The sequence below is a fragment of the Leiobunum rupestre genome, chromosome 1 (genome assembly GCF_980474605.1).
Source record: "Leiobunum rupestre chromosome 1, qqLeiRupe1.1.hap1, whole genome shotgun sequence".
Taxonomy (NCBI): Eukaryota; Metazoa; Arthropoda; class Arachnida; order Opiliones; family Sclerosomatidae; genus Leiobunum; species Leiobunum rupestre.
Genome location: NC_143384.1, coordinates 24331377 through 24472746, shown reverse-complemented (window position 1 = coordinate 24472746; position 141370 = coordinate 24331377). Strand labels below are relative to the sequence as shown.

General features: G+C 36.9%; 11 protein-coding genes, 2 long non-coding RNA genes and 1 other non-coding gene across 23 annotated transcripts; 6 read left to right on the top strand and 8 right to left on the bottom strand.

The window, feature by feature from the left end:
* Positions 1-21973: 21973 nt before the first annotated feature.
* On the top strand, positions 21974-27777 carry Pms2 (mismatch repair endonuclease PMS2). 2 transcript variants are annotated; one of them, XM_090177689.1, is made up of 16 exons: positions 21974-22172; positions 22247-22333; positions 22396-22498; positions 22563-22829; positions 22890-22968; positions 23036-23136; positions 23197-23296; positions 23363-23447; positions 23511-23590; positions 23650-23839; positions 23900-24560; positions 25086-25253; positions 25322-25491; positions 27267-27310; positions 27375-27515; positions 27579-27777. In XM_090177689.1, the coding sequence occupies exons 1-16, from the start codon at positions 22046-22048 to the stop codon at positions 27645-27647; spliced, it is 2472 nt and encodes an 823-aa protein (XP_090033815.1). In that variant the 5' UTR covers positions 21974-22045; the 3' UTR covers positions 27648-27777. The 2 variants fall into 2 exon arrangements, with proteins under 2 accessions (XP_090033815.1, XP_090033821.1); XM_090177695.1 differs by lacking the exons at positions 27267-27310; positions 27375-27515; positions 27579-27777 and having other exon boundaries at positions 25086-25257; positions 25322-25422.
* iPLA2-VIA (calcium-independent phospholipase A2 VIA) lies at positions 27760-33635 on the bottom strand. 2 transcript variants are annotated; one of them, XM_090177667.1, is made up of 15 exons: positions 33391-33635; positions 32804-33039; positions 32521-32736; positions 31997-32371; positions 31439-31546; positions 31122-31218; positions 30871-31053; positions 30538-30799; positions 30233-30478; positions 30031-30181; positions 29831-29961; positions 29615-29769; positions 29391-29558; positions 29198-29329; positions 27760-29120 (listed from the first exon to the last, which is right to left on the bottom strand). In XM_090177667.1, exons 2-15 carry the CDS (start codon positions 33028-33030, stop codon positions 29037-29039), a joined length of 2535 nt encoding a protein of 844 aa, XP_090033793.1. In that variant the 5' UTR covers positions 33031-33039; positions 33391-33635; the 3' UTR covers positions 27760-29036. The 2 variants fall into 2 exon arrangements, with proteins under 2 accessions (XP_090033793.1, XP_090033801.1); XM_090177675.1 differs by lacking the exon at positions 31439-31546 and having other exon boundaries at positions 27761-29120; positions 33391-33631.
* A 177-nt stretch (positions 33636-33812) lies between these two features.
* On the top strand, positions 33813-41105 carry LOC149961945 (85/88 kDa calcium-independent phospholipase A2-like). 2 transcript variants are annotated; one of them, XM_090177612.1, is made up of 14 exons: positions 33813-33830; positions 33978-34194; positions 34389-34961; positions 35021-35236; positions 35307-35678; positions 35737-35816; positions 35893-36092; positions 36180-36438; positions 36499-36744; positions 36878-37025; positions 37128-37246; positions 37685-37833; positions 37889-37981; positions 40763-41105. In XM_090177612.1, the coding sequence occupies exons 2-14, from the start codon at positions 33983-33985 to the stop codon at positions 40976-40978; spliced, it is 2883 nt and encodes a 960-aa protein (XP_090033738.1). In that variant the 5' UTR covers positions 33813-33830; positions 33978-33982; the 3' UTR covers positions 40979-41105. The 2 variants fall into 2 exon arrangements, with proteins under 2 accessions (XP_090033738.1, XP_090033731.1); XM_090177605.1 differs by lacking the exon at positions 33813-33830 and having other exon boundaries at positions 33907-34194.
* Positions 41106-45659: 4554 nt separating this feature from the next.
* LOC149961944 (uncharacterized) lies at positions 45660-46156 on the bottom strand. Its single transcript, XR_016481213.1, has 3 exons — positions 46081-46156; positions 45895-46006; positions 45660-45823 (listed from the first exon to the last, which is right to left on the bottom strand). It is a non-coding gene; the product is annotated as an uncharacterized LOC149961944 (long non-coding RNA).
* A 12684-nt stretch (positions 46157-58840) lies between these two features.
* LOC149961943 (85/88 kDa calcium-independent phospholipase A2-like) lies at positions 58841-67258 on the top strand. 2 transcript variants are annotated; one of them, XM_090177593.1, is made up of 13 exons: positions 58841-59298; positions 59731-59888; positions 59976-60648; positions 60718-60895; positions 61133-61311; positions 62435-62522; positions 62598-62780; positions 62846-63110; positions 63652-64033; positions 64099-64223; positions 66550-66692; positions 66768-66869; positions 66942-67258. In XM_090177593.1, the coding sequence occupies exons 1-13, from the start codon at positions 59186-59188 to the stop codon at positions 67155-67157; spliced, it is 2805 nt and encodes a 934-aa protein (XP_090033719.1). In that variant the 5' UTR covers positions 58841-59185; the 3' UTR covers positions 67158-67258. The 2 variants fall into 2 exon arrangements, with proteins under 2 accessions (XP_090033719.1, XP_090033711.1); XM_090177585.1 differs by having other exon boundaries at positions 59731-60648.
* A 5593-nt stretch (positions 67259-72851) lies between these two features.
* LOC149961942 (85/88 kDa calcium-independent phospholipase A2-like) lies at positions 72852-82553 on the bottom strand. Its single transcript, XM_090177574.1, has 16 exons — positions 82499-82553; positions 82105-82156; positions 81913-82038; positions 81819-81834; positions 81098-81762; positions 80713-80928; positions 80476-80653; positions 80206-80396; positions 80044-80146; positions 79789-79971; positions 79465-79723; positions 77555-77791; positions 77216-77485; positions 74403-74551; positions 74243-74344; positions 72852-73198 (listed from the first exon to the last, which is right to left on the bottom strand). The coding sequence occupies exons 3-16, from the start codon at positions 82017-82019 to the stop codon at positions 72980-72982; spliced, it is 2895 nt and encodes a 964-aa protein (XP_090033700.1). The 5' UTR covers positions 82020-82038; positions 82105-82156; positions 82499-82553; the 3' UTR covers positions 72852-72979.
* A 4921-nt stretch (positions 82554-87474) lies between these two features.
* LOC149961939 (85/88 kDa calcium-independent phospholipase A2-like) lies at positions 87475-97649 on the bottom strand. Of its 3 annotated transcripts, XM_090177653.1 has the most exons (15): positions 97611-97649; positions 97460-97530; positions 96758-97403; positions 96674-96687; positions 91806-92007; positions 91539-91716; positions 90806-91117; positions 90504-90686; positions 90188-90446; positions 89859-90095; positions 89646-89796; positions 89263-89381; positions 89051-89199; positions 88891-88989; positions 87475-88558 (listed from the first exon to the last, which is right to left on the bottom strand). In XM_090177653.1, exons 2-15 carry the CDS (start codon positions 97488-97490, stop codon positions 88340-88342), a joined length of 2799 nt encoding a protein of 932 aa, XP_090033779.1. In that variant the 5' UTR covers positions 97491-97530; positions 97611-97649; the 3' UTR covers positions 87475-88339. The 3 variants fall into 3 exon arrangements, with proteins under 3 accessions (XP_090033779.1, XP_090033768.1, XP_090033785.1); XM_090177642.1 differs by lacking the exon at positions 97611-97649 and having other exon boundaries at positions 97460-97587; XM_090177659.1 differs by lacking the exon at positions 97611-97649 and having other exon boundaries at positions 89859-90077; positions 97460-97587.
* LOC149961940 (uncharacterized) lies at positions 92009-96658 on the bottom strand. The gene is made up of 2 exons (XM_090177720.1): positions 96149-96658; positions 92009-96079 (listed from the first exon to the last, which is right to left on the bottom strand). The coding sequence occupies exons 1-2, from the start codon at positions 96524-96526 to the stop codon at positions 94256-94258; spliced, it is 2202 nt and encodes a 733-aa protein (XP_090033846.1). The 5' UTR covers positions 96527-96658; the 3' UTR covers positions 92009-94255.
* Positions 92255-94175, top strand: LOC149961941 (uncharacterized). Its single transcript, XM_090177814.1, has 3 exons — positions 92255-92267; positions 92339-92418; positions 92481-94175. The coding sequence occupies exon 3, from the start codon at positions 92804-92806 to the stop codon at positions 94151-94153; it is 1350 nt and encodes a 449-aa protein (XP_090033940.1). The 5' UTR covers positions 92255-92267; positions 92339-92418; positions 92481-92803; the 3' UTR covers positions 94154-94175.
* A 208-nt stretch (positions 97650-97857) lies between the features above and the next one.
* Positions 97858-102269, bottom strand: LOC149961938 (85/88 kDa calcium-independent phospholipase A2-like). 2 transcript variants are annotated; one of them, XM_090177624.1, is made up of 14 exons: positions 101217-102269; positions 100989-101146; positions 100860-100917; positions 100618-100795; positions 100431-100546; positions 100285-100359; positions 99940-100220; positions 99618-99875; positions 99289-99525; positions 99076-99226; positions 98894-99012; positions 98684-98832; positions 98296-98400; positions 97858-98226 (listed from the first exon to the last, which is right to left on the bottom strand). In XM_090177624.1, exons 1-14 carry the CDS (start codon positions 101984-101986, stop codon positions 98008-98010), a joined length of 2874 nt encoding a protein of 957 aa, XP_090033750.1. In that variant the 5' UTR covers positions 101987-102269; the 3' UTR covers positions 97858-98007. The 2 variants fall into 2 exon arrangements, with proteins under 2 accessions (XP_090033750.1, XP_090033758.1); XM_090177632.1 differs by having other exon boundaries at positions 98305-98400.
* A 12375-nt stretch (positions 102270-114644) lies between these two features.
* Positions 114645-115752, bottom strand: LOC149961937 (uncharacterized). The gene is made up of 2 exons (XM_090172385.1): positions 115420-115752; positions 114645-115361 (listed from the first exon to the last, which is right to left on the bottom strand). The coding sequence occupies exon 2, from the start codon at positions 115350-115352 to the stop codon at positions 114768-114770; it is 585 nt and encodes a 194-aa protein (XP_090028511.1). The 5' UTR covers positions 115353-115361; positions 115420-115752; the 3' UTR covers positions 114645-114767.
* Positions 115753-116168: 416 nt separating this feature from the next.
* Positions 116169-119303, top strand: LOC149961935 (uncharacterized). Of its 3 annotated transcripts, XR_016481162.1 has the most exons (5): positions 116169-117134; positions 117219-117337; positions 117418-117539; positions 119047-119079; positions 119154-119303. It is a non-coding gene; the product is annotated as an uncharacterized LOC149961935 (long non-coding RNA). The 3 variants fall into 3 exon arrangements; XR_016481165.1 differs by lacking the exon at positions 119154-119303 and having other exon boundaries at positions 119047-119082; XR_016481163.1 differs by lacking the exon at positions 119154-119303 and having other exon boundaries at positions 117418-119082.
* Positions 118287-118359, bottom strand: TRNAT-GGU (transfer RNA threonine (anticodon GGU)). The gene has a single exon. It is a non-coding gene; the product is annotated as a tRNA-Thr (tRNA).
* An 80-nt stretch (positions 119304-119383) lies between the features above and the next one.
* Wbp2 (WW domain binding protein 2) lies at positions 119384-122105 on the top strand. Its single transcript, XM_090177520.1, has 6 exons — positions 119384-119401; positions 119463-119556; positions 119650-119752; positions 119824-120055; positions 120109-120440; positions 121150-122105. The coding sequence occupies exons 2-6, from the start codon at positions 119501-119503 to the stop codon at positions 121300-121302; spliced, it is 876 nt and encodes a 291-aa protein (XP_090033646.1). The 5' UTR covers positions 119384-119401; positions 119463-119500; the 3' UTR covers positions 121303-122105.
* The last annotated feature ends 19265 nt before the right edge of the window (positions 122106-141370 follow it).

Sequence of the window (141370 nt, the reverse complement as noted above, 5' to 3'; positions counted from 1 at the left end):
AATGTTCCAATAAACTTTTCTGCCATGGTCTAAGTTCTATATCTTTGTTTATTCGTTTAGGGGTTTTCATTTGTTCCACCCAAGCACTTGTCAAATTTCCAAAAAGATGCGATGGTAGTCCCGATCGAGCAACGGCTTCTGCGCGGACTCGTTGTTTATCAATTTCCGCTTCTACTTTACCCAAGTTTACTTTGTGAGGGCTTAGACTGCACCGTCTAATATGCCGACTCAGTTGTGATTTAAACGATTTATTGCATGTTGTACACGATGTACGTTTACATTTATGGGTTCTTAATCTATAGCCACGTATTCGTTTCTCGCAACTTGGACACTGAATATATTTGTTTCGACCCATTTGGATTATATTCGAAGAAGACAAACACATACGTTTTACTCGAACCGAGTCTATTCATAAACTGTTCTCGATTTTTGAGGGATCTCCGTATATAAAGTATAAAATGTGGGTTCTGAGGGTAGAAATAATATCAGCCCTATTTTGATTTTCTTCCAAGTTAAGTGTTTCAGATAACGTTTACTTATTCAGCACCTTCATTTGATATAACCCTGTATCTTCCAACAATTCAGTTTTATGTTATGTATAATTCCCTTATTCATTACATCATTCCAAATTTAGCCCAATTCATTCACTGACGTTGGTCTTCTGAAATGGATATTCCAATAAAAACCTTTTCTTATATCTTCGCTTCTGTTTAATCGGAATGTTGTCAATATAAAAAACATCATATGCTTTATTTAAATATAAAGAATAAACACTGGTTGGGTTAAGGCTAGAGTGAAATGGAATAATTAAGTAAATAGACATAAATTTTAGATCGCCTTTCCTCCAAAATATCTAATAGCGCTAGTACATTCTCGATAAATATACAAGTTCTTGTGAATAAGAGACGTTTTTTATCAAATAATCATAGACAAAAAACTTTGCTCAACGAAAAACTAAATAACGATAAATAATGTACAATTAATTTATTAAATAACGAGAAAATGTCTTAAGGTAATAAAAAATAAAACAAGCGATTAATTTATCATTAAAAATATAATATTATCAATTTGATGATTGTTTCAGGATATTGATTATGATCAATGTTTGTACTAGAGTGATCATACCCAAAATGAGGTTAAATGAAATAATTAAGTAAACAAGCATAAATTTTAGATCGCCTTTCATCCAAAATATCTAATAGCTCTAGTACATTCTAGATAATTATACAAGTTCTTGGAAATAAGAGACTTTTTTCAAAGATAAGCAAATTTTAAAGCTTATTGTCATTGGTTCCATAATAAAAACCGCATTGTAACGTAATAATGGTTACATCTATCTGTAAACTTATCAAGATAAGAAATGGTATATCACTATATAACGATCATTGATAATAAATTTCTAATCGTAAAACGCTAAACAAGGTTATTTTTTTTACTGTTTTGGTATTTATATTGTCAATACACACACTCAAATTTGCTATATTATATTTATGGTATGTACTTGAGACAATAATGGTATTTAAAATAGCTTAATATAGAAGTAAACACATTACGTAAAGCATATAAAGCATAATTATTTATATAGCTTATTAATTAACTATTAATAAGGTTATTTTTTTACTTTATAAAAAATAATTATGCAGAGAGTTCTTAGTTAAAGAAGATTCGAATGCGACTGTGGGGTGTGGTGGGGGTGGGAAGTCACGTTGATGGAAATATTGTATCCCTTTGTACCGTCAAAGAGAAAAAAAAGTAAGTTTCTATTTTATTATATTTACCAAGGAGAATTATTATCCTCCTTGGTGGAACCACTCTACGGCCTCTCATTGGCTGAAGGTTCAAAACGAACTGGCGACAAGCTCGGCCGTAGGCGGCAGCATTCTAGATACATATGAGATTTCGATGGTCAAGAGGAAATAAAAAAGTACTGCCAACTTTTATTAGTGAAGTTGGCGTTGCGTGACGGAGACCGGCCGTTGAACATTTTATAGAAAAACCTATTGAAATACGCCAAAATAATATTATATCGCACAGCCATTTCCTCTTTAAAAATTCTAGAGCATCTACACACGATAAGATAGTTCTTGGAAATAAGAGACTTTTTTCAAAGATAAGCAAATTTTAAAGCTTATTGTCATTGGTTCCATAACAAAAACCGCATTGTAACGTAACAATGGTTACCTCTATCTGTAAACTTATCAAGATAAGAAATGGTATATCACTATATAACGATCATTGATAATAAATTTCTAATCGAAAAACGCTAAACAAGGTTATTTTTTTTTACTGTTTTGGTATTTATATTGTCAATACACACCCTCAAATTTGCTATATTATATTTATGGTATGTACTTGAGCCCAATAATGGTATTTAAAATAGCTTAATATAGAAGTAAACACATTACGTAAAGCATATAAAGCATAATTATTTATATATCTTATTAATTAACTATTAATAAGGTTATTTTTTTACTTTATAAAAATTAATTATGCAGAGAGTTCTTAGTTAAAGAAGATTCGAATGCGACTGTGGGGTGTGGTGGGGGTGGGAAGTCGCTGTCCCTCGTATGTCAGACGATACTGCGGCTAGACACTACAAATACGTGAGTTAGAACTTTTAATTAAATTATTTATACAAGTTGCAGAAGGTAGTTCGTTTCAACCCTTTAAAATGTCGAATTAATTACAATTATATAGATAAATTACGATTTAAACGGATTATATATCATATCGGATTAGTCGTAATCATGTAAACAAAAGTTCTAAATTAAATTTAAATAACTTGTCCTTATTAATTATATTCTAGGGTTCGCCAGCGATAAATAAATTATAGCAATAAATTTAAGGAGTTTAGGGATGGGTGGAACAAATTACGGCTCTTCGTTTTTCCAATTGCAATTCGGATGTACCCAAAAATGGACCCAAATGGACCAAATGTACCCTAAAAACGACCAAAGTCACCATTTTCGCCCCTATGTACCCCATTTCGGACCAAATGTACCCCAAACTGGACCTTTTAGCTTTATTGTAATGTTAAACGCCCATAGAGATCCCCCTAAAAAGAATAATAAACTGGCGGTCCAATTTTGGGTACATTAATTATTTCGGAGAGATAAAACTAATTCTGGCAAACTGCTGCGATTTATAGTGAATGGGAAAAAAAAGCCAATTTCTAGCGATTGGGAGCAATAATAAAACCTTATAATTTGTATACACTCTTCTCTTTTTTTCCCAAAACACTTTTACCGATGACCGCCCGCTATTTTACGGTACGCTTAGGGGCCCGAAAGTGTTTGTCGGCGAAAACCAACTCGAATTGTGCCCGACATTAACTATGACGGGTAGGCTGTTTGCATAACATCGTGTCACCGCCATAGGGGCAGATAACCTATTGACCTAAAATGGGTTAACACCTGGGTTTTATGGGTTATAACATCGTAAATCAGCTAACCTTTTGACCTAAAATGGGGTGCCTCCAGCTATTAACTATGACGGGCCGGCTGTTTGCATAACATCGTGTCACCACCATAGGGGGAGATAACCTATTGACCTAACATCGTAAATCAGCTAACCTTTTGACCTAAAATGGGGTGCCTCCAGCTATTAACTATGACTGGCCGGCTGTTTGCATAACATCGTGTCAGTCCACACCACCTGCGGAATAGGGGCAGATAACCTATCGTAAATCATCTAACCTATTGACCTAACCTTTTGACCCCGCCGAAAATGTACGCAAAATGGGGGCCCTATAGGGGCCTGTTTCACCCTTATTTAACGGCTGTTTGCATCGTGTCCATAGGGGCAGATAACCTATTGACCTAACATCGTAAATCAACCTCGTAAAACAGCTAACCTTTTGACCCCGCCGAATATTGCCGCAAAAGGGGGCCCCTATAGGGGCCCGTTTCCCCCGCCCGCAGGTGCCCCTTATCGGTATACAGACTCACTTATCTCTAATGTAAATATCAAATTTGCCGGTTTAAATGTTTTTATAAGAATACCTGTATCAATTTTCCTCTGTTGTGCCTTCGATGACTTTTTAAATTTGCTCGATTTGCATAATTGCGAACCGCGCGGGGTGAACCACGTGTAAAAAGCGCTACATTTGAGATTTTGAAAATATTGCGTTGATATTGCGCAATTGGGAAAAACCTCGCTCGAAAGAGGGCGCTAAATACTGAAAATTCCGAACCTCTACTCCAGAAAACACCCGGGCTGCTACCCCCTTTTTCATCGGCCCCCCCAAGTAATGGCATAGCGCTCCCTTAGCAAAAATCCCCCTCTTAACGTCTCCTCTATTATTTCTCTATGACCAAGTAGACCTGATCAAGAATTTGCTGAAGTCTGGCGGCTCTGCATCTAGTCGCGTAAGAGTTTCTTCTATTGAAGGAAACTTGGCGACGAGAGACATGTAATTTTCAGCCAGGTTGTTGGTTTCATTGAATGAATGAATGAATGAATTTATTCAGTTTGCGTCACTTAGGGGAGCACAACTGCACAAAAAAAAAACAATAAAATGACATAATACAAATATGTACAACAAAAAGTATTTAAAATATCTCAATAATTTTGAAAGGAAAATGGCACTAAGTATTGTTCACGTGCACGGAGAGGCAGAAATTTTCTTCTGTAGTGAATGGTTTTTCTTCCAATGCCATTTGGTTAAAAGATGTTTAATAATGGCGGGACTCCATACTTTTTCGGAAAAACCCAGAAGATCTTCCAATCCCAAATAAAAAGAACCTTCTCTCCATTCCTGGATTTCCTCGAATTCTTCTAAAGCTTGACAAGAGAGTAGCACGTGTTCCAGAGATTCCACATCGTCATCGCACCTTGGATTAATAATAACATATTATTAATCCAAGATCGCACTGTACACATTTAGGCGAACAACCTAACAACTGCCCACAACGTTCACCGGTTAGCAAAGCGCCGGTACGAGCTTGGAAAAGTAGACCGCTGGCGAAACTACCGTCGTAATAGTCCTCTACACTCGGTTTCACTTTATTTTTATATACTTCTAGTGATCGGTGAGCCGCTACTTTCCGTTGCCAATTCAATTCCGTGTGCCGCTCAACATCTTGATCAACGTACACGCTCCATTGTGCTTCTTCATTGCGAAGGAGAAGGGGCGGGGGAATTTTGGACTCGTTGAGAAGCTTCTCCTAAGCCTCGGTCACACTTGAGCTTCAAACCCAGTTTAGGTCGGTTTGAATGCCAGTTTTGACCGCCGACGATAATTCCTGGTTCACACGTGCGAAATCGTTCACCCCGGTTCACTTATAGCCAAGGCTTAACGTTATTTCCAATTATGACCAGAATTTTTAAAATACTAAAATTTATTCCAAAACAATTAGTTTATCATATTTACTATACATACAGTAATATTATTTGACATTATTTAGAATTTTAATCCCATTATTTTTGAAAATATGAGCAATTTGACTTCCCCGCCTTGTCGATTTGAAAGCGATTCTAAGCGAACCGACTTGGACGAGTTGCTTCCCGAACCACGGCCAACTTTGATCACGCGCTGTTCGCGCTACTACGGCCAACATATTCGTCGAAATTCCGCGAGCAAGGATTTCCCCCCTATAAACTGTACTATAATGTGTAGGAGTTCAGCGCCACGCTCGGTGGTTATATTGTCCCCAATGTAAAAACTATACTAAAAATAATAATCCGCTAGGGGCGCTGACGTCATACACATCTTTTGCTCATAGGTTAACACAGGAACGTCAACGAATGAGATGGCCGCTGTAGCGCGAGAGATACGCGAGAAATCAAAGTTGGCCGTGCCCGAACCAACACGAAGCGATTTCTCACGTTGGTTTTGAAAACCAGTTATCTAAACGAAGCGATTTTAGGGGTAAGTGTGAACCTGGCTCTAGTTTCATCTCGAGTGGTTTAGTCAATAATGCGGTTCTATCGGGTTCCGATTTTCACAAAAATAATCTCGACAATTGGTACATGACGTCTAAATACGTGCCACGGAGTATTCTGGATATTCCTTCTCAGAATTTCCTCGTATTGTGAGTGTATACGTAAGACATTTATGCTGGTCGTATCGTCCCGCACTTTCTTTAGATCTTTTTGCATTTCATCCGCCACGTGCGAAATAGCCGCTCTCACGCCTTTCCCCATTCGTTTGCACCTTTCTAGCGTTAGAGATCCCTTGTACGATTTGGCCAAGGACAGCAGATACAGGGACGAGAAAGTGTATTGGCGGCCTCTGTTGGAATATATCACCTAAAACCACCTAAACGCAAGGAGAGTTAGTTGTAAACAAAAAAAATGGTGGTCACCTAATTTTAGCGGTTCTTGACGAGGCTTAAGTGTTCAAAACAAATGGGCATTTTTTTATTTACGCTCGTAGTTTTATTTTTAATTTAACATCAAAATGGTAAAAACTAACTACAATAATACTGTCCATGGTGAACCACGTCTTAACAATGGCCGCTGTTTGTTTACATCTAACTCCCCGTGAATATGAAGACGCTTAAAATCGAATTTTTTTCCTGCTTTCTCGTCCCTGTATCTACTTTCCTTGGTCTCATTGGGTTCGGGAGGAATGAAATTGCGTTGTGGCGGCGTGCAAGGCTCAATAATCAAGGGAGGATAAGTGGATTCATCTTCTCCCTAACTTGTTCTTCAACCAATTGTTTCTAACTGGTGACTAGATGACCGTCGATTCGCCTTTAGTTGGTGTTATAGAAATATTCCTCACTATTTCGACTTCTTCCGGATAAATTTTTGAATCAAATCGTCGTCGTTTTGGGGTGGAGAATAAATCTTTAGAGGCTAAACTCCCATCAACTTCCCTTTCGACATCTTCGTTTTCGACTTCTATCGCTGTAAATTAGAGTTAGATGGTCGTTGAATCGATGTCGAAGTCCAATTTTGTTCAACTTCCATTTGATAATTTTCGCTTGAAATCGCAGATTCTTTAGTATCGAGAATATGGTTTACTTTGGCCTTTCTGGAAAACATAATACTCGGTTAGAAACTGTGAATGGTCTGTGTATAGTATATGGTACAAGTACTTACTGATTAGAAATGCGTTTATTTCTGTGGATTCTTTTATTTGAGGAAACTACTTTAAAACCATTAACCCTTTTCGGACTTTTAAAAAACGTACTTGCGCTGAAATATTAGCTCGCGTAAAGCCCCATTTTCATGCTCGCTGGTAGCGGGTAAAAATCGACAAAATCCGCTTCCGCTACACACTTTTTCACTTTCCGCGTCGATCTGTTTCAAACAGATATTTTAGCTTCATTTTCACGCTTGCGAGTGGCGGAATCGAATTTTGACGATTTTTATCCGCTACCAGCGAGCATGAAAATGGGGCTTTAAGCTTGTTTTCCACTGGCGCGCGCAACGACGCGTTTCTCAGCTTTGAAACGTTCAAACGTTTTTACGCGCGTAAAGAAAATAACATTATGACGCGTGCTAGTGGAAAACAAGCTTGATGCTTGTTTTCCACTGGCGCGCGCAACGACGCGTTTCTCAGCTTTGAAACGTTCAAAGGTTTCTACGCGCGTAAAGAAAATAACATTATGACGCGCGCTAGTGGAAAACAAGCTTTATGAAACGATACTTTAGCGCGTTACATTTGAATTTTGCTATTTTTTAAGAAAGTCGCTCACCAAGACCGTAGTGACCTCGCGCGTCAGTTAGGAAAACTACTAAAAAATACGGTTTTAATTGAATATAAAATTAGTTCCTTGGGCTAGCGGTGCCATTTTCAATCGTAAACTAGATTTATGTCAAACCTATAGCGAGCAGTTTTAATTTTAAAAATCGGTCCACTATAGTTACGATTTTTTATATCTACCGTGTCTCCCTTAAAGTCACACGTTAACTTTGCGCAATCATTGTAAGTCTGAAATACCACAAATCATCACAGTTTAACTAAAATTTAATTATTTCAGTGTGGTTTAAAATATGCCTACATGAGATTCCAAAATCTTGGTTTCAGTGTCTTTTAAACTATCATCAGTATTAGTCAAGTCAAATTGAATGGTTTCCGGTAGTTCACTTTTTCCGTAAGTTTTCTGAAATAACCTCTGATAAATATGGAAACTAAATAACAATTACTAAAATCAATAAATTGGCATACTCTAGAAGATGTAAATATGCTTTGTTCTGGAATAGATATTTTTGGGAGCTCTTTCAAATTCTTGTTTTAATAAAGAAATTATACATATTTCAGTTAGTTTTTATTTCAGAATGTATAGCGTAATTTTTACTTGTGTAGGTACAGCATTTGCTTTCAAATGGTGCCTTCCATTTTGAAAGTAAATTTCATCCGACATAAAATGTTTACTACACACAAAGTCATGTGAAGTAATTGAAGATGGAGTCCAATTTTCGCGATTTACCGCTAAAACCCATTTTCCTAGTAATTCAGCATTTCTCAGAGGAAATCTTAGTGTTAAAAAAATCTCTTATTCCGAGATTATTATAAAATATTTACTATAATATTACATACCTTATCAAATGATAATTTTATTTCTTTCTCAGATCTCTCTTTACAATGTGAAAAAGCGCAGTTTTTAACCATTTTTGCGGATTTGCTTTTAGACGCAAAAATTTAAACACGAAAAGACCGCCGCTGCGCACAACGTGATGCGCAGTGGATCGCCTTTTTTCCCCTCTTCGAAATTCGCGTCGTAGCCATGGCGACAATGTTTAATGCGTTTGTCAGATGGCGCGTACATCGCGATTCCACCTTGATGTCAGCAGGGCATGAAATAAGCACAGGACACTGGACATTGTCCGATAACTTTTCAAAATTTTAGGGGGGTCATTGGACATTTGTCCGATAACTTTTTCAATAAACTGGTAATGTTTTTTTCTAAAAATTAAAAATATTAACAATTATTTTACAAAAAATATGAGGAAGTTCCGAGTTACTGAAGATGATATTTGATAGTTTATTCTGTAACTGTGAGTCTGTGCTGTGGCTGTGCTAAAGAGGGAGGGATGGTCAGAAAAATTTATTACACAGTGGTACAAAGAAAAAGGAAGAATTAGTTCCTATATTTATCAAAACTAACTTTGCATAGATCTCATTTTAAATAAATATTGAAATTGTTTTTCAAGTGTTTTTACTCATTTTTTAAGGGGGGGGGGCATTGGACAACGTCCGATAAAATTTTTGAAATGAGGGGGGGTCACTAGACAAATGTCCGATAACTTTAATTTCTTATTTCCTGCCCTGAATGTCAGCCTTCTAGCTCGCCTGTTTCCCTTGGGATTGCCGGAAAGGGCAGTGCTTCTAGTCTAATTTCTATTTCTATGACCAATACACACTTTACTAACTCCGTATTCTCCTTGGCGCACTTACCTACAATGGCATATCTCATAATTATAATATACACATAACTACAAAAACTTTATACCTTAGAGCTTATATTAAACATTATGTACTGAGCCATTGGAAATATTATACCGAGAATTTCAAGAAATGCAAGAATTGAAATGCAAGAATTATAAATAATACGTTAATATTAAGTATGTTTCAAATATAAAAACAAAAAAAACATTAACACAGCTATTCGTATTTCGTTAACATGCAGATTTTCATAGGGCAAAGTTTGTAAATTACCAAACTTGGTTTTTCTCAAGAACCAAGTGGAAAACCATAACCAAACTTGGTATCCGACTAGATACCATGACCTGGTAGACGTACCGACCAAGTTTTGCGTGATTGTACGCCTAATAGTTAAGCTAATCGAAATTTACTAACTGGCCGTACCTCATTTCATTTACACGCAGATTTTCATAGACATGAGTTGGTAAATTACCTAACTCATTTTTCCCAAGAACCAAGTCTAAAACCAGAACCAAACTTGGTACCCGATTAGATACTACGCCCCTGTAGACGAATCGACCACGTTTTGCATGGTTGTACGCCTATAATAGTTAAGCTAATCGAAATTTACTAACTGGCCCGCATCTCATATCGTTAACATAAAGATTTTCATAGGGCTGAGTTTGTAAATAATCAAACTTGGTTTTTCCCAAGAACCAAGTGGAAAACCAGAACCAAACTTGGTATCCGACTAAACATCATGCCCCTGTAGACGTATCGACCACGTTTTGCGTGGTTGTACGTCTAATAGTTAAGCTAATAAAAATTTACTAACTGGGCCGCACCTCATTTCGGTAACATGGAGATTTCCATGGGGCTGAGTTTGTCAATTACCGAACTCGTTTTTCCCAAGAACCAAGGGGAAAACCAGAACCAAACTTGGTACCCGACTAGACACCACGCCCCTGTAGACGTATTGACCACGTTTTGCGTGGTTGTACGCCTATAGTTAAGCAAATCGAAATTTACTAACTGGCCGTACCTCATTTCATTTACACGGAGATTGTGGTACTGGTTCGTTAAAATCATACATCAATTTGGCATTTTATCTATAGGCTTAAATTAAAGCGTGGGTAGTTAATATAGTAGTTCATAATTTTTTTATCGTTAACCAGAAAGGAGGAATCTAATGAAAAGTTCCAGGAAGAATTCGTTATATGGACGGGGACAAATGACATGTTCCGTATTGTAAGTTTAAATCGTACTTAATTCTTGGATTTATTGCTTTACTTTTATGGGTTTAAATTTAAATAATTTATTAACAAATTATACAATTTATTTCCCTTTTTATCTATTTTAGTTCAACAATGGAGACCAGAATCGTTTCGATGATATAAAAGAATTAAAAGAAATCATTTTAAGCATTGGTGCTCCAACAATAGTCATTTGTCCATTGCCCCCCAAAATGTCAAATAGACATAATTTAATAAATTATACTTATAACTTTTAATAAATGGTCTCGCGCGATATTATTTCAAATATTACTACTTTCACGTTTACTTTTGTTTCACTTGAAAACCAAATTAGGGTTAATTTTCGTGTTTTACGTCGTCACTATTTCTTCAATAACTTTTCAACCACAACAAAAACGGCCAGAAACTTTTGATCAGGACTGTACATAAGTATCTTTTTCAAAATCATAAATAACGGCAAAGCGAATCTTTTCTGGATTTGCGTCAATAAAGTTTTAAATATACTTAGGCTATTGCAGTTTGTAATTCGTTAAAGTGAAACTTACGTTTTTAAAGTGCCTTTGGCATAAGCGCCATCGTTACGAAAAACAAAAGTTGAAATCGGGACTACTTCTACCAAACCTTATTATAGAAAAAAAGGAAAATTAAATTTAGGATTAGAATACTATCATTCCATAGATTTAGCCGAATTCATCCAGGGACGTGCTTAGTGTGCGGGGAGGGGGTGAGCTTGGTGGCCGCCCACGACCCCTAAAATCCATTTCGCTGGAGGCCACAAACGTTTTAAGAACGATCCGGGATTTTACCATTTAAGGAGTTAATTTTAATTAATATTTACGGATAATTCTTACCACAATTTTCGAAAGTTGAACGAAATAAATCCTCAACAGTTGAAATTGCCGCGTGTCTATTTGACATTTTGGGGGGCAATGGCTATTGTTGGAGCACCAATGCTTAAAATGATTTCTTTTAATTCTTTTATATCATCGAAACGATTCTGGTCTCCATTGTTGAACTAAAATAGATAAAAAGGGAAATAAATTATATAATTTGTTAATAAATTATTTAAATTTAAACCTATAAAAGTAAAGCAATAAATCCAAGAATTAAGTACGATTTAAACTTACAATACGGAACATGTCATTTGTCCCCGTCCATATAACCAATTCTTCCTGGAACTTTTCATTAGATTCCTCCTTTCTGTTTAACGAAAAAAAATTATATTAACTACCCACGCTTTAATTTAAACCAATAGATAAAATGACAAATTGATGTATGATTTTAACGAACCAGTACCACAATCAAAACAAATATATAGGAAGGGGTGCGATGCTTGAAAATTGTCAAAATAATTATTTTTTAAACAATATTCAAAATAAAAATATATTATCGAAATATATACTTGTGATCAATTTCCGCCTTTAGGCGACGAAGAACATTTATGGTACTCCTAAGGGTAGCGGATGATTTTTAGCATTCCGAAATAGCGGTCACCTCTGCTCTCTAAAATATGAATTATACAAAAAATTAATATAATTTATGTATTAAAAATATAAGTTTTACTAAATTTTATATTTATAGATAAATCTTTTAAAAATTTCATAAATATTGAAATTGGTATAATGTATAAAAACAATCTATAGAAGACATAAAATAAAATTTCTTTAAACTTACGTGGAATACTGAAACCTTCGTAAGCACCACATATTTCAATGAGGGTGTTATTTCCCACTAAAATTTGATTGAAATATATCACTGCAAATGAACATTATGAAATGAATCAATAGTTTCAATATGTAACAATGGCGTAGTTATAGAGGTGATTCGCTCATGAATGACAGCTTTTTATGTGTATTATTGACGTAAATTGAAAAGGTTCGGTTACCGCCTGAGCGGAAAACCTCTATCTACGCCATTGAATTAACATTAGAAATTACCGTCTGTTTTTAGTCGTGTTTCCACCTGGTCAGAGCGGTGGCGGTGCAGTTCTATTTTAAAAGTTTTAAATCAAACACTGTATCAGTAGCGTAATAAGAAATCATTCAAAGGGGAGACGAGGGAAAGAAATTGAGGTGGAAACTTAATACAGTCAAAGGTATTGCCAATGGGGGGGGGGTTGAATCCTGAGAACTCCCTTACTTACATAAATACCCAGTAGCATAGCCAGAGGGGGGCACAGGGGGACGTGCCCCCCTCCGAAACGTATGATTGTATGTAAAAAAAATTGTTTTATTTTATTTCATTGTGTACCCTCCCCGAAACAAAATCCTGCCTACGACACTGTAACTACCCCCTGTTATTCTCGAAAGGTAAATATTTTGATTTTAAATGCAAGATTTTTAAATTTAAAAAATAATATAAGAAGTTAGAATTTATATTTTTATTATTTGAAAATCGAGCATTAGCATAAAGTTTGACAGCTTATAGTGATACTTTAAAATCATTCAAATGAAAACATGTAATATTTCTGTTGTTTCTATGAAACTATTTCAACGATTTAAAGAATTACGTAAAAAATAAAGTACCAATTCTATTTTCAAATAGTTTTGCACACCAAAAAAAAATTGGCTATTGTGATTAAATTTGAATTATTGGAGCATAGCAAGCTAAGATCGTCATTGGGCGACTCAAACGGATTTTGTACTCCTGCGTAAAGTTCTTTTCCCACTGGTTAAAGGGAATATAACCTGCAAAGCAATCTTTACGGAAGACCCCTTCGATTTTTCAAATGTCCCTGTACAGTGGCGCCAAACATTTTTAAAGCCGAAGGCAAGAGCGGCCAGAGCTGCAAGCGTTGGTGTTACACACCATATACCTGAGGTTATATTCCCTTTAAAGGGGTTTTCCCCTCGCATAAGAAATTGCTCAGGTTAACGGTAATAATAGGTGTAGGGAGCTGTCGGCTAGCAGGCGTGGAATGAAGGGCTGACCACCACCCTCCTACGTTGTATAATCCGGCCACTGGTTAAAAGGCCTTACACGTCGGCCTGTAGTGATAACTTACAGGGCCGGCTTTACTTGATGTGGGGCCCCTGGCACTTTTTATTGGGGGAGGGGGAACAATTAGCCCCCTAAATTTTTGAAGTTCACCAAAACGCAATCTTCAAATAGTAAAACGTGTGATGGGGGGGGGGGGCACAAAATTAACATTCTAAACAGTACCCACCCCCTAGATCCAGACCGTTAAATTTTTGGAGAAAAAAATTAATTAAAACACTAGTCCCAGGGACCAGTAAACCCCAAATTTTTTTATAAATAAATTGGTGCAGGCAATTAATAAACTGTTTTTTTTACAGGCAGACCACCGTTACAGTGGCGTAGGAACGGGGGGTACAGTGGTACAATGTGCCCCCTTCAAATTAGAAACGGTCCCCAAATTGGTTTGGAAAGGGTGCCAATTTGTTTTAGAAGAGACGCGAAAAGCCTGTCAAATTCAGCATCCAAGCTTGCACATTTGAATTTAGAAGTCCTTAAATTTTACTATGCTAATCATTCCTTCTGCGTAGCTTCGCGCCCACTATACTCAACCTTTCACAAATTTCTCGCAATACAGGTAGCAGATCCCTTTAATGATCCAAAACGTTTTTACGCGCCTGCGCCGTTATTTCCAAGCCTATTTGGTAGACACCGTGATAGGTTAGGTATTTGTACTAAGCGAGATACACGACGAACGAAATTGTTCGTTTGAACAATACTACAGGACTTAGGAGTAACACACTCAAGTGGTATAATGTTAGTGTAACACTAACATTTCAATGATTTGTATAAAAATAGTTTTTTAAGTCAAGTAGAAATCATGTAACGAAATTATAATACAAAATGTTTTTGGCTTAACTAACATAAAACGTGAATATTATTTTTTCTGCAACACCCCCAAGAACTGTGGGGCCCTTGGGTACTGCCCACTTTGCCCACTTTGCCCATACGTAAAGACGGCCTCGCTGATTATTATTATTATTATTAATTGATAGCAAATCTCTATATCCATCGAACAAATTAAAACCAATTTTTATACACGCCTACTCCGTGTCAAGAGTCAAGAGGAAGCGCGAATTTTAAATTGACCACAATGTAAAAGGGAAAGCGCCAAGCTTTTCCAGATATTGGCTTATTTGCTGTGTAAAAGTCAACCGAGGCCATAATTAATATAAAAAACACAAACATTTATCTGCCAAAAAAGTCTAAGCGCTTCAAAATAGTTATTTCCGTTTCGATGTCAATCTAAATCGCTGTAAAATCACCGCCATTTTATAATCCCTAACGTCATTCTCAACCGCCTCCACGCAGAGATACTCGACGGAGAAAGTAAGAACAATTTTCCATTATTTGCATAGTTTAATATTACGCGGCCGCCGCTAAGCCTGATTTGAAACCGCGCGCGCGCTCTCATCTCAAAGATGACTGACATCGTTGTTCGTCACGAAATCAAAAGAGGGCTCTTCAGCCGCTCAGAAGTGAAAAGAAGAAAATTTTAAAAAAATAATTTAAAAACAACCGCTTAATATTTTTTGACGCGGTTTTCGCGAAAAAATTTAGTTTTTCATAACCCATTCGCCTTTGTTTGTTGCTGGTTATAGCTTTGCGCTTCCCCTTTAAGTCTACGTCCCGTAAAAAATAATTATAATTTTGAAAAATACGCACGAGCATTTAACGCGTTAAATTCTAGAAAGCGAGATATGATCACGTCCTACGATTCCATTTCAATAGTTCAATCTAACATTATTTACGGAAATATGCCTCCTCTGAATCTTAGTTTTCCTCCAGGGGCTAAAAAAAGTTTTTTTTTTTAGAATTGACCAAAAAATATAACGGTGCTGTAAAAGCAGTTGGAACCTTGGAATTATTTTACTATTAACAACTTGTTAAATAAAACAACAATAGTTGCATACAAATAAATAGCATTGCACAAATCCGATTTTAGAACTGCCCACTATTTTAGGCCCTGTTTTCCTCTATACAGTGATTTCAGTATCACGTGACACAACGTCACCTATGTTTTTTCCCATAGAGAAAAAATCCCGCGCAAAATGGTGGCCATAGCAACGAAATTGAAACACCTGATGGTGACGTTGAGAAAGGCAAAATGCGTGAATTCGATCAATCAACCAGTAATAAAAATGGTGACGAAAATCAAACCAAAATGGTTTTCGACTTAACGACTAATCAAAGCGTAGGTAATTTAATGGAACTGCCTGAACTTCTAAGTTTGAACAATGAAAGTAATAATTACATTGAAAATGAGTCAGAAGTAATTGCGAACAACCCAAATGCTAACAGTGTACCTAAATTTAGCAATCAAATAGAAGGTGCTTTTCGAACGAAAGTCAGGCGTACATTGTCTCAAAAGCATATGCAAGACATTTTAACTTCCATCGAAGCTCAAACGTTTTGAAGAAGGTACAGTGTTCACAACTGCGTTTCCTAACCATGTTTCAATAATTGGTGGTGACAAGTTCGCATTCTTGACTCCCGAAAGTCGAATTCGAGACGTAACGTTTGACGGTATTTCATGGTATTTAAAGGGATCCCTCTTTCGCAACAGGGGAACGCATAGGGGTCACAAAAAAACTGGTTTTGAAGCACACTGCAAGTCTGGATTTTATGTGACCCTATGCCTCCCCCTGTTGTGAGTGATGGATCCCTTTAAGTAAATGTACAAAGAGCAATACAGGAGTAAATAAAAACAAACCATTAATTCAGTATTATTATTACTTGAGTACTCGCCCCGGAAATAAGAATTACGATTCTGGCTTTAAGAAAATAATGTACCTAATTCGCGACTCGAGCAACAAATCGAAATTAGGCGTAATTGCGCATTATCTCGGAGATGAATCGCTTTGCGATGATCGTTTTCCAGAGAAAGCAACTAAAAAGAATTTGCCCTCTAAACCAACCACGTCTGATGGCCCAAGTCGGGTAGTATACAGTGAAGTAAAAAATAATGAAAATAACGTCTCGAATATGTGTTCAAATCATTTATTGTATAACATTGACTACCTTGCAAAAGATCCAATGAAAGGTATAATTTTACAAACAGGGGACTGATTTATTCGCTATTTGGGCCACACCTCAGTCAATTGATCTAGCTTCTAGATTAATAAAAGCTTCTTTTATTGACGTAAACCTCGAGCAATTAATTTTCTACGAATCGATCTGTCAATTAGAAAATTACATTATCTCATCCGTTTTTGTTCGAAATACTGAGGTGCAAAATGATCCTTGTTTTCCAGTTTTTTATTTTACATGGAAATAATAATCATAAGATTCACGAATATCTTTGGACCCAGTTCATAGTTCCTTTACTCAAATTGGATAAATATGGTCGAAATGTACCAATCATTACGAACTTGGATAAAGAACTAATTGCCGCTTTAAACAATAGTCACGAATGCGTGAGAAACAATTTACGATTAACTCGCGATTCAATTCTTAAAACGGTAAATCTACATTTTGAAAGAGGAAAGGCAACGCAATTTGAAGAACAATCATTCCGTTATTTAATCGACGCCATAACTATGGACTCCGAAAGTAACTTTGGAGTGCATTTTACCATCTTTAAAGATTGCTGCTCAAAGGATTTTTCAGCTTACGTCGACTTAAATCTTAAAAACCATTTGCAAAATGGAGAGACAAAATCAAGAACTAAAACGTTTTCGGCGCTGAACAACAAAATTCCGCCGAGGACATTCGTTGAACAATTTCAAAGTTATTTTGATAGCGGAAACTTCGCATCGGATGATTTATGCAGCGTCATATTAAGTAGTTATCTACTTCAAATCGAGTCTTTGAAAGATTTTAATATTGCCTACGACCTATAAGCTTACAGTGAAACTCTAAAGATAGAAATCCCCAAACTGAACGTTGGACTAGCTCACGAAATTGTTCAAAGCGTTTGTAATGGAATTCCCAAATTTAAACCGATTAAAAAATGCGATCAATCCATTCAATACGTTAAGGAATCTATGGCTTCGTATTGCGTTCAGAATGATTGCGTTCAGCCTTCCAATGACCCCCAAAGCGAAGGTTACGTTGTTACAAATCCATTTGAATGAATTCCCGAAAAACAATCTTTAGTGATACCGGATGCGGACGTATGTTCTTGTAAATATCACTCAGATCATCCTTGGGCTCCATGTTTTCATATGTTGGCGGTTAAATTGTATTTGAGCGAAAAAGAAACAACTCCATTAACAAAGCGGCCCCATTACTCTCTTTCTGAAATGGCAGATCGAAGTGAAGAACGCGCTAAACGAAAATATCCGGGTTCTGGTAGTAGTACCAAAACTTCAATTTCACTGAGCAGAAAGAGGAAAACTGCTGAAATTTCTGATAAAACACCCACTTTAAGTACCGGCACAAAAGGAAGGGTTAACAGAAGAGTAACCTTTGAAGAAGTAGAAGAACCGACACTAAATAATGACGAAAGATCATCCGAACTGTTACACGAACTAGTAAACGATGCTATTACAATCTTGGAACCCGTCGAAGTTACGGTAGAAAGTAATTTATCTAACGAAAACGAAGTGTGCGTTTTGATGGAAGATAAAATTCAAGATATAACGCCCGGAAGTGGAAAAATGACGGTGGAGGCAATGGATAGTGAAAAGGGAAGAAATTGGCTTCATAACATGATGCTGATCACGAATGATATTGAGAATAGCGTGAACACAGTTGAATCCGCTAGTCGTACAGATAACGAGAGCGCCCAGCATGTTGAGAATGAGGAAACAGTTGAGCCCTGTTATCCAGAGAAGGATTGTATTAAACCAATAGAGTTGGAAATTATGAACGGGAACGAAAATATAAAAAACGTCGTCTTAGATATGATTAGCACTGTTGGGTTAAATTTAGAACGAATAGTGGAGATAACGGCGGAAAACGTTGAAGACCTTAAGTCCGTGGACAAAATTGTCCTTTTTGAATCGGATATTAGGAACGCTATCAACTTACAGGGCAAATCGTATTTAACTCAAGATTTATTAGATGTATTAGAAAATCCGAATCACAGAGATTTCTCGTCGGCCAAAGATCAATACGACTATTGGTGCGATAAGTGAGTAAGATGGCCCAGAGTTACCTAACCCTACGGATGACGAATTTTTGCAAAGAAACCGCACTTTGCCTGACCCTACTGGTTACGAATTATTGCAAAGTAGCCCATTACAAACAGACGACGAGAGATATTTCAAGACAATAAAACACGACTTTTCGGACTATGTAGGTGCGAGAAAATGGCGAAACAGGATAGTTAACCGAGTTAACCAGTACATTCTTAGTGAACAATGCAGAAACCGTTAACTTTCACGTGCGCAAGCTTTCCAGTTAATTGACTTTTCGCGCGACGAAATAGAGCAACTTCACTTCTACGAGATTAGTGTTCAAGATTTTGTCGAGCGATCGGACGAGAGGACACCGGTGGATGACCATTGTCAGAAGAAAATAGGGGGAAGTACGCTTCTAGTCAGCTTTGGAAAGGCGTCACTTTTCACGAATTTTCGCGCCAAAACGGTTTGGCGGGAAATCGAGGATGAATACATCGTTTAAAAAATCAATTTTTCTTAAATAGAACAATTGTAACATAATGTCCTTCTCATTCTCTGCTAATTGAGCTAAGGCGTATTTGCTTTCGTCGTTTATAGCCGAGTTGAATCAAAACAAAAGTGGAACTACTTTTTCAGTTTGGTTTATTATGCGTAAAAAGGCATTTTCGTGGGTCACACGACGACTTCTATGGCTCAAAGCTACAGATGCGTACTTCCCCTATTTTCTTCTGCCATTGTGAATTTGCGAATAACAATGATCCTCTCGAAGAATCTCGTACTGAAACCTTGGCACGCTTAAGCGACGAAAATTTAGAAAAGTCGTTCGATGACTGTCTTAAAAGTGCGGCCCTCAAGGGGTCGGAGTGTGCAATAACTGGTGGCTTTACCGCGGAGTCGGGGTTCGGCTCTTGTAACCCATAAGGGCGGTGGTGCACTGGGAGATGTTAGCTCCGTCCAAATAGTTCTATCTCCACCTCCGACTTCGGGCAGGTTTGGGCTGGATACTGGGCTTCGGCCCAGGCTAACGGAGAGGGTCCAGACAACCTGGCCGCCTCGGCGGATTGGGTAGCCTGCTGTGGGGTGGCGGGCCTCCATATGCGGGCACGGCGGCCCTGTTTCCCGGCCTTTTGGAGTTCACCGGGATCTCCGGTGCCAGCTGTGCTGGGTTACTTGGGCTGCTGTCTGCTGGTTCCCCTTTAGGAGCTCTCTCCAAAGGGCTTGGCCCTCTACCTTTCTAGGTGGGGTGTCGGCTGGCGTTGCCAGAGCATCCGCTCTCTATCCCACTGCTGTGTGCGAAGTGGCGAGCTGGTCGACCCATTGCTGCGCCTTCTGTTGGGATGAGCGGCTTGCGTTGAGGGTACGACCATCGGTAGTGGGGTTCTGCTACCCATGTTGGTTTTGTCACCTGTCCGGGCTTGTGGACGTTGGCGTAGGGCATTCTGATGAGACCGCCGGTGTAGTAGGCTGTTTGATCGCTTGGGGCACCGGGATATAAATTTCTGACCACATGTCTTAAAAGTGCGTCACTTGCGGTAACCGAAGAATTCTTGCGTAGTAATATTGTTGGTGAAACAGCTAACACAAGAAAAGAAAATTCATCCCAGGAAATGCAAGAAACTGAACCTATAAAAGGGGTCGAAGATAAAATCCAGAAAAAAAGTGGAATTAAGAATAAAATGTTAACAGACGACTTAAAAAATATTCCAAACGACTTTCATGTTAGCAGTTGGGCCGAAACATTAAAAGGAAACTCATGTGGGAATCCTTTGGTTTTAAAGAAATGTATTAACAATTTAATTAGAAGCCGAAAGTTGGATTCGATTGTGATAGTTTTCAAAGATTTTATAAAGGGTTTATAAAGGGGTCAAAAATGTGCACCTAGAAAGTCAAAAACAATATTTCGACAATTTGATAATTAAATACTCTAGTTTCTTACATATAAATGAAGCCGCCAACAAAGACATTTTAGCTATTTTAATGCCTAAAGGTCCATCAAAGGCTACTCGGTTTAATTTTTTTTAAAGGATAAAAAAAATTACATACTGGATGGATTACACACAAAACCAGATACGATGCAGCTTCACTTCAAAACTTTGATGTCTTTCGCTATTCTCGCTTTACATAGAGCCGCAATATCAGTAAGTATTGATGAATGGACATGCGCTTCGAGCGACGATTGCCCACGACAATGGTATACTGCAAGTGGAATTATGGACAGTGACGTGTCATTCGTCGTTTTCTATTTGTGTGGCATATACCACGCTCGTAAATCCATAGTAGGAAAATTCTTTTAAAGCTTTTATTCGAAGATAAGGAAGTAGAGAGCGATTGTTTGATTATAAAAACAAATTATGGAGCAATAGAAAGGTGCAACGTCTCAATAGCAAAAAAAAAACCAAAAAAAAACAGATTTTGCAATTAACGAGCTTAAAAACGTATTTGAAATATAACTTACTTAATACTGAAGAGGATACTAGTAAATGGTTAGACGAGTATATTAATGTTAGTGTTTTTTGCAGTGTCGGCCAACAAAAATGCCTAGCTAAAAAGAAAAAGCAAGAAGAAGAGAGGTGGGTATTATGCACGAAATGTCGAAGCTGGTATCATGCGCTGGTATCTAGTCGGGTACCAAGTTTGGTCCTGGTTTTCCACTTGGTTCTTGGGGAAAACCAAGTTTGGTTATTTACAAACTCGGCCCTATGGAAATCTGCATATTAACGAAATGAGATGCAGGCCAGTTAGTAAATTTCGATTAGCTTAACTATTATGCGTACAACCACGCAAAACTTGGTCGATACGTCTATCAGGGCATGGTATCTAGTCGGATACCCAGTTTGGTTCTGGTTTTCCACTTGGTTCTTGGGAAAAACGAGTTTGTTAATTTACCAACTCAGCCCTATGAAAATCTTTATGTTAACGAAATGAGATGCGGGCCAGTTAGTAAATTTCAAACAGCTTAACTATTAGGCGTACAACCACACAAAACGTGTTCGATAAGTCTACCAGGGCATGGTATCTAGTCGGATACCAAGTTTGGTTCTGGTTTTCCACTTGGTTCTTGGGAAAAACAAAGTTTGGTTATTTTCAAACTCATGCCTATGAAAATCTCCATGTTAACGAAATTCGAATAGCTGTGTTATTTGAAACATACTTAATATTAACGCATTATTTATAATTCTTGCATTTCTTGAAATTCTCGGTATAATATTGGCAATGGCTCAGTACATAATGTTTATTATAAGCTCTAAGATATAAAGTTGTTGAATCTTTGTGTATATTATAATTATGAGATATGCCGTCGTTGGAAAGTGCGCCAAGGAGAATACGGAGTTAGTAAAGTATGTATTCGTATGTAGGCGGTAAATTAGAATCGTCCGCAGCCGGCTGGGCTGCGCTCTTTTGAATTATTTTGAAATTAAAAATTAATATTAATCATGTCTATCAAAGAAATCGATAAATCTAGTGTTCATAGGATTTGTTCAGGCCAAGTTGTGCTTAATTTAGCAATTGCCGTAAAAGAATTGGTTGAAAATAGTTTGGACGCAAATGCTTCCAATATAGGTACTTGTTATTCGCGTCTTGCGCTTTGGCTTCGCACATTTTCAAGTTATCATTGATTGAACACAAATTTTTAGAGATTTGCTTAACTGAAAATGGCATTGAAATGTTACAAGTAATTGACAATGGAACTGGCATTGAAGTATCAAATTTTAGGGAAATCGGTAAATTAATTGGGTTACCTAGGTAATACTAACATTGAAACATTTAATTAATAATTTTGCAGGTGCCAAACACAGCACATCTAAGATAGAGGATTTCTCTGATCTAAATAGCGTAGAAACCTTTGGTTTCAGAGGAGAAGCATTAAGTTCTTTGTGTGCTTTAAGGTGTAAAATGTTAAATCATGAAATAACAATTTATAAAAACTAAAGATAATTATAATATCCACAGTAAGGTTTCAATTACAACAAGGCATGCTACATCAAATGTTGGTTATCAGTTAGATATATCACACAATGGCACAATTTTAAAACAAACACCAGTAGCACGAAGTATCGGTACAACAGTATCGTTGCAAAATTTGTTTGCTCCATTGTCAGTTAGGTTTAAAGAATTTCAACGTAACATTAAGAAAGAAGTTTCCAAAATGGTCCGAATGTTAACATCATATTGTTTGATTCATCCCAATGTAAAATTTACGTGCTCAAACTATACAGGGTAATTTATTCTTAATATCACATTCGCAAAATTCCATTTTCATAAATTTGAATTTATCAGAAAGAAAACAGTGTTATTATCAACCCCTGGTGATTCTACAATTAAAGACATCATAGCATGCATATTTGGATCTAAACAGGTCAAGATTTATGTATAACTGGTGATATCCCTGCGGAGTTTTCTTAAACACTATTTTCACTGTTCAGGTTAGCTCTGTGGTTGCGTTTGAGATGTGTAAACCCTCACATGAAATAATAGTAGAATATAATTTATCGGAGAATTCCATCAAGTCAGAGTGCCTTTTTAAGTAAGCTCATAAATTTATTTAACATAGATTAAACAAACAATTATTTCTATAATTTTTTAGAATTGAGGGTTATGTATCCACTTGTGAGCATGGGGAAGGCAGAAGCACAACTGATAGACAGTTTATTTTTATAAATAATAGGCCATGCGAACTACCTAAGGTTAGTTTAATAAATTTTCTATTCTAAAAACCAAAATCAATTATTATTAGTTTTAATTGTTTGTAGGTGGCTAAAATTGTTAATGAAGTTTACCATTCGTATAATAGGCATCAATATCCATTTCTTCTACTCAACATTTCACTTAATCGAGGTAAAGGAATTAATATATTATATGCTCAGCATATAAGTTATTAATTGGAACTAATTTAATTAGATGCGATTGATGTCAATGTTACACCTGACAAGAGAACCGTATTTATTGAGCATGAAAAATTAGTGGTTGCCACTACTAAGGTTTTTATATCATCAAAAATATGTTAATAAATATTCTTAATGAAATTTCCTATTTTTAGGCCTCCTTATTAAAACTCTACGAACATGTGCCATCAACTATGAACCAAAGTATCATATCGTTCCTCGAAGAATCGCCCAAATTAAATACATTACAATGTAAGAATGGCAGAACATGTACAGTAGAAGTTGATTTTACACAATTAAAACGCAAAACTTCGCCTCTTACTAACAATCAATCGGAAAGTAAATGTAAGTTTATAGTAATTGGCAAAATAAGCATAGTTATCCTAAGTTGAATCAATTCGATAGTGTGCAAAATTGACCAAGAGCCTAACAGCCAAATAGAAATTTTAACTCCTCCTAATGATGGTTGCGTTGTAAGTGGAAACTCTTCTCCCTCTAGTAGCATTTCAAGTCTTAGAAATAGTCCACCAGGTGCTAGTCAAATTAACAGCTCTGCGACTCGATTAAGTCCACTTGTGACTCCTATGGATAAATTGCTCAGTTTTCATAGATTTCAAGGAAGTAGAAAGACAGTTGAGAAGTCAAAAAATGACAAACTTCACAATGCAACGCCATTTTCAAATATGTTCCTTTCACAAACATCTAGAAGGGATTTAAAAAATGATGTGGTTTGCTTAAATTTGGAAGTAAATCTCGCAAATGCTGACGAAATTTGCAAAATTGAAAATCATGAAGTGAAAACTGTGACAACTGTAAAAGTTGATTACCTAAAAGAACCAAAGTCACCGCAATTCCAAAAAGAAATGAAAATAAAATGCAATGACGTTGAAATATTAGGAGCTAGGAATGTAAATTCGAGAAAGCAAATTACATTACATTTTTCAATGGATTGCTTAAGGACTAACAACAAAAGCAAAACAGAAAATAAATTATCTCGGCAGTTTAGGGCAAAAATTAGCCAAGATCAAAATAAAAATGCCGAGGAAGAATTAAAAAGGGAGTTACGGTACAAATTTTCTCTGCTAGATTTGGGGTACGTTCAGTAACGCTCATCAAAAATATTGATGAGTAATCGATGTCAACATTTGGTGACTGTACGATTTTTCGACGTCAGGATGGGCATCCGATGCTCATCATAAAAACCATCTCAGAGAGAAGGTTTTTTTGTTGTCTTGATGTCAAACGCGTCGGTGTTTACAGTTAGCTGGCAGAGGAATTAAAATTGTACAACTGTAGTTTTAATCAACAATTCTACTGGTTGGGTTAAAGGTGTATTATTTAATTGGAATGCCTCAGCTACTGCAATGGCCGTTTTCTCTTTTTTAATCGTTTCAACAATAAAGAATATTTTCGTCAATAATTTCGTTATTTACCAACTCATTAATTATTGAAAATAATATTTTTAAAAACAGAACTGACTAGAAATAACACCGTTCAATAAAAACCAATTTTTCCCAGATTTGCATTACTGAATGTACCCTTGGTTAATTTTATTGCATTTGTACTTAAATTCTGAATTTTATTTTCTTAGCAAAGATCAATTTGAAAAAATGGAAATTATTGGGCAATTCAATCTTGGGTTCATAATTGCAAAGTTGGATTTTGACCTATTTATCATAGATCAGCATGCTACAGATGAAAAGTACAACTATGAGAATCTACGTATAAATACTGTACTAGAAACCCAAAAATTGTTTTTGTAGGTACATTGAATTTTTAATTTTATTTATTGAATGGTGCTAAATAAAATATGTCCTCCTTTTGTAGGCCTCAGAAGTTGCATTTTTCTGCAGTCAGTGAATCTATTATAATTGACAATTTAGACATTTTTAACATGAATGGTTTTCATTTTAATATTGATAATGATGCAAATACTGGCGAAAAAGTATCCTTGGCAGCGATTCCTGTTAGTAAAAACTGTGTTTTTGGCAAAAGTGGTGAGTAATGCATTTTAAGTCACATTGTTTAGTTTTATAGATTTGGTTTAGTTGCAAAAAAATAGCATTATCCATTTGAATGCGCGTTATTTGCTCCCCGTGAGAGAGTAAATGCAATATTCTAACAATTTTATTCTCAAGGTAAAAAGGAACATGTTAAAATTTACTCCAAGTGGACCAAACACATTGGAACACAAAAAGAATGGTCAAAATTGACAGATCTGTTTTGACTCTAAGTGATCTCAGTGCAATAAATGGGAGATGAAAAGTTGATTGGGGCAATTTCAAGCGCTCAAAAGCAGTCAAATGAAAAACGCTCTTAGTCACTTCTTTGTTGCAAAAGAATATGTTTTGTGGTGTGGTATCTTGCTCGCCTTAGTTTAGTTAGAGAGGTATAATTTTAATATTCTAGGTGCTTTTGATTTATTGTGCAAAGTTATTTTGTAATATTTTTAGTTTTTTAATTATGATTTATAGCATTTTCAATTTGACTGCTTTCAAGCGCTCAAGATTGCCCCAAACAACTTTTCATATTCCATTTTTGTGTTGGGATCTGTTTCGATCAATTTTCGTTCGTCCCATTTATTGCTCTTGAGCGCTCCAAGATCACTCGAAATTCTGTCTTCTAATTTTCACAGATCAATGGATTGAGATCTGGAGCAAATTTTTGGCGTGCTCCTTTTTAGCTCAAGAATAATATTGCTTACATTTTTGAAACAATTATTAATTTTGTATGACAGATTTGGAGTTAATCTCAACAAGGCCAACTTTGATCACCAGCTCTAGTGACCAACCCATTTGCCAAAAATCCGTGAGCAAGGCTATAATGAACATGGTGCTGCAGTCATACAGTTTTTTATACAAAAACTATTCTAAAAATAATATTCCACTTGGGGCGCTCTAACCATATAGATATCTATTGCGCTTAGGTTAACATTGAAATTTCAACGAATGGGTTGGCAGCTATAGCGCGAGATCAACCAGATGGAAAACCTAAGCATGTGCGAATACTGATTTTGGGTTTTCCGGTCGAGTATCTGGTATTAAAAATTTTGCTTATCGAGTCGAGTATCTAAATTTTATCAGGTTTTCGAGTATTTAGGCTTAGATTAAAAAAAGGGGTTTCGAGTACTCGAATAATTATGCTTAGAGTATTCAGTTCTAAATTTTACTAGGAAAAAGTTCACTTTCAAAACTGGTGAATTAACACTGAGTCATATTTAAAGCTTTTAAATATACTACACTACTGAGCCTAACTTTCCAAACTAAAATTAAACCACCTACAAAAGGTTCGTGACTAGTGATTAACAAGCTACCAAAAAGTACTGGGAGGTGAGGGAACTTTAAGTTATGGTTTTGCTTTTAATTTCAGTTTCATTTTTTACATTTACTTGCTTTTAAAACAATATCCAATCAGGAAGAACCTAAGAATTTATTCTGATTCTTCAACCAATTAGAGGGTTTAAGGCGGAGCCAAAAAGATGGTTTTTTTGGAAAAAAATCCATAAAACATAACGGGGTTTTTTCGAATATCCCGCCGAAAACTCGCTGGTAGGGCCTCTGCAAAAATTGGCCTATTGGGTACCCGAAAATCTAAGCCTATGCTTTGAGTTTAGACCCTAAACGTTTTCGTGTTTGTTTTATACCCGACTCGATACTCGATCGAGTACTCGATTTCAAATCGGGTACTCGCACATGCTTAGGAAAACCCTATTAGTTTTTTACTTTTTTTGGCACAAAAGTTAAGCAATGTTTTAATTATAAATTTTAAACAGATATTGAAGAATTAGTGTTCATGCTAAGTGATTGTATCGCTAAGGTCAGTATTACTTTTCTACGCCTGAAAAAGTTTACTCATAGTATATAAACGTTTTTAAATTTAGGGAGCTGTAAGTAGGCCTTCCAAACTGAATGCCATGTTTGCCATGAGAGCTTGCCGTAAGTCTATTAAGATAGGTACAGCATTAAGCAAATCCGATATGAGAAAACTTGTACTTCATATGGGTGAAATAGATCAACCATGGGTGAGTCTACCACTTTCTTACCAACTTTGTAAAAAATTAATGTTAAATGATTTTAATCATTAGAATTGCCCTCATGGGAGACCAACAATAAGGCATCTAGTCAATTTACAATTAGCATCTCAAACTACGTAGATATATATTCTTTGTTTTAAAGTTTTAATTCCCTCCCCGCCATTTTAATCATTGTTCAGCATTTGAAACGGTTTTACTTTAAATAATTTTAATAAAAAACTTGATAAATATAACTTGGTAAAATGTTTTATGGGCACATGTGAAAAATGAGTTGATACGTTGATATGAATACAAAATATTACAAATGACTATGAATTATTACTAAGGTTCAATGTATTACATAGCCAACAATCTTCAACTATAAGTCAATACACGGTATTATACCATAATATACTAAAAATATACATTATTCCTACGGGTATCATCCCGAAACATAATACCAATATTATAAACTTTCATAAATGTCGCTTGGAATGACTGTTGTTAGGTTGAAAAACATTTAAGATATGGTTCAAATTATGTGCATTACAGTTGTTTGGAGTAATTTTATGTAAAATTTTGGATTTACGAGAAATAGAAATTTAATGGCAGTTAGGAAAGTTGGAAGTTTGATTCAAATTTACTGGACAACTATATCAAAATCATTTCTTTAAGTCAGTGCTATCACATGCATTAAGGCCCTTCAATTTTTAGAAAAATGTTTATAGACCAATATTTAAATTTGGTCATTTTATGACTTGTTTTTAATTCTATAAGTTTTAAAAGTAATTTGATGACTATAGCTGATAATGACTTTGATTTAATTGAAAAATACAAAATAAAACGAAGGACCACATATGCATTTAAATTGTAAGTATATTTAATTTTTCAAGCTCTCTCACTACATTAGAGACTTTTCAAATGCTGTTGTGGCCCTTCAGTTTTACTTCAAGCAAACTTAACAAAAATTACTTTAATATCTTAACCACATTGTCAAAGGTATAAATTGACTCGCCAAATTTTTAATTAAAACTATTTAAATTAACCATATCACAGCTTGCGGCAGCAAAAGTTTTGATATATTACAAAATTGCAGTTTTGCATAATTTATATTAAATAGAGGTATTAACACATTCCTTTAAGCCATTTTTCCTCCATTTGAGATAAAAATGTTGCAATTAGGAAATGAAATTATCTAACTTTCAATACTATTAAAATTGCACAGATATTGGCCCATTTATTCTGGACATAAATCTCATTTAGACTTAATTTAAGACCCGAGTTGATTTAAAAATATGCTAGACTGAAAATTAACGTGTTTTTGTAGCAGTTTATATAGTTTTGATACCAAAAATAACTACTAAATTAGAGGCTATTTTGATATTGTTGGAATTTTTCCCCCAAAAGCGTAATTTACCAGGGTTTTAATTATTCGTTACATAAAGACTGGTACTATTGAGCAGTTAAATTTGATTAGCTTTTTAAATTACCACAATAGAAAAATAGCCTTTTCCCCAAAAAATAAAATATTTAATCCTTTAATAGTCTTGCCAGTTCTTGTAGTTCGCTTTTTCGGTTTGTGAGGTAGGCATTGGTTTCCCATAGCGTTCTTACCTAAAAAAACATAATTCAAGGAAAAAAATTGGCAAGGCTTAAAATTATAATGCAAAGGCTCAAGTATTAGATCTTACTAATATTTTATTATCAACTTCATCCAAGTTGATATTCTCCGTTATGGGTGGGTTTAATCTGAAATAGGGTACATTAATCATACTACACCATGCTTGGGCCCTTTCTACTACACGACCATCAGCTTCTGTGACCTGAGTATTATAAAAAAATAGAACATTTGATAAGATATTGAAAAACTAAAGCCATCCATACCTTATCAACTAGAAGTTGCCCTAGGGCAGATACTCCAACAACAATTTTGGCTGCACTCCATATAGAATCAGGTTTAAACACATCTATCGTGCTTATTGGGGTAACTGGAATTTTACCTGTACCCAATGATACTACTATACCAATTTTTTCAACCTGATCCTCTTGGCCCTATAAATTAAAAAATGTTGTAAATGGTAGATTATAAAATTTGGTTTAACAATTACCGTTGCTTTTAAGGCTAAATTCCGTTGATGTAATTCGGTTAAAGCATCCAAAGTTGGATTATTAGCTATTAAGCCTCCATCTAAAAATCTTCCCAATGCGCGGAAATAAGTAGGTGCAGCTCCCGATGCCCTACATGCCCTCCAAACAAGTTGGGCTAAAATAAATTAAGTTCTTGTATAAATTCTCATCCTGTTAGAAATTAAAGCTTTTTCTACCGTGTGGCTCTAAAGTAGGAGTAAAGACGGTACAGTCAGCTTGTCCCATAATTTTGGCTGGGGATTTATAATTTCTGAATAAATGTAGATCTGCGGGGTGTCTGTCAGCCAGTACTGCAGTTACCATGACCCTATAATAATCAATTGAAAGTTAAAATAAATTAATATTAACTGGGAAGCTCTTAAGTGAATTCACATACTTAAGTCCCTTGATATCCTCCATTGTCGTTTTTTCTCCAAATTCTTTCTGTAAAAATGCTTCTAGTGGTTCAGGGTCGTATGGACGATGCCCGACAAATACTTTATCTTTTAGACGGAAGTACAGGCAGCGACATTCCCTTACAGACTTACCTATAAAAGTACATAAATAAAATAATAATATTTGTTTAAAAGTAAACTTACCAATAGATAAAGCTAGAGCCAAAATTCCACCAGTACTAGTACCCGCAACCCAGTCAAAATGCTTCATAACAGAAACTCCTAATGTAGCCTCCAATACGGATAGGGCTTGAATTAATACCAAACCACGTATTCCACCTCCATCTAGACATAAAATACGAGCGGGTTTTTTCGTGTGTTTTTCGGTGGGATTGGTTTTTTTGGCCAAGGCTTCACGAACTGCGGTTGATCCCAATAAGTCATCATACACTGTATAGAGAGAATAGGTTACGGTAACTATTGGTTTAACACAATAAGTAAATTTTTACATTTGGGTATTCCTAATTGTGATAATTTATCTGGAATTATGCCATTAAAGTCTCCATTAGCGGCGCAACCATGAGAGCAATTTTTTCTCTTATCACTGCACCGTTTGGCCCCAACTGCGTGTAGAATATAGAGAATTGTGTCCTTGCTTTGGAGTGAATTGCTTGTGGCTGCTATATGACGGGCTGTATCTCCCGCATCATTTATTATGTTTGGGTCAGAGTCGAACACAGCCAAAGCTTGGACTAATATGGGATCACCCGACTGAACCGTAATTGAATAGAGATAATTAACATATAATATAAAGAATGTCATTTTGGGCATGATTAACAGACCTTAACAGCTAAATGTAAGGGTGTATTTCCTTCAGCTCCACCGATATCAGGGTTTGCTCCGTGACTAAGTAAATTTACAACACATGAGAATCGGCTTCTAGAGACCATCATGTGTAAAGCAGTGTCTCCTTGAAAATTTTTAGCATCAATTAGGCAACCAAGTTCTATTAGAGCTTCTAAGCACTGCAAGATTTATTTTTACGGTGAATCATAGTCCTTAAGTACAATAGACATTACATTAATAAACTAACTTGCGGAGTTTTTGCCCAATGAAGGGGTGTACCACCAGTGATCATGTCTTTCGTGTGCAGTTGATTAGGGTACATATCAATAATTTCTTTCGCACACCTGCAGTAGGCAATACCAAGTAAGAAAATTGCACTATTTTATTATTTTAATGATTGTGAATGTGCTGCGAAAGCGACGGTGGAATGAAAATTGAACTAGTTAGTGTTATATACGGGACATACGCACACTCAGCCATTTTATACTAGACATGAATTTATGATTAAGTATAGTAATACTATTTTAGTACAGTTAAAAAATTGTTTTCACGTAAAGAACTCACCGATCACTGCCACCAGTAATGGTCAAAGGTTTTAATTCAAATTTTTGTTTCTTATTCTTGCAAAATGAATGAATCAAAGCCCAAGTACTATTTCTCCGCTTGCGAGAACTTAAACAAATTTTTTTAACGGTTCAGCTTTTGTACTAAGAGATTTTAACTAAGTTAATTCATAAATTGTAATCTAAGCAGTAACATTCACAATATTGACTCTAGAAGAATCAAAATATTCGATTTAAAGAACTTTTCCTAATATGACGAGTTTCACAAGTAAAAGTTTCTCTAACAAGTTAATAATCAGTAATCTGTAATGAGTGTAAAATCTATAGAAAGAGTACTTTGGATTTGATAAAGTTAAAAAAAATGAATGTATGATAAGCTGCTCTACCACAACAGTTTGTTCATGGGTAATTTTTGGTTGGTGCAGATTATAACCTTACGATAGAGACAAATTTGTAGCCTCAAAACATTAGGCCATTACATAATCTAAGCACCTTCACCAAATTTTCCAGGAACATAGACACAAAGCTGAAAAAAGTAACATGGAAAGCAAAGTCTTACTGATCGCTGGATGACTCAACAGCACATTGCAAAGGTAAGCCATCATGAGTACCAGCCAAATTTACATCGGCACCAGACCTCAATAGTTCTTGGACACAAATAGGGTTATCGGCTAGACAAGCCAAGTGAAGGGGTGTGTGTCCATCAGCATTTCTTTCGTTAATCATTGGTACTCTTGGTTCCCTGGTCACTAATGCTTGAATTATTTCTTTATTTGTGGTGGAAGCATAATGGTATGCACCATTGCCTTCTTTGTCCAACATGTCTAGCCTGACATCCATGTTGAGTAAAACTTGAATTACCATTAGTTTTTGTTCTTTGATAGCCAAATGCAGTGGTGTCACAAACGTCATAGGGCACACATCATTTATTTTCCTTTAAAAACAAAACTTAGTTAATTAATTGCAGTTACCATCTATTTTTTTGTGCCAAGGCTAATTAAAAACTTTTAAAAGGCTGTTGTTACATGCGAAGGCTTAGCTATTTCTGTAAACATATTCCTATTTATCATGGGAAAATTTTACTTTTGAAATGGCTCTTGTTTGAAACACTCAGCCCAGCCTAAACAAGCGGCAATGTGAGCCGGTCCCCATGACGGACATTTCCTGGCGGCATTGCATATTTCTTGTAAATTATCTCTTGTGAAAAAGTCAGGTGTACTGGAAACAAAAGCGGGTAGAACAAATTTTAATAAGTGAAATATGGACTCAGCTTCTCTTCTATCCTCCGATCGCAGCAAGCTACATGGAAAAAAAGTTCATAAAATATCACATAAAATTGTTTTTGAAGGTATAAAATAAGCACCACCTAAATATAGTTGCCGGTGATGCTTTGGACATAACTTTTTGAACCACAATTTCATATAGAAGTTTATCAGCTTCCAACGTTTTGGAGTATAATACTAAGAAATCTTCACGCAGAACTACATTGCAGAATTGATATTGATCGGAATAAGAGTCTTTCACTTTAAACGGGTCTTCAATGTAGCCTACAGTACGCCGAAAACCATCTACTATGTCTTTAAAGAATGACATGACTTTTATCTGAAATATATTTCATAGTATTATAATTTTTCTCTTGAAAATGGTTTATACGTAATTAAGGCCTTTTTTTTCAAACAGACCTTAACTGTTATAAACCTATCCTTTTTGGGATCCATAATTTTGGCAAATCATGTATAATAATTAATTCAAAAACGAGTCCAAACAAGGAAAGAAAACTTTATAAATCATAACGTTTAACATTCCTTGCTGTAGGAGATTTAAATATGAGTAGACCTTGAAATTTAAACAACTTTTCTTACATGTTGTTATTGAATGTTTATTTACATTGATTTTATTTTTGGGATCCCAAGCAAGTTCTTGTATCAGAAAAAAAAATTAACCTTTTATTACCTTATTGTTGGCTTTCCTGATTTATACAATGTTATAAAGTGTAAGAAAATTAGATAAGAAATACTTTCTTAATAACAAAAAATTATAAAATGATGTAGCATGGTTTATTTAAGTACTCTTAATTAATCCATGAGAAAAAAAGAGGCTTCCTGCCAAAAGCGTAGAGGACATCATGATAATGCTCTAAATTACGAGTGTCTCATCAAATTATCATTTTGAAGAGAGAAGAGGGGTCACGAAGTAGTCATCATTACGTCATAACAAAAATTAGTTTCTCTAGCGCTATTTACATTTTATTTTAAATAAATTAGGTAATACCAATAAAATAATAGCACATTTAATTAAAATTTTAAATTCAATAAAGTGTTCTTCAAAGTATAGTAATAATTAAGATAAAAACGGGTGGACATTAACAAATCAATACTTTCATAGTTAGCAAGGTTAGCGCTAGATGGCGAAACTGAAGCTGTCATAGCGAAAACCAGACGCTTGTTTACAATGCATTGTTTAGTGTTTTCTGTTGGTCGCACTTGACATTCTTTTGTTTTCTAAATAGCGTTTACGTAATAGTTTTTAATTTAATTTAGAAAATATGGCAAGCTCAAAGAAAAAAGGTGTATCGTCAACTTCAGATCAAGGCAAACCGTATTTTAAAAATAATTTTAAAGGACAAATATTTCCTGGTAAGCAATTGATTATGAATGTATTTGGAACTCTGTGTGAAGAAAATCCCAAAGAAAGCCTGAATCACATTGCTAAAAAAACAGCGGAAATGACTGGAGTATCAGTTCATTCCGTTTGGAGGTAATTATTACAGTCATTTATTATTTACACTGCAGTATAATTTTATGTTATCGGAACATTAATGTTAAGGATATTATCATATTTGTTAGAAAACTAAGCCAAATTAAGGCCTGGTTCACCTTTTTTGGGTTAAAGTGGTCATTGGACAAAATTTATCAACAATTGCCATAGTGTAATGATTGGAATTTTTTCAGAGCTAAAAGAGAATATACAGAATGTGGTGGTAAATTTCCAGCACCCATTGTCAAACGTCCAAATGCTGTGGGCAAAAAAACCAGAATAAAAAAATACGATGAAACTGCTTTAAGTGCCATAAAACGTAAAGTTAGTGAATTCCTCGCTAAAAACGAAATACCAACTCGTAGTAAATTAATGGAAGCCGTGAATACTGATCCATTGTGCCCATCGTTCCAAAGTTTACGAACTTTTGAACGTTTAATCAAAGACATGGGATTTGACAGTAAATACAAACTTCACAAACCTAAGGTCATTGCTCCAAATTTAACGAATCAAACACCAACTGTTATAATGGCTCCACGTAAAACTAATACTCCATTTGTAAGCAAGCCTTCAAAACCAAAGCCGCCTGTTGATGATACATATGAAGTGAAATTAACTCCTTCAGAGCATTTTGTGAACTGTGAAGTTGTGTATCGCGAAGACTTTCTTGTGTTGTACGCACGAACTATTAAAGCTGGAAAAACCCACTTTGAAATGGTTGTACATAAGGATATCTGGCAATCTGCTCATCCTTGTGCTACTTACAGGTAACTTTTTGTCAATTCTTAAAGTAAATTTTAAATTGTTATTAAAATACTTCTTTCAGTTTATTTCGGACGTTAGATAAGCCTGAAGCCATTGGTTTGTTCCTATTACTGAAGCAAGTTCTTCCTATATTTTTGGCCTGTACGCCAGAACTCATAACTCGTGATAATTTACAAGAACTTTGCAACACTGCCAGAAAAAAACCAACTTGGACTTCATCTCATATCGCCGCTTTTTTAGGCTGGATAGATTGTTTTAAGCATGATGTTATTGTCAAGTATGTTTCATTGTGTGTGTCAAATGAAAGAATAATTTTTTTATTTTAATTTCTATAATAATTTATACAGACAAATCAATGATGTATGTCCGGAAACACTCGTCTCTCCGTTACACGTAGCCATTGAATGTCAAAGACTACCCGTCATTCAGACGCTTGTCAATCTTGATGCTAGAATAGATTTGTTTGATAAAAAGGGAGACACAATTTTTCACTACGCTGCTGTTACAAATCCAGATGTAATAAGGGCATTAGTTTCGTGGGAGACACCGCCTATTATCAACAAGAGGAACTTGGTTGGGCATACTCCTTTATATTTGGCCTGTTTAGCGAACAACCCTGAGTGTGTCCGGGAATTACTCAGAGCTGGTGCTGACATTAATATCACTGGTGTAGCAGGAGATGGACCTTTACAAGCTGCCGTTGAAGCCTCAAATGCACTGTAAATTCAGACTTTTCTGATTTTTATTTAAATGAAATATTAATATTCTCTTGTATAGATGTGCGAAAGAAATCATGGATATGTATCCAAATCAGCTTTATGACAAGATTTCAAAGAATGGAGGAACTCCTTTGCATTGTAAGCCTTGCTAACTAAGGCTTAGCTTGGTTAATTTTTGTTTTGAACTTTTTTAAATTAATTTTTTTTTAATTAGGGGCCAAGACAACGGAATGTTTGGAGGCTTTAATCGACTTTGGGTGTCTATTGGATGCTAAAAATTTTCACGGTGACACTGCTTTACACATTATGGTGTCACAAAATAGACTCTCCTGCGTTTTAGCATTGTTGAGTCATGGTGCCAATCCCGATTTACCAGGCTGTGATGGAGGAACTCCACTTCATGTCGCTATTAAAGTTATTATTATTTTTGTTATCCCGATTGCTCGGCGTTATTCTCTATAATCTTAAGGCTAGACCTTAAACTTACATTAATATTTATAGGTTGGAAATCCATCTTTAGTCCATGCCTTAGTGGTCTTTGAGGCTAATCCTAATCTTGCCAATGCGGAAGGTATTTCGCCACGACATCTGGCAGCCACAGAGAATTTTCCTAACAAAGAGTATATTCTCTATATCTTGCATTCTGTCGGTGCTAAGAGGTGTCCTAACATGTTTCCAGGCTGCAGAACAGGCTGCGCTGTCAGTTGTGATTTCAACGGAATTGCCCCAGAGAAGTTATCCCAATTGGGAATGCCAAAATGTACTGAACTTAACTTCAACCTCTAATGAAAGTGTTACTGATGATTTTTGTCTTTTTTAGTATATGATGGATTACTAGGCCTCGCTGCCGTTGCATCGGCTCTCTCAAAAAAAGAATCGCTCGCTTTGACCCATCCGGGACATTCCTGTCGTGTACTTTGCTTAGATGGAGGTGGCGCTAGAATTCTAGTTCTAAATCAAGTATTAGCGGCCTTAGAAAGTACCCTGGGCTCTCCGGTCATGAAACATTTTGATTGGATTGCTGCAACGGGAACTGGCGGATTGCTGGCCTTAAATTTAGTTCTTGGTATGTTGCTGTAATTATAGGGATGCTTTATTAGTAATGAAAGGGGAGAAGGGCACATCGACCAGTGGTCCATTGTGCAGTACACTAGCGATGCTTTAAGGTGTTATGTACTTATAATAAATTATTGGTTTAGGTAAATCCGTTCGAGAGTGCAGAGGCATTTTGTTTCGAGCAAAAGAGAAAATATTCAACATAAACTCTTATGAACATGAAAACTTAGATTACTTTCTACGTAAATTGTTCGGAGAGACTTTAGCCATGTCTGACATAAAATTTGGAAAGTAAGCCATACTTAATTCGTTTTTTGAGCTTAGATTTCAAATCGTCAACCAGAAAAGTTATGTGATTTGGGCCATAACTTATATTTTAATGGTTTTTTTTAGAATTATGTCATCCGGAGTTTTGGCTGATCGTGAGCCAGCTGAATTGCATCTCTTTAGGAATTATACTGCTCCTGCAAGAATTTTAGGGCAGAATATTCCCACAAGTATTGAATGCTCAGGTTTGGATACTCGTGACGAATTCGCCTTTTCATTTAGTTTACTTTAATTACTGCTGGATTTTTGTTAACTAAGCAGTCAACTGTCATTTTCAATTTGGCTGCTCTAGAGCCCTGCGAGATTGCTCGAAACCCATCAGCCGCTCTTAAAGAAAGTTGGAGCATTAAGTTGCTGTGATCCTTTGTTTGGCTTGAGATAATAGTACTCAAATCTTTGAAACATTTTTTATTTATCTCTCGATCGAAGTAATATCGATTACATGGTTTTACATCAGTGACGGACTAGGAGCTAATCTCGAGTAGTCATGTGTCTCAGTAGACAAAAATCCATCTGATTATGAGCTTCTCGCGCTGGCCGTTACATGACACTGTCGACTGAACGGCTAATAGTAATTAGTTTTCGCTGAGCTATAATAACTGTCCCGTTTCTTTCCCATAAAGGTCATTTGATATGGCAAGTTGCAAAAGCCGCTTGTAACGCCTATATTCAAACCCCAGAAAAATATCAACAAGCTTCATTTATTCCTACAAATCCAACTTTGGACACATTGACTGAAATTCATGAAAGAAATCTTGCTTTAAAAGCCACAGTAAGTACTAAATTTTTGAGGTCCAAAGCAATTTTTTAATTTCCTATTTTTGCAGAATCAGGAAGATAAAACAGAATCAATAGACGTAATTGTATCTCTTGGAACTGGGGTTTTGCCCTTGTCAGCAAACCAGCCTTTATTAGATAAAGTAAATATATATTATTTGAATGTTTTTAAGCCCGTAACCAAGGTTTCATGTTTCATTTACTGCTCTGGAGTGCTCTAAAATTGCTAAAAGTTGATTTCTTAAGATCATTTTCTGCTAAAAAATAAAGCTCTAGAATCTAGGGCTGTGCGAGAGTAGTGGTTTTAGGCAACCGAATGTATTAGAATTTTTTCAATGAGTATCGAGTCGGGTAGTATTCTTGTGGATTCGGGTAAACGATTAAGCCAAAAAATCCCTGGGTAAATTTTACTTTATGGGAACGGGTACAGTAGAACACGCGACGGACGTAGTTAGACGCAAAAAGTGTACAAATAATACTAAGCTTTCTGGGGACAATAGTTCGACTGTAGTAGAACTCGTGAAGATGATATTATTTGTTTGAATTATTAGGCGCCAATACTTTGAATACATACAGCGCTGTGTTTGGCTCATAGGTTTTTTCATAATACAATATAGACCGATACATTTTTGGGGCAAATGTGCTTTTTTCTATTATTTAACAAAAAATTTAATTTTTGGGATAAATCAGGATCCCAACTAGGAAATTTGCTTTGTGGAAATTCCTGGTAAAGAGGCCAATAAATGGCCTGTCTACTAGGAAATTTCCTTCAATAATTTCATAGTTGGGAGGCCAATTAATTACCCTTTTCCCAATCAATGGCCTCTCTACTAGGATTTTTCCTTCAATAATTTCCTAGTTGCGAGACCAATTAATTACCCTTTTCCCAATCAATGGCGCCAATACTTTACAAGTCTGTAAACCATTATTTCAATAATTTCGATATGCTATACGAACATATGTTGTCCACACCCAAAGCCCCACTTTTACCACGGATCCCGAAGTATGTTGGAAGAACTCGAAAATGATTTGTCAAAAAACGTCGAAAACATTAGAAAACAAATCAATATTATTGTAGTATAGTCCAAAAGAAATAATTCAAACAAATAATTTGATCTTCACGAGTTCTACTGTTGTCCCCAGAAAGCTTAGTATTGTTTGCACACTTTTTTGCGTCTAACTACGTCCGTCGCGTGTTCTACTGTACCCGTTCCCATAAAGTAAAATTTTCCTCAGAGTGTCAGGCAAAATTTTACTATAGCTGCCCCCAGGCCCCCCACCCGTTTTTTTTTATTTTTTTTTGGATAGAGGGCAATATGGGGATTATTTTAATGTTAATTTTTTTGGTGGAAATGAATATTTACAAAGATATGAATTTTTATAAATGTTGGTTTTCCACTGAATTTTCCCTAGGACGATTCTTTACATTCCTAGATTTTAATACTTTTTGGATAACGTAGGACTGATGACGAAAAAGAAAGTTTGATATGCAAAACAGTTATGGCTTCGAGCGCTCGCACGCGCCCCCCATCCCCATACTAATAAAAGCTATGGGCAATCTACAACGCAACCTAGAGGACAGCACCAAGCCTATTAAGCTTGTTTCCCACTGGCGCGCGCAACGACGCGTTTCTCAGCTTTGAAACGTTCAAACGTTTTTACGCGCGTAATGAAAATAACAATATGATTCGCGCTAGTGGAAAACAAGCGTTACGTATGAAGTATCGTCAACCCGATAATAATCCTGCACTCCAGCTCTACAATTTCAGTTCCCAAAGATCCTATTTTGTACTTTAACTCAACAAAATCTGTTCATTGTGACCATAGAAATCTCATAGGTAACTAGAATGCTGCCGCCTACGGCCGAGCTTGTCGCCAGTTCGTTTTGATCCTTCAGCCAATGAGAGACCGTAGAGTGGTTCCGCCAAGGAGGATAATATTCCTCCTTGGTTCCGCGTAACTATAGCGGGAGCTAGGGATTGTCATTCTCTCTGGTGACATTAAATTCTTGGCAGAACCACTCTTTGAGCTCTGATTGGCTGAGATCTGGCTATCGTCTGCCATGGCGTTTGGTCCATTTGCCAGTTACACGGCAGCATTCTAGTTACCTATGAGATTTCTATGATTGTGACTGACTACCACCTTCCATAAATAGAACAATTGATTTAATTTTTAATAATAATATTTATTATTTCCGCCGTGTTTTTACGCCACTATAATTTTTTATTTACATTTTAAGTTAGTAATGTTTTGCATTTCCACATTTTTCTTTTTCGTCATCAGTCCTACGATATCCAAAATGCATTAAAATCTAGGAATTTAAAAAATCGTCCTAGGGAAAATTCACTGTAAAATATTCATTTCCGCCAAAAAAAATTAACATTAAAATATTCCACATCTTGCCCTCTATCCAAAAAAAAATCGCGTTGAAATTATTGAGGCGGAAACACAAAATAGTCGGGTACACGAACATTATGGGAAAAATAATAACCTGACGAATTGAGCAAGGCTTATTATTTACCAGAGGATGTAAATTTTTCATACTCTATAATAGACGAGTATTTCATTTTTCTTAATCGAGTTAAGAGTTGGCGTACCTGAACTAAAAAAAAAGGTCGGGTACTCGATGATGATAAAGTACTCGCACAGCCCTACTAGAATCTTCAAAACATTCTATTTCTTTCTATATAGCTGTGAAATCAATAATTGTCAGACACAGATTTGGATTGAATCTCGAGCAGTCAAATGGAAATTTAACTATTAAATATTGTTTTTTCTAAATATGCCAAGCCGAATATTTAGCATTTTTAAAGCACAACGTGTCGGCTTAGCAAATGAAAATCTAATAGTCTAAAAGTACTTCTCGGGTTGTCCTATAAGTGGCTCTATGAAAACTGTAAAGGCTAATTTACAAATGTTTCTAGGTAACCCAGGCGGAAAGTAGAATAGTGGAAAGAGCTCAAGCTTGGTGCAGCATGATTGGTGTTCCTCATTTTCGCTTAAACCCCCCGTTAACTGATAGTGTTTTAGCGGAAGAAACTGATAATCATGTGTTGGTGAGAATTTTGTGGGAAACAACCGTATACCTCAATAGTAGGAAAACGGAATTACTCGAGTTAGCGATGCTTCTCAAACAATAATTTTTAATCAAGTTATAAATATCTACAATTTTAGCATAGATATCATCATTTTATCTATAATCACAATATTTTCATTAAAATCTTATGTATAAGGCCTTCAAAGATTTTTCTTGAGCTAGAAGGCTAAATAAACACATTTTAATACAAAATTAAATGTTTCTAAATTATTTTAATATTTTTAATGGAGTAAAACACGGCATTCACTTTTTAGGTTATATTATTATCATAACTTAAATAGTCTCATAAATAGAAATGCATCTTTTGTTTATGGTTATGTGGGGAAATAGAAAGTATTTAGAGTGGAACTATTGTTTTATCCCAAGCGAAGCGTAAGTAGGTTTTATTAGTGTAGTTGTCATAATTTACAACACCTTGGATAATTAATGATTGTGGCAACCTATGAAGTGTAGGGAGCTGATGGCTCACGTGGCATGCCGCCACCCTCCTACAACATTTAACCAGCGTTACCAGATTCCGAAAGCCCGATTATCGTACAGAGCTACGGTATGGATCGTATTTTAAAAAATTGGGATCGTACGGCTCCTAAACCCCATATATTCATGAAAACTCCCCGAAAATAGTCTAGTCTGTGACTAGGATTTTTTTTGATTTATATAAAATGATTTAAAAATAAATACATTTTACGATGTCCGGTGTATGGAAATTATAGATCAATCGTTTTATTAGTTTTATTATAAACCAACGACTACCGGGCTACCTTTCACGAGCTGCACTTACTCTGATCCCTGGAACTAGGCTATGCCTGAATTTCTCTAATTCTACGGTAAAAGTCGGAGCTTTGCTGATATGTTACTAAATATGCCCAGGCGGATATACGGGCCTGATTCTCGGATCGTACTTTGGATCGTATTTATAGACGTACGATCCCACCTTCGGATCGAATATCGTACCGACCGCCTAATTATCGTACAAATACGATCCAGATCGTACATCTGGCATTTAACCTGGCCACCTGGAATAAAAGCATAAAAACTAAAAGTCGCTAGATGACTTGGGTGCAGGGAGTAGTGGCGTACTCCTGTAATCCCAAGCGTCTGGGAGGCAGAGTTTGTGGATGGCCCTGTGAGGACGACCACCAATCCCCCAACGGGTGGTCGGAATACTTCCGCCACGGGTGTCCCCACGTTGGCGTTGCCGTTACACATATCTCGCCCTGATTAATCAGGTGGACGAGCGGACTGAATTTGTCCCACACGTTACAATCCCGAATAAAAAAAAGATGACTTGGGTATTTGCCTAGCTGATTATTATATAAGGCTACTCACTATCCACTGAGCCGAGATTCGTTAATGAAAACTAAATGATTAATATTTTACTTAACGAGTAAAAGAACTGGAGCTCCGTTGTACAGAAACCACACGTGCTGGCGGGCTTCACATAGACTGTTGCAAAAACCAATTAGTTAATTTGAAACTCTGGTGCATTTTTTATCAAGACCTGATTAAATTACGATTTGCAATTAGTATACGGTACCTGTGAATGTCTGTTATACCGTCGAAATTATCAAGTGGCGGGATAGCTTTAAAACTTTTAACTTTAACGGCGATTTAATTTGAGCTTTGATTTAAATAGTTATTTTGTAAAATGGGAAAATACTGTGTGTTTAGTAAGTGTAAAATTTTTTGCTGCGCCTTAGTAGGTTTTTTCAAAGCTTTCAACTTAAAATAATTGTGATCCATATTTAGCTATTATACTTAATATCTCATTATTAATAAAAGAAAAGCGTGGTCCAAAGCCCCCATTGAGTTGGGAATAAATAGAGGTACAACTAAATCTGGCTGGCGCGGGACCAATTTCTTTCAATATGGAGACTTTTTCAACTATATCGTTCAACCGTGGCGGTATCTGTCTCTAGTGGTGGCAACTATATTGCAATTGAATATAACTTTACAAAATATAGATGGCGCTACCACCTATTTATAAAGATGAATTTCGTACAGTCTTCTCAGAACAGGTCCCGCGTAACCATGGCAACCGAAATCGTAATTGTAATTCTAGCAGTATTATTCCCAATTCTATGCATTTCCCCCTTTTCTCCCAACTTGTGGGAGTAAAACTGTTACGGAAGGGGAGCGAAAATCGCATGTTATTTCGTATCCTTTAGCTATTATCCTTGGTCGGGGCAAAGTTTAAATTATCTTTGGTTGGGGCCTTGGGGCCCGGGGGTATCGGGAGTTTCATATCTCTATAAGTGAAGGATCTCTGCTGAAAGTGGAAAAAAGGAGAAGAATGATGACGGTACAACATCTCCTATCAACCCTTCATTAATTCTTAATTTGTTATTCTATGTTTTTGCCCTCCTCTGATGTATCGTATCAATTTTTCCTGCATTTTATTACCATTTTTCTACATTTTTATTATTGTTTTTTTTTCTTATCCTGCATTACTGCCTACAAGCTTATTTAGCTTAGCAGTCCTTCCTTGTAAATAAATAAATAAATAAATAAATAAATGGTTCGAGTCGGGGTGAAAATGGTTGCCTGTCACTATTTACCAGATAAATTCTGGATAAGCCACTTAAAGGGATCCCTCACTCACAACAGGGGAAGGCATAGGGGTCACAAAAAAACTGCCTCCCCCTGTTGTGAGTGATGGATCCCTTTAAGTTTACTCTCGCCTATGAGTAGGAGCATAAGTCTTAAGGCTGGTTCACACGGGCAGTGTTTTCCTGATTTTCTCGTTCTACCACCTTTTCCCGTTGTTCTGGCGCACGGGAAAACGACTGTACACACGGACCAAATTTAACGGATTTTTCCGCCGTCAGCGCTGCCGGTAAACGAGAAAACGGAGAAAAAAATGTTGAAAATTGAAATATCTCTACTTTATTTTCCCGGTTTTTGAAGCTCTTTGAGTTCGACTAATCAGCGAGCGTTTCTCTGTCACGTGATATAAGGAGCGATTTTGAAAGTCTTTAAAAGTAGGCTTAAGAATTTTTGCGTTTACCAGGTGACGGCATAACGCTCGCTGACTGGTCGAGCCCAACGCCCCTCAAAAAAAGGTAATCCGTTTCCTCGTCCCCCGGCAGCGCTCGCTGTGATAAAATCCGGCAAATTTTGTCCGAGTGTACAGTCGTGTTCCTGTGCGCCAGAACCACGGGAAAAGGCGGTTACGTTCAGCAGCAGTCAACGGAAAAAAACCCGATGGATTTGATATTTTCCACCGATGAGCTTTTTCGTCATAATGACGTCGTAAGTTGCTGAACGTTTTTATTCAGTCATCGGTGTTTTTTAAAATGCCGTAGCTTTTATAGTAGTTTTACGTCAGAAATGATATCAGTCATCGGAAAAACCGACTCCTCCAGCCGATGACTTCGGTGAGTAACCGATGACTATCGTGACGTCAAAACCGGAAACGCGACAAAGCGTACAGTAGGAAACCGATGTCACCGATTAGTAATCGGTGAGTCCGATGAGCTCTGCTGAACGTACCCTAGTAAAACTAGAAAATATAGAAAACCAGGAAAACACTGCCCGTGTGAACCAGGCCTGGGGGCCGTGACCAGGGCTGCGTTCAACAACTGTAAAAAATCTCAGCGTTGAGCTCAACGGTCAGCGGTTTTTTGCTGAACGGGTTTTTTGACTTCCGGTTTTGACGTCACGTTGATCATCGGAGACTCAGCGGAAACATCGGCTGAGCGAGATGGTTTTTCCGTTGCTCATGGGTGTCGTGACGTCTTTCGACAAAGTTAAAGGAGGGTAGCAGACGATATTTTGTTCGTTAAGTCAGCGAACTATGGCTACGTTCAGCGGGACTCAGCGGACTCAGCGCTGAGCGTTGAGCTTACTGTACGCTTTTTTTAACTTCCGGTTTCTACGTCATGTTGCTCAACGAAGTCAGCGGTCGGAGCTTGGAGGAATAAAACAAGTATACAGGAGTTGCGGAGAGCTGCGAAATCGGTTTCGTCAGTGACCGTGAACTCGAGCGAGACGGAGGGGTTCAAACGCGACTAGCGCCAACTGCATACGGAATTTTGCAACTATTCTCATTTTATAGCATTGTTTTCACGTCGTCTGGTTTGTTTTGAAACATTTCTAAATTCTTTGCGCCTTTTTCCAAAATGACTCGTATTTGTTTGGAGGAATAAAACAAACCAGACGACGCGAAAACAATGCTATAAAATGAGAATAGTTGCAAAATCCCGAATGCAGTTGGCGCTAGTCGCGTTTGAACCCCTCCGAATCGCGCGAGATCACGGTCACTGACGAAACCGATTTCGCAGCTCTCCGCAACTCCTGTATACTTGTTTTATTCCTCCAAGGTCGGAGGAGCAGGTTTTTCCGTTGCTCATCGGTGTCGTGACGTCATTCGACAAAGTTAAAGGAGGGGTAGCAGACGATATTTTGTTCGTTAAGTCAGCGAACTATATAAATCGTACAACAACTTTATTAAATATTATTTCGATGAATATTCATTCTTATTTAAAATCTTTTTATAACGAAACCTACAATACTTTCTCAATGGACAATTGCTGTAAATCGCGACACATTCAAATCATGATTTAATTTGTAATGATCACTTTTTAAAACGGGATATACAAATTGTAAATGGCAAAAGGTGGGTCACACCAAAAGCCATTCCAACTCTGGTTTGGTTTCCATAGAATTAAAACAAGTAAAAATAGTCAAAATAATTTTTTTATTTAATTTATAGAAATTACATCCAGTTGAAAGTGAAATAGAAAAAACCGGTGATGCTAACTTCTCACCTTTAAATTTTGACCAAGGATCATTTCGTGTAGGTTTAATTATGTTATTATAATTTGAGTAAGATCTCCTTGGTTTTTAGCCAATTTTGTTTAGTTGTTATGAAGAGATATTCCTCTCTCTATAAAAGAAATGTAGTCTAAGAACTAGAACTTGCTGTATTATGAAATATTGTTGGCATGGACATCTTACCAGATCACCATGAACATGTTTGATCCTGAAGTTGGAATCGAACATCATCATTAAGAAAGTTATTAATTTATATTGCAAGCTCAGACTCCACAAATTAGAGAAGGACAAAAATCTAGAAATGAAGGGTCAAGCCATCAGACTTAAATTGTCAAAGCTAATTTTATTTCAAGAACAATAGCTACATACCTTTAGTAGAATCATTCTTAATCCAAGGTAGAATCAAAATTCCATTTACTTTTGTTTACAATTTAGAATCTCAGAATATTCCCATAACAAGCCATAACCACAAGTTCCACAACAACTGGATAGTTACTTAAGCCTTTGACAAAATATCATTTCGCAAATATAATTTTTTGTTTTTAATTATAAGATCATCTGCTGCTTTTTATTTTTGTTTTGAAAGAATTAATTGACTTATTTAAAAATTATAATAAAAATTTACCTTATTTTAAATTCTCACAGCCAAAATATTCGCGAATCACGTCAGAGTACCTAAAAGATTACAAACACGAACATGTGTGACGTATCACGTGATGATTTTGTATTTTCTCGCCTTATCGACAGGCGTCGCTTAAACGTGGTACCACAGGAATACGGAACAAATACCGGTTGTCTGCTAGTTATCGCTCCCGTATATTTTTGGCAAATCAAACTCCGCGTAAGGTGTCTATTTCTTTATTATGTCTATGGTTGTTGAACGCAGCCTATAAATCGTACAACAGCTTTTAGATTTTTGTGACGTAGCGTTGATTAAAAGAACTCAACGATAACTCAACGGTTTTTCTCCGTTGATAGTTGTTGAACGCAGCCCATAGGCTTAACCCCAACGGAACAAGAGAATAAGCGCCGGATGATTCGTTCGTTCACCGACGTCGTTCTGAGCGTTCTTAGAATGAAACGACTTTTTCTGCGATTTTTAATTCTTCGCGCCCGGCGTTTGGGGAAGATGATGGAGCTGTTAATTAGCCTAATCCGTAATTTTTTGTTGATTACAGTCACAGTTCGCTATTTTGAAATCAAAGGTTATTTTTCAACAAAAAAATAACCTTTGATATTAAAATAACGAACTGTGTTATGCTTAAAACAAGGAATAGCCCAGTGCCGCTACTTGGGTGTAATTTTCGACAGTCATCTCACTTGGCGTCCCTATATTGATGACTTGAGGGCTCATTGTCTTCGACGTCTGTCTCTTCTTCGCACCATTGCCGGGACTCATTGGGGCCCTGATCAGCTTACCATGCGGTTACTTTATTCTGCGTTGATTCGCAGCCCCCTTGATTATGCTGCGGTAGTCTATCGTACTGCGGCGCCTTCTGTTCTCCAGCGTCTGGACGTTCTGCAAAATGCGGCGCTACGCCTGATTTTAGGTGTCCCGTGGTCGACGGCAGTGTCGGCTTTGGAAGTTGAATCACACATCCCTCCGCTTTCTCTTCGGCGTGATTCGCAGTGTTTGCAATACGCCTTGTATTGTCTTCGTGCCCCACCTTCTCATTTAACTCAGAGCTGGTTTCGTGAACAGGCCTTGCCATACCTGCATATTCGGGGTACTGTCACTCTCCTGGCGCAAAGGTGGGACCTGGAGGACTTGTTCCACAGCGTTGTCCCGCAGTCTTTATGCTCCTCCTGGCCTCCGGGCACACAGTCCCCATTCGTCCTCGATATACGTTGGTTGCCAGGGCCCAAAGCCGATTATACCTCCCACTCTTGGGCTTCAGCCTTTTACTGTCATCTCGATTCTCTTCCTTTAGAGTGGTGTCATGTATATACGGATGGTTCCCTCGTCCCGTCCTCCGATTTTGGAGGTTTCGCTTTTGTTATTCCTAGTTTGGGTGTTAGCCGTCGTTTTCGATGCCCCTCCCACTTAGCTATCTCTCGGGCCGAGCTGTGTGCCTTGTACATGGCGGTGTCCTGGCTTGTTGCCCATGACATATACACTGCGATTATATGCTCGGACTCTCTCTCCGCTTTATCTATCTTTGCGGGCGGCTCATCTGTGGATCCCTTGGTCCAGAGTATGTTGGGGAAGTTATTGCCTTTTCCCAATGCCCGTTTTCATTTACTGTGGACGCCTTCCCATGTTGGTGTAACCCATAATGAGCAGGTGGATGCCCATGCTCGGGCTGCTTCTACTGACACAGCGGCTCCTCTGTTTATTCCGCCCCCAGACACTTTGACCATCCGTCGCCGTTGCTTCTCGGCGTTGCTCCGTCTGTGGCAGCGGGATTGGGCAGACGCACCAACGGGCCGGTTTCTCTTTTCCGTGCAGAATTTTCCGGCCCGCCCTAAGGTTTGGGATTGCCACTTGTCTCGGTTCCAGGAACGCCTCCTTTCTCTGGCTCGTGTTGATCGATTTCCAGTTCCAGCGGTGTTGCACCGGTTCGGATTGCGCCCCTCTCCTCTTTGCCCGTTGTGCCGGGAACAAGGTGATCTGGCCCACTTTGCCTTTTCCTGCTCAGGTACAGCGGTCTCTCGCTTGAAGTTTCGGAACGCTTTCCGGGGGGTTGGCCTCCCCCCTTCCTTTGGAAACACCCTGACCTCTCTCTTCACTTTCTCCGCTCTTCCGGATGGTAGCTCCCGTCCGGGATACTTCCACCGTGTCTGTCTGTCTGTGTGTCATGCGTTCGCATTTTCTCGAAATCTCTGCGTTCGCAGTTGCTAGGAATTAGGGAACGAAGTCGAAGGGTTGGCAAAACCACCATGTGACGGTGAGCGTTAACGGATTAAATTGCGGTCGGGTTTGGTTTGGATGTTTTTTTTTTGGTTAACGCTCACCGTCGCGACAGTTTTAACTTAGTTTGATTGGATATTTCTTTATTGCAATGTTTATGTGTAGGGTGTGAATGTTGAGTTTGTGTTATGACGGCTGTGGGTGTTGAGTTTTTTGTGTTTGTGTTATGACGGTTGTGGGTGTTGAGTCTGTTGAGTCTGTTGTGTTTGTGTTTGTTGAGTCGGTTGTGTTTATGTTGGTGTTTGTTGTGTTTGTACGGGCGTTTTCTCTTCAACTTCTTCTTATAGACTTTTGGGACGGACCGAGTGCTGAGTGTTATGACAACCTCTCAACGTCCAATGGCAGGGTTTCCACCAATTGTCCACGGTATTCGTCTTAGTGTCAATTTGCGATTTATTGGCGCTGGCCGGGAACAGAGATAGGCAAAAACCAAATTTCCGAGCTCGCGCTCTTCTCTTTCACAGTGAGTAGTTCAAGCCCACGCTCGCGCTCATCTCTTTTAGTACAAGAGGGTGAGCCTACGCTCGCGCTCATCTCTTTTAGTACAAGAGGGTGAGCCTACGCTCGCGCTCATCTCTTTTAGTACAAGAGGGCGAGCACACGCTCGCGCTCATCTCTTTTAGTATTAGAGGGCGAGCCCGCGCTCGCGCTTTTCTCTTTTAGTACAAGAGGGGTAGCCCGCGCTCGCGCTCTTTTAAGAGGAAGAGCTAGAGCTCGCGGTCTGCTCGTAATGAGAAGCGCCCTCTCTTAGAGACCGATAGATTCTGGGAAATTCACATTCAGAAAAAGCACCACGTGATGCGATTCGTGAAGAAAGGCGGGAATCAATTGTTTTAAATTTCGCTCTCTAAGGGCGGCGCTGAAGCTCGCGCTCGAGCTCTTCTCTTTTATTTCAGAAGCTGATGCTCGTGGTCTTCTCTTTTTTTTCAGATGCTGATTTCGCGCTCGCTCTCTTCTCTTTTTTTTCAGATGCTGATTTCGCGTTCGCGCTCTTCTCTTTTTTCCCAAAGGATGGAGCTCGCGCTCGCGCTCTTCTCTTTCTTCCCGAAGAGTGGAGCTCGCGCTCTTCTCTTTTTTCCCAAAGGATGGAGCTCGCGCTCGCGCTCTTCTCTTTTTTCCCTAAGAGTGGAGCTCGCGCTCTTCTCTTTTTTCCCGAAGAGTGGAGCTCGCGCTCTTCTCTTTTTTCCCGAAGAGTGGAGCTCGCGCTCGCGCTCTTCTCTTTTTTCCCAAACGATGGAGCTCGCGCTCGCGCTCTTCTCTTTTTTCCCGAAGAGTGGAGCTCGCGCTCGCGCTCTTCTCTTTTTTCCCGAAGAGTGGAGCTCGCGCCCAGAAATAGCTCTCGGACTCTTTAGAGCCCAGAGTCCGCCGATCTCTGGCCAGGAATCGAACCCGGGTCTGTTGTGTATCAGAGATTTACTCTAACAACTGAGCCAACGACGACGTTATAACGTTAGGTACTATAATTTATTCTACATCATTTTAAATATTTATAAATTATATTAATCTTATATTTAATTAAATATTTATAAATTATATTAATCTTATATTTAATTAAATATTTATAAATTATATTAATCTTATATTTAATTAAATATTTATAAATTATATTAATCTTATATTTAATTAAATATTTTTAAATTATATTAATCTTATATTTAATTAAATATTTATAAATTATATTAATCTTATATTTAATTAAATATTTATAAATTATATTAATCTTATATTTAATTAAATATTTATAAATTATATTAATCTTATATTTAATTAAATATTTATAAATTATATTAATCTTATATTTAATTAAATATTTATAAATTATATTAATCTTATATTTAATTATATATTTATAAATTATATTAATCTTATATTTAATTAAATATTTATAAATTATATTAATCTTATATTTAATTAAATATTTATAAATTATATTAACCTTATATTTAATTAAATATTTATAAACTATATTAACCTTATATTTAATTAAATATTTATAAATTATATTAACCTTATATTTAATTAAATATTTATAAATTATATTAACCTTATATTTAATTAAATATTTATAAATTATATTAACCTTATATTTAATTAAATATTTATAAATTATATTAACCTTATATTTAATTAAATATTTATAAATTATATTAACCTTATATTTAATTAAATATTTATAAATTATATTAATCTTATATTTAATTAAATATTTATAAATTATATTAATCTTATATTTAATTAAATATTTATAAATTATATTAATCTTATATTTAATTAAATATTTATAAATTATATTAATCTTATATTTAATTAAATATTTATAAATTATATTAATCTTATATTTAATTAAATATTTAAGTATTTTAATGTAAAATTTGAATTGAACTCAGGTCGCATTGTTACCATGCGGATAGTTCACCGCCGAGCCATTGACTTGTATTAAAGTAAAGGAACCATTATGATAAGGCGGGGTTTTTTACTAAACGGATGAATACAATATCTGTGGATATTTTTTATTGAACTTTGTTTTTTAATTTTTGTGAGCTTGTTAAATCCTAAATTTTTTACGTACGAAAATTTAAAGGTCAAATCTTGTTTTAGCGCAGTCAGCAGATAAGATGGTTAAAGGGTAGAACCCGTTAGTTTTTTGTAATTTATTTCGTTTTTTCAGTCGTATATTTTTATCTATTGTGGGTTTAGCGTATTAGTTTTCAAGCGTAATAGTTCATTTATGAAGAAAATATCGAGTTGTATACATCGTGCTCTTACGGGTAATCACTGTGTACGCAGTTTCTTAGAATCAGGGAAAAGGTTTTTCCAAAAGCGCCCTCTTTTTGTCATTGGGTGTAGTATAATCTTTTAATCGGCCGGGATTCGAACCCGAGCCCTCTTGAACGACAGGTGAGCGTTCTACCGCAGAACCACGGATACAGTAACGCTTAACCGAAAATTAAAAACTCTTCCGAGGAGAGGTATATTTTGGCTTGCCAACTTGTTTATAAATAGCCCTAACTATTCCGTCTACGGTCATTTATTGATATACGAGCTGTCGTTTAGTCAAGTGTCTTTCAAGTGGTAAGTTTTTCGCTTCTTCTTAATACATTTTTTATTGGTGTGGATATTTGGACATCTATGATTCCTAATGCAGTCATTGGAAATTGGACGGTATTGGTCTTTTTCAAGCGGTATGTGTCACAACGTCAACAGGAAGTCTACGAGTCGTCCATTACCAGCAGTAGCGGCCCCAGGAAGTTTTTCTGGTGGTGCGAAATCTCGTTGCGAGGTCAGGCGTTTCGGTCTTTCGGTCAAAAGTTATGTTCCCGTCGTCGCGATCCCGTTTCGGCGCCCCCACCTATGACGGCGCCCGGTGCGGTCGCAACGTTCGCACTGCCCTTGTGCCGGCGCTGACTACCAGATGTCGAATATAGCTATTCTACGGTATCTTCATCAAGGGTGAGTGTTGAAATAAAATGAGCGTTAAAGATGCGGCAAGTATTTCGTAAGCGAGAAAAATACAAATGCCCTCTGTAGATATTTCTTTCATTAAAATTTGCTTCGTATTATATTTAACCATATGTAACATAATTACTCATAAGTATGCCATAAAAGCATTTTCTTTAATGAAACCTTGTTTACGGGATATGATGCAAATCACGTCATTTCCGACTTCGTGACGAAAAACGCGTCATCAGCTTTAGTGCTGGGAAATGAAAATAAGTATTTCTCGCGCGTTTCTAACTTAAACAATCCATAATTTAGCTCGTGCCACGCGATCACGTGATTTTGTTGCCATGGTAACCTTTTTCAACAGCGCAATGATTATAAGAATTTTTGCATTTGTGGGTCCACTTATTATATGTTCCGTGTGAAACAAAGTATCATTGAATTTTTTTATACAGAAATGTTATACAGAGGCATACTTATGAGTAATTATGTTACATATGATTTAACTGATAAACTTGTTCGGTAAATAGGGTTAAATTCAATTGTGCATTGTTTTAGTACGTCTAACTCGCTGTTGTAACTACTTAATTTATATTATTCTGAATAAATTAAACTCGGTTGATTCGTCTCAATTATTTTAATTAAAATTAAAATTTTATACCGGGCGGGATTGAACCGGGATTACGTTTTTAGTAAATAACTCTGAATTGTGGAGATATCTTTAAGGGTCGTCTCGAGGTATATTTTGGCTTACCAACCTGTTAAAATTTTATTTAGTCACCTGTATGAGGTACATAAAAAGATGCGATAAGAAATTTGTAGAACCTCCCCTATAACGCAATAGTAAAATTGAAAAAAATAACAAAAAAACAAGTTGGTACTAGGAGTCAATATCATAAATGTACTGTAAAGGTTCTAGCCCAGTAAAATTAGACTTCGATTTCAACAATTTTCCCAAAAAGATGAATAACATACTAAAAGTCCCGATTCTGGAGCGTAAGCTTCCGTCACCATCTTGGAAAATGGCGGACAAAATACAAAACTACCTGTATCTTCGGTTCATTTCATTGTAGAGCCAGACGTAACACCTGCTTGATAAAAGAAAATTTTCAGAGTCACCAGGAAAAATGGAACATTTCGGATATATGTCTTAGCATAAGCCTAAAATAAGGTCCCCATAAGCAAAGGTATAGGCCAAATTTTTGACGATCACATCTTGGATTAATAATAAGACTCCTATTATTAATTCAAGAGCCAACCTAGTAGTGCATGTACGATTTTTAAAAACCATGATAGGGCCCTTTACTTATAGTGAGAGCGCATGGTTACAAAAAACACCCGGATCGCCTGGCTTTGGTCTACGCTGAAACCGTAAGCTCCGAAATTTCGACTGAGATCTTTTCTAACATGCATTGCTTGTTATTTTTATATCTCTAAAACTATTTGTCCTAGGCGAAATCTAAAACGACCACTGGATTCCTGACTTCGGAAACCTGTGCCTTTAATATGTTTCGATTTAATTGTTTTTTTTTAAGTGCTTAATCATTGCAGGGGCGTAGGAACGTTCTAGAAGTTGGAGGGGGCAAAGAGAAACGGAAACGGGTCTGGAGAATGGTTTTGAATATTTAATGGAGTGTAGCTTCTCCGAATGCATGTGTACTATTTACCACTATGTAAATTGGCGGGAAAAGAGTGAAATTTAAACACAGTTGAGGTTCTATAAGCTTTATATGCTTTTAAAATGAGAATTTGAGCCTTTTGAAGATTTCAACTGACCAAAAAGTTGGAGGGGGCAATAACATTAGTTGCCCCTCCCAGCAAAATCATTGGGAGGGCATTGCCCCCCCTTGCCCCTCCCGGTTCCTACGCCCCTGAATCATTGGTTTAAAAAAAAATCGATTTTTTTTGGCGACGCTCTTAGCAAATTCCCGTTTCGCGGTACGGCTAGTTGGGGAGCGGCAACGGGGTAAAGAGGGGAAACGGAGACGGTCCATTCTCAGAGAAGGGAGAGAGGGAATACGAGCCGGGAAAGGCGCCGGGGCACAGCGGAGAGAACAAATACAGCAATTCCAAAATTCTTAGTAATTTTTTTTTAACGAGATGGCGTTGGGAGCAAAATAAATTAAAATGACAAGTTTTCGAGGAATGTAAGTAATATAAATGGACGATTCAATAAAAGATACTCGGTTTTTACTCCCCTCTCCAAATTCATCTGGGAAGGAGCTATTTCCGGTCGGTCGGTTAAACGGTTAGAATGGCTAGCCAAAAAGTCATATTTAAGTCAATTGGAGACGCGTTTTTGCCCTCATGAGAATTTTGCGTCAGTTAAGAAACGCGTCGGCTCACGTGTATAAGGAACATACTAATGTTATTTTTCGATAATATATTTTAAGGTAAAATATATAATGTTACTAAAACTAAGAACAAGAAGATAATGTTATTATCATTATCATCCTCTTATGGTATAAATAATTAAAATTATATGTAATATTTTTATAATACCGGGCAATTTTAAAGCTTCCCATGGAGGCAGAGTTAATTCATTTTGTATAAAATTATCTTTTGGAAAAAAGATGAAAACTCATTCATTTGGAACTAAACATATTACTTTTGCAGTACGGTATGCAACAAGTGGTTCCTTTTAACCAGGTAACCTTTTTGGCATGTTAAGGCTTAGCAAAAAACCGATGTTACGTTCGAGAAAGTTTCCAGCTTTCTAATATTTCAACAAGCACTATATAAATAATAACTTATGAGTCCTGGCTGTCGGAAATATTACTTCTTGCCAATTTCTGGGAAGATGTTTTATTTAAGCGCCTATTATTTGATATAAAAAGCAGAGAAAATGTTCGAACTGAAGGTAAAATTAAAATGAAATTTTTTTATAAAAAACATTTGTGGAACGAGATTCGAACTCATGCGCGTAATTAACCATTACACTGGCCTCATCGCTGTCATCACTCTTCAATAATCAACAAGTTGGCAAGCCAAAATATACCTCTCCTCGGAAGTATGGTCCCTAGTGGTATTAATTTCTCGATACGACCCCCAAAGATATTTCCGCAATTCAGAGTTATTTACGAAAAACGTATTCTCGGTTCAAATCCTGCCCGGTATAAAATTTTAATTTTAATTTAAATAATTGAGACGAAACAATCGAGTTTAATTTATTCAGAATATTATAAATTAAGTAGTTACAACAGCGAGTTAGATTCACTAAAACAATGCACAATTGAATTTAACCCTTTTTACAGTACATGTTTATCAGTTGAATATAATACTAAGCAAATTTTAATGAAAGAAACATCTACAGATGGTATTTGTATTTTTCTCGCTTACGAAATACTTGCCGCATCTTTAACGCTCATTTTATTTCAACTTCCAGTTGACGTTGTGACACATACCGCATGAAAAAGACCAATGCCGTCCAATTTCCAATATCATATAATGACTCGCACACCCAAGAAATCATTGACTGCGTTAGAAATCGTAGATATCCAAATATCCACACCAAATATATTTACAAGAAGCAAAAACCTTACCATCAACAAAGCACAGAGAGCCACTTGACTAACCGCCAGCTCTTAAAGCAATTAACGTTAAATCATCTCCTTTGAATTAACACAACTATATATAGGTCGTTAAATAACAAAAAAAAACTAACAAAGTGAACCACCCACAGGGTCTACCCTTTAACCCTCTAATCTCGGCTGACTGCGCTAAAACAAGATTTAACCTTTAAAAAAAACCAGATTAGGCCTTCATAAATTCATTAATAAAAAAAGACTTTATTACCTATTATGCTTACGATGCCTGTCTTAATTTCAGTGAATCTAAGCAGCTATCGGTGGTAGATGTAAAAAGTACAAAAAAGCATCCAAGTCTTAACGATTAATTGAGAACGAAATAGCCAGAAATAACAAAATTACAATTACATACGGGTCAAATCGCTAATTATTTTATTGCATAAACTCAATTTGAAACTAGATTATCTTTAAATTTGACTAGAATTTAAATACTTCGTTAAGTCTTCGCTGTTCTAAACAGTGTTTTCATATGAAGCCAATCGCTTCACCTAAATATATATTATATCGTTCCATTTAATCTTTTTTCTCCTTCTGAAAAAGGGACATACATTATACAACAAGTTGGCAAGCCAAAATATACCTCTCCTCGGAAGAATCGTCCCTAGTGGTATTAATTTCTCGAGATAACCCTTAAAGATATATCTCCGCAATTTAGAGTTATTTGTTAAAAATATTAACCCATTTCTATCCCGCCCGGTATAAAATTTTAATTATAATTAAAATAATTGAGACGAAACGACCAATTTTAATTTATTCAGAATATCATAAGTTAAGTAGTTACAACAGTAAGTTAGACGTACTATAACAATGCACAATTGAATTAAACCCTTTTACAGAACAAGTTTATCAGTTAAATATAATACGAAGCAAATTTTAATGAAATATCTACAGAGGCTTTTTGGAATTACTCGCTTACGAAATACTTGCCGCATCTTTAACGCTCATTTTATTTCAACACTCGCCCTTGATGAAGATACCGTAGATATCTGGTAGTGGACGACTCGTTCACTTCCTGTTGACGTTGTGACGCATACCACATGAAAAAGACCAATGCCGTCCAATTTCCAATATCATATAATGACTCGCACACCCAAGAAATCATTGACTGCGTTAGAAATCGTAGATATCCAAATATCCACACCAAATGTATTTACAAGAAGCAAAAACCTTACCATCAACAAAGCACAGAGAGCCACTTGACTAACCGCCAGCTTTTAAAGCAATTAACGTTAAATTATCTCCTTTGAATTAACAGAACTATATATAGGTCGTTAAGAAAGTGGACCACCCACAGGGTCTACCCTTTAACCCTCTAATCTCGGCTGACTGCGCTAAAACAAGATTTAACCTTTAAAAAATACCAGATTAGGCCTTCATAAATTCATTAATAAAAAAAGACTTTATTACCTATTATGCTTACGATGCCTGTCTTAATTTCAGTGAATCTAAGCAGCTATCGGTGGTTCTGTGGTAGAGCGCTCGACTGCCAAGCCGAATGGTCTGGGTTCGAAACCTGGGTGGCGCATTTGTTTTTAATCAATAGAGAAACGCTAAATTAGAATTTCTTCGATGCAATAATTTCAATTTCAATTCTATTTCAATTAAACCAAAATTTCGTACTCTATTAAATACGCTTCCGATAAAGCGTAACAAGTGTCGGTGGTTCTGTGGTAGAACGTCCGCCTGTCAATCAGGAGGTCTCGGGTTCAAATCCCGCCCGATGCGATCGCAAATTGATACTAAGACGAATACCGTGTACAACTGGTGGAAACCCTGCCATTGGACGTTGAGAGGTAGCATTACACTCAGCACTCGGTCCGTCCCAAAGTCATTAAGAAGAAGTGGGAGAGAAAACGCCCATATAAACACAACAGACTCAACATGCACAACCATCAGAACACAAACACAACAAATTCAACACTCACAACCTACGCATAAACATTACAAAAACCGTAATACACCAAACCGTCACGACGGTGAGCGAAAAAACACCATCCAAACCAAACCGCAAATGCATCCGTTAACGCTCACCGTCACACGGTGGTTTTGCCAACCCTTTGAGAAACTGCGTACGCAGTGATTACACTTTGCACCGAAAATGCGAACGCGTTCGCAGTCCTGACAGACAGACACACCCACAGACCCACCCACAGACCCACAGACAGACACGGTCGTTATATAACCCCTCCTAGGGGACTTTGTCCCCTCGGAGAGGTAAAAAGAGTCTATAGAGACTGTCATTTTTCAAGGCCGTTCTAATATGGCCCAAAGAAACAAATAAGTGTGACACTTATCGGAGTAATACGCGATGCTTACAACGTATGACCTGAAGTAACAAATAAGTATGACACTTACCGGAGGCCGTTCTAATATGACCAAAAGTAATCAATAAGTGTGACACTTATCGGAGCAGTACGTGATGCTTACAACGTATGACCTGAAGTAACAAAGAAGCGTGACACTTATGGGAGAAATACGCGATGCTTACAACGTATGACTAAAAGTAACAAATAAGTGTAAATACAATTATGTGTGGCCAGGGCCGTAGTTAGGGCTGGGCGGCTGGGACGGCTACCCCGGGCGCCGTGCGCGCGATAGGGTATAGGGGCGCCAAAATTGGTCCATATTATTATATTAGGGGGTGCCATTTTCTCTAGCTACGGCCCTGTGTGTGGCCGTGGATATATATTGGTTATGATACCGGCGTTGCAGGTTGCTGTGAATAGCTCAAACAAACTTAACACATTAGAAGGATTGTGTACTGTATTCTGACCGTCGTACGTCTTGTTGTATAATAAAATATTTTTTCTAGCAAAAATCAAATCGAATAATTAAAACGTCGAATAGTTTGATGGAATAATTTAGATGAAAAAAATAGGGCCAGTTAACCGATCGAATACCAGTTTCGAGCACCAAATAATTTGACGTATTTGGTTTTCAAATATCGGTTAAAAATCCCAAAACAGGAAAATGGGAGCTACTAAAAAGGGGATAAGCGTCGGGCATTATTTGGCAGGTGAGGATTCCAATAGGTAAAGAGGTGGTTTGCCGTCATCGCGAGGGGGGAAAAATGGTGTCGATCCCTTTTAGGGGCCTTGAATAAATCAGTTCCTCCTCCGGCATTCGTTCTCTTAAAATACAACTATTCGACTCCGTACTTTTTCTCCTGATAGTCTTCCCTGTACTAAGATCACGCGAATGAGTCTCATCATGAGATGTTCTTATTGCAGTAATATAAATAATATAATATAATGATTTTTCCATTTTCCTACTATAATGATAGTTTATGCCCATTTATTAAATGTATTAAGTGTTTTATTCGTTTTTAAACATGAGAGTGTCAAATTGCTAGTTAAACGACTAAGCCTTGGTCAAAACAAAAACTTCGCATTTTATAATTGGCAGTTTGGCACCCATTACTTAACTTAAACCTTTTTTAATAACTAAGTTTAGGGGCTTCATCATAATTCTCCACAAATTGGCCAAATAAATTGCCATTTAATGCCATTTGTAAATTAAAACCCAATTAAAAGAGATGGCTTCCAAAAATAAGTCATTGTCAAACAATGTAACGGTGGATTTTCTAGAAGGGGAACTTGCTAACATTCCCAAAGAATTCAAACGGCACAAGAAAGGGAAAGCTCTTAGGTGAGAATATATGGTGTTTTCCTTTTATCAGCTCTGAGAAGGCTTGGAGTATGTGATGTCAAGACATTTTTACACTCAAAGTGAGAGTGCTCCTAAATAGAAATAATCTAATATCGTAGAAACTGATTTCATTAAGTTTTATCCACTGTAATTGTCTTAAGATATCAAGGTGATCTAATTACCTTGGTTAAGCCAATGATTACCCAGTAAGTCAGTAGTAGGATCTAATATCGATCTTTGTAGTCAGATTGGCCTGCAGCTGAACTCAATCTCTTCTACAGCTAATCACAAATTATTAAATGAATCGGAGTTTTATAAGAGCAATTTGAGAGCGTAAAAGGAAAATCCTATTAGTAAAAAGTTTATTAAGGCCAAGCTTAATATTCTATCTTTTAATACTTTGTAATTTTTTCCAAAAAATTAATCAAAAAGCGTGGCCGCTCGTCAGACCATAATGAACGTCTACTTCTCGCTGTCTGCTAGTTATCCGAATGAAACTTTTTGTAAAATAGTGAAAAAAACGGCAGAAATGACCGGGGTATCTGAAAAGACGATCTGGAGAGTGAAGAAAGAGCATACAGAACTAAATGGTAAATTCAAGGAACCTGCTAATAAACGTGACCTTATGTTAGGAAAGAAAATACGTTTGGCAAGATATGATGAAGCTGCTTTGACAGGCATTAGAAACATAGTGTACGAGTTTGTGAGCCGAAATGAAATCCCAACATGCAAGAAATTGATGGAAATTGTCAACGCGGATGAGAGTTTACCTACTTTTGGTTCCGTCCGAACTTTTCACCGATTATTGAAGGACATGGGCTATGATGCTAAGTATCAGTTAAATCCAACAGAGGTAGTCAAACACGTTCCTAGAAAACGAGATAATGGGAAAAACAAAAAACCCCAAACTGCGCCAATACGAAATGGAAAAGACTTGAAAGGAAAACCCCAAATTAGTGACTTTAATTTTGAAGTTAGGGAAGTAAAGACCTCAGAATATGACGAATGCAAAATAGTCTATCGAGAGGAATGTTTGACACTATATGGAATCAAAATGGGCCTAGGTAGAGACACTTATGAGCTGATAATATTCGCACCAATGAGTATGATTGAGAAACCAGTAAAAGGCTTTAGCCTGTTCCGTATGGAAGACAAGCAAGAAGCGGTCGGACAGTTCCTACTTTTAAAGAAGATCTTACCTCTGTATTATAACTGCACACCTCAGCTTTTAGTCTGCAAAAACTTAAAGGAACTATGCGATGTTGTTAGGAGTAATCCGTCATGGACAATAGCTCATATCGTGGCTTCATTAGGATGGCAAAGCTGCGTTAGATACGATATGTTGGAGAGGTGAACTATATAATAACTTAGTTTGTATTTATTTTATTTTACTACAATTTATTTTTCTTAAAATTCAAGCCTTTTAAATGAAGCTTGTTCAAATACTCTCGACACACCTATAATCGTAGCTGTGAAATTCAAAAGGTTGGAAGTAATACGATCTCTCATGAACTTCAATATAAACATTCGGTCAACTGATAACAAAGGGAATAATGTGTATCATTATGCTGCTAACACAACCAGGGAAATTATCAATGTAAAATATTTTTTAATTCTTTTAGTTATTAATGTAAAATATTTTTTTATTCTTTGCTTAACGTAACGTTTATATTTTAATTCTTTGCTTAATGCGATGTTTATTTTGGAATTCTTTGCTTAATGCGATGTTTATTTTTGAATTCTTTGCTTAACGCAATGTTTATTTTTGACAAGCGTTTTCCGACACTAATTATCAAGCTTCGCTCTTTTTGAATTTTTTCATTTTTGTTTATAGGCCTTACAATGCTACGACACTCCTTCAGTTATAAACAACAAAAATATTGAAGGATTTACTCCATTACAAATTGCTTGCATGAACAGCAATACAGAATGTATTATCGAACTTCTCGAGTCCAATGCAGATATGAATTTCAGCCCAGTACCAAACCAGTATATGCTACCACCAGTTTATCGGTGAGCATTACGAAAATTTTACTTGAATATTAATCTGTTAGCATTACAACTCCGATTTTTCATGATTAACAGGAAAAAACTGATACCAATTTTGTTTCCAATTATTTAAAACTTATATTCTCAACTTTGATCTAGCCATAGATAATATAGATCTTGTACCCTAAATTTTAAATCACTGTGTAGTCAATAACGTTTGCTCGCTTAATGCTGGAACTCCGAAAAGATTAGTTCCATAGTTACAATGGTAACCATTAACCAACAAATAGTGCCCTAAAGCAACCCATGGAGGCCGATTTTTTGGAAGCCATGTGCGGGAAGTGGGTAATTGCTTAGTTACAAAACCGTCAATAGGAAAGCTCTCTGAATTCGAATCTGGAGTTCAGAGTTCTGTATTTTCTTTTATCTAGCCAATGTCCGTTCCTTATGTTTTTTAAACCAGCGTTAGCTATTAGAAACAATTGGATAAAAAACGCTTTTGTTACAGATTGGCCTTATTGGTAAAAAAGGGTACCAGAATGAATTGTCATATCAGTAGGGATGTACTGATATGGGTACAGCCGAATATATCGGCTATTTGTGGGCGATAATATCGGTTATCTATCATAACAGTAGTGTATATGATAAAATCAATCTGAAAGACAGTTCAGTACATTTTCGTACCATTTTATTCTAATTTTTCATGAACAAATATTTGCAAGAGCATATTCGAATAAGCTTCTTTTTATTTTATTTGATACATATTTTCTATCACAAATCGAATAACAATGTCAAAAAAAGGTATGATCTAGCTTCTGAAGCCTGGTGTGCGTGGCGCGGCCAATCAAATAAAATATTATCATTAGTTAGTTAATCGAGAATTTTCTTATTTTTAAATGTCTTCTGAAAATATATTGTAATACCAGTATCGGCCAATATCAGCTTCGCTTAAGCGGATAATGGCCAATACCAATATTAGAAAAATAGGTTGATATATCGGTGCATCCCTACATATCAGTAAAAAAAATGGTGTTAGTAAAAATTCAAAATCAGAATCAGCTAAATTACAATATTGGCTAACACTAGTACTTTCAGTTATTATATTTTTTGGTAAGTGTAAGAAATTAATTTATATTGATGTTTGCAGTTCAAAGAACAATCAACCAAGAATTGGGGGAGATCAAACTAAAAATATGAATGGTGGAACTCCGTTACATTGTACTGAATCCTTAAAAGTAAATTCAAGTTATTTATTATTTATTTTGTAAGTATATCATTGTAAAATTTTTCTTTCACATCTATTTCAACAGTGCTTGGAGGCGCTCATTAATTTTGGCTGCAATATTGAGTCTAAAAATTTCATTGGCGACACGGCACTGCACATAAATGTTTCAAAAAACAACTTAGATTGCGTATTATTTCTACTCAGTCACGGTGCAAACCCAAATTGTGTTTCTGTTGAAGGAAATACCCCTTTACACATTGCTGTTAAAGTACGATTTCTTTTCTTTTAATTATATATAGGTCATTTATTTTTTTTTCCATTTTGTCCGAGAAGGTGGGTAATCCATTTTTAGTGAAAGCACTCTCCATATTTGGTGCCAATTCCAATATTTTAAACATGGATGGGGATACTGCTCGCCATTTGGCTGCAAGTCGTAACTATCCCAATGGAGATATGGTACTTTTTGTACTACACTCAATGGGAGCTGGTCGGTGCTCCTCATCGTTACCCAATGGAACATGTACGGTTGGCTGTTCTCCGATGGGAGACTGGAATGGACTACCTCCACAAAAATTGCTACACCTTTGTGAAACCCGGTGTAAGTTATTATTTTATATTAAACTTTTGTGGTAGTAATCTAGGTGTTTTTTTTTTGAGAACAAACTTATGGTGTTGGCCAAAAGCCTTAGACACCAAAATTTAGTTTTATTTATTTGGAACGATTTACATACAAGAAAAAATGTTCTCATAATTTAAAAAGAAATGTAATTCAATTTTAAGCTTTCCTTTGGGTTTGGTTTAAGTCGATTTATTTCAGGGACCGATAATTTTTTAATGTTTTAAAAGCCAACAGGTAAAATATGAAATGTGGGAAGATTTAAAACCTTCTCTAGCATTCACGATGCATTGTGCAAATTAGTTTTGGGAAATGCTTAGTTGAGGACACTTGGAGGAGCGAGGCTTTATAATACCTGCCACGTAAAAAGTTAGCAAATTTTGCCTAGAATTTTATGTAGGGAAATTTATGATAGGCTTATTATACTTTGTCCCTAATTAATTTATTTTGGGACTCTGTTTATAAACTTATTTTAAGTCTTTGCAAAAATTTTATTACTAACGAATCTCTTTTTAAATTTCAGTGTCAAACAACCTTTTGCAATTGCCAATGAAAGGTTTACTCTTATCGCCATTAAATCATCTCCCAAATCAGAAACTGTGCCGCGTTCTTTGCATTGACAGTGGTGGAAATCGGGCTGTAATTGCGTTGCAAACAATAGCGCAACTTGAATCAGCTCTAGGGTCTTGTATCATTCGCCATTTTAATTTCATTGTCGCAACTGGAAGTGGAGCTTTGATCGCCTTGGCTTTAGCGATAGGAAAATCCGTCCAGCAATGCCAAGGTTTATTGTTTAAATTGAGAAATAAGCTATACTCAACTGAAAGGTCAGAACCCGAGGAGCTAGAACGGTATCTTCGTAAAGAATTTGGAGAAATTTTGTTGTCAGACATTAAAAATGTTAAGTAAGTTACCGAGCAAAGTTTTTTGACTTATGCCACTGCATCATTCATCGTTCTTTTTATTTTAGGTTAATGTTGATTGGAGTTTTGGAAGATCGTCATCCTGCTGAGGTTTATATTTTTCGTAACTATGCTTCTCCAACTACAATTTTGTGCCAAAGTAGAACAGTTGATCCAACTTTTAATTTTCCTAGTAAGAAGTTACTTAAATAATTTTTAATGACATTTCAGATAGCTAGTTTCTATTTAACAATTTTTTTTTAGTTAATAAACAATAAAACGTTTTATGTTAGGTTGTTCATACTAGGTGGTTTCTTTTCACCCATTCTCGGACTAAAAGTGTACTCTTTTTACCCTAAAACGCTTTATTAGCCTGTTCCGGGGATGATAATTACTCCGCCCCATAAACTATGCGCTTGTTTCAGAGTATTAGGGCTACTTTTTTAAGTCCTGAAAAGGAGGTGTAAGGGAGTTTAAATCTGATTTTGTCATCTGCTAACCAGAATTTATCTGCTAGAAAGGCCACAGGCAGCCATTTTGGAATAATGTTTTTACTCCGATTGGAACTATTCGCCACCACCAGATCGGAGTGAAATGATGTCATAGCATTACCCTACTCCAAAATCCCGGAACAAGTGTAAAGAAACCACCTACTATAAGCTACGCTGGGGCGATGCTATGTATCGCAAGGTGTAGTCCACATTTTTAAGTGTTTTTATGTTATTAACCCATTTGAAAATTCATCTTGTACACGATAAATACTAGGGGTGTGCGAGTCCTGTTTTTTGGGTTTCGAGTCGAGTCCCGAGTCTTGTAAAATTGGACTTGCGAGTCTTCGAGTCCAATTTTTCAATACTCGTTCGAGCCTTCGAGTCCATAAGAAGTTGATTTTTTTAACTCTTTCGAGTCCAATTTGAGTCCAAATTTTCTGAGCGAGTCCAATTCGAGCCTTAAATTTTATACTAACTATTTGAAATCAGAAATAATTTTTAAATGATTATTGTTTGTCCTTAACATAAATTTATATGAGCCATTGCCAATTGGAATTAAAAAATTATAAAAAAAAACTTGAAATCTAAATTTTATTATTAGAGATTTGTTACTTTTGTGATAAATATTGACTACTAAATAATATTATTCGTCATATTTTTTCCAAAAACAAACAAATCTTGTTCAGAAAAGAGAAACCTAAAATTAAGAACTTAATTAGGTTTGCTTCCACCTGTCCCCATTAAAATCACTTGCCTAGAAAGCAAATACACTGGTAGTAGGCCAACCCCTGGGGGCCTATTCTGTAAATATTCGAAATCCAATTTTCGATCGAAAACTAGATTTCAAACTTCGAGATCTCGACAAATGGTATTCGGTAAAGATTTCTAATAAGCATAAATCAATGCAAATTGTCGAAGTCGATCTCGACATGGTATAGGGTATCGAAATCGAATTCCCGTTCGAATGTTTACAGAATAGCCCCCCTGAACATGTTGGCCCACCACCAGGGTATTTGGGAAGTTAATTTAATGGGGGACAGGCAGAAGCAAACTCAACGGGAAATAGTGGACTCGCCGGGTATTTTTAATATTCTCGAGTCCACTCGAGTAATTTTTAAGCCTTGGCGAAGGACTCGGGTACCCAATCGAGTACTGGAAATATGATTTTCGAGTCCCGAGTCCGAGTACCCGACTCTGACTCCAAACCGAGTACTCGCGATTTTCGAGTACTCGCACAGCCCTAATAAATACCTCTACATGTAAGGTCTCAAATGAAATTTTAGACACAAACATATGTAAAGATGGTGTCACGCACAAAATCCCAAATTTTCTTTTTGATAAAGTCAAGAATTTGAAGGCATCAGCCTGTTCACCTTGTGATTTACGAAAGAAATATCATGCCTTTTATCTTCCCTCATTTACAGGGGGACAACACACGGTTAGCCTACTCATTGTAACCTGGCCACCTGTTTAAAGGCAATAAAAGTCGCTAGATCACTTGGACCTAAGGTTGTGCCTTGGGTATTAGCGTAGCTGATTACGGCAAAATATCAGCGCCCCACCAACCCCATTCTTACTAATCACGATGGGACATATTACTAAGAAAAAATAGAAAATAATTTGTTACCGCCCAATATTGCACAAAACGGAAATTTGCGTTTACCCTACTTTACGACAAACGGAGAAGAAACGCTAGAAAACGTTAATTTTGGTTAATTTTCAAAAATTAACATCTTAGTGAATTTTCATTTCCACAAAATAATTTTGACAACAGAAATGTTCAGTATTGTCTAAAGTATCAAAAAAAAAATTGTTGTGTGTTGATATTCACCCCTGATTACAATTCAATTTTCTCACCACACGCTCTGCCCCTGTAACCCTATAAGTGGTGAATATTGTCTGTAAATCGCAAAAGCAGAATCTATAGTTTCACCTGTTTATTCTCAGTTACTGTTAAGTCATTCTTTGTAAAATGTTTTATTTGATGCCCTGAAGATAGATTGACAACTCTATAACAAATATTTTTAGTTTGGAGGGTTGCGAAAGCTGCCTGTTCAAGGTTTTTGATAAAGGATAACTCGGCCCTGTTGAAAGATGATTGTACTTTGAATTTGCCTTGTTTAGACGCCTTAACGGAGATCCAGGAACGGAATATCGCTTTTAACACAATGGTAAGACCAAAGTGGTCCAAATAATTTTCAAAATTAGTTGCATTTGATTTTTGCACTTATTATCTTAATTTGTAGAATCAAGAAGATCACATTGAAGTTATTGACATCATGATATCAATCGGAAATGGCCTGTATCCAATGCATTTTGGTGATGATCAAGCTGATGTAATTGACAAAGTAGGTCTTGAACGTGTGTGGCTTTGTTTTTTCCAAAGTAAGTGGTTTACTAATTTTGGCTTCTATTGTAAGATGACTGTTTGCGAGAACCGCTTAGTGGAACGAACTCAAGCTATTTGCAGCTTGGCCAGTATTCCTTTCTATCGAATTAATCCCCCCATGAGTGACATTCTGTCCCATGAACAGTGTAATTCTGAGCTGTTAGTGAAAGCTATGTGGGAAACTTCGTATTTTCTGAATTCAAAACGTGTTGATTTCATTGAGCTGGCAAAACTGTTTATCAAATAACGAAATTATCTTTTTTACTCTGTACATAGTTTCCTGTCATTTTTAAATGTCTAAATTATGTATATTTTTCATAAAGCGTCCAATTTTTTTTATGAAATTCATTTAATAGTATTTATTTCAACATAAGTATCATCCAGAACATATTTAAGTTACTGAGAAAATACTAGTCTACTTAACCCCGAATTATCTATCTAGGCTCGTCCCAAAAAAGGTAACTTCGTTTTCCCAAAAGTATCGGTTGTAAGAACGTTTTCCTTAATGTTTTGAGTTAACGCATATATATTATATCATAGGGATGATGGTATCTAATAAGAAACTTCCACCACTAGTGGTATGACCAAGTTAGACGTCCTCTAAGCAGACAGCAATCAATTTATAGTACTGAAGTTTGTGCAACTTAAGTTAAAACTGATTTTAATGATGAATTTTTTATTAATCAAAATATTTTATAACAAGTCCCTGACAGATAGTGTTACGTTTTCAATATGAATGAGCTTCGTGCGTAGATTAAATTTTGGTCACAAATATCTACGTGTGGTGATGGAGTTTTAAATTGAATATATGAAAGCTGTCTGCACAGTCTGCTATTTCAAAATTCTCTTAACAACAGCTGAAAGTGTCAAGTGGTCTCTTATTTCTTCACATATTTAGTTCACGGATAGTAAGGCAGATGGCGCAATATTTCCTGAGCTCTAAGCCTATAGAGTTATATCGGCGTGACGTATGTCGACGTCACCCATGCTTTTTTCTATAGATAAAAACTGCCCTCAAAATGGCGGCCATAGCCCAAAACTACAGAGCGATACTACTCTATTGTGATTTTCAGTCAGATCAGTATTATCATAAGCCTATAACCAGAGATGGGCAAAAAATCATTTGGCGAATAACGAATAAATTTTTTCTTGTCAGTTGTTATTTATAAATAACGTTACAATTAATTTATTTAGAGAAAAATATTTTAAATAAATGTAGGAAAATATTTTTTAATAAAATAAGTTTATAAATAAAAAGGTCAAAATATCTGTTTTATTAAATCATTTGAAATAAATGTATTTTGCAAATAAAGAAGACTGAAATATTTTGTCATCAGATATTTCGGGTTGGCGTAGTTTACAAATAGATCGTCAAAAATAGCTTCCGTTTATTTTTTATTTTGTAGATAACGAATTATTTTTATTTGACAGGGCTAGACTCAAGGAAAATAACTGAATATATGGCCAATTTGTAAGAAAATGCAATACAAATTCCAAAGACTTAAAGTTAATTCTGGTGTCAGAGACGAAATACAATTGTCGACACCATTTTTATTTTAACAAAGAGTATCAATATTACCCAGCAATGGTGGTCACTATTTAATGGCACAGCGAAGGTACAGCAGACCGGTCGGAGGGGAGGCAGCGACATGTGAGCGAGGCCCCTTCTCACAACACACATGTTTTGCGAAGGAATAAATGAGAGGCCCGAATAAGTGCCGCAAAGTACGGGAACCCCAAAAAGTGCCGGACCTCAATAAGTGCCGCTAAGTAAGGGGACCCCTAAAAGTTCCCTTAGGTGTGGGGACCACAAAACGTGTCGCTAAGTGCGAGGCCCTAGACGCTCGCCTCGCTCGCCTGTTCTAGCGCCGGCCCTATAGCTACGCCACTGTAGCTATTAATTAATTATTTAATTAATGCTACTAATTTTTACTTGAAAGCATCATTTGCCTTTACTATATACACAAACCTTACGAAGATACGTGAATTTGGTTTTCACGCTATAATATGACATTCCAAGATTGAAATTCGTAGATCACGAGAAAAGGATTGTAGCAGTGGCGGAATAAGGGGGAGGACTGACCGCCCCGGGTGCCAGGGTAGCTAGGGGTATCATTTACCCAAGGCAAAAAGTATGGAAGGGCAGTAAATTAATAAAAACATTAATCTAATACCACCGACCCCATAATTTCCGTAGCATCGTTAAAACAGTGGCGTAACTAAGGACCTGCAGACCCCGCGAACGCGGGGGGGGGGGGGGGGGCGGGTTTCATTTTCACAAACTAGGGGGCCCTTTCGTTTTAAGTATTTTTACAAGAAAAACTTGTAAAAATGGAGAAAAATGGGTTACGGGACGAACAAAAGACAGGCTTTAACTAATACTGAAATTCAATCTCACTCAATATCCTACGGTAGAAATCGTAAAAAAATATCTAAAGGTAGCTTTTGAATATAATATTTTAATTTTCAAATTTTAATAAATGGAATTCGCGGTTTTTAATTTAAATAGATATATTATATATTGCATTCCATTTACTACGACACTACTAATACTTTATAACAAATACATTTTTTTTATAAAGGGGCCTTTTGATATCCTGCGGGGGGCTCGAAATTTTTCATTACGCCACTGCCTCCAAAGCTTCTAACTGGAGGTGCTTTGTCGGTGGCATTAGCGTTAAAAGTTGCCATTATCAGGAAGTCAAATATCCCGCAACAGTTTACTCCTTATAGTGCGATAAGCATTTTTTTTAACCTTGCGTTTACTCGATTAACTAAAATCCTTATTCGTTATTTAAATTAAAGAAAATATTTCAATTTTTTATTTCGCGAAATAAATGACTGGAAATATTTTGTAAAAAAACAATTTAACAAATGAATGTTCATGAACTATTCGTAAAATATTATTTTCCAGATAATAATCGAAAATATTACGTTTTAAATTATTTATCAAATAAGACCACGGCAAAATATTTGTTTAATTGCCAAATAACTATACCTAAAATATTTAGCCCTGTCAATCGACGAATAAATATGATCAGATATTTTGTTATTTAGTAATTTATTCGTTATTCGCCAAATGATTTTTTGCCCATCTCTGCCTATAACCTCTAAGTTTGAAACGCGCATAGCGCCCTTTGTACCACCACTGGACGGGCGAAAAAGAAGAAATCAGGCGATAGTATCAGAACCTGGTAGAGATAAATTGAAGCTTCTTCCTTCCCCCTTTCTCTCTACGCACCTCTCTCTTACCAAAGCAGCTGGCATCATGCATTGATGGACGCGTTACGTTTCTCTTTTCCGCCACCGGGTGGATTTAGCGCTGTACTTTCGCCAGTCGTTTGCTTGAATCAACACTGCCTTTCGATTCAAACTTAGGGTTGATAGGCTTATGGTATTATTAAACTTTTTGAAGGTTAGATAAGTCAGACGTTTTAATATTAATTTTCAACAGAGCGCCCTATTGCAGAATCTCATGAAAAAAGTAAAACGATGGTGTAGTCGATTAATGACGAAAATAAATAATTTTCTTTTATCAGCCTTTAGTACCCACGACACTAGTGACCCTAGTAGGAATTCGGGCGAACTCACGAATATCGCATTATCAAAGTGCTACGCCTGTCAAATGTAATCATACGCAAGGGGGGAAAGAACATGACGGATAAGTTAGTGAGGTTTATATTTTTCGTAACTATGCTTCTCCAACTACAATTTTGTGCCAAAGTAGAACAGTTGATCCAACTTTTAATTTTCCTAGTAAGAAGTTACTTAAATAATTTTTAATGACAATTCAGGTAACTAGAATGCTGCCGTGTAACTGGCAAATGGACCAAACGCCCTGGCAGAAGGTAGCCAGATCTCAGCCAGTCAGAGCTCAAAGAGTGATTCTGCCAAGAATATAATGTCATCAGAGCGAATGACGTCACCTAGCTCCCGCGATAGTAGCGGAACCAAGGAGGATTTTTATCCCCCTTGGCGGAACCACTCTACGGCCTCTCATTGGCTGAAGGTTCAAAACGAACTGGCGACAAGCTCGGCCGTAGGCGGCAGCATTTTAGTTACCTATGAGATTTCTATGGTTCCTACCGAAAACGTTGCTACTATAGAAAATAAACCAAGGAGCGGAAACAATATTTATTTTGTTGGGCATAGTTGTTTATGATCAGGCATAGCTGTTGTTGCAGGTCGGTATCAAGGTTACTGGAGATTTCACTAATGTCAGCATTGTTCTGAAAATTTATCAAGGCGTTGAAACATGATACCATATGTAACATAATTACCGATAAGTATGCCATTGTACCTTTATTCCATTCAAAAATCTTCACTAACGGTTTGTTTCACCCCGAACCAGTAAAAAGGTGGACTACGTTAGATTTTAACCTTTTTATTCATTATAGTAATTTTGGGAGTCACAATATTGGCTAGTAACATAGGTATTTAAGCCAATGGAAAACCTCTAAATTGAGAAGGAATTTTAGTGAGCTCAATCTAGCTTTATTGAAATTTATAATCTCGCTCAGTTTGTGCGGATGAAGTTAAATAATGAGTATTACGTAGGGTACAGATGACGCAATATCTGTGAAACAAACCGTTAGTGAAGAAATAGAACTAGTAGCATACTTATGAGTAATTATGTTGTTGTAGATCTTAACATTTTAATTAAGTAATAAATATTTTTGTATATTTGTTTATTATATCAAAGTATGTCATGAATTGGAAAACCGCCCAAGTGGTCTGTCTCTACCAGAGATATTGTTTTCTCAGAAATAGGCAAAAAAACGATCGCTGCACATGTTCAATCATCAACCAATCCGGCTCGATAGCGTCCAGATTTGAAGGAGAACCGACTGTTAAAAATCCCATCTATTTTACTATTTATAAAGCCAATAGAAGGCGGTGCGGTTATTGAAACTCGCTTATTCGGAAAAAGTTTTGTGGATCGAGACGAAGAGTCTCGATTGGCATAAATGATGACGTAAAACACAAAAGCTGAAAACTATTCGTGAGTTCTGAACCGTTCAACCAGTCCCCATGCGCACTATTCGGCAAAAAAAATTCTAGAACAACCCAAATGCAAACTATTCGCAGACAAGAACCTCTTGTTGAACCGTTCGGAACCGTTCTAAATGGTACCTGCTCAAGACCAAGTACTGGCCGGAACTCAAGGTTGAAATCTCTAAAATTCGTCTGCACATCTGGCTGCGTACGTCAAATCGTACGATTCTAATTCGTACAAAAGTTCTGAACTATCCAGAACTTTTTCGTGACGTCACAGCTCAGTCCTAGGCCGTTCTCTTAACGGTTCAGAACTCACGAATAGTTTTCAGCTAAAGGCACCGCCCATCCTAGCGCCAAATGGTAGAAATGGTAATAAAATAGTCCAATTTTCATGGTGTAAACGGACGTTATTAGCACTGACCTTGGCATTGTGGAAATTTAAGGGTGGAACCAAAGACTATGTAAGCTAATTTATATAGTCTTTGGTTGGAACCTTGAAATCCAGCAGACGCTGCACAATCAGTGGCGTAGCCAGGGGGGCGGCACGTACAAATATTTTTATTTTTTACCTTTTTTCTTCAATGGTGTGCCGCCCCCCCCCCCCCCGAAACAAAATCCTGGCTACGCCACTGTGCACAATCTGAATCATAGGGAAAAACATAACAGACGAGAAAGCTTTGGCGGGGCGGCGCCACCTAGTTCCGTTATTCTACTTAAAATGTACTTCATTACAAATTCACAAAATCGACGAAAATGATTTCCTCCATATAATAATTAGAAGATTTCTACAAAATCTTAATTTTAAAATTCTTTTTTTTTAATGTTTCGGCATTGACATAACATTGTCGGCAGAGACTCGGCACGGGGTTTCGCAGCCTTTTAGACATTTTCTTCCAAAATGATTATGGAAATTAAAAATATATTTATTTAAGAAATGAGGTAATGTACAACCTGAAGTTTATAACTACGAAACAAAAGGACAGTTTTGATAATGATTAGGAATACAATTACAATTTTGTGACTCATGATATTTTCGAAAGAATCGAAAAAGCTACTAACAAAAAAAGAACTTCACAATTGCTTTATAATTTTTGCCAGTTCTTGAAGTTCAGACTGTTTACTGTTGAGGTAGATATTTGCCTCCCATAACATTCCAACTAAAACCACCGGGTCAGTCTCTTCGGGGGACACCATCTCCGTTAATGGAGGATTAATACGAAAATAAGGAATCTCCAACAGGCTGCACATGGCTTGACCTCTCTCGGCTTGCCTGCATTCGATCTGCGCCATCTTTTAGAAGAAACATAGATTAAATGCATACAGGAATTGATACTCCTAACGCGGGAGTAAAGGTTTTTGGCTATTTAAACATTTCCTCCGATTCCTAAGCCAATTTTCAATTTAAAATAACACTAACACCAGTGACCCTTACCATGATTTTTTTTCTATTGGTCCCATTGTAAATTATTTTTTATGGAATGTGAAATGTGGACAAGTCTAGACTCTATAAACCATATAAATGTTTATAATTCGAGAAGGCGCGAATCGTGAATCGCGCCGCGTGGTGTTTTACTTCTGTATTCATTGTAATTTAATACCACTACTAAAGGTTGCTGGTAACTTCGTAAGCCCTTCATCTCTAGTGTGACGTTTATTGTGTTAGAAAGAAAAAAGTCGGAGTAGAAATTGGAAGAAAGCTTGAATTTTTAAACTTGTCCTACGGACCAGTGACCCCCAGTATTTTAATTAAAAAACTGGTCCAAGCAATTAATAAACTGGTTTTGGACCAGTGGACGTGTGTTATTTCCAAGACTGGTTTCTACTAGCTGTCACCTCCGTATTCACTCCCTTTGAAATATTTTATCTAGACTTTTATATACTTTTCCTATATCTATGGTTTTCTCAGCAACAGGCAAAAAACGATCGCTGCGCATGTTCAAACATCAACCAATCCGGCTCGATAGCGTCCAGATTTGAAGGAGAAGCGACGGTTTAAAATTCCACCCCCATTTATTTTAACGTCCATTGATCACTCGGAACGGCAGAGACACGGGACATATTTATAAAATTAGAGTGCTTTATTACAGAGCACGTTGGCACACGCAAAAAATTGCTCTGAGCATGCGAGAGCAATAAATGGAATTTCACGCAAACTGAACATGAAAAGTCGATCGGGGCAATCTCGACTACTCTAGCGCATGGAGAACGGTACAACGGAAAACGCTATTATAGTTTGATATTCGTTGAAATGAATACATTTATGGTAAGAAATGTTGTCATAAGCCTTTTCTCCCGCTAGCAACTCGTTGCAAAGCACAAACAAAATTTAAATACCTTATCAACTAATCGTTGACTTTGTATATTCATCTTAATTGGCAATAATCCGGACCCTAGAGATATTACACAAGCGATATCTTCCATATCATCGTCATGATTCTAATGAAAGGAGAAATATTTCAACAAACCCTTACAAAATGTCAAAAATTTCAATTACCGTTGCTTTAAGGGCTAAATTTCTTTCGTGAATCTCCGTTAATGAGTCAATGGTTGGATTATTTGAAATGAGTCCTCCTAATTCGTATTTTTCCGGGTTATGAAGGTATAAGGAACACGATGATCTGCCAACTTGCCAAGCAAACTGACCTACACAAAAAAATGCTGTTAATCCATTCAACGAATATCGGACAATAGACAATGAAACCATATGTAACGTAATCACTCAAATGTATGCCTCTGTATAAAGTTTTCATAAAAAAATCAATGAGTACCCAAAAAGTTAAAATTCTTCGCACTATTGAAAATGAAAAGGTTACCTTGGAAACCAAATCTCGTGATCGCCAGGCACAAGCTAAGCTACAGAAATTCAATGTAAGAGTCAGAAACGCGCGAGAAATTTCGCGTTTTCCATTTGACTGCTCTCGAACGCTCGAGATCACCCCGATCAACATTTTCATGTTCCATTTGCGTGCTAGGATCTGCTCCGATCAATAAATGCGTGTTCCATTAATAGCTCTGAGTCGGCTCTGATTAATTTTTCGCGAGTTCCTTTCTAGCTGGAATCTTCGAACCATGTTCCATTGCTCTCTCAATCAAAGCTAGGAGCAACAAACACAAGGAAAACGCAGCTAGCCTTTAAACACGCTAACGCAGTGTTGTGTACAAATTTCATTGTACGAGCCTTTTCACTGAACGTTTTACGGGCGGGGAGAAGACAATTTCTGAATTTTCCCCTTCCGACGGCAGCAGGCGCTAAAGTGTCTAACGAATGAAAATTGCACACAAGAAAATCCATGATTTTGACGGGTTGCGTTCTCGTTGTGTGGGGTGCTGTGTTTGTTGCTCCTAGATCAAAGGGAGAATAATTAAGTCACAGACTAATTCGAAGCGAATCTCGTGTAGTCAAACAGAAAACGCTATTACTTCCCTTTCTCTTCCAGAGTTGATAACGCGGTTTTCGTCACCGAGTTAGTAGCGACGTATTTTACATCATATACCATAAACGAGGTTTCATTAGAGAAAATGCTTTTGTGGCATACTTACGAGTGATTATGTTACATATGGTGGAATTTAATTAATAGTTTTGCTTAGAGACGATTCATTTTTCCCCTAGGAAAAAATACTTGTCAATTTAACGGGGAGAAAATAACCCCTCCTAGGGTACAAAGTCCCCTCGGAGAGGTAAAAAGACTACAAATGGAAGTCGCGAACGGAATTTAAATTTTGGCCCCAAAATCTAGATGGCATAGTGCTCCTCCGTTTCCCTGTTTGTATGAACTGGGGGACTCAATCTGAAAATTGACGGCGCGTTTTTTCGGGGTAATAACGGAGTTAATCGCCCCTAATCAAAGTTATTAAAAGATTGATTCCTTAAGTCAGTGGGTGAAATTTTCCTTCAACCTACAGTCACTTCCCCTACCTCATAACATCGTGTTCCCTCGTCCTTCCAAATCTCCTATGCTGAAGGGACCAGCCGATGTTATGCAAGTTAATTTTCATAAGATAGGGTTAAGGAAATTTTGAGCCACTGAATTTTGGAATCGACTTATAAACCCTTCAATAAAACTAAATCGGCATCATTAAACAAAATATTTTCGATTAGATTTAGACTAGACTGGATAGTTAAAGAAGCCAACTAAAATCCATAATCATGTTAATTGAATTCGCAATTATCTTTTAGGAACAATTTTCCGTAAGGCTAGTTTTGACTAGCGTGATTATGGAAAAATAAGCTTTAAGGCTGCTTATCATTGGGCAAAAACGCCGCGACGGTGAGCTTTGACTTTTAAAATCTCTGTTACGCCTAATGCTTGGATTCCACTCGGGCGCGTCATAATGTATTTATTTTTACCCAAGTAAAAACGTTTCTCTGTCCCAAAGTTGAGTGACGCACCGTTACGTGCGCTAGTGCACCTTGATTTCAACTAGAGCGCGAAACGGCGCGACATTCAACTTTGGGTACAAACGTTTTGACGCGCGTAAATAAAAATGCGTTACGACGGGCGCTAGTGGAAATTACGCATCAAAGTATTTCACTAGCACGCGTCATAATGTATTTTTCTTTACGCGCGCTAGTGGAAACTAAGACTTTATGCTTGGTTTCAACTAGCGCGCGTAACGGCGCGATACTCAATTTTACGACCAGCACTTGTGGAAAACAAGCACATTTTCACTAGCGCGTCAAAATGTATTTTTCTTTACGCGCATAAAAACTTTCGTAGGAGTCAAAATTGAGTGACGCGCTAGTGGAAACTAAACATTAGCATTGTTCTTCACTAGAGGGCGTCACAAAACTTTGGGACCTACAAACGGACTTATAGCGTTTTCCATTGGGAACCTCGGAGTGCTCCAAAATCAAAATCGTATTCCATTGGGAAAAAAGAGGCAACTCCGAGAGGGAGGATCGTCTTCCATTGACCAAGGTACTCCCTCCCGGAGTGCTCCCAGCTGCTCCATCTCAAGAGTCGGAGGGCACGAAAAAAGTGCTCCGAAAAAGTTTCGTATTTCATTGGGAGTTACCAGGGAGAGTCCTCTGATCGTCTCCTACAGAGAGCAGTGACGTCATTCAACAAATTCGGATCACACTCGGAGGTTCCCAATGGAAAACGCTATTAAAGAAAAACGCATACAGTCGCTAGTGGGAAACCAAGGCTTGGGACTAATAATTTTTTTTAGATTTTGCTCTAGTAAAAACTAGCCCTTATTTCTACAGCCCAGCCTTGCTAGTCCAGGCTCTGTATTAATATTTCCTAGATAATTTAATTACATGATCGGTTTTATTGAAGCGTCTATTATAACAAGAGACGGTACCGTGATGATCGAATCCCATGTCTGTTGGTTGGTTTAAAATAGTTCTGGGAGCCGCGTAATTCCTGAACAAACGTAACTCGGGTGGTTGGCGATCCCCGTATATGCCAGTGACCAGTATTCGCCCAAACTTAATTTCTGATAACGTCACAACTTCGCCAAATTCTTTCTTGAGGCATTTGAGTAATAAATCTTGATTGAAGGCTTTGTAACCCGTAAACAATTTATTTCTTAACTTAAACATAAAACCTCGACAATGGTCTATTGATTTTCCTACAAGATTCAACGAATTAGAATTAGTTTTTGATAAATTACAGTAAAATAGAACAAATGAGATTATACCTAAACTTAGTGCTAATGCTAAAAGACCTCCGGTTCCTGTTCCAGAGACCAAATCAAAGTATTTCAAGACACTGCAACCCATGACTGCCTCTAACGCCGCTAAAATTTGAATAATCACCAGTGCTCTGATCCCTCCACCATCCAGGCATAATATGCGACACCGCCGTTTATTGAGACTGTTTTTGTGACTGGGATAAATTATGTTAGGCGATGGCAGACCCAATAAACCATCAAACACTGTGTAAGATACAAAAAAAAAGCTCATTGAATCAGAGAACAAGATGTCACGGGCATTTAAATACACACAATCCCCCCTGTTTTAAACAAATAATTAATGGTAAATATGTAAAAAATTTCTGAGGCGTCAAGTGGCCAAACTATTAGAGCGACAGGAATGGCTTGATATCCGTTATCGATTGCTGTATCATTTCACTTTCTATTCCTAATGCTGCTAACGACAGCCAATGCCAGATTTCTGGGGCCCCAGAGTGCCCAAACTGATATAACAATATCCACTATTAATTGATCGATTTCAGTTTCAGCTAATTCTTGTAGGATCTTTCAAATCCAGGGCGCGGTTTGTTACCATAGGCGAGTAAGTCCACCCTCATTTAACAGTACCACTACATTATCCGCTTCTTCCAACTTCTCTATTGCTCAGCCAACGCAAGTGTGATCAAGAAATCGTCACTTTTTAACACTTTACCTCTAAAGCTCAGTCAAAAGTGGATGCCATCAATCTATTGAGTTCATCGGTTAACACCACTGTGAATTGGTTTTTGAGCTGCCTTTGGTCCTTATATAAACTGTAAAGACGACACCTTAGTGCGTGACACTGTCTCACCTAACTAAACTTCCCTAACTGAGGATGGTCGTTGATGACTCTCTCTTCCTATTTCATGAAAGCATTTTGGCCAACACGCAAAACGGACGTCATCTCGTGTTACCAAGAGCGAGCAAAGGGTATAGGACGAAAGAAATAAATTGGTGAGACTGAAAACCAAATTTGCCAAAAAAAACCCCTAAAAACAAATCTCAACTCTAATGACCGGAAAGCGAGACATCAACACAAGTTTGGTCGGTAAATACCTCAACTAACCAACTACGTAAAAGGAAAAAAAAAACATTTAGTGGGAAGCCCTAAGAGGTTCTATTTATTTGATTTTATATATGTTAGATGGCGCCATTTTAAACTTTTGGCGGGAAGGAAATTTATTACCTAAATGCAACTTTTAACACTATAGTAACCGATGTTTTTATATAACCGTCATAAACAAAATCAACGTCATCTACCTAGACAAAACACTATATTTCAACAAACTGAGGATGATATTGCAGTTCATTTCTTTATTGGCAGATTATGTTTATGATGATAAATACTGGTTAAATCACCTTTTGATCTCAAATTTCTAAATAACTTACTTCAGAAATGAAACAGTTAATTTCACATTCTGATTCAATAGTTTTTTAATATTTCCTCTGAAATTGTTATAAATTTCAAGCAAAAATTAAATGGCGAAAGAAATTCATCGGTTGTTATTTGAAAGTAATTTTAATGCTGCACCTGGGCATATTTTTTGGAGTAGTGTATGTGTCATTTAAATAATTAAGCTGATAATGTTTTTGATATCAACAACATTTATAGGACCTTTAAAAAACCGCGAATGACTGCTGGCGCCATCTACTAAAACTTTTTGTCTTAACTCTGTGCAATTGTGCCTTGTACAGTATGATTTCCCAAGTTCATTTTCCCATTTGGTAAAATATCAAGCAATCTGGAATTCTCTTCCAAGAAATAATGAAGGTTAAAAAAAATTTAATTATTTAAACGTTTTTTGAGTTTTCGTCCCCATAGAGTAGTCCTAATAACTTAAACTTTGGTAAAATATATATGTTTGAAAATATCTTACATCTAGGAACTTCAACTTGCGACAATTTTTGTGGTGGTATACCATTCCAGTTTCCATTAAATGCACAGCCTCTGGCACAAGTAGGGCACATAGTAGCGCATCGTATTGCACTCATTGAATGTAAGATGAATAAAATGTACTCTTTATTTGGATGACTGCCAGTTGCACAATGATGGCGCGGACTGAAACCTTCCGCATCTTTAATGTTAGGGTTTGCACCAAATATGAGTAGGGCTTGAACTAACGATGGATCACCAATCTAGAAAATAAAATTATTATCCAACAAAATTCCTTAAATTATCAAAATTAAGCTTATGTCATTACTTTAACTGCCATATGTAAAGATGTACTACCATCGGGCAAAGTTATATTAGGGTTAGCACCGCTGCTTAACAGGGTGATAATACACCCAAGTTTATTCTTTTCAACAAAAATATGTAGAGGCGTAAGACCATTGAAGTTTTTGGCATCAAGATGACAACCAAAGTCAATTAGAGCTTCCAAACACTGAAAAAAAAATACAAGATAATTAATAAAAAATTATAAAATTGATTATAAGAGGTTTCAAAATCAAAGTACTTCAGGTGTTTCCGCCAGATGTAATGGTGTTCCATTTTGGTTTTTGGCCATTTTAGTGTAAAGTTGCATAGGATCTTCACATAAATCTTTTTCTCGCATTGGGCTTTAACAGAAATACTATTAACCCTTGGTTCAGCTTAAAAAGAATAAAATGAAACATACTCGGGCATTGACTCCACTGAAAACTCCATTGGTTGATTATTATTAGATAAATGAGCATTCATATCGGCACCTGCGTTTAAAAGTTCCGTGACACAATCAGCGTTATTAGCCATACATGCTAACTGCAAAGCTGTGTTCCCATCTATGTTAATTTTGTTGATTAGAGCTGGTGTTTCCCAATAGCAAAGAGCCTTTAATAACCTTGACATTATTAAATTTCTAAGACAAACCTAAAACTACATTCCATAAAATCAATTAATATAGCATTACTTGTATGATTTCCTTTGTAGTATTGGCTGCGTAATGAAAAACTGTGTTTCCTTTCTTATCAATTGCATTCAGTTGGGCACTCATATGAATTAATGTCTGAATTACATCAGGTCGTTGTTTTTCAATTGCAATATGCATTGGTGTAACTAATGTTTCAACGCAGGGTTCGTTTATAAGCCTATAAAATCACATTTTTAAATTTGGCCTTAAAATGTATATACTAATTGATATATTTACTTTAAAAAATGCTCGCTTTGGAAGCACTTGGTCCAGCCTTTATAAGAAGCGATGTGAGCGGAAGTCCATGTTGGATGTTCATTAGCAATATCGCAAATTTCCTGAAGTAGATCTTTCTTGAAAATGTCATTAAAGCAGGAACAGAAATTAGGAATAATCTTTTTAAGTAACAGATACATGTTGGTTGCTTCAGGCTTGGCCTCCGAACGGAAGAGACTAGAATAAAAAAGCATTACACTTCTTATGAATTTAAATTCTTGAGTATTATGAGAATAGAAGGCTTAAAAGGCTAAAACAAAGTTTTAATGCACTAAAGGCAAAGAAAAGATTTAAAAAAATTAGAGCAGAGGCAAAAAAAATTAAGTGAAGCTAATTGAAAACTCACCTATAAGCTTGAGGTGTACCGGGCTGAGGATTTGGATTAGGATTTTCAAACACAGTTTCAAAAAAGTATTTTTCCATTGTTTGATTGCGTTTGCATAAAAGTATATTTTCAGACCTGTATATTACTTCCGAAGCATTAAAATCTTTTAGGCTAATCGGAGCCACTTTATAAGGATTTTCTGGTATTTGATTTGGTTGGCGACCTTTATGCTTTTTAACTGGGGGTGGTGGGGGTTGTTGCGGTGTAGAAGTTGACTCGGAAGGGGTATTAGAAAGTTCGTAATTAGAATCAAAACCTAAATCACAAAGTAGTCTTCGGAAGGTACATATACTTTGAAATTTTGGTAAAGTTTCATCTGCATTTATGGCCTCAAAAATCTTTTTGCAAGATGGTTTTTCACTGACTGCCACAAAATCTAACACTTTCTTTGTTATGGCATCGAGAACAGAACGATCAAATTTACTCATACGAACTTTCCTACCTAAACTACTCCTAGGCTTTGGGACACGTTCTTTAAATTTACCACCACACTGTTGGTGTTCTTTTTTAGCCCTCCATACAGTTTGGGCTGACACTCCTGTCATTTGCGCTGTTTTCTTCACAATCCTTCCTAATGATTCCTTAGGATAACTTGCAACCAGTGAAGAATACACATTCATTATAGTCTTTAAAAAAAAAATAATGATTATCTCTATAAACATTTATTTAAAGCAAATCTTACCTGTTTTGTTGCGGTGCTTAAGGGGAAAGCAAAAAAGAATATTAAAACTTTAATGTTAATCATGGTCCTAATAATCTTTTTACTAGATTCTCACCTAATGAGCTTTCCCATAGGATTTTTCTTGAAGAATGCGGGCAACTTAGTGTCCTCTTCAAAATCAATAGTTGCAGCATTTTTCTTACTTTGATTTTGTTTCGGCATCTTGATTACTTAATATATTCTAAAGTTTAAATCGATAAATTTAATGACCATCTAAATTTAAAATTGTGTTAACTTTTTGACTTACCAAGTCCTCAAAAAAAGTCACTTAACAAGCTAAGGCCTGGGATGAAAAACCCCTATACAGGCATTTCACCTATTTAACGTCATTTTAATTTAACTTTAATGTACATTAATTCGACGTAAAATAAAATAAAATCACTGTTGATTGTATAATTGTAAAATTTTTCATATATAAATATTATCAGAAGTTAAAAATGCTATAAAACAAAACCATGACAAAACTGTCAGACATCGGCGTCCATGTTGAAAACAAAACAAAAGCCCTTTGGCGTCTTTTTCAAATTCAAAATCACTTTTTATTTTTAAATTTGCACAAAAAATTGAAATATATATAAAATACCGGTATAAAAACCATAAAAAGTACTTTACACTCAAAAACAATGGTACCTGAACCATACCTAAACTCTTAGGGCCACTTTTTTCATTTGACTGCTCTTGAGCGCTCAAAATCAACATTTTCATGGTTCCACTTGCGTGCTCGACTTTTCAATGATCAATTATCGCGTATTCCATTCAGCGCTCCGAGCTCGCTCCTTATTAACAGATCGATTTCTTTCCATATAATCCTGACAAACTATCTTTCCCCCCTGACGAACATTGCTGACAGAACTTTGACAACCACTTTGGCATTGTAAAGCAGTTTCAGTCCAATCGCAGTAGCACAAACTCTATAATGACTTTGACTGTGATTTTATGGAAACATCTATAAAGTTCCAGCACCTCATGGAACTGAGGCATACACGAATCTTCTCGACGTCGGAGGTTAGAGGTTCACGTTATTTAATAGCGTTTTCCATTTGATTGCTAGAGATTTGCCATTTTGCCAAAAAATTTAAAAGGAACCCCCAAAAATTTGTTCCGATGTCGATCAGCTGATCTGTCGAAATCGGCAGATCGGTTTTAGGCGATCTCACAGCCAGCCTTGGAAATAACAGTGGTCAGGTGGTCAAAGACCAGTTTATTAATTGCTTAGACCAGTTTATTTATTCAAAATTTGGGGGGTCACTGGTCACCGTGTCCAGTTTATTAATTCGAAATAATTAGAAAATAGAAGGTGACCAGTTTAATAATTCGAAATAATATCAATAGGAGATGAACAGATTATTTTTTCAAGGTTTCGATCAATTTTGATTTCCCTATTCACCGGATTTCTATTTACCGCAACTCCGCATCCCACGAACGAGTCGAACTGTCGAACCCCCTCTGGCCTCAAAGCCCCAAACCCTCAATCCTCTGTCTCGATTTCCCCGAGTACGGTAATCTACGCGGTAACGGACCGGGGACTCGGGAGCTACGGGGCCTAGAGTAGAGAGAGAGAATACGGTAAATTACGAGGGTCTTCTAGGCTATGGCCGTAGTCTTAGATGAGATAGTACTTTATTGTACTATTCTTGTGATACTCATAAAATAAACTATACACTATTTTGAATACGTGTAAAATTAATGTTACCATGTAGTATAGGTTTTTATAGGCTTATAAAATGACATTAGAACATTTTATATGAGACCAGTTAAATAATTCATAAGCTAGGGGTCACTGGTCATAATGACCACTTTAATAATTCATATTCTAAGGGGTCAGTGGTCATAAGGACCAGTTTAAAAAAACCTTATTTCCAAGGCTGCTCACAGCACCCGTAAGCATAGAAATCTCATAGGTAACTAGAATGCTGCCGTGTAACTGGCAAATGGGCCAAACGCCGTGGCAGACGATAGCCAGATCTCAGCCAATCAGAGCTCAAAGAGTGGTTCTGCCAAGAATTTAATGTCACCAGAGAGAATGACGTCATCTATCTCCCGCTATAGTAGCGGATCCAAGGAGGATTAATATCCTCCTTGGCGGAACCACTCTACGGCCTTTCATTGGCTGAAAGTTCAAGGCGAACTGGCGTCAAGCTCGGCCGTAGGCGGCAGCATTCTAGTTACCTATGAGATTTCTATGCCCGTAAGCTGCGGGAAATGGAACACCCGAAACTTAATCGGAGTAGATCCGAGCACATAAATGGAACTTAATATGTTGATCAGAGCGCTCGAGAGCAGTCAAATGGAAAACGCTTTTAATAGGTGGTTTTTTTTCGCCTGTTCTGGATTTTTTGAGCAGGTTCAAAAGTGTAGCCCTATGACGTCATTTTACTCCAATTCTATCTTGACGAAAAAAACGAGTTGGAGTAAGAAGGGAGCATTGAGTTGGGAATAAATAGAGGTACAACTAAATCTGGCTGGCGCGGGACCAATTTCGTCCATAAGGAGACTCTATCAACTTTATCGTTCTACCGTGGCGGCAATTGCAATTGAATTTTTTCGCGAATCTGATATGTATGATTACTCGTAACAAACAAACCTTTGAAGTTGTTTAAAAATAATTTTATTCTGTCAACACGATCCTTTTTAACTCAAGTTAAGGTGAGTTAGCTAATAATTATTTATTTTTAGCCATACAAATTTACAAAATATAGATGACGCTACCGCCTAATTATAAAGATGAATTTCGTAGTCTTATCAGAAAAGGTCCCGCGTAACCATGGCAACCGAAATCGTGATTGTAATTCTAGCAGTATTATTCCCAATTCAATGGAAGGGAGTAGTTAGAGGTTAAAGGTTATATATTTGTTTGGTTTTTAAGATGGCGACCGGTGGTGAGATAACAATAACAATAACAATAATAACAATAATCAGCTAGGTTAATACCCAAGACACCACCTTAGGTCTAAGTCATCAAGCAACTTTTAAAGTCATTAAATAGCATTTAACAATTGGATATTCGTTATTAAAAGCTTGCCACATGTGAAGATGTTCAAAACCCGTTATGTTTTCGTGAAACGAAATTTAAGCAGACGAATTTTCTATATAAGCTAGATTACTCCCTCTACACCTTCTTTCGAGGAGGAGTAAAAAGTGTAACGTTTGAGCTCTGGAACAAGCGAACAAAATTCGGGACAGGGTAAATCTTACCCCGAGAACAGACGAATAAAACCTTTTAGGGTAAAAAGTTTACACTTTTTGTCCTGGGACAGGTGAAACAAGTTGGCAAGCCAAAAATATACCTCTCCTCGGAAGAATTGTCCCTAGTGGTATTAATTTCTCGAGATAACCCTTAAAGATATATCTCCGCAATTTAGAGTTATTTGTTAAAAATATTAACCCATTTTTATCCCGCCCGGTATAAAATTTTAATTATAATTAAAATAATTGAGACGAAACGACCAATTTTAATTTATTCAGAATATCATAAGTTAAGTAGTTACAACAGTAAGTTAGACGTACTATAACAATGCACAATTGAATTAAACCCTTTTACAGAACAAGTTTATCAGTTAAATATAATACGAAGCAAATTTTAATGAAAGAAATATCTACAGAGGCTTTTTGGAATTACTCGCTTACGAAATACTTGCCGCATCTTTAACGCTCATTTTATTTCAACACTCGCCCTTGATGAAGATACCGTAGATATCTGGTAGTGGACGACTCGTTCACTTCCTGTTGACGTTGTGACACATACCACATGAAAAAGACCAATGCCGTCCAATTTCCAATATCATATAATGACTCGCACACCCAAGAAATCATTGACTACGTTAGAAATCGTAGATATCCAAATATCCACACCAAATGTATTTACAAGAAGCAAAAACCTTACCATCAACAAAGCACAGAGAGCCACTTGACTAACCGCCAGCTCTTAAAGCAATTAACGTTAAATTATCTCCTTTGAATTAACAGAACTATATATAGGTCGTTAAGAAAGTGGACCACCCACAGGGTCTACCCTTTAACCCTCTAATCTCGGCTGACTGCGCTAAAACAAGATTTAACCTTTAAAAAATACCAGATTAGGCCTTCATAAATTCATTAATAAAAAAAGACTTTATTACCTATTATGCTTACGATGCCTGTCTTAATTTCAGTGAATCTAAGCAGCTATCGGTGGTTCTGTGGTAGAGCGCTCGACTGCCAAGCCGAATGGTCTGGGTTCGAAACCTGGGTGGCGCATTTGTTTTTAATCAATAGAGAAACGCTAAATTAGAATTTCTTCGATGCAATAATTTCAATTTCAATTCTATTTCAATTAAACCAAAATTTCGTACTCTATTAAATACGCTTCCGATAAAGCTGAAGGTCTAATTTTCAATAAGGCGTAACAAGTGTCGGTGGTTCTGTGGTAGAACATCCGCCTGTCAATCAGGAGGTCTCGGGTTCAAATCCCGCCCGATGCGATCGCAAATTGATACTAAGACGAATACCGTGTACAACTGGTGGAAACCCTGCCATTGGACGTTGAGAGGTAGCATTACACTCAGCACTCGGTCCGTCCCAAAGTCATTAAGAAGAAGTTGGAGAGAAAACGCCCATATAAACACAACAGACTCAACATGCACAACCATCAGAACACAAACACAACAAATTCAACACTCACAACCTACGCATAAACATAACAAAAACGTAATACACCAAACCGTCACGACGGTGAGCGAAAAAACACCATCCAAACCAAACCGCAAATGCATCCGTTAACGCTCACCGTCACACGGTGGTTTTGACCCACAGACCGACCCACCCACAGACAGACACGGTCGTTGTATAACCCCTCCTGGGGGACTTAGTCCCCTCGGAGAGGTAAAAAACCACCTATTGAGTCGTCTGCCGTAATAGACATTTCAATAAAACATCTTCAAGGAAATTGCCAAGAAGTAATATTTTTAAGAGCCAAGACCTGCAAGTATCCGTTTATATAGTGCTTTACTGCTTTTTGAAATAATGGAAATTTTCACCTTTCTAAGCCTTGATATGTCAAAAAGAGGTACCGTGTTACAAGGAAACGCTACAAGTGAAAGGTTTCCATTATTTCAACCAGCACTATATAAACAGTAGCTTGCAGATCCTGGCTTTCGAAAATATTACTTTTTGGCAATTTCCTTGAAGATGTTTTATTGAAATGTCTATTCGGCAGCGCTAATTTTAAATATGAGCTTCCACGCAGCAAACAAGATCCACAAGTTAAGGACTTCGCACAGATACTCACAAAGTATGTTCGTAAGATATTTAGCGTTTAACTGCGCGAAACGTAAAAGAGTTCCATTTTGGAGATAATTCTCCCCCTCCAAAGTTATCTTTTTATACTTGTCTAGGTTAACGGTAATAGTTAGTGTAGGGAGCTGTTGGCTCGATCTCGTGGCATGCAGGGCTTGCCACCACCCTCCTACGCATTGTAACCCGGCCACCTGAATTAAGGGCTTCAAAAGTCGCATGATGAATTAGGCCTAAGGTGGTGCCTTGTGTATTAGCCTAGCTGATTATTATTATTATTATTATTACTTTTCGCGTAGTTTAATGTCACAAAAAAAAATTTGTTACTTCATGTAGAAATCTATCGTTTTATTATGGATAATCTTTGCAAAAAAAATATTTTGAAACATTTTTTTTTTGTTTTTTTTTAGAAGCTCGTTATGAGCGATTGTAACGGGTGGGACAATTCAGTCCGCTCGTCCATTTGATTAATCAGGTGCGAGATGTGTTACAGCCACGCCAACGGGGGGATAATGAGGGATAGGGTTGGGACACCCGTGGCGGAAGTATGACAACCACCCGTTGGGGGATTAGTGGTCGTCCTCACACGGCCATCCACAAACTCTGCCTCCCGGACGCCTGGGATTACAGGAGTGAGCCACTACTCCCGGCTTTGAAACAGGGTTATCATATTTTTTTTTTAACCTGGAAGCGAATTTGTTATTATGAACTATGATGGTGGGTATAGTTTTGCTGAGATTAACTCTGAATGTATCTCTAATAATATTGACATCGCAGTGATCAAGAGATAATTGAAACGCGGAAGTTAGCAGACTGGTCTAAGAGTGGCCTAGACCATTAAATAAAGCATGGGAAAATTAATTGAAGAATATAATTTAAGAGCATTGAAACAGAACATGAAATGTCGATGGGGACAATTTAATGCACTATACACAGGTAAAATGGAAAACGCTGTATATATTGCCTTAAATTTGAAATTTAAATATTTTTTAAAGTTCCTTAGAAGTTTTTAATCCATATTATCTCAGTGATCATTTTATATAGCAGGCTATATTTCCAGCAGAGAAAGATCACTGTTTGTGCTAGGGAGTGGTTGCAGTTAACTGATTTTGAGTTTAACAGTTAATAAAATTATCTCTTTAGAGATAACTAATAACTTACAATAAAATTGCACAGAAAACAAATCTAGAAATAGAAACAAAATAATAATTTTACAGTCGTTTGATAATTTTTGTCAGTTCTTGAAGCTCTGACTGATTACTATTAAGGTAGACATTTGCTTCCCACAACATTTGAATCAAATCCTTCATATTAGTTGTATCAGACTTAACAATTTCGGTTATAGGAGGATTTATGCGGAAATAAGGTACTTCTAAAAGACTGCACATGGTTTGACCTCTTTCCACTGCAACACTTTCAAGGTCAGCAATCTGAATAGTATCAAACAGTATAAGATTGATTATTCATTGGGCCATGGTCATTTTACTACAGTGGGCTGATATCGTAATTTAACTGATTCCAATTTTTTTACCGATATTTCAAATTGGTACTGATACTAATTTTCCTTTTATTTCTGCCAAGGAGAAAAACATCAGTGAGCTGGAAGTTAGCTAGATCAAAGTTCAAGGTTAGCTGCGCTATTTACCCTATTTAAGAAAATCGGTTTTAAATAATCAGAAATAAAATCAGTATCCATAGCGAACTGAATAATCGGTAAAACTTTCATATTGGTATATCAGTTTGGCCCAAATATTATTTTTACCTTATCACAAAGATTCAAGTTTCGTGAATTCATTCGGTAAGGTAAAAGCCCTGAACCAAGTGAAATAATAGCAGCAATAGCTTCAACTTCTTCATGATTCTATAAAAAGACCATTTGTGTTAATTATAACAAAGCAATAAAACATTTAAATATGACTTACAATAGCTTTTAGAGCTAAATTTATTTTATGAATTTCAGTCATGGCATCTATTATTGGATTTGTCACAAACCACGCTCCTAATTCATTCTTTTCTGGTTTATGAAGATAAATTGAACAACACGATCGTGCAACTTGCCACGCTAGCTGACCTGAAATTATATCATAAAAAATTTACCCTTTCTATAAAAATTAAAATTCGATCTGCTGCATACCTAGATGATCAAAACATACATCGGTTTGCTGCTTCAACAAACTTCTTGGAGACACAAAATTACGAAACAATCTCAATTCAGGAGGTTGATTGTCATTAAAAACTCCTGTTAGGAGTACCCTATTAAAATTCAAAGCAAAATGCTTTATATATATATTTTCAACAAAGGTTTTGAGATTAATAATTAAAGCCTCAGTTATTCTGAATAGCCAATGGTCAATATTTAAAACTTTGCAATGTGATTTTAATTCTATATCACAGCATGGATGTAGAATAGAACTGGACAAATAATTGCCTCATACATATGAATTATTTATGTATCAGCGGACCAACAATTAATAGCCAAAATAAGCTTAAATTTATTTTCTAAGGTTTGAATATTACCTTCCAAACTTTATTTCTGCTAATGTGGTATGTTCTCCAAACTCCCGTTTCAAAAACCCACTTAATGCTTCATCATCACTGGTTTTGACATTGTTGAAAAGTTTATCTTTCAATTTAAATATTAAACCTTGACACTCCTGTAAGGACTTTCCTATTGGTGTAAAATATTTTATTATAAACATTTTTATTGAAAGCACCTTGAAAGTAGATTACCTAATGATAATGCTAAGGCTAAAACGCCACCTAAGCCAGCTCCAACAACCATATCAAAAAATTTCAACACATTACAGCCAAGGGCTGCTTCCAGGGCTACTAATATCTGAATGATGACTAAAGCACGAATTCCTCCATCATCGAAACATAGAATTCTACAACGCTGCTTGCTAGGAACTGGTTTGGAATTTGCAAGCATGATACTGTCTGTTGGCAAGCCTAGTAAACCATCAAATACTAAAATAAAATACATTAAAAGTTGATTTAAGCCTTAAGTTAACATATAACCATAGCAATGCTACTAAGGCTTAATATTGAGATATTCTTACATCTAGGAACTTCAATTTGAGATAATTTCTGAGGTGGAATCCCATTCCAACAGCTATTAATGGCACACCCACGAGAACATGTATGGCACAAGGAGACACAACGTACTGCATTCACAGAATGTAAAATAAATAATACAAGCTCCGTGTTGGGATAATTTCCAGAAGCTGCTATGTGTAATGGAGTTTCTTGGTTTCTACTCTTCTGATTATGGTTAGCACCAAAGAGAAGCAAAGCTTGGACTATATAAGGATCACCAAGCTGTAATAAAGTTTAAATCAGAATCTACACCAATTGACAAATTTCTTATGTTATTACTTTAACAGCGATGTGCAATGGAGATAGCCCATCATTTGTTTCTACATTTGGATTGGCACCACAGCTCAAAAGTGTAACTAGACAAGACAAGTTATTTTTTGAGACAAAGACATGTAAGGCAGCTTCGCCTTCATTGTTTTTGGAATCAATATGGCAGCCAAAGTCAATTAGAGCTTCCAAACACTATGAAAATAAAATTTTTGGTAAATTATGAACTTTCCAGCAAAACCTAACCAATACCCATGCAAAGGCTTAGAGGTGACTCTTTCAAAGGCTTAGAGATGACTCTCGCAAGGGCTTACTTGAGGAGTTTCGGCTAGATGTAAAGGAGTTCCACCTGTCTGTGAAAGTTCGGAGTATAATTTCATAGGATCATCGCAAACCGATTCATCATCTTTATTTCTATCCAGTATCATTGTTTCAACTGCAAAATCAATTCTGGGTGGTTGCATAATTTGATTAGGTAATGTCACAGATGTGTTAGCATCTGCGCCAGCACTCAATAATTCAGTAATACATTCAGCATTATTAGCGATACAAGCCAACTCTAAGGGAGTATGACCATCTACGTTAACTTTGTTAATTAAAGAAGGAGTTTCCCAATATAAAAGGGCCTGAAAAGTTAAAGAAAACTGAATTAAAATTGACCCTTTTAAAATACATCTTGCGTGAGAAAATATCTGAGTGTTAGACCCAAACATGCAAAAGTAATAAACATTTGGAGCTGAATGGATTTAATGTTATCTCGTCCAAAAAAAGCATGCAAAATGTAATATTGAGATCTTTCAATAGTCGATTTTTATAAAAGGAGGAGCTTAGCTTGCCCTCTACGTCATAGCTTAGACTAAACAAATCTACAAGCTCAAGCTAATGCCACAAGAAAAGTCAATTTTTAGCGCACATGCAAATTGCGCATTGACAAAAAAATTATAAAAAAACTGTCTCATGGTGTTTAGTGCAACATCTACACGTATTCATTCATTATAAATTATGAAAAGAACTATAATAAAGAAGTAATTTTATAGATTTCTATACTTGGATTATATTTTTTCTTGTATTAGCTGCGTAGTGAAATACATTATTTCCTTTTTTATCCACCAAGTTCAGTTGGCTATTTAAGTGAATTAATGTTTGGATAACATCAGGTCGTTGTTTCTCAATTGCAACATGAATTGGTGTGACAAATGTTTCAGTACATGGTTCATTTACAAGTCTGTAAATTTTAACAAATTTCGGCTTAATAATTCAAAATATATATCATTTACACACCTACTAGTAGATAATGAGATACCTTAAACTTACTTGATAAATTCTTCATTTCTGAAACATTTAGTCCATCCTAAATAAGAACTGATATGGGCAGGGGACCAACCAGAGTGTTTATTCGCAACATCACAAATAAATTGTAAATTTTCATTTTTAAACAGATCAGGTACACATTTTGCAAATAAAGGAAGAATTTTCTTCAAAAAGAGATACATATTTGTTGCTTCTGGTTTGGTATAGAGTAAAGGCAGAGGGGAAATATGAAACGTCATAGGGGAACTAAAATAACGGGGGGGGATAAAAATAGCGATCGTATCGCCATCTATGAAAGAGCTGGATAACTATTATCTATTTTTCTCTCGTTTGTCAGCCATATTGGGCGCGTTTTCGTGATAGGAATTTTGGATCATCAATTTAGGTTTGATCTTTTTAATGGGTAAAAAACGTAAGCGTTGTTGTATTGAGGGTTGTTCAGGGGAAAGATTGTCATCGGAGGAGGTCAGTTTTTACCGGATTCCAAACGTTATACAAAACCAGGGGGATAAAACAAAACAATTATCATCTGATAGGCAGCGCCTATGGGTCAATAAACTAAGGCTTAATGGGTACGATGAAAAACTTCGCATTTGTTCAAGGCATTTCGCTTCAGGTATTCTAATTTTTTAACTCAAAAGAGCTTAAAACACAAAACTATACACTATTTTGTTTAAGGAAAACCATCAACGCTCTACGATGCAACACATCCTGACTGGCTTCCAAGTCGTTACCTAAAAACAGATCAATCTAGTGTTATTCAAGACGGAACTAGTGGAATTGAAGACAATGATCACAAGCTAGAGCGCTATGAAAGAAGACTTAAAAGAGCTAAGCTGCACTACTTTGATACCCCCAGAACTACGAAGTGTAGAAATAGTTTAAATCCAAATCTGCCAGGTGCTACATCTACGCCAAAAATTAATACCCTGCTTACTGCTGCAGAATTCAACACTGTGTCGCTTGATGATAATTCCTCCATTATTAATGAAAATAATTTGATGTCTTTTGGTGAAAACGTTTCTTTACTAGAAATGGATCATACATTTGAAGAACATATATATCCAACATATGCAAATTTATCTACACAGACTACCCAACCATGCTTAACAGACGAATACATCCAAACAGAACCCAACTTTGTGGAACATTCAACTCAAACAGAAACCACCTTCAATGAGCACTCAACTCAAACAGAAACCACCTTCGATGAGCACGCAACGCAAACGGATAGCTGTTTCACAGATGGATTTTCCCAAACATTTTTAAGAGTCTGTCCTCAGTTTGAACTAGAAGCAGCCCAGTTTGAATTAAAAGAATTGAAATCTTCAATTGAAAACCTAACTTTACAGTTAGACCAAGTAAAGGAAATGCTAAGCCTTTGTAGAAATCAATTATCAATAGCAACGTTGGAAATTGAATCTAAAGCTGAGGATATTGAAAAATATCGATTCAGTACATCATTTTTTGCTGGGGATAATGAAAAAGTTCTTTTCTTCACGGGGCTTGAACGCTTGGAGCTTTTAGATATTTTAGTTGAAGAAATTTCACCGTTCTTATTCAAGAACTCCAAGCTAACACCATTCCAACAATTTATACTGACAGTTATGAAACTACGATTGGCTTCATCAAATAGGGAATTAGCGTACAGGTTTTTTATCTCCGAAAGAACTGTTAGCAGAATTTTCTACAATTGTTTAAATGCATTGTACAATCGCCTTTTCCGATTCATTAAGTGGCCTGAAAGAGACGAACTACAGGCAACAATGCCAATGTGTTTTAGAGAGCAATTTGGATCAAAATGTGCAGTGATCATAGATTGTTTTGAGGTGTTCACAGACAAACCATCCAGTGTTATAACACGAGCAAATACGTGGTCCAGCTATAAACACAATAACACTGTAAAATTTCTAATTGGTATTACACCTCAAGGATCCATAAGTTATATTTCAAAAGGTTGGGGTGGTCGTGTTTCGGATAAACATTTAACAGAACATTGTGGGTTTTTAGAAAAACTAATTCCTGGAGATTTAGTTCTCGCTGATAGGGGGTTTGATATTGACGATTCAGTCGGATTTTATTGTGCATCCATAAAATACCCAGCATTTACCCGTGGAAAAAAACAACTATCCCCTAATGATGTAGAAACTACACGTAAATTAGCTAATGTCAGAATTCATGTTGAAAGAGTTATCGGGCAACTACGACAAAAGTATAAAATACTTCATACTAAAGTTCCCGTGGAATTGCTACATCGGGCCCCGGATGAAAATATTGCTACAATTGACAAAATTGCTACCGTGTGCTGTGCGTTAACAAATCTTACCCCATCAGTAGTTTCTATTGAATAAATTAATCAATTTTTATAACTGAGACCTTAAATTTATTTTTTCATTTTTCAAAATAATGTAATTTCTGAATTTATATAGGAACAATGACCAGTAAATGGAAAATCACATTTGGAGCCTCCTTTTCTTTGATCTGTTCTCCCTATTAACTTTTGAACATTCAGCACAAAACCATTTTCCTTTCGGAATCCGTTTTATTTTCAGGCATTCAATATGGAACCATTCAATAGCACAATTTTGGTTATCACAGCATATCATATCACCAGACTCGGGTAGTTTGCAATAGCACCAGACTTCACATTGACTAGAGTTATTTGGTTCTGAAGGGGACTGAACAAGTTCTTTAGTTGCCGATCCTATATTCTGAGAAGCACTGGGTGTGGATGGCGTAATCTGATTTTTTGTGGATGGTGAAGTGAAATTTATAGGAACTTTGGATTGGGTATTCAAATCTTTCGATGGGGATGAATAGTTGGGGATCCTAGATGTCGATGGTGAAGAGAAATTGATACGAACTTTGGATTGGGTATTCAAATCTTTTGATGGGGATGACATTCTGTTTGAATTATTCCTCTTATTTGGAGATAAAATATTGAGCTCAGTGGATGACTTAACCGCTTTCTTTCCACTTTTTTTCTTTCTGGGGTTTTCTTTAATGGACGTATCCTTCCTAAAAAAATGTCCTACTAGTTCTGGCAAAATAGCATTATAAAAAAACTCTTTTGATTTACTAAGTGCAATTGCCCAGAAATCCTCATCCGGATATATTCTTTCAATATGGAAGTCCACCTTGGTCCACACACAAAAGTCCGCATACACTCTTTGAGTTACAAATAGCTGCGTCTGAACTTGATAATAATAGGCATGATTTTGCTTCAGTTTCAATTCACTCTCGCTCATTTGAAGATAGAATTTGTTATCTCCGTCCTTCAGAGCGTTATCTTTCATGGTAAAAGGGCATTTCAGCTCTATAACCCCTTTACCACAACAGTCGCAACTAACAAATCCATCCGGTGAGGCTCCGAGATGGGGATGATTGACATTCAAGCAAAGTCCAGAACTTTCAATTTTAAAATTTTTGTGAGTCTTCAGCATTGCATTGCGGTAAACTTTTCGTGCTGTTTCTTCATTATGAGTACCCCATTTGGTTGCCTCATTTTCAAACTTTCTTTCACTTGGATAACAAATTGTAGCGATTAATGAAGCTGAAGGCATTGCTGGATTACTGTGGCAGGCTGCTTTAAAGTTTGACGCTGTTATACGACCAGCGCGGAAACAATGCCATAGTTTGCTATTTGATTGATTTTTTGTTTCAGCTTCTACTTTTTCGGCTTGCTGGCATGTAAAACCTACTTTAATTCCTTCACAATGTTTAAGTAGTTCGTGGAATGGTAAATCAACACATTTGTCATCGTACAGCTCAGTTAGCACCATTGGGAATGAATCGTTAATATATTTTGGTCTATATTTTTCTTGATATTTTCTATCAATGCTAAAATACGAATTTTTGCAGCCAAGACTAAAAATTTTATCAGCAAGGTGGTAGTGTTCTTCAGTCGTGATTCTTGGAGTAAATTTCTGAACCAATACACTGTCTTTGCATTTAGTTTTAGCGTTTTCTTCTACTTCTAATACTGAATCCAATTCCTTTCTTCGGGATTTTATTGAAGAAATATCCATTTCACTTATTGGGGCATAGCTTGCTCCTTTGGTTATAGGAACCAACCAATAAGCCTTGACACCTGTAACGGTTGTCCTTTCTCGAAATCGAACGACATAATCAATGTAGAATAACAGCCCTGCAATATGTGAGCAGGACTCGTCAAGTCCTGCCATACAAGTGCAATGTCCAGATTCAATTGTGCCATCTTGCTCTGTTATAATCCAAGGTTTTAAGGGAGTTTCCCTTAATCTTTGGGAGTGCATTACCTTAAGAATACGAACAGAATAAATATATATGTTACGCTACATATAAATGATACTGGTGAAGATACTCACAGTGGCTTTAACAAGAATATAAATGGAACCATCAACGTTCTTCACCATCACGTCTCTTATAAATCCACAAACAAAAAGGTTATACGCATTTAAACTTTTATAGTTCTTTAATTTCTTCTTCGTGAAAGGTGAAATTCCCTCAATTAAATACAGATAAATATCTGCAAAGTTTATTGGGGGCAAATAACTAAAACTTTCAATCTCTTCAGGCTTAATTAAATGACAATCTTTCGGTTTGACTATATATGGATCAGTATCATTAATGAATGATATTTTTTCTCTGTACCTACTTTTGACATTAAGCTCTAAACTATCGTAATATTCAGAAGAATTAAAATTAGAATTTAAATCAACATTAAAACAATCCATATTCGCCATGTTTGCAATCGCGCCCAAAATGGCCGACTCAAGCAACCTGGAAAATATTTTCCCAAAGACTAAATATTACCCGTCCAACTAGCTGTAGAGTCGTTGCTTTTAGCAGACGAACTTTCGTTTCCCCCCCCCCAACTGCCTGTACTCTATTGTGACGGTACAAACTGAAAAGTGCTATCATTAAAAATTCATATACTTGAGCTGTGAAAAAGGAATGAGCAAAAGCTCAGCTACCTGAATGCGTGAGGTAACCCAGGATTGGGATTTTCAAAGTTAACTTCAAAGAAATACTTCTCAAGTGTCAAATTACGTTTGCATAAAAGAATATTTTCACAACGATATAATACTTCGGCAGCAGAAAAGTCTTTCCCATTAACTGGAATCACTTTAAAGGGACTCTCAGGAAGGGAAATCATTGGTTTCTGTTTAGGTTTTTGAACCTGGCTTTTATGTTGCGATGGTTCAATAGGAGCATTAACAAGCTCAAACTTGGCATTGAAACCTAGATCAACCAAAAGTCTACGTAACGTACAAACAGTTTGAAAGTTGGGTAGTGTCGTATCCTCATTAATTTGCTCTAAAATCTTTTTGCATGATGGTTTTTCAGTAACTGCCACAAAATCTAACACTTTACGAGTGATTGCATCCAAGACTGGGCGGGCAAATTTGCTCACACGAAGGTTTTTACCAAAATTATTACGTTTTACGACCCGTTCTTTAAATTTGCCACCACACTCTTGATTCTCCTTTTTAATTCTCCACACCGTGAATGGAGAAACCCCCGTCATCTTCGCTGTTTGTTTCACTAATCTGCCTAAAGCTTCTTTGGGGTATGTTGAACATAGTGAGTTTAAAACATTCATCACCGTCATTCTTGTTGCTGAAAAAAATTTACATTGCAAAAATAATTTTAAAAAATTTAAATTTGATTAGTACCTGCGTTTAGTAGCTTTCCTTGTTTCCCCATGTCTTTGGTGCAAAAATTGACAAGACCAAGGCTTATTAAACTAAAATATTAGAAAACCTAAGTTGTTTCATTACAAACATTCTAACACCAACTTAAATGCATTATTATTATTAATATTACAGTTTTAAATGTCGGCGATATAAGTTAAAAACATAAATATTATATAAATCTACTGGAATTTTGAGATAAACATGAAGACCCAAAGTTGTATTTTTTCCTGTAAAACAACATGGCGGACTTATAGTTACTTAAAAAAAAAAATAAGAAAAGAGGGTGCACCTCAAATGTATTTAAATTTCTGAAGAATTATTCAAATAAAAATATATTTATTCGAAATATTGTTGTAATTTACAACAGATTTCGTAAAACTACCAATTAAAAGTGTAGAATAGCCATGTAATAAATGAATAACAAGTTCAATTATATATAGGGCCATTGAAACACACATGATTATATCATTAATTAGCAATTTTCTCCGATAATGAAGGAAATATATAAACTTCTATACGATAAATCTTCACAACTGCTTAATAATTTTCGCCAGTTCTAAAAGCTCAGAATGTTTGCTATGGAGATATATATTAGCTTCCCATAGCATGCCCACTAAAACTTTTGGGTCAGTTTCGATAGGAGATACAAGTTCAGTCAACGGAGGGTTTATGCGGAAATACGGAACTTCCAGAAGACTACACATTGCTTGACCTCTTTCTTCTGTCCTGTTTTCTAAATGAGCAGTCTTATAATAAATAAATAGAAGGTCAAAAAATTTATATCCATTTTAAAGCATTTATACTTTGATTATTACATTCATTACCTTATCCAATAGCCTCTGAGGATTTAGTCGAACTGGTAAGAGCCCAGAACCTAATGACAATATAGCACCAACTACTTCGCATTCGTCTTCATGGTTCTATTTAGATTTATATGAACTTATTTAAAATGTAACCATTTGTTTTGAGGGCATTATAAAATAGGAATAATGCTGAAAAATATTGGCAGGTTGGTTGGGTTCGTAACCAGGCTTGTGTAAACATAGAATTCTATAGCGCATAAATGAAGCATTCAAGCTTACATAGATAAAAATTCAAATATAGGTACCCCATGTATCATTAGCAATAGGAGTTTAAGATTGTATTCACATAGGATTTAAGCATGTTACATTTTATATTGTATATAATATGAAATATACATACAGTAGCTTTCAGGGACAGATTCTTTTCATGAACTTCTGTCAATGCATCCACTGTTGGACTACTGGCGAACCAAGCTCCCAATTCAAATTTCTCAGGATTGTGATGATACGTAGTACAAGCAGCTCTCCCCACCAGCCAAGCAAACTGACCTAATAAGGAAATATATGAAAGCTAACAAACAATATCTTAAGTATGATGTGATGAACAAACCTGGGCTATCAAATCCCATATCAGTTGGTTGGTTTAGAATAGTTCTGGGAGATGGATAGTTACGAAATATCCTTAATTCGGGTGGCTGCCGGTCGCCAAATATTCCAGTTACCATAAGCCTAGAAGTGAACATCACAATTAGATAAATGACTTTAGCATCAACTTGCAAAAACTATATTTACCTTCCAAACTTAATTTCAGACAACGTAACCATATCACCAAGCTCTTTTTTTAGAAATTTGTCTAAAACATCTTGATCATACTTTTTATGACCAGTAAAGAGTTTATCTTTAAGCCTAAAAAGGAAGCCTCGGCTGTACTCGACTGATTTCCCTGCAGAAATTGATAATTAAATCATTTTGGACCAGATCAGACTTTAAAAAAGGATAACAAACCTAAACTCAAAGCCAAGGCTAGAAGACCTCCTAACCCAGTGCCGGTAATCATATCGAAGAATTTCAGTATGTTGCAACCCAAAAGAGCTTCTAAGAGAACCAGGACCTGAGCGATGATCAGAACTCTCATTCCGCCACCGTCCAAACATAAAATACGACAATGGGCTTTATTTAAATTGCGTTTTCTATTTGTTAACATTGGACTCATTGAGGGTAGACCCAATAAACCTTCAAACACTGTAAAAAGTTTAAAAAAAAACTTTATTATAATTCATTTTAACAGTATAAAAAGATTGGTGAAGAATAACAGTAATTTTGGTACCACTTACGTCTAGGAACTTCAATTTGTGACAATTTCTGTGGAACAATGCCATCCCAGTTGCCATTAATGGAACAACCTCGGGAACAAGTGTGACATAATGTGACGCAGCGTTCGGCATTCATGGTATGCAAAATAAACAAAATGTACTCTTTATTTGGATAATTTCCTGTCGCGCAAATGTGACGAGGTGAAAAACCTTCGGCATCTTTCACATTAGGGTTGGCACCAAAAATCAACAAGGCTTGCACCATGGCAGGTTCTCCAACTTGAAAGGACAACAATGAATGAGTGATTCTTAGCTTTTTTTATATTTTAAATTAAAATAATACCTTTGCACGCAATATGCAAGGGTGAGCTACCATCCCCCGCAACCATGTTAGGATTGGCCCCACTACTGAGCAGAGTTATGACACAACTTAGCTTGTTCTTTGAAATGAATACGTGAAGCGGCGTTTCTCCTTCATGGTTTTTGTCGTCCAAATGGCAGCCAAAATCGATCAGCGCTTCTAAACATTGCGGTGATTCTGCTAAGTGCAAAGGTGTTGAACCTGATTGGGATAGCTCAGTGTACAATTTCATAGGATCATCACACACTGGATCTTCTTTATCTCTAAACAAACCATTAGGATATTATAATAATTTGTAACATTGAAAAAATTACTTAATATTCATACTCTGGTATAGATGGTTCAACGGAAAACTCCATTTGCTGATGGTTTGGAACATTGGCATTCATGTCAGCTCCGGAACTAAAAAAGTTGAAATAGCAGAGATTTGAGGCCAAAAATTGCCAAAAATAAAATAGCTAATAATGGATTACCTGAGTAATTCGGTTATACATTCTGCATTATTTGCCATACACGCAATTTGCAAAGGTGTGTGCCCATCCAAATTAACTTTGTTAATTAAAGAGGGTGTTTCCCAATAACAAAGCGCCTAAAGTAATGAATATAAAATTAGAAATTGAGCCAAGACGTTTTAACAAATTGAATGAAAATTAGGTTTACTTGTATTATTTCCTTTTTCGTATTAGCGGCAAAGTGGAAAACCGTATTTCCTTTTTTGTCAATGGCGCTTAGTTGGGCATTTGAATGAATTAATGTTTGAATGACATCTTCACGCTGGGTCTGCACCGCAATGTGAATTGGCATTATAAGAGTCTCGGTGCATACATCATTGACTATTCTATAAATGAATAAAATGAATGAGAATTTGTTCCATTTAAAATAGTTATTTAGAAAAAACTTACTTCGCAAAATATTCATTCTGAAAACACTTAGCCCAACCCATAAAAGCTGCAATATGAGCTGTAAAAAAAAATAACATAAGATATTCAAATGAATTGAAATTAATTATGCCTGGATATCCTAATTCATACCTGGGCTCCATGTAGGATTTTTATTGGAAATGTCACAGAGTTCTTGAAGGTTATCCTTTTTAATTATTTCCGGAACACAGGAAGCAAAATGTGGTATTACTTTCTTAAATAATAGGTACATATTTGTAGCTTCTGGCTTAGTCTCTGACCGGAACATGCTGAAACAAAGAATTTATCATCTTTATATTGAAATAGACATTCAACAACAAATGCTAGTCATGAACATGCCTATAAACATGAGGCATCGCAGGCATTGGATTCAATTGTTCAAAATCAACAGAAAAGTAAACTTTGTCCGGAGCTTGATTTCTTTTGCACAAAACCACTCCTTCACACCGATAATGTATTTCTGAGGCTGCAAAATCCTTTCCACTAACAACAATAACTTTGTAAGGATTTTCAAGTAGTGGAGCTGCTGTTTTGGGCTTGCTTTTCTTAATGGGCGCTGGTTGGGAAGTCCCACTTTCTGGATCATTCACAACATGAAGTTCGTAATTCGAGTCAAAACCCAAATCTTCTAAAAGACCTTTGAAAGTGCGCATGCTTTGAAAATTGGGAAGGCTTTCGTCAGAGTTAACCATCTCATAAATCTTTTTACATGTAGGTTTCTCATTAACTGCCACAAAGTGAAGAACTTTCTTTGTTAAAGCATCCAAAATAGGTTTTTCATATTTGCTCATGCGAATCTTCCTTCCTAAGTTGAAGCCAGGCTTAACAACTCTCTCTTTGAACTTCCCACCACTGACTTGATACTCCTTTTTAACACGCCAGACAGTCTTTGCACTGACACCAGTCATTTCAGCTGTCTTTTTAACAATTCTGCCCAGAGATTCTTTGGGAAAACTAGCAACCAGTGAGCTATACACGTTAATTATGGTCTGTCTCGCTGCAACTGACAAAGTTTTTCCCATTGTGTGCCTCTTAAATTCTTTAGGAACATTCGCGGGCTCGTCATCTAGAAAGTCACTAGCTGGTGGGGCCCTTTTCTTCGGAGCCATGTTGAATCTTTCAAGTAGATTTAATGTTCTTTAAGCCGAAACGATTCACAAATTAATCAAAACTTGCTGTGAAAACTTAAAATACGTGAGGAATATTTAAAGGAATTATAGTTACACATGACGATTGGATTATTTCGAAATTCAAGTCCAAGGGTTAAAACGAATATTTAATTCACACACCCTTACAAATTGCTGACTACCTAATAAGACATATATAAAATTATATTTACATAACCTTACACAATTTGTAATTATCTTGTTGTAAAAATAATAAAATTATACAACTGTCAAAGCGCAATTTTCATTTCTGAAAATTATCAGTCAAAACTTCAGCTAAGTTCAGCCATTCAGCGGCTGAATCAGCGGCAGGGTTGTAGGTCAGAGGTTGGTGCGTATGGCAGGAGACCATCGAGTTAGGAACATAGAAATCTCATAGGTACCTAGAATGCTGCTGCTGCCGTGTAACCTTGGAGGGGAAATAGCCAAACAGCCGTGGCAGACGATCGACCAATATCAACCAATCAGGACTCAAAGAGCGACTATCGCCGGTAAAGTGTGACATCTAGCTTGAGTTCTTAATAATAATAAATTACTTCAGTTTTTTCTATTTTCGTTTTTGTTTTTTAATTTTTCCTCTTCTTTGTTCTGGTGCTAAGTCCTTTTATGTAATTTTGGAGTGTGTGGTGCGAAGACCCCGCTGTCATAGGCACCAAATAAATATCTTTCTTATTTTGAAAAAAAATTACTTTATACATTACGTCACTATAGAACCAGTAATTGATTGACTGATATATCTTTTATTTTTAAATTTACTGTCGATGTTTTTAAATATGGCGGGTGATCAAATTGTTCCGACAAGGCGATAAGATAAAAAAAACTATTTATTTAATAATTTTAAAGCAAGTGTCGGCTCTAGCGTCGAAATCAAAACAAGATGCTGAAGCTACATTTTGACTCAAAAGGCGGGACCATAGAAATCTCATAGGTAACTAGAATGCTGCCGCCTACGGCCGAGCTTGACGCCAGTTCGCCTTGAACCTTCAGCCAATGAGAGGCCGTAGAGTGGTTCCGCCAAGGAGGATAATAATCCTCCTTGGTTCCGTTACTATAGCGGGAGATAGGTAACGTCATTCTCTCCGGTGACATTAAATTCTTGGCAGAACCGCTCTTTGAGCTCTGATTGGCTGAGATCTGGCTTCGTCTGCCACGGCGTTTGGTCCATTTGCCAGTTACACGGCAGCATTCTAGTTACCTATGAGATTTCTATGGGCGGGACATAAAAGTATGCTTCGCGCTGATTGGCTCGTTTGTAAATTTGTCAATAACTTCAATTATAGTAATTGTTTACAATATATTTTATATGGGATATATGATTTAGGTTAAAGTTCACTAAGCAGAGTAAAAGTGGTCTAAATATAATACTCTATAATGGCTCTCTGACGACGTTATTGTTTCGGGGGGGGGTCAGAATAATGTAGAAGGGAAATTGTGTATAGAGCTAAAGCCTTCACAACATGCGTGCGAATTTTACGTTCCGAAATATACATGAAATGTCAATAAAAAAACAAAAGAAAAACAAAAACAAATTAATAAAACTGTACAACATAATAAAGTCAATTCAATACAAGTTCGTACGCCGGGTTAAAGTTATGGACGAATAGCGTTTCGCAGAATGTCACAAGTTGCCTCAATCACACCGTGGGACCCGGCGTGGATCCCCGTTAGTACGCCAACCAATGTTTCCGGAAGACCCTTATGATGTAAGGTACATCTGAGTAGGTGCCGAGCAGCGGCATTTGAAGGGCAGTCAAAAAGGCAGAGGTGGGCAAAAAATTGCGAGCGTTCGGAAAAATGAGCATATAGAGTTTTAAACACGGCTTGCTCAAGTGAGCGAGTACTCAAGGCAAACGAGTTTATTTTCTCTATCTCTAATTGAGAAGCCTCTGCGCGAGCGCCGAATAGTTCGCTCTGGCGTTGATGGCTGACGGCGCGCTGAGGGAGATTCCCCCCTCGACGGGTTAGTTCCCTCACTTTTAAGCGCTCACCGCGCGCTGAGCGAGATCTCCCGATCGTCGGAATAGCCCCCTCACTTTTAAGCGATGCGTTAGTACCCTCAGTAGAAAGCGCTGACGCAGCGTTGAGGGAAAATTACCGAGAGAAGGAATAATTCGCTCAGATTTGTGCGCTAGCTACGCGCGGATTTTGATCACGGTGAGCGACGGTAAAGTGTTCGTTTACGCAAATCGCTCACAGCGCGGCGAGCAAAAATTTCAAAAATCAAACATTAAACTATTACTCGGCTATGGGTTTATTATTTACTTTTTTTATTAATAAAATGAAGGGTACTCTAAACGTCGGGAGTTAATGATATCTCCGATTGAATAAAATTCAAAGGTTCTTCCGAATTTATCCAACGATAAACTAGACTGCAAATATTCCGTTTAGTGTTAAAAGAGCTTTATTAAATATTAAAAGCCACAAATTATAACAATAGGCGCTAGTATACATTCTTTTGGTCTTGACAAACTTGGCAGGTGAAATGGGCTACGCGGTACGCGTTTCTTCATTTTTAGGGGATTGTGGCTCGCGCTACTTTAAAGGAAAATATTAATTAATGATCGGTACCATAAAAACAAGTGGACATTTACTAACCCCTAATCCAACTCATTTGTAAATCTCCAGAATTTAATAGACAGTTTTAGCAACTACCTACAGGGGCGGTGCCAGAAGATTCTTAGGTGTAGGCTAATAATGTTTATCATTTGTGGGCCCCCTGTTCCTCAATATTGGGCCCCTCTATATATTGACTTAAAATTCAATTTTGCAAATTCAGGTAATTTATTTATTATTTGATATTAGTGCGGTTTTTAAAATTTTACAGTATTAACTATCATCACATATTTTATTTGAATTTAAAAATCGACTTGATGTGGCCCCGTCAGATCGATTTGTGGGCCCCTATTTGAACACAAAAGTAGGCTATAGCTCGTGTTGCCTACCCTTAACGCCGCTCCTGACTACCTACACCGGGATTTTAATCACAGTGAACGACGACAGAGTTCGTTTACGGTAAATCGCGAAGAGCAAACATTTTTAATAATAATAATTATTTAAAATTAAACTTCACATTTGACGGTATGAAAAAGTTAATAATAAGATTATTTTTAATGTATATGTAAAATATAATACAATATCTTTGCATATAACCGTCTTCGATTTTGTCCATTGTTTATGACATCGACAAAAATAACCATATCATCAAATGATCAAGCTAATTGCGAAGATTCACGGTTTTTAAATAATAATTTTTTTCAGAAAAAAAGGGAGGAGTTGGAATTAATATAATGGCCAGCCTGTGCCAATATTAAAACTGTTTTAGTTCCAAATTGAGGTAACTCGATTTACGCGAATTTTCTTTTTTGCCGTTTTTCAAACTTCCTTTACATTAAAAATATAAATATTACAAATAGCGGCCAATGTATAGTTACAAAGTTATCGATTATTTTCCATTTTTAAAAAGCATTACGTTATAAATTTTTATCAAATTTAAGTAATATTTTTTAGATACCTGGTTTTGAAACTAATAGCGTTCTTTTCGTTTTTATTTCACACCGAATTTTAGTAATAATAAAAATGTTTGAATAATTCTAATGTCTAGTTTGTGCGGGTAACAAAAATCAACAGTGAAGAAGCTGTCAACAATCACCGTCAAGGTTAGCATGTGGGGAGTGGGGACCCGCTGGCTGCCGGGGAGTATGAACAAGGAGGGAGGGGGTGGAATTACCAAGGTAACCTATTTAAAGTTACTATAGACAGTAGGCTATAATCACTATGCTGTAAACATCTGTGTCGCGCGAAAGCGATCCAAATGTAACGACTGACGATAACGATAAAAATTACATCATTCTTCCGAACTTCAAAAGGGCGTTATTAATAACTTACACACAAATATTTTCTTTACATTTTTCTGTTTTTATTGCTTACGATGTTACATTTTATATACAATATTGGGAATATTTCAATAATTATTTAAATCTTCGCTCTTGCTTGATACCTACAAAGATTCTCAAAAACAATTGTGTGGAACGTGTCATTTTCGCCTAATTTGGTTTGACAACAATGAAACGAAACCAAAATTAGTTACCGCCATACGCCAAACGAGGAGGCAATGAACACCGCTAATGCCCCACAATGGAACATTTTGAAAAAAAAAAAGGATCCACCGTGGAACTTCGTATGTCATTAGAAAGTGTTCATCTTGTAAAATACGGAAGCGAACTTCAAGCCTGAAACTGAATAAAAAAACTCAAGCCATAGTCGAAGTACTATAACTCCAAAACTATGGACTCGAAAAAATTAAACTTCGAAGGCGAGAAAAATTATGAACAGCTAAAGCAAAAAACACGAAAAAATTAAACTAAGGAAGGACCGAAATACCAATCGAAAAACGCAGACTTGAGAAAAGTCGACAAGAAACTGTAAGGAAATGAGAAAGGAACCTACTATTTATACTATTATTGTAGAAAGGATTACGAAGCGAGGTATAAGTATAGGAAACTTCGAAATTGCCCTAGCATTGGCTATCTTAAACGGCTAAGACCCAAGGGAGGGGCGACTCATTGGCGTCAGTTCGGAATTCTGGCTTTGACCCCCCGTCATATGACGTTAAGAAGTACACGCTATTGTTGAAATTGAAAACTGCGAGAATGAAGAAAATGGGTTCGATGCTAAATAGAAAAAACCCTCCATCGACTGTCCCCCTATTTTAATATTTTTGTCAGGTGCAGTAACGAGTAAGTGGCGCCCTTGCTGTCTGGAATGGGCAGTGTTCGAAAAAAAAGCCCTAAGTAAGGAAAAAAGGTTTGCAGAGCCAAATAGGATTTTATGAATCGGGCCAAGCCGCCAATTCAATGCTTTTGAATTAACTAATATTATTCTAATGTCTGAATATGTCGGCTATAGATTCCAAGGTTCAATAATATCTAATCGGCCCGATTAGTCGCAACTTAGTAAATAGTAACACAGAATTAATAAACATTGTAAATAAATGTAGTAAAAATAGCTAATAATACCATTAGTTAATAATATTGTTACATAAGTATGACACGTCTTATTCTTTATATGCAAAACGTTTACTGATAACTAGCCACAAGAGACACTCTATATAGAGGGCTTCTCGTGTATGACGTGCCCTTTATCAGCATCTCGCTAGGGGTGATTTTTTACCGTGATGACGTCACTCTGTAAATAGGTTTTAGTGAATTATTTCCATTAAATTATGGATTTATGATATTACGTAGTATTTTTATTTTTATTGATTAACGTTTTCATGTTAGTCTATCCGTAGTCCAGAAAAATATACTTTGGAGCTAACGTCCCGTAGACGCGGCCCGAATATACATGGTTTTCTCCGTTTTCCTATATGGTATTTTATTATAGAATACTTATTTCGGTTTCAGAACGGCTAGTTTTGATCTAGTCTATGAAGCTATACGACTAATTTTTAGGGGGAGTTCAGTTTAGCGAAAAGTATATTTATATATGTATATTATAAGTCAAGCCTAAATTAGCGAGTGAAGGCCTATTTCGTTGAAATATTTGGTTAGTTATGTCCCGCTGCGACGAAGAGACGTTTCCTATGAGTGGTCAACCTTTCCCTTTTCGTTAAGATGCCGAAAGAGACGCCTTCGTGTTTGGACTCCACCTGCGGGTCCCAAAATTGAAACGATTGGGATAGTTTGGAAAGGGGTTCAGGTTCCACCCCCCCCCCCTCGTTTCAAGCTTCAAGTTGAAAGCCGATCGCTAAAACGTAAATACAGCAAATTAGTGTTACCTATAGTTATTATTATTGTTACTAATTATTGATAATTTTTGTTTTTTTATATTTTAGGACGATTTACAGAAAAATATTTTGATATTTTCTGTAACGAACAAGAACTCGACCAAAGGCCAGACGAGCTGATGAATGCCAAGTTAAAGAACGGGGCAATGGAATTTGAACTCCAGTTGTATAAGGAGCAGTTGGACAATGCCAACAAAGCCCCCTAAGTGGCTGTAGCTGGTTGTTCTTGCGTAAAGGTCTCAAAAATTCAAAAACCAGAAGAAGCCAAATAATTGGCTAAAACCAAAACGGTCCTTTTCAGGACCACCTTCGTTTGGTCTATTCGCTGTTTTAATTGTTCCGTATTTTACAAGATGAACACTTTCTAATGACATACGAAGTTCCACGGTGGATCCTTTTTTTTTTCAAAATGTTCCATTGTGGGGCATTAGCGGTGTTCATTGCCTCCTCGTTTGGCGTATGGCGGTAACTAATTTTGGTTTCGTTTCATTGTTGTCAAACCAAATTAGGCGAAAATGACACGCTCCACACAATTGTTTTTGAGAATCTTTGTAGGTATCAAGCAAGAGCGAAGATTTAAATAATTATTGAAATATTTCCAATATTGTATATAAAATGTAACATCGTAAGCAATAAAAACAGAAAAATGTAAAGAAAATATTTGTGTGTAAGTTATTACAAGTTCAAAAATAAAATAACGCCCTTTTGAAGTTCGGAAGAATGATGTAATTTTTATCGTTATCGTCAGTCGTTACATTTGGATCGCTTTCGCGCGACACAGATGTTTACAGCATAGTGATTATAGCCTACTGTCTATAGTAACTTTAAATAGGTTACCTTGGTAATTCCACCCCCTCCCTCCTTGTTCATACTCCCCGGCAGCCAGCGGGTCCCCACTCCCCACATGCTGAGCTTGACGGTGATTGTTGACAGCTTCTTCACTGTTGATTTTTACCTCTCCGAGGGGACAAAGTCCCCTAGGAGGGGTTATACAACGACCGTGTCTGTCTGTGGGTCTGTGGGTGGGTCTGTGGGTGGGTCTGTGGGTGTGTCTGTCTGTCAGGACTGCGAACGCGTTCGCATTTTCGGTGAAAAGTGTAATCACTGCGTACGCAGTTTCTCAAAGGGTTGGCAAAACCACCGTGTGACGGTGAGCGTTAACGGATGCATTTGCGGTTTGGTTTGGATGGTGTTTTTTCGCTCACCGTCGTGACGGTTTGGTGTATTACGGTTTTTGTAATGTTTATGCGTAGGTTGTGAGTGTTGAATTTGTTGTGTTTGTGTTCTGATGGATGTGCATGTTGAGTCTGTCGTGTTTATATGGGCGTTTTCTCTCCAACTTCTTCTTAATGACTTTGGGACGGACCGAGTGCTGAGTGTAATGCTACCTCTCAACGTCCAATGGCAGGGTTTCCACCAGTTGTACACGGTATTCGTCTTAGTATCAATTTGCGATCGCATCGGGCGGGATTTGAACCCGAGACCTCCTGATTGACAGGCGGACGTTCTACCACAGAACCACCGACACTTGTTACGCCTTATTGAAAATTAGACCTTCAGCTTTATCGGAAGCGTATTTAATAGAGTACGAAATTTTGGTTTAATTGAAATAGAATTGAAATTGAAATTATTGCATCGAAGAAATTCTAATTTAGCGTTTCTCTATTGATTAAAAACAAATGCGCCACCCAGGTTTCGAACCCAGACCATTCGGCTTGGCAGTCGAGCGCTCTACCACAGAACCACCGATAGCTGCTTAGATTCACTGAAATTAAGACAGGCATCGTAAGCATAATAGGTAATAAAGTCTTTTTTTATTAATGAATTTATGAAGGCCTAATCTGGTATTTTTTAAAGGTTAAATCTTGTTTTAGCGCAGTCAGCCGAGATTAGAGGGTTAAAGGGTAGACCCTGTGGGTGGTCCACTTTCTTAACGACCTATATATAGTTCTGTTAATTCAAAGGAGATAATTTAACGTTAATTGCTTTAAAAGCTGGCGGTTAGTCAAGTGGCTCTCTGTGCTTTGTTGATGGTAAGGTTTTTGCTTCTTGTAAATACATTTGGTGTGGATATTTGGATATCTACGATTTCTAACGCAGTCAATGATTTCTTGGGTGTGCGAGTCATTATATGATATTGGAAATTGGACGGCATTGGTCTTTTTCATGTGGTATGCGTCACAACGTCAACAGGAAGTGAACGAGTCGTCCACTACCAGATATCTACGGTATCTTCATCAAGGGCGAGTGTTGAAATAAAATGAGCGTTAAAGATGCGGCAAGTATTTCGTAAGCGAGTAATTCCAAAAAGCCTCTGTAGATATTTCATTAAAATTTGCTTCGTATTATATTTAACTGATAAACTTGTTCTGTAAAAGGGTTTAATTCAATTGTGCATTGTTATAGTACGTCTAACTTACTGTTGTAACTACTTAACTTATGATATTCTGAATAAATTAAAATTGGTCGTTTCGTCTCAATTATTTTAATTATAATTAAAATTTTATACCGGGCGGGATAGAAATGGGTTAATATTTTTAACAAATAACTATAAAGTGCGGAGATATATCTTTAAGGGTTATCTCGAGAAATTAATACCACTAGGGACAATTATTCCGAGGAGAGGTATATTTTGGCTTGCCAACTTGTTGTTACCCGCACAAACTAGACATTAGAATTATTCAAACATTTTTATTATTACTAAAATTCGGTATGAAATAAAAACGAAAAGAACGCTATTAGTTTCAAAACCAGGTATCTAAAAAATATTACTTAAATTTGATAAAAATTTATAACGTAATGCTTTTTAAAAATGGAAAATAATCGATAACTTTGTAACTATACATTGGCCGCTATTTGTAATATTTATATTTTTAGTGTAAAGGAAGTTTGAAAAACGGCAAAAAAGAAAATTCGCGTAAATCGAGTTACCTCAATTTGGAACTAAAACAGTTTTAATATTGGCACAGGCTGGCCATTATATTAATTCCAACTCCTCCCTTTTTTTCTGAAAAAAATTATTATTTAAAAACCGTGAATCTTCGCAATTAGCTTGATCATTTGATGATATGGTTATTTTTGTCGATGTCATAAACAATGGACAAAATCGAAGACGGTTATATGCAAAGATATTGTATTATATTTTACATATACATTAAAAATAATCTTATTATTAACTTTTTCATACCGTCAAATGTGAAGTTTAATTTTAAATAATTATTATTATTAAAAATGTTTGCTCTTCGCGATTTACCGTAAACGAACTCTGTCGTCGTTCACTGTGATTAAAATCCCGGTGTAGGTAGTCAGGAGCGGCGTTAAGGGTAGGCAACACGAGCTATAGCCTACTTTTGTGTTCAAATAGGGGCCCACAAATCGATCTGACGGGGCCACATCAAGTCGATTTTTAAATTCAAATAAAATATGTGATGATAGTTAATACTGTAAAATTTTAAAAACCGCACTAATATCAAATAATAAATAAATTACCTGAATTTGCAAAATTGAATTTTAAGTCAATATATAGAGGGGCCCAATATTGAGGAACAGGGGGCCCACAAATGATAAACATTATTAGCCTACACCTAAGAATCTTCTGGCACCGCCCCTGTAGGTAGTTGCTAAAACTGTCTATTAAATTCTGGAGATTTACAAATGAGTTGGATTAGGGGTTAGTAAATGTCCACTTGTTTTTATGGTACCGATCATTAATTAATATTTTCCTTTAAAGTAGCGCGAGCCACAATCCCCTAAAAATGAAGAAACGCGTACCGCGTAGCCCATTTCACCTGCCAAGTTTGTCAAGACCAAAAGAATGTATACTAGCGCCTATTGTTATAATTTGTGGCTTTTAATATTTAATAAAGCTCTTTTAACACTAAACGGAATATTTGCAGTCTAGTTTATCGTTGGATAAATTCGGAAGAACCTTTGAATTTTATTCAATCGGAGATATCATTAACTCCCGACGTTTAGAGTACCCTTCATTTTATTAATAAAAAAAGTAAATAATAAACCCATAGCCGAGTAATAGTTTAATGTTTGATTTTTGAAATTTTTGCTCGCCGCGCTGTGAGCGATTTGCGTAAACGAACTTTACCGTCGCTCACCGTGATCAAAATCCGCGCGTAGCTAGCGCACAAATCTGAGCGAATTATTCCTTCTCTCGGTAATTTTCCCTCAACGCTGCGTCAGCGCTTTCTACTGAGGGTACTAACGCATCGCTTAAAAGTGAGGGGGCTATTCCGACGATCGGGAGATCTCGCTCAGCGCGCGGTGAGCGCTTAAAAGTGAGGGAACTAACCCGTCGAGGGGGGAATCTCCCTCAGCGCGCCGTCAGCCATCAACGCCAGAGCGAACTATTCGGCGCTCGCGCAGAGGCTTCTCAATTAGAGATAGAGAAAATAAACTCGTTTGCCTTGAGTACTCGCTCACTTGAGCAAGCCGTGTTTAAAACTCTATATGCTCATTTTTCCGAACGCTCGCAATTTTTTGCCCACCTCTGTGGAAGAAGTAGAGAAGGAACGGCGGCCTCATGTTAAAAAACCTGTCGCAAAAAGCTTTAGAAATTCCTCTTTTTGTTCATTCCCCCCATACTTTTACCCGGCATCAAGTTTCGTTTGCGCAACCCTCACGCGCATCCTACCTTATGTTATTGGTTTGAACGTTGCCTCCGTTATATCAAGGCCTGGGTTCCCTCTTTCCTGAGCATTGTACTACGAGTTATTCCCCCCCTGTTTGAAGTTTCCTATTTTTCCCAATAGATGGCGTTCGTTTCCATTGCGTTTAAATTTTAAGTTTTGTTCACATTGGTCCTGAAAATGTATTAGTTCATCTACACGGCCAATATTAGCCAACTTCAGTTTATTAATTTTAACAATTTGTGAATTAATAAATGTATTACTATTATTAAGGCTTATGTTAAATAGAATATAGTTTATGTGTAGTTGATAGTTTCATGATGGTCAAATAATTGATTCAATTGGTTTATTAAAATTTTAAAATCAACATTTTTAATACTGGAACATGTAATCAGATACTTGTTTTCCAAAATATCACTAATGGGAGTAGAAAGATATTTTCCATATCTACCACCCACATACATATCAGTTTTTTCCTAGTATTTCAAACTTTGAGAACTTTTCTAGATAAGGGCTTGGTGTTTAATTTTTTTTTCTTTTCTTTTCGATCTGAGGCATCTTTAGCGTGATTATCTAAAAGAGCTCTCAAGAACTTCTCTAGAAGGATTTTCCGTAAATCTTGACTTTCCCGTGATGAGAAATTCTTGCATTCGTTGCACATTAGGGGTTTTTCGAAGTAAGGTAGAATTTCTCTTACATATGATTGAAGCACTTGTACCCGAGGAAACAAATGGAGTGAGGATTGCACAAATTCCGTTACAAGGGCCAATAATTTAATTGTTTTTAAAGCTGCTGTCATCGGATTAGAGAATAATAGTACTGCTCTTCTTACATTCATTTTTTCAAAGCTCGTTGGGAAAACCATTTTCCTAGTTAGAAATCTTACTGGTTTCATTAACGTATTGCTTTGAGCGAGATATAAGTCCGTGACAAATTTGGGGTTAATTAGAAGGGCAATAAACACCATAATACGGTCGAGGAATTGATTTCTTATATTTTTTATTATATGACTTTGATCAAAGGCGATGAACATTTTCCTAGCTGGATCTAAGGGATGTACTATTTCGTGATGTAATTGTCTGTCACTAGAAAATTTCTTAAACGCTGCAGTATTAATCTTTGCGTTGTCTGAAACAAGCCGGACAACAACGAATCCACAGTCTTCCACCGCTTTAATCACCTCCAATGTAATTTTGTGAAGCTCTTCCGCTGTCAATTTGGCGGTAAAAAAATAGGCCACGCGAAGTTTAAAATTGGTTGAGAGACCCTGGAACACAAAACACAACAAATGTGTAGCTAGCTGGTCACCTATTCCGTCTTCATCTGTTGCGCTTGTTTCACCAAAATATCGATCCATTTTTCTGTCATATAATAACTTTGGTTTAATGGCCATTTCATCGTGCATTAAAGATCCTAATATTTCATTTGGATGCTTTAATTTGGAAACCTCGGCAATGAGACGGTCTTTGGCAATCTGTGTAATACCGTCAGCTCCACTTGAATTGCCCAGAAATTTTCTTAACGTTGTACGTTCCGGTAAATGTAAAATATCCAAATCTCGGATAAAGTTATACGTAGCTGTAGATTTCTTATAAATTAAACAACAAATCTTCAAGGTTGAATGTTTATACGGTAAAGACTTTTTACCGTAGGCGAGTACTTGTTCAATTAAAAAATTGGCTCTTACATCTCCACTCATACTCTCGCCCATAATCTTTCGCAGTTGGGTATATTCCTTTCTTTGGTTCTCTTCTTTTTGTTCCTTGATTGTTTCTTTTAAGCTTGCAATTATTTTCCTTTGAGCTACAACTTGCTTTCTCAATTTATAATTGTCTCTTACATATTTACGTTTAGAAGTTACGTATGGTGTCTTTCGTACAACAGGAGACGCTTGAGTAGTGGCATCTCTACATTAAATTAAAGGGACAACTTCAGCTAGAGTAGATTTTTCTGGAATCACAGATTTAGCTTGGACTAGGGATGTAGTTTTGACTAGAGACGTTGTTTCTATTTGAAGAACGACTTTGTTGTGAGGAACTATAATGTCTCGAGGAACAACTACGTCTTGAGGAACAATTACGTCTTGAGGAACTATTATGTCTTGAGGAACTATTATGTCTCGAGGAACTATTATGTCTCGAGGAACTATTATGTCTCGAGGAACTATTATGTCTCGAGGAACTATTATGTCTCGAGGAACTATTATGTCTCGAGGAACTATTATGTCTCGAGGAAAAACTACGACTTGAGGAACTATTATGTCTCGAGGAACAACTACGTCTTGAGGAACTATTATTTATCAACGACTAGCTTTCTCTTGACAAATGACTTGAGGGCTGGAAGTGTATTCGTAAGTTTTATTCATCACAGGTTGCATATCCATGGTTCGAATATGTGATGTGTTGTCATTGCACTGTTTTTTTTCAACTTTGGAATGAATAATATCTGATACTCTGAACAAAGCCTTTTTAAGCTTTTCTCGAGCTGAAATAACAGGTGTGGTTTCTACATCAGTCCTTGGAATATTTCCCACTGGAGAAAGAGGGATTCTTCTTTCGCAAGAGTTCTTAAACATCTTTTGGGGATGAGAATCAGAAATTTCAACGTAGTTTAAAAGACGTTTTCGACTAGTTGATATACTAAAATCAGACTTGTTAAAATGTTTGCTACAGATTTTAGCATCTCCTTTATTTGATATAAGTTCCTCATGAAATGAAAGATCGTCATCCTGTTGGACGTTAAAAATTGCACAAATCCATTTTTTTCTCATTGACATTTCATTAGGAAATGAATGGAAACTTATATTTTCCTCTTGACCAATTTGGCGTTTCTTTACTCTCTTCCAATCACTTTGTTTGCAATTAGGAACTGAGCAGACAACCATTTTATATTACTACAAATGTAATTAAACGTTTGTTAATATGTGGAATAAAATACAATTAGTTAAATACTTATTAATGACCACCACGGCGAATCATTGGAAGAAAGATCCAAAGAACAACTTTGCAAAAAACGAAATGCGCACACTCTAAATTTCAAATTTCACAATGGTTCAGAGTGCCTCTAGCGAGAAATTGCGGCGTATTAGAAATCCACGGTGGGGGGGGCGAAAATCTAAGCGTACCCAGGCCTTGAATGTCCGTATTCAATGCTTTTTACCTCTCCGAGGGGACTTTGTACCCTAGGAGGGGTTATACAACCACCGTGTCTGTCTGTCTGTGGGCCTGCGAACGCGTTCGCATTTTCGGGGCAAAGGGTAATCACTGCGTACCCAGTTTCTTAGATTTAGGGAAAAGGTTTTTCCAAAAGCGCCCTCTTTTTGTCATTGGGTGTAGTATAATTTATTAATCGGCTGGGATTCGAACCCGAGCCCTCGTGCACGACAGGTGAGCGTTCTACCGCAGAACCACGGATACAGTTATGCTTCACTGAAATTAAAAACTCTTCCCAGGAGAGGTATATTTTGGCTTGCCAACTTGTTAGTAAGGTACAACTTATTTGTTTGGACATCTACTGCGTACGGTTTTTAAAATTTTAACGAATATTTTTTCATGTGTAAGGCTTAGGTAGTTTAGGACAAATTATATTACTGATTTAAATCTAAATGCAAAAACATACAAAATATGAATATATATTAAAATATATTATATCTAAATATAAAATATTTTATATGTATAAATAATACAACCCGTGGAACAACATTTTTTATAGTTTACCATTGTAGATAATTATTCATAAGCTAAACTTAAAACTATTTTAAAAAAATGTAAATAAATTAGGCCTTGGCGCCTTGTGAAGCTCAACACAAGTCACAAAGTCACAAACACACGGAAGATATATTGTAATGTTTACAGCTGACTAGACTCCGCCTCGTGACGTGGTGCGCGTCGAATAATGCGCATTAAGGACGGAGTGCCCGAACCAAAAGGGGGGTTGAAATGAGGGAAGACAACAACATTTTCGGTACAGGCGCCGTTCCTTCTCTACTTCTTCCATGGCCGAGCCATCCGCTACTATAGCGGGAGATAGCTGACGTCATTCTCTTTGGTGACATTAAATTCTTGGCAGAACCACTCTTTGAGCTCTGATTGGCTGAGATCTGGCAACCGTCTGCCACGGCGTTTGGCCCATTTGCCAGTTACACGGCAGCATTCTAGTTACCTATGAGATTTCTATGGCGTCGGCTCGCCACTTTTTGCCAGGCAGATTGACCTAGGCTTAATGTTTTCGAAGCGCACCAACGAAAGAAACCGTTGAAAGGAGATATATTCTTCCAAATGTTCCTTATTTATACATATTAAAAAAAATAATAATAAACTTGGTATATTTACCGTTATAATTGCATTTTTTTTCCCCCAAAACGTTTAAGATCTGAAAATCGAAAAACCCCAGCCAAAGATAATTTAAACTTCGTACCCTAGATTCGAAATCACTCTCTCGCGCGTTGCCGATAGCGTTTACCCACTTCCCGCTGGAACTCAGAAAAAATTCGCTCCAATGGTGGCGCACTACTGCCATCTAGGGATAGAAACTAATTTTTTTTTGGAAGTTGCGGTGCGTAATTTGACGCGTTTTGCGTTCAACTCGAAGTTTTAAAACATGATGGACCACAATTATAGCACTAAAAAATTTTCAAATCGAAAGAAAAAACCTAGACTTACTAAAGGTGAGTAATATAATCTTACAAGCGATTCAAGCATAATTTGACTAAATTTAATAGTTCATTCAATTTCATTTACCATTTTAATAGGGCTCGTGTTTAACATCGACATTCTTAAGGAATATTTGCCTGAAATTTTAGAAAATTCTTCAAGATTGGCATCATTACCGAAAGAAGATATTCAAGCACCAGAATTACCATTTGTTAAAGTAAGTTTTTATTGGAAATATATGATTTACAATTAAGCGTGTTTCTATAAATACTCTTGTTTTAAATAAAACAAATCTAGGCCTAAATATGGCGCCTTACCGCAACCGATGGAGCCAATTTTTCTGAGGTCACGTGCCGGAAGAGGGTAAACGCTTCGTAACAAAACCGTGAATGGGAAAGCTCTCAGTATTCGAATCTAGGGTACGAAGTTTAAATTATCTTTGCCCCAGCATAATCCTATGGGAATTTCCCGAGCTTGGCTATCGAAAGTATCGTCTGCAGCTTTCATATTTATCCGCCGAGAGATGACGCGTCGGGCGTAGCGTAGTCACTCTATCGCCTCTCATTGGCTTAACGACCCCTGGCGAACAGGCGACAGGCCCCGCCATAGACGGCTGCATTCTAGGTACCTATGAGATTTCTATGGATGGGAATATACTTTTTGAGCCAAAATTAATGTGTATTTGATAGCTGGGGGCACTTTCTTGAAACCATGTACCCTTTCTCCATGCATGTACGAACAAAACAGTTATAAATAGAAGTTTCATTTCAAATCAAGGAATACCTCTGCGTATTGTTCCATACCAGAGTGACTGAGAAAAATCATTTCACCTCGGGCAGGAATCGAACCTACGACCTTTGGGTTACCGTCCCAACGCCACTACCATTGGCCTACCGAGGCCACGAATAATCAGGCCTCGGACATCCAATTTAAGAATGACTCGATCTGGTTCACATTATTGACGGGATACATTTAACCCGTTGTTGACGGTGCCGTAGCATTTTACGTCAACTAATTTATAACAGGACCTTGATAGCCTGTAGTCATAACATTGAGAATTTATTATTTATAATTACGCAGGAATTAATATATATAGAAGTTTCATTTCAAATCAAGGAATACCTCTGCGTATTGTTCCATACCAGAGTGACTGAGAAAAATCATTTCACCTCGGGCAGGAATCGAACCTACGACCTTTGGGTTACCGTCCCAACGCCACTACCATTGGACTACCGAGGCCACGAATGATCAGGCCTCGGACATCCAATTTAAGAATGACTCGATCTGGTTCACATTATTGACGGGATACATTTAACCCGTTGTTGACGGTGCCGTAGCATTTTACGTCAACTAATTTATAACAGGACCTTGATAGCCTGTAGTCATAACATTGAGAATTTATCATTAGTTGGTGGCGTCATCTACCGCTAGTTGGCAGTGATAATAATTTATGCCAGTAGCGCTATATTTGGTTCATGGCGTTATCTACCACTAGCGTGTTTTGCGTAAAACGTGTATAAACAGACATTATTTCAAAAAATTAAATTTTCTTAAAAAGATAGGTGACGCTACCGACCAATGATAACTGTTTCGGCTCGTACATGATTTTAAGAGGGTTCTTCAAGACCCCAGCCACAGCAAAAAACAATTGTGGCTCTAAAAGTACTATAATCCCAACTCAATGTTCACATCTTCGCGGTATTTAAAATTATTACCAAAGCGATTTGTATTTTTTAAATAAGAATGGGTGAAAAGCGCAGCGATGGGACCACAGATTGATATAACCAAGGATAATAACTGCCTGTTAATTTAAAGATACAATCCAAAATGCTAACTTTAATTCCTGGGCAATATTATGTTATTATTTAAACGGATACATTTTATCCAGGCACACTCTCTGTTATTATAAAGTACACTATTTTCCAGAATTCAGCCGGAGTGTTACGAGGGTACAATAATGTACGATATTTTCAATTTTATCGGAAAATCTGTTCAAAATTAACTTTTAATTTTTTTAATGTTTTTTGTTTTAGTTAAAAAAATCGATAGGTCAAAGAATTATAAAATTTTTGATCTCTCATCAATGATCAAAATCATCAAACCATAGTCTATGATCAAACCAAGTTTAACGCCAGTATAATCATATACCGACAAAATTCAAATTTACCGCCAATATTCAAACTTACACGATTTTCACGATCTGCTGGTAGCACTACGACACCTATCAACATTTAAGCGTACCAAGGCAATAATGCGTCATCGTTTCTGATTATTTAGAAAAGTAATGTTTTTCCTGTTTACGCAATAACAAAACTAAATCATTTGTAACTATTAATTGCTAGATATTGAGATAAAATTCGAATAGAAACAAACAGCAACAATGTCTTTAAATTCCAGCCATTCAAATGGCGGAGTTGTTATTTTCAACGGGGAATAGTAAGTTCTAAAAAAACGCTAAAAAGTTAAGGCTTAACCTTACGTCACATGACGACATTTTCATTAACAAAATTCTCCATCCCATAAAATCAGTATAATTCTACACTGCGATGGCGTAGAAATGCAGTTTGAAGGAACGGAGTTGAGAGAATTTCAAGGCACTAAGAAAGGCCGCCTATATCTGACAACTCATCGAGTACATATTATACATATAAACTTAAGCGTTTACCTATATCAATAATGTTTCATGTTTATCTTCTTTACCAGATGATCTTCCTTAATGGCGCTACTAAAGACACTCTACAATCCTTCAGCATTCCATTCTTTTGCCTATCTAACATTGAACTGCAACAACCCATATTTGGGGCAAACTTCATTCAAGGGACAGTCAAGGCGGAGGTTGGTTCAAATTGGACGGGCCAAGCAACATTTAAAATTAAATTTATGAAAGGCGGTGCTATAGAATATGGACAAGCTATGTTGCAAGCAGCTAGACTTGGTATTTTAGCAGTTTCTAGAATAAAAAAAATAAAAATTAACAAAATTGTACAGTTTCTAGAAACATGACACAAGCACCGCCACCATATCAAGATATTCCTGGACCATTTCAAATGGCTGCCGCAGCAGCCTACATGCCTCCAGCAGGAGCCTATTACGGTTTCCAACCTCCAATGCATATGTTTCCTGACGCTCCCCCTGCAAATTCAGTCTACATGAGCCCCGCACCTCCTCCATATCCAGGCTTAAACACATTTGGTGGGCAACAAGCTCCATCTTCTGCGGATGCCAAGGCCCAAGAAGCTGCACAAAGTGCTTATTACGACCCTAACAATCCTGGATTCGCTTATATGCCACCGCCTGCCTATTCTCAAGCACCAAATGGGGTAAATTTATCAATTCAAATTAATTTGTAACAATTTTATTAGGGGTGTGAGAGTCCTCTTTTTATGGTTTTGAGTCGAGTCTTGAATTCGAGTCCTTCAGAATTAGTTTGAGTCTTAATTTTCTGGTAGAGCCCAGTTTGAGTCTTAATTTTCTGGTCGAGCCCAGTTAGAGTCTTAACCGTACGGAACCACTTCTAACTTCTAAGAGTCTCATAGTAGTTTAAGTAAACTAAAAGTCTTAACTTGTAAAAAAATTAAAGCCGCGCCACCAGCACAAAGGAAAGTCCTCTCTTCACTGCAGAATACAGAAATCAAAACTAAAATAGGAAAAGATGCCAGCTTGGTGAGTCACGTGATCTCCGTTAAACCAAAGGGCAAACCAAAAAAAATTACCATAGCGCGATTACGGGATTTCACCTGGTGGTTAATCATTTGAATGCAACTGCATTAAAAAAAATGAGAGAAAAAAAACTAACTCCTTGGACTAGTCCAAAAATTAAGACCTCTTAAGACTCATCAAAAAATAAAGGACTTGGTGGAATATTTATTAACTCAGTCCAGTTCCAGTAATTTTTAAGCCTTGACAAAGGACTCTGGTACTCGTATCAGTAATATATGAAGACGTCTCGAGTCAGAGTCCTCGGACTATGACTCGAGACGAGTACTCACACAGGCCTTAATTTTATTAATAATTTTTCTAATATTTCAGTTTGCTCCTCAAAATGGACAGCAATACCCACAACCACCACAATATCCCCCACAAAACCAATACCCGCAATATCCCCCCATGAATGGAGCCTATGGCGGAGCAGCCCCTACCGCTCCTCCCTCTTACTCTGAGGCGACAAAAAAGGGTCAATGAATGAATGAATGATAGTCATATTTTGTACAAAAGTGCGGTGACTGATACACTAAAAGCTATATATCTCTTATCCTTGTGGATTGTACATTCCTTTTGACTTTTTTCTTTGCCTTTGTAGTGCCTAGTTAATTTTAAACTTCCTTGTTTCAACAGTTTTGAGCTTAAAGCTATTTTATCCCTATGTTTAAGTATGTATTTAGAAAAGTTTACTATATTGAAATTTCATATTGTAATTTAAAAAATATTATTGTAGCATTTTTACTACCTTGTAAATTGTATTTAAAGGAAATTACTAGCTTTAAATATATCAAATAAAGTTAAAATTGATGTTTAATCAGCATGGTAGGAATGGTAGTCTGAATTAACGTTTAATTATATTAATATTATCATAAGTGCATAATATTTTACATAAGTGTGACACTTCCTATTCTTCAGATACAAAGGTTTTACTGAGAGTTATTCACAAGACATACTGCATTAGGGTGGTTTGGCATCAGCTTGCTAACGCGTCGCACGTAGCCTTTGACAGCGCCTCCCTAGGGAGATATTTTCTTTTTTTGATGACGTCACTTCGTAACTAGCTATCAGTAAAATATTCCCCAAAGTGATTAACTTATGAAAAATATTGGAACAAAATCACTCAGGTACCTAAGAAATTTTAAACCCATTCTGGCACCCCTTCCTGCAATAAAACCGCTTCAATGAAATCGCCAAGAAGTACATCCGAGAGCCAGGACCTGCAAGCTACTGTTTATGTTGAAATAATGGAAACTTTTCACATGTATGAAATAAAATTTATAAAAAGACGAATACTCATGGAGTTGTTATTTCAAAAATTTTATTAAACATTTTTCTTAACTGATTCAGTTGATAAAGAGCCTCGAGCTCGAAAGCTCCTGTTAAGAAAAATGTTTAATAAAATTTTTGAAATAACAACTCCATGAGTATTCGTCTTTTTACAAATTTTATTTCATATCATACGCACCATGGACAATAATAAGTTTTATTTTCACATGTAAATAGAACGTCGTGTTTACATATTTTCATATATAATAGTGATCGGGTAAATTAAAATGCTCGTAAATATTATCAAAATTAATTTAACCATGAAAGTTTTCATTCCAAACCCATAGAGCTTAATTTTTTTTCTACCTTTATTCATTTTAATAAAGCAAAATTTTGGTCTTCAATGGCACAGTTACAATTACTGTGCCAAATGGAATACAGAGCAAGACTATTAATTATGAACTAATAATTTCCATACTTCGTTAGTCTTAGACTAACGAAGTATGGAAATTATTCCCCACACGGGCCACACAGAAGAGGTTTTTTCCTGGTAGGCCCAAGTTTTCCGAATTTTTCATTGGTCATTGTCAATTTCTATAGGCCTCACAGATAAGTAGATAGGGGCGCTCTAGCTCCGTGGGGAGTCGGACTAATATTCGGAGAGCTGAAATAGTGGCGGTCAGTATACACTATCACGGCCCCCTGCACGCGCTCACGCTGCTCGCGACGATAGCGGCCCCGGCGATCGACTGAAAATTGCGAAAGTGAAATTTGTTAACTTTTTTCCTACATCGACCTTTGGCGCTGACGTAACAACTAAGAAATGGCTGGAGTATATGGCGAAAACGTTCCAATTTTTAGAGTTTCATTAATTATTACTAATTGTGTAATTTTAGGGTTATAATTTCTTTCCGTAATCTCTAAATTACTTATTAATAAATAAGTAAAATACGTTTGGGTATTTTTAAATCAAAATACGCGCCGAGAAAACCAGGCAAAGAAGACGCTGTCGACGTTAATAATGTAAACAAAAGAACTAGTCATGTGTCCGCTTATCAGCTGTTGTTTTTCGATTTTATTCTTAGAGTTCTTTGATAGTAAGTTGTTTTAATATTTACAAAGTTAACTTCAATTTAAGTAAATAAGTAGTAAATGTAACGCAGATTATAAAACTAGAATATTATTTTTACAGTCTCAGAGGTCCTGGCAGTGAGTCTGTGATTTAGGATCTCTGCTAGTCTCACTCACAGTTCACAAATCACAATATGGGTTAGGCCTAAATGTAGAGATTCCCATTTTTTTTTACCAAAATTTAAGTTAAAATTGGTTTTGGTTAATTGCCTTTAATCCATTCCTGACTAAGAATCTCGATAACTTAGTAGTCCCACGCTCACATTAAAGTAATCAGCTTTTTTTAAGTAAAATTCATTAAGATTCAATTAAAATTACTGGATGATGTAGAGAATATGCTGGATGATGTGGATAAACATTCTTTTCGTTTCTGATGGTAGTTATATTCGAATTTGAAACTTTATCGTATATTGGCTCATATGTAATGCCACCAATTAAGTAATAGGTAGTGATGTACATCTGGTTCCAAATTCTACGATTACGCATTAGCCTCACAACAGACTATCATTAACTGAAGTACCTTAAAATGCAAACCACAAACCAATCTTCCATGTGAAGTGTATGCTTCGTTGACTACAAAATCATTCCTAGAGATGCTCTTAATCCACAGTTTGTATAAATTTTCATCAGCGGGTAACTGATGAAATGACACTTTGGCCTTCTTAAAAGTAGATGAACACAATGGAACAGAACAATGCTGGTATTTTTTAATTGGGTAAATTGGAGGGGCAGGTCACTTCCTTGATTAACGACGCATCTCTCATAAGATTAAATCGTGATTATTTTGATTAAATTCAATTTAATCATGATTATGTTGATTAAATCATGTTTAATTAATTAATATAATCTTTAAATCTGATTTAATCATGACTAAATGATTAAATCTGATATAAATGATTGAAATGATTAAATCGTGATTAGTATGATTAAATCGCGATTAGAAATTAGAACGAGAATCAGAATGATTATATTGCTGATTGGAATGATTATAATTGTGCGTGATTTTATCGAGCTTATTAGAATAATTTACTAAATGATTAGAATTATTATTTCGTATTTACCGCGCTCGATAAAATCTCGATTCGACCGATTATATTGATTAAATCGTGATTAAAATGTTTAAATCATGATTAAGTTTAAATTGTGATTAAAATGTTTAAATCTAATTAAAATGTTTAAATCTGATTAAAATGATTAAATCCTGATTAAAAAGATTAGATCCTGATTAGAATGATTAAATCTCGTTTAAAGCGTGATTAGATTTTCTAATCTTGATTAATTTTTGTTAAAGTCATTCAACAGTACTAGTCTGTTCTTACTAGTCAGTTTTCTGTTGTACTACCATCGTTTCATTAATTGTAATGTATATATATATTTTAACCAAGTCGAAAATAAACCGTTCATTACTTGTAGCTGATGTCACTGGATTTATTTCGGTATCTGCGCTCTGCTCCGTGTTGCTGTTGAAAACGTGAACAATTTTTTTAATTTTAATTACCCTGATTTAATCACGATTACCTTGATTTAATAATTTTACTATGATTAAGACGCACCCAAAATGGAAGTGACCTGCCCCTCCCGGTAATTTTCACTTATTAAAAAAACAGGATGTAACGCAGCCAGGGTAATAGCATTTGAGCAAAGTATTAATGTTTTATCTTATGCAAATTATAAAGAACAAAGATTGGTGAATATGACAAACATTATGAGCAGTTATCATAAATATAGTCTTAAATAACTACAAAATACAGTTTTTAATAACTTGAAAACTCATTGCCAATACAAAACTTAAACCATTTATGGTTAGGCTTAGCAATAAAATGTTACCACTCAAAATATTGAGATATTTATTAAAAAAAAAAATTTGAAATGAAAACTTACATACTTAAAAAGTGTTATTACTAATTGTTTATTACAAACTTCTCCAAATTCAATAAAACAGTTGGAAAAAAACTTCACTAATGCAAATTCATCGCCATTGAAACGTATGTTAAACTTCCCGCCTCTTTGATAGATTCCGGTTGTTACACCAGCGTTCCAAGCGACGGAAAATCGCTGTCGCGAAAATACATGGGGAGGAAATTCTTTGCCGGGGCCGCTATCGTCGCGAGCAGCGTGAGCGCGTGCAGGGGGCCGTGACACTATACAGACCGTGATGGGCGCGCTCGTATCTTTTGATACTTTTAGGATACGAGATGATACTTTATCCGAAAAATAAAAATAAAATTATACGATTTTGATATGATCTTCTACATTACAAAATGATCGCGATAGAATTTTGAAGGAAATAAATTGGGAGCGAACTATATTTGAAAAGATTCTTCTCTTACCTAGCCTAGCGAAAAAAAGAGCGGAATAGAGCTAGTGCTTCCATTTGTTGTATTAGAAATTACACGATAGATTTTTTCTGGTTTCTCTTCAATTTTGTTTGTATTTGAGAGGAAATATTTTAGCGCCATCTAGATATGCCGATATACACTATTTGAGCGGCGAACCTATCTCACGTGATACTGAAATATAGCCAAACCCGAAACACTGTTAAGTGGTCACTGATAGAAGGGAGAGGAGCGGTCAAAAAGCGCACAGTTTTTCTCGCTGTTTTTAACGAGGGGGGGGGGCGGAAAGCGGAGACTTTGATTCTGCGCCGCGCAGCCTGAAAGGCGATTTCAAAACTAAAAACAAAACTCCCAAAAGTTATTTTTCCCACCGTCCCACGCAGACGCCGTTAGAGAGTCATGTGTGTTGCAAACTGGCGGTGTGGGCTGTGGCGATGCAATAGCTTTATTTATTTTCCATAATTTGGTTTTTGAAAATACTAAAATTAAAATCGATTCTAATCCATAAAATCAAAATCAAATGTTGAAGGATTTACTACTGAATCAATAATCAAAAGATAAAAATTGAAATATTCATTTTAATACTTAGAACTTTTGATATGAAAAAAATTTGATTCTACTTTCTCGTGGAACGTATTTGAAATATTTTGAAATATACTTTTCATAATAATTAAAACTAAAGAAGTATTTGAAATGATACTTATCCAAATCATTAAAGATTTCTATTGATATTTTTCAGGCAAGGGCAAAAAAGAATTGAAATTAATTGAAACTCTCATATCTTTAAAGAAATTTGAAAGATCGTGAAAAAATCAAAGGGCCAAAACTAAATAAAATGAAAGATTGTGAATGATTTTGTCGCCATCTTTGCTCAAAAATATCAAAAATAAAATGATATTTTATAGAAATTTCAGAGGGAAAAATTGATAGTATAGTATAGCTGCTGCCATCTATGTAAAAAGATACGAAAAAGATAGATAGAAATTTTTTTGTGCATCACTGTATACAGATACCTCAAAGATAAAAATAATTCAACTTTTTATTGAATTCTCGAAATTTTCCCTCTTTTTACACAGCTAACGATATAATTTGAGGGAGTCCCGTGGACTCTTTACCCCCTTCTAAAAACATTTTTTTAGGAGTTCCGTGATTTTTTTCAGTGGTTTTTGACGCGTGGACTGCCGCTATTTACAAGTCTGGGGTGGTATCGGTTAATTACCTTCCCGCCAAAATTACGCCTGGCCAGAGACGAGATTCCGATAATGCATTGTAGAAGGTAAATGATAAAGTTCCTTGATTTTCAGTCCCGTTGCCACTAATGGTAAGCTTAAAGCCTATGGAGAAAATCCGGTCTATATTATTCTCAACTCAATGATTAAAAGCCATACCAAGCCTTGAAGACTTAGGCCTAGGCTCAAAAGAATCTGCCCCAGAAAAGCTCAACCTGAATTTCAACTATTTTTTCCAATAAACCTGCTTCTTTTTTTGACAATGCAAATTTATTTTAGAACCTGAGTCTCCGAAAACTTCATTAATTTGCATACAGTGGCGGACTGGGTCTAATATTTTGGGCTGCCAGAAGACAAAGGGCTCCAGCTTTAACAACTATAACGCTATCATGTTTGAGGGGCCCACTTCATGAACGGTCCGTGGGGCCCACCTGCCACCGGGCAGGTTCACTCTATGGCCAGTCCGCCACTGTTTGCATATTAATTGCATTAACAGCACTTGACAGTATGTTGTAGGCAAGGTGAATACAGATACGCTATAAGTGTTGTAGGTAGTTCATTTTAGCTCCTAAGCCTTGGTTGTTCAAACCGGTTTGTTTTCTAAATTAATGGCCGTCGGTTTATCCATGGACTAATTAACAACAGGGACGGCCCAGATCTATAACATTTCCCTATACAGACCCCCCCCCCCCAAAGTGTTAACGCGTTCAGCAGCGTTGCCAGGCAAATATTTTTTATCCTGGTGATTCAAACGTCATAAACAGGAAACAGATTTTTAACGGTTTTAGCGGTTGTGATTTGAAATTTCAGATTGTTGTTTTGTAACAAAGGAAACCCCAAACGTCTCTCATAACCATCCATGTTATCACGTTAAATAACTATAATTATAATTATTATTTTAGTATAATTGGTATAGTTAAATGATATTTTTTCTACCTCCGATTCTAAGATAGAATCGAAATTATCTCGGAAATTATTCATCATCAAAAAAAGGTAAACAACTATTAAGCCTTGGTACAATCATTTATATTTACGAATAATATTATATTATGATAATAATAATTACCATAACAAATTTGGGAATTGCTTCCAGACGTTAAGCAGAATGTTTTACTATATGTACGATCGGAAAAGCTCGACATTCTAAATTTTTACGACGATTAATTTAAAAGACTAATATATTAGCACCGCATGGTAATCTCGTGGTTCAACTTTTAAATTCCAAGGAAGCTTCTTTCCCTATTATCCCCCCCCCTCCCCCCGCTTATTTTGAATCACCAGCCTATACAAGCATTTCCTGTTATGCCCGCGAGTACCGCTAGAGTGCGTCGATGCTAGTTCTTTTTACTTTTTTCCCGGGCCGGACCGTCCCTATGGTTTATCAGACGAAGAGCTAATTGTGCGACGGTGAAATCGGTATTTGAGATTCGATGACGTCAAATATTACCTAGGATACGGAGGACGCAATAACTGTGAAACAAGCCGTTAGTGAAGAAATAGAGCTAGTGGCATACTTAAGAGTAATTATGTTACATAATTTATGGTATAATTGAAAGCATTAATATAAGCGCTTAAATAAATCATCCTCACAGGAAATCGCCAAGAAGTAATATTTCCGAGAGCCAGGACCCGCAAGGTATTGTTTATACAGGGTGTTTCAAGGTTATGCAAAAATTTTAAGGAGTTGTAGGGGGTGAGTTGAGATGTATGCCTGTTTTTTTTTGTTTTTTTTTTCATTTTCCTAGAATGAGTTAAAAGAGCGCCAGAGAGATTCAAAGTGTGGCCTACTAGCCCTTGGAAGTAGGCTGCACCAAGCACGGGGATGCGCCGGTTCGGGTACGTTTCCTGGTAGAGACGTTGAGCAGCCAAAGCATTGCCATCCGTTAGTCCATACGCGAAATGAATATCCGCCAGTTCTTCCGAAATGATCTCCATTGTTGCAGTTTGAAAGTGATGAGAAATGGCGGTCCATCATGACTTTAAATTATGTTTAAGTTTACTTTTGTACGCTGGTTACGTCGATTTGTTTACATAGTCCTTTTATGCCTATCACACGAACCCAAACCTTAATGTTCGCATTTCCCTGCTGCTTGGTTTTGCGCTTGTTGTAGCCTACTTCCAGGGGCTCTTAGGCCACATTTTGAAGCTCTCTGGCGCTATTTTAACTCATCGTAGGAAAATGGGGGGAAAACAGGCATACTTCTCAACTCACCCCCTACACCTCCTTAAAATTTTTCCATAACCTTCTGAAACACCCTGTATAGTGCTTGTGGAAATAATGGAAACTTTTCACCAGTAAACAGGACGTCGTGTTTTTGCCAAGCCTTAATATGTCAAAAAAGCTACCTGGTTAACATGGAACGCCATGGGAAACGCTTGTTGTTGCCGTCTAGGAGCAACAAACACCACACACCACACAAGGAGAACGCAACCCGTCAAAAGTTGTGGATTTTCTTGCGTACGTTTTTCATTGGCTAGACGCTTTAGCACCTGCTGCCGTGGGAAGGGGAAAATTCGGAAATTGTCTACCCCCGCCCGTAAAACGTTCATCGTAAAGGCTCGTGACGCTCGTCCAATGAAATTCGTACACAACCCTTCGTTAGCGTGTTTTAAGGCTAGCTGCGTTATCCTTGTGTTTGTTGCTCCTAGCTGCCGTAAAGGATAAAAGTTTCCATTATTTTCAAAAGCACTATATAAACAGTGACTTGCAGGTCCTCAGTGCCGGATTAAGAGGGCACATTTAGCAATCGCTAGCCGCTAAATTTCCTATGCGGACCGTCCCTGTGTATACATTAATTAGTCCATGGGTGGGCAAACGGGGAAATTGCTCCACCACCCCTTTCTTTAGCCATACTTTTTGGGGAGTGCAGTGACGAAGAAGAGTGATCCAGTTACTTGAAATGTGTGTTACATCAATTTCGGGAAACTTATATCCCTATTCCTACTAAGCTTTAGCTATAGCTCGTTCATTTATCGGATCGTTGTATGTGTAAAGGTTGTATATTTCATCGGGCGAGTTCGCTATATGACTTGAAATAATTTCTGCCGGCGTCCATGCTCTCAGTAGCGTAGGGGGTGGACTTGCCCCTTGGTCCACCCACCTGGTTATGCCACGGCATGCTCCTCTCTATTTGAACTTTGTTTGAACCCAAAAACCAACCTTTTTCTATTTGACTAGGCAAAACCCTAACTTTTCGCCCTACCCCTCTAAGACGAAGCACTTAATTACATACGTTCCTGAATTACATAAGTGACAATTCACAACGTAACTTAAACCAAAAAATAAATAAAAATGCCATAGCACCCACTTAAAGGAAGTAATAACTGGACCATGATTATCCAAATTATAGTTAGACTATTCATATTTGTTTAATGCTGGGAAAATGTTGTAAATTCAAATCCTAACGATGTTTATATAAAAAACTATGTTGGGGCCAAACAAAATGAACAAGGGTGGGGCAACCCCCTCTATGCTAAGCGGCCTGACACGGAGTCACAGAGTGGACAAGAGATTGGTTATACAAGGTTACAAGGTAGTCGTTTTGGTACGGTTCTACCTCTATAGATCACCGTAAAACGAAATAGAGGCTACGCGGCAGTGGCGGACTGGGTCTAAAAATGTGGACTGCCAGGGGTCAAAGGGGGCCCACCCAAAACCAGAGGCGTAGACAGGGGGGACACACCGAGGGGCTGATCCCTCCGCGTAATCGGTGTACAGAGCCGTACCTTTGACTGTACTAATGGGATTACGCGTGATCTTTGAAGTCCCTGCCTTTGGCAGTGGTAATCTAAGCGTAATCCGGTGTACATATTTTCTAAGAGTGGTTAGCCCCTCGGGAGACACCCTCCGAAAAAGGAACATTCCCCCCTGAAATATTGTTTTATGTTAATAATTTTTTCGCTTTAATTATTTTTACTCAATTGTGTGCGAACTACGCTACTGCCGAAAACTAGAAGGATAAATGCTTTAATATTTTTAATTAAATAAAGGAATACCACTGGGCATGCCTCAGGCTGGAATCAAACCAGCGACCTGTGGGTTGCGGTCCCAACGCCTCTTCCTTTTGGACTACTAAGCCCACAATATAGGTGTTCCCTTGTCTCGCGTAAAAAAATATGTCCCGATTTTTTATTAAGCCATAGCATTTTATATATCACCTAGTTGTAACAGTTCCTTTCAATTGGAATACTCTTTAAAACGGCAACTCATAGGTCGCTGGTTCGTCGCCATTTATAAAAGAAATGTTTTAGCTATATAATGTTTTTAATAATTACAGATAACATATTAAAGGCAATATACAGTCGATACTAAATGTAAACATAATTATACAGATTGTTATTTTTAGTTTATATTTTAGATAAATGCCGAAATTTTACTTATTAACCGGTTGTTTAAAAGCATGTTTCATGTTCCACTATATTTTGAGTAATCGTTGGAATACACTAGATGACTGTGCGAATCTGTCCATAATTGCTTCTACATCCAATTCATCTAACAATTCCTTTTCAATTAAGCAATAATTTTAATACGTCGAAGATCGAAGCAAAAGAAAGCAATTCCAACATAACTTCATCTTTACTGATTCGTGGAGAAAGCTTAACACCATCCAAGGCGCCATCTTCTAGGCCCTTCTCTGTCATATTTTTAAAATTTGCTGTGTCCAAGCAAGATAAATCTTTATACAACTTTTTGTGTTGTAAAAAACGTGAATCTAGTGACTGGACAATGCGGTCCATTATTAGGTTAAACACATTTACTCTTAAATCAGCGGGACCCTGCCAAATATAAGACGTAACTTAGTACTGTTCAACTACGTAGTTTCTTTCGTCGGGTACTTGGGCCGATAAAAAGTAATAAAGAACTTCACCAACGGATTTCGCTTTTCTTGAATAGAAATTCAAGAATTTACGAATCTTCTTTGGAAAAGGAGAAACATTTGGACTCGTTTCTATCAGGTCTAATGAAATCTGCGTTCCTTTCAATTAGATATATTAAAAAAAAATCTTAATATTTTCACTCTAAAAGAGTTACTCTATTTCGAGTGCTCTGTTGAATGTGTTGATCATCATTTAAATCATTTATTTAGCGTCCACCTCAAGTTTAAAAATAACATTTCAAACGAAATCTAGAGAAGTCTATCTTTTAAACGAAGTCTCGGGAAGTCTTAAATTTTTTAAATGAAATCTCGCGAAGTCTTCAACTTCATTAACGAAATCTCGCAAAATCTTAATTTTTTTTAAAGAAATCTCGCGAAGTCTTTTACTAATAACGAAATCCTGGAAAGTCTCGCAAAGTCTCATTTATAAAAAAAAATCTTGCGAAGTCTGAAATTTTTAAAACAAAGTCATTTGAAGTCCGAAATCTGGTGTACACATTTTCGCAGTGTAGTTAGCCCCTCGACTTGGGCTTAGCCAAACTTTTAAAAATGTGTTAAAAATGGATAAAATTGTTTTGAAAATGAATCCACGCTGAACCGCCAGCTCCTCGGCACCCCGACGATGTCATTGGAACTTTTTTATAAATAAAATATTAATTTATTCAGTAAAAATATAATTTAATATTGAAAGTTTTGGAACTTCTATTATATTTTGAAGCTACTATAATGTTGACATATTGTTGAAGGTTTAAGGTGTCCCACTGACCAAATTTATCATGGGGCCCACCTGCCATCGGTTAGGCCCAGTCTATGGCCAGTCCGCCACTGCTACGCGGTACCTTATCTCGACTTACTCGAATTCGTTTTTTAGTGTTTTTCGGAATAGTATTTCATATTTCATTTATATTATAAATATTAAAAAAAGAATCAATATAGTTTCAAAGTTATTGATTGTTTGCATTTTGAAAAAACATGCCGTAAAACTGTTATTAAATTTAAATAAGCTTAATGTTTTTTTATAAATAACTTATTCTTTGAACTAGCGTATTGACGTGGGATCTTTCGGGGCCCACTGACCCTCGGGGACCCCTAGGCACGTGCCTAGTGTGCCTAATTCTTAATCCGGCACTGCAGTTCCTAGCTCTTCTAGTTACTTCTTGAAAAAGTGACATAAATAGTTTTTTATGTGGTCGATCTCGAGTCGAGCATTCATTAAAAATTTAACATACGAAAGTACAGGGATTGTCACACTTTTGGTAATTATGCCACTTTTGCTTCTGGGCGATTTCCTTGGAGGATGATTTATTGAAGCGTCTATTGAACCTCTAAGGGCTTTGATTTAAATGTTTATTTGCCAGAGAGCATTTTTTGAATTGGTCTATTACAATAATAAATTCCCAACGTTTGCCAATTTTGAACCATGAATGAAAATTATACCTTAATAAATATTATCTTTAAAATATTTCAATTGCTAGGGGAAAGATTGGTCTCTAATGAAAAATAGGATAAAGGAAAGTTCCAGCAACTACTTTTACATTTATTTATAAGATCCAAGAATCTTTCAAACTAGTAAATCAAAAATTTTAATTTTAAAATTAATTATGCTGCGTCGAGGATTGGACCTCTGGCCTTGAGCAGGCTGGCCGTGTTGACATATTCTTCCTTGACTTTCGCCAAGCATTTGATTCGGTCCCCCACGAGCTACCCAAGGCCAAGCTCACTCTTATGGGGTCCGGGGTCGCACGCTAAATTGGCTCTCTGCTTACCTTGAAAATAGGGAGTTTCGGGTTGTTCTCCCCGGTGCCACTTCCGATTGGCTCCAAGCATCGTCTGGGGTCCCACAGGGCTCGGTCCTGGGACCTCTCCTCTTCATCATCTACGTCAATGACATTGCAGACAACGTCATCTCTAAGATGTATGTCTTTGCGGATGATGTAGCCCTCCCCAGGACGATCTTCTCGTCGCAGGACTGTGACACTCTACAATCTGACCTAGATACTATTAGCAAGTGGAGTGACCAGTTGCTTAACACAGCCAAATGCTCTGTCCTTTCCCTTCGCAGGATGGGCCAGCTAGCGCACGACGCTAAATATACTCTTCAAGATGTCGACCACCGTTTGGTCACATCCCAAAAGTATCTTGGGGTGACCCTCACTAATACCCTCGAGTGGACTACGCACACCACCCGGGTCGCCACCCTGGCTCCGAGAGCGCTTGGGTTCATTCGACGCACCTTTCCCACTGCTCTTTTGCCACGAGGTCACTCGGTGTCAAAACCTATGTATTCCCAATCCTGGAATACTGCTTAGCTGTTTGGTCTCCTTCGACGACGAGTGAAGTCCACGCAGTCGAAAAAATCCAGCGCCGTGCCCTCCGCTTCGCTGCCAGTGTTGGCTTCGTGTGGAGTACCTCCATGACGAGGGTTCATCATAACTATAAGTGGAACACTCTGACTGCGCGCCGCCGTCTGAATGCTTGTCATTGTCAACAGTGTCGTCCATCACTCTTCTGGTGCCCTTGCTCCACTTTCGACGGTCATTTCCGGTTGGCATCGACTCCCCCGAGGGAATCGTGTATCCTCCATGGTCTTACCGGGTTTCCGTCTCGCCATTCGGAAACATTCGTTTCTCCCCTCCTCCGTACAGTAGTTGAATTCCCTTCCGGGACACCTGAAGGACATTCCAAGTCGCGTGCAATTCCGAAAGGCGCTTTCCTCGTACATGGACCTGTACGAGTAATGCTTCCCTATCTCGACGTGATGGGTTTTTAACGCTTTGTTGAGCAAAAACCGAACTCAAGTTTTTTTAGTGGTTTCCAACTTTTTAGTTTATTGCAGTAGCGGCTGCGCTAGGTTTCGGATTGAACTAGAGCTTGCGTTACTTTTGTGTGATTTAAATTAATGACTAATTAATTAATTAATTCAATTTCTTTAATAATATCTGCAGAAGAGCACGTTTTGGTTCCAACCACTCGTGAAATTATTTCATCACACTGCACAGCTACAGAGCGCATAATTTTCAAAAGTTCACTTGGCATAGTCTCTGTTGCAACAGAATATTGCGATTTTGCATTTTCACAGTGCACAGTCTGCACTGCCAAGGTTTTCATCTGTGTGGTATTTACCTCTTGATTAACGCAATCATGAATACTATAAATGTTTTACAAATTGTTTGATTGCACGCGGTCACCATTCAATTTATCTAAACACTTATCTGTACTCTTAAGTCACATCGTTTCAGAGTATCCGTGGTTTGTTCCTGAATCTTCAATTGTTAGTGAAATTAGGTCTTCGCAAAGCGTTACTCTCATACTCGGCTATAGAGCATTGACAATAGCGTTTAGCTCCGCCCCCGTTACCATAGTTTGGAGTCCCTGCTTCTTTACTGCCGTCCGGAGTATGACCTGTTGGACTCTTAGCTCGAGGTCGCATTTGGTTTCGGCGACGACGTATTTCGTCTCTTGATGTTTGTATAGTCCAATTTTGCTCGTAATGGTGCCGCTGAACCATTTTTCACCCACTCCAAAATTGTACGCATAGACAGGATCACCGATTGTAATTTTTTTGCCAGGGTGTTGAGCTTTTATGTTCTTTGGATGGCATAGGACAAGACAAGTTATTGTATTACGACCTAACAACAACTCAGCAGGTGATTTACCACTGGAAATCGGTGTGCGCCTGTGCTTGATGAGGATGCGTGCTATGCGCTCTTCTAGAGGTCCCGTCTTGTGGATGTTAAGTCCAGTGTTTATGATATCGAGCGCTTCGAAGTTGATGTCCGAGATTTTCTTAAGGTTGTCCTTTACATTTCTGACGTTACGTTCCGCTGCTCCATTGGAGGCCGGGTGATGTGGTGCAGTTTTCAAATGGTTTTTATTCCGTTATTCTTGGGGTAGTCAGCAAGTTCAGTACTTGTAAAGCAGGTTCCATTGTCAGTGACAAGGGTGAGCAAACTGAGCATGATTCCGAACCTTGCGATACACTGACTAATACAGGTTATTACCGGTTGTGAGGACTGTGTTGTTGGGATAAAAACCTCTAACCATTTGCTGTAACTGTTGACAATGATAAAAAGATACTTTCCTTCTACGGGACCCGCAATGTCGGCATGTACCCTTTGCCATGGAGCATTTGTGGTTGTCCAAGATATATATTTCTTCACTAGCAATGGTGCGTGTTGTATCGTGGATACTAGTTAATACTAATTAAATACGAAACTGTTTACTATTTTAACAAAACATTATTTATTATACGATGCGACCGTTCGTGATGATTACATTGAAGGGAGAGCTGCTATGTCGCTAATTAATAATTGAGTATTTATACAAATTAGGAAATATAAAAAACTAGTTTATCAAAATAGATAAACAACGATAAAATAAACAGATGGGATTAAAACAAAGGTTTGACAACACGTCAGTGCGTGTTGTCTACACGTACTGCAGCTGGAAGATAGCTCATCTATGTCTGCGTTGAGTGTGGGCTACCAAATTTTAGATCTGGCCACGGCCTTCATCTTAACGACACCTTGATGGAGTCCATGTCAATAGTTCCGAGGGAAATAGTTCGCACGCTATTAGTTCGCATTAACAAATAGCTCGGCAAAAAATAGTTCGCCTGGTAAATAGTTCGTATACTAAAAAAAATGGTTTATTTCATTAATAAAAAAGAAAAATTACAATAACTAATAAAGATATAAAGCACTGAATAGAAGGCAGTTGTCTACAGCTTGCGACATTCCGGCGACGGAATCAGCAACTATTCGTTGAGTTGAATCTCTACGGTTAAAGCCTTGGTTTTCATTTCCTGAACAGCTTCCCGCGCAATCACTTTACCAATATCTGCAGCGTGATTGTGAGTGTCTGTATATTTCTTCACCTGATCATCATACGTATTAACTCTAGACGAGCACTTTGTTCTTTTGTAAAATGTGCACTTCCAGATCACTTTACCGTCCGAACTTGGACGAAGAAACACAGGGAAGCTTTTTTGCGGGTTGCCTATTACCTAATTATCTCGCGCGGTGTCGCTAGCGACCAAAGTGAGTCAGTGAGTCAGTTATTATTGGCTATTTACGGTCACATGATTAGACCAATCCGAGCCGGTCTGCTCTAGGTTTGTGAAGGTTTAATTAACGTGAGAAAAACGAATGGCTCCAATAAAGAAAGTTCTCGTAAGTTTTAATTTGCTTTATGGCTTAAGGCCCCGTCAGAGAAAAAAGTTTCAAAATTTCTCCGTTTGGGGGCTTTGAAAAGAAATAGTGTTTCGTTTCCCAATACTTGGGTATTCTGCCGGGTTCTAAAAATCTCAAGAAACTGTACCAAACGTTTGTTTATGTTAAATTGCACTAGATAAGAAGGCAAGGCTACAGTAATTTATACGTGGATGAATTGGTCAACCGAGAGCGTCTCAATAAACTTGTCTATAACTACCCCCCACCCCCTGTGACAGGCGCGCGGTGCAACAATAGACACGCGGGGCTTTCGCCCGAGGCGATGGAGTCCAAAGGTCGCTATAATAACTCTTTACGCTCTTCTTGACTAAAGATGTGATAAAGGGGTAAAGTTTGTCTCTAGTCACGGTCCCCTGTCTCATGCCAAAACCTAGTAAATGCCAAATTTTTTAAATAGTCATTTTCAGGGAATAAGCCTTTCTACAAAGTTATTACGCTTGCCGAACTTGTTTTAATGTATCGCTTTCGTCACGAGAAAGGTAGGAGTTCAGTTCAGTTTTGAAGGTTAGATCTTTATAATTTTAATTGGCTATCATAGTGAAACGTCACGAGTGACGCGCCCGATACATCTAAACAAGAAGGCCGATGTTACTTTATAGAAAGGCCTATTATCGTATAAATGCGATTTGTAACCATTTGTGGAAAATACAAACATCAAAATAAAAAACTAATTACCACCGACAATACCACAAAATTCAAAAAAATATCTCAAAACTAAAAAATGGCGTTTACAAGGTTTGCCATGCTACAAACGAGCGGATTCAAGACATTTCCTCCTACAGGCGACATCAGCATTCAAACTATTTCAAACATTTGGTCTTTGGCGTTTTACAAGAATTATTTAATTTCAAAAAGGCACTCGTAAGACAGTAATCATCATCAGAAACCACAATATGTTTTCGCCGTCGTACACGGCTTCACTACTTAGCGTCATATTTTAAAAAAATTATAAATTATAGTATTTACGCGTTACATAACTCTTACCTCGAGGCAGTCGACTTTTTAATGCTCGAGGTCGTAGCGCATTGTAACCTTTATCAATTATCTTAACTTTATTTCATTTCATTCGGTTCTCACTCTTTTTCTATTTTTTGCCTTTTCAGATTGCGCATTAGTTATGTATGAAGGATCTTTACATAGTTTTCCTTTTGGAATTTGGGGTTCAATGATTTCGGGTAAAACGCAATCAATGAAAAAAAAAAGTTTTGGGGCCATCGTATATTTCCCAAAATTCTTTGTCGCGTTCTATTGTTTCTATGTGTAAAGGCACATTTTCATCTATATACACAATAAAATAACATTTATCGCGATTAGCAATGTTAAGTTGCCCTTGTATTTGATAATAATAGCAGTGATTCTTCTTTAGCCGCATATTTTTGTTTAAAAACTTAATTTTTCCTTTGGTTATGGCGTCTTCGAAATTCATTCCTTTAGCCGATGGTACAGTTTTTACTTCCACAAGAGAATTTTCAGTTTCGATTATACCTAAAAGAGGTTAGAATTCTTAAGTAACATCATTGATTGATTAATGTATATTCTGCACTAACCGTCAGGACTAGCGGCCAAATATCCTCTTTTTAAATCTATGTACAGACCACTTTCGCGTACATTGAAACCAGTTTGCTCTTTAAAAATTTCAATGGCCAAAGTTTCAAAATTTTTGCCATATTCGGTTGCGTCAGTGGAAAATTTTCTGCTATAAAGCAAGGATTTGACCAAATTGTTACAAGAAGTGCTCAATTTTCGTCGAACGACAGCTCCGAAATTTGAAGCGGTTAACCTGTGCATCCGGTTTGCGTCATAAACAGGGTTACCGTGTTGACCACGAGATTTTTCCTCAATGTCCGTCTGCTCTGCCGAAGTCACCTACATTATAGAAGAGGGCTATTAAAATATATTTGATCATAAGAAATTTAAGGAAAACTGTTAATTCTCACTTGGTAACTTTCAAGACGAACGTTTTTAGCCTGTTCAAGTTCATCGGAATTCAAAGGAATGGAGTCAGCGAGGGGACCGTAATCTTTTTCTATGGCCGGCAGATCAGTTGGTCTTCTTCCGTTTCTGCGCCGGTTTTTAACTTCCGAGTAAGTGAGAATCTTCCTACCCCTCAATTTTTTGTTAGTCCGTCTTCGAATGAATATTTTAGAATAAACACCTGGGCTTTTTCCCGTACATCTTTTTAACGGACTTCCAAACCACCCAGATCCAGACGAATACATAAGGCCGGTTATGACGCTTCTCCTTTGGAAAGAACCTTTTTGCGTGAAATTTATCCTCTTTCCGGCATTTAGTTTGGCTAGTATACTCATAAAGAGTTCGGCCCTATTACTCGTTTCGTTGTAGAAGAGACGATCTGCTTTTCTAACCAACGAATCCAGGCAAGCCACGATAAACGGGTAGACGCCAGAGGATTTCATTTCCGGAAGTAAATTTTTATCGCCATCTTTGGGAACGCAAAAGTAATGTCTGCATTTACCATGGTCACCGAAGACGTGGTTAGGGCCGTTCTTCAAATCTGAACGGAGGTCATTTACTGAAGAGTTGCCCTTTGAATTGTACGTAATTGCTCCTCTGGCAGCGCTAGTTAGTCGATGGATGTTCATTTTTAAATGTTTCCTAGCCTTACTAGGTAATTTAGTGTTAACAGCTATTTTGTGCAGTTCTGATGTATAGTTTTTCACCGCGTGGTTGGCACATTCTAGCTTGACTACCGAAAGACCATACGAAACGCTTTCGACAATGCGGCAATGAACGCTGGAATCGCCGTCAGCTACAAAGCGCTTGTAGCGAACCCCGTGCATTGTTTCACTTTCATTGAAACCTTCCACCACTATATCCGCTTCCATAGCCGAAGAAGAGCGATCCCAGTTTCGATAACAAACGTGGTCCCTGGGGGCTTCGTTCCTATTCGATGCCCTGGCGCACACGGTACAATATTTGTTTCGAATGCCCAGGAAGATTATTTTTTTAGTGAAACGGCCTATGATAATTACCTGAACAGAAAGAACGCGTGAACAGTAAGACGTGTAAATTTAAAAAAAAATAGGTTGGGTGATCTTTACCACTCCAGAGGCTGCGTTGTAACTATGTCTGTAAGATCGCTTAGACCAGCCCCCGTCCAAATACACTGTAATGAAAGGAACTCCAGCGGCATCAACATCACCACGACGAATGGCCTCCTTTCGCTCTTCTTCTCCCGCTTCCTTCATTCTTCACCAGAGCGTATCTAATAATAATAATAATAATCAGCTAGGCTAATACCCAAGGCACCACCTTAGGCCTAAGTCATCATGCGACTTTTGAAGCCCTTAATTCAGGTGGCCGGGTTACAATGCGTAGGAGGGTGGTGGCAAGCCCTGCATGCCACGAGATCGAGCCAACAGCTCCCTACACTAACTATTACCGTTAACCTAGACAAGTTTTTATGGAAGGGGAAACCGAAGAACTCGGGGGAAAACCCCTTAAACCAGTGGGGAGAGAACTTGCAAACTCAACGCGGAAGGAGTTGTTCCGAGTTTTCACCCAGTGCCACAAGCTGGGATCGAACCCGGCTCCTCTTGCTGCGAGGCGAAAGTGCTAACCACTCCGCCACCCCATCTTGCCAAACCTGCATTGCAAGGCGATACGCGTTAATTTTAAATCAACAGAAAACCTAAATTTATTTCCTTTTTCAAGTTTGGTTTCTTGAGAGGAAAATTTAACCCAAGACATTGTAGGAATATTCATAATGGATAAGAATTCTTCCAGTTGGGAAAACCCATTTCCCACTGAGACTGTCGCCCACACAGCTTTGGTGTTTACGTCCACGGCTACTGCGTCTCTCTTTTCGGTTCTGGTCAATTTTTGCGTAGCTTCCCATGTTTTCATACATGTTCTACCACAATTATCGCAATAAAACTCGAACACACTAAGAAGACCCCTTCTTTTTTCTTTAGAAAATTTCCATCGTCCCAAAGTGCAAATCTTTTTATGCGATTCCTGAAGATCTAAAGCCCATTTCAAAACGTGAGCAATATCTACTAAGCGATAACCCTCCAATTTATCAATAGGTTTTTCTCCAAAATCAACAAACTCATGTTGTAGTTCGTGATTTATAACGTCATGTAAGCGTCTAAAACAAACCAAAACAGATTTTAACATTTTAAAGGATTCCATATACGATAGGTATAATATACAGTAGACACGAGTCGGGGCCGCGATTCTGTCAGACTTTTTTCGGGGCGACCCGGCAGGGTAGGGCCGAAACAACTCTAATTTTTACGGGTCGGGTCGGGCATTTTTTTGTCGGGTCGGGCAAATTTAATTTTAAATTTTTTCGGGTCGGATCTATTAAATTATTCTATTTTAATTTCTAAGAAAGCATTTTTCTGATATCTGAAACGTCAATGAATTCATTTATAATTAATTCCAAGTCGATATCTTCGGATAATTAAAATATTGATAAAGCTGTATACGCGACGGATAAATTTCATGTTGGA

Coding starts and splice junctions, on each gene's coding strand:
- LOC149961937 (XM_090172385.1), bottom strand. CDS start 115,352: ATGGTTGTCTGCTCAGTTCCTAATTGCAAACAAAGTGATTGGAAGAGA.
- iPLA2-VIA (XM_090177667.1), bottom strand. CDS start 33,030: ATGTCATTCTTTAAAGACATAGTAGATGGTTTTCGGCGTACTGTAGGC. Junction 31,219..31,438: donor ATTACTGGTGGCAGTGATCG/GTGAGTTCTTTA, acceptor TGCCTACTGCAG/GTGTGCGAAAGAAATTATTG. Junction 29,330..29,390: donor GGCAACTTCTAGTTGATAAG/GTATGGATGGCT, acceptor TATAATACTCAG/GTCACAGAAGCTGATGGTCG.
- LOC149961940 (XM_090177720.1), bottom strand. CDS start 96,526: ATGGCGAATATGGATTGTTTTAATGTTGATTTAAATTCTAATTTTAAT. Junction 96,080..96,148: donor ATATTCTTGTTAAAGCCACT/GTGAGTATCTTC, acceptor CGTATTCTTAAG/GTAATGCACTCCCAAAGATT.
- LOC149961941 (XM_090177814.1), top strand. CDS start 92,804: ATGTCTTTTGGTGAAAACGTTTCTTTACTAGAAATGGATCATACATTT.
- Pms2 (XM_090177689.1), top strand. CDS start 22,046: ATGTCTATCAAAGAAATCGATAAATCTAGTGTTCATAGGATTTGTTCA. Junction 23,840..23,899: donor CAATCAATCGGAAAGTAAAT/GTAAGTTTATAG, acceptor TCAATTCGATAG/TGTGCAAAATTGACCAAGAG. Junction 24,561..25,085: donor GAATTAAAAAGGGAGTTACG/GTACAAATTTTC, acceptor TTATTTTCTTAG/CAAAGATCAATTTGAAAAAA.
- LOC149961942 (XM_090177574.1), bottom strand. CDS start 82,019: ATGCCGAAACAAAATCAAAGTAAGAAAAATGCTGCAACTATTGATTTT. Junction 79,724..79,788: donor CTTTACATATGGCAGTTAAA/GTAATGACATAA, acceptor TTTATTTTCTAG/ATTGGTGATCCATCGTTAGT. Junction 77,486..77,554: donor AGCATTAGCACTAAGTTTAG/GTATAATCTCAT, acceptor TGAATCTTGTAG/GAAAATCAATAGACCATTGT.
- LOC149961945 (XM_090177612.1), top strand. CDS start 33,983: ATGGCAAGCTCAAAGAAAAAAGGTGTATCGTCAACTTCAGATCAAGGC. Junction 36,745..36,877: donor GGCCTTAAATTTAGTTCTTG/GTATGTTGCTGT, acceptor TTATTGGTTTAG/GTAAATCCGTTCGAGAGTGC. Junction 37,834..37,888: donor ATCTTGCTTTAAAAGCCACA/GTAAGTACTAAA, acceptor CTATTTTTGCAG/AATCAGGAAGATAAAACAGA.
- LOC149961938 (XM_090177624.1), bottom strand. CDS start 101,986: ATGGCTCCGAAGAAAAGGGCCCCACCAGCTAGTGACTTTCTAGATGAC. Junction 99,876..99,939: donor CTTGCATATTGCGTGCAAAG/GTATTATTTTAA, acceptor TGTCCTTTCAAG/TTGGAGAACCTGCCATGGTG. Junction 98,227..98,295: donor TATTGGATAAGGTAATGAAT/GTAATAATCAAA, acceptor ATTTATTATAAG/ACTGCTCATTTAGAAAACAG.
- Wbp2 (XM_090177520.1), top strand. CDS start 119,501: ATGTCTTTAAATTCCAGCCATTCAAATGGCGGAGTTGTTATTTTCAAC. Junction 119,557..119,649: donor GTTATTTTCAACGGGGAATA/GTAAGTTCTAAA, acceptor CCATAAAATCAG/TATAATTCTACACTGCGATG. Junction 119,753..119,823: donor TATATCTGACAACTCATCGA/GTACATATTATA, acceptor CTTCTTTACCAG/ATGATCTTCCTTAATGGCGC.
- LOC149961943 (XM_090177585.1), top strand. CDS start 59,186: ATGGCTTCCAAAAATAAGTCATTGTCAAACAATGTAACGGTGGATTTT. Junction 60,896..61,132: donor CAACCAGGGAAATTATCAAT/GTAAAATATTTT, acceptor TTTTGTTTATAG/GCCTTACAATGCTACGACAC. Junction 66,693..66,767: donor ATATCGCTTTTAACACAATG/GTAAGACCAAAG, acceptor CTTAATTTGTAG/AATCAAGAAGATCACATTGA.
- LOC149961939 (XM_090177653.1), bottom strand. CDS start 97,490: ATGGGGAAACAAGGAAAGCTACTAAACGCAG. Junction 97,404..97,459: donor AGGAAAGCTACTAAACGCAG/GTACTAATCAAA, acceptor AATTTTTTTCAG/CAACAAGAATGACGGTGATG. Junction 89,797..89,858: donor AGCCTTAGCATTATCATTAG/GTAATCTACTTT, acceptor TTACACCAATAG/GAAAGTCCTTACAGGAGTGT.